Raw genomic sequence first — 142,908 nt, 5'->3', positions numbered from 1 at the left:
TTCGATACAAAGTGAAAAATCTCTCTCCTAGGTCTGACTCTCTAGTCACCTGGACCCACTCTCCTGAAATCAACAACCATTTACCTGTTCCTTGTATCTCCTCCAGAGGTATTTTCTCCATTTAATTTTTTTTTGAAAAGCAAAGTATCAACTTATGTACCAATTCATCTGCCTAATAGAATTGTGTTCAAGTTCCATTAATACAAAAGTACCCCAAATTCTAGTTTTTGTGATTTTTGCATCATTCTTCACATACTGTTTCAAATGTTGCATATTGTGTATTATTTTCAAACTAGAGTAAGGTAGGTAATTTGAAGCAGTATGTTCCTTTCACCCCTGAGACCTGCTACTAAGTTCCTGTTCTTGCTCTGGGGAGAGTCCTGCTTCGCAGTGCGCTTACAGAAAAAGGAGAGATTGAAAACCAACAAACCATCCAGGTAATAGCTCTGCCTCTTCCTAATATTCACAAGGATCGCCCATTCAGATTCCTTCTCCAGGAAAGTGTCCTTTTTCTGATGGCAGAGTTCATGTTTAAACAACCCTAGAACTGGCGTGAGTGCTGCCCGAACCAGCAGGGTGTGGTTTGGGGGCCCTCACTTTTCGGCCGTTTCTGTCTCAGGAACCTGTGCTTGGGGCGCCGGCAGTGGCTTCAGTCCTCATGCTTCCTCCCTCGCCCGGACCCTTCACAGAGCTTACTCCACGGAGAGAAAGGGCCGCCACACCTGAGGCAGCACGGTTTTCAAGTTTTATATTTTTGGATATGTACACTGTTATATGGTTCAGAACTAAAAGTATATATATAAAAAGGCATAAAGTGATATTTTCACTTCCTTCCATCTGCATCTACTCTGCTTTCTTCTCCTTCCCGCTTCCCCCTCTGTACTCAAGGTAACCACTTGATTCCAGTTATTTCAGATATGCTGCATTCGGGCCATGCTTGATTTGAGTCTTTTCCCCACTGGCATATGGATTCATTTGACATCGTCAAGTAGCTTAGTGAAGACACACACACACATACACACACACAGTGAGGCTAAATTTTGACTGAATTCAAACCAAGGACCTTATTGTAAACCCTGTGAGTGTATTTTTCACATAGTTACAGAACCATTTCCTCTTTTCCTCTGCTGGGAAAGCAGTTCCAAAATGTTCAAGTGTTCATAATGTTCGAACAGCCTTTCAAACAAACTGAATTCACCCAAGGAATAGTCATACCCTTGCATTAGCACTATGGGGAATCTGATCCAGTAGGCAACCTTCCCTTTGGATTACAATTCATCTTCCACCGAAGGGCACTTCCCGTGCATGCGAGGGAAACACTGTGCACGAGGTCCCCGCTGGTTTGAGTTGGGGTGTCATTGTTCCTGTGCAAAACCGAAGTAATGGGGCACACAGTGAAATTATGGGCTGGTGGCAGATGGCCAACAGACATATGAAAAGATGTTCAGCATCACTAATCATCAGAGGAATGAAAATGGAAACCACAATGAGATATCACCTCATACCCGTCAGAATGGCTATTGTTAATAACTCAACAAAAAAATGTTGTCGAGGATGTGGAGAAAAGGGAACCTCATGCACTGTTGTGGGAATGCAGACTGGTGCAGCCACTGTGGAAAGCAGTATGGAGGGTCCTCAAAAAATTAAAAATAATGACCTAGTAATTCCACTTCTGGGTATACATCCAAAGAAACCCAAAACACTAATTCAAAAAAATATGTGCACCCCTTTTTTCATTGCAGAGTTATTTACAATAGCCAAGATATGGGAGCAACCCAAGGGCCCATCCATAGACAGGTGGATAAAAATGTGGTGATACACATATAATGAAATATTACTTGGCCTTTAAAAAGTGCGAAATCTTGCCATTGTGACAACATAGATGGACCTAGAGGGTTTTATGCAAAGTGAAATAAGCCAGTCAGAGAAAGATAAATGCAGTATGATTTCACTCATATGTGGAATCTTAAGAACAAAATAAATGAACAAACAAAACAGAAACAGACTCAAAGATACAGAGAATAGACTGTTGGTTGCCAGAGGGGTGGGCATTTGCAGGGCTGGGCGGCAAAGGTTAGGGCTAGGGCAGTTACAAAACAGCCATGGGGATGTGAGGTCCAGCACAGGGAATGGAGCCAATGATAGAGTAATACCCATTGGCGCCAGGTGGAAAATGGAAATACTGGGGGGAACACTCTCTAAAGTGTTGTGTTACACAACAGATTGTGTAACTGCTATGCTGTGCACCTGAAACTAACACAAAATAATATTGAATGTAAACTGTAACTGAAAATAATTGTAAAATGTTAAAAAATTACAGAAAAGGGCTGGTGGCAAAATGCCTTCCTCAGCCCCAGATCAATGCCTGTGGCAGGAGCAACTCAAATAATTTCATGTGGTAATAAAGGCTGATATGGGAGGCATTTTTCTTAAGTTACTGGCTTTCTTTTAGAAGTAAACACTTCAGGACTCCTATATCTGACTGTGTTATGGCCTTCAAAGTGGCTTCCAAGAAATAATACACGTTTCCCAAAGATGCTGGCATTCTCTAAAGTGTTTTTGAAATCTTTCTTTCATAGCGGCTCTCAGAGATAGTTTACGAACTGTGTAATAAAACAAGTCTTATTATATTTATGCTAGATTTACAAATCAAAATGGTATTTCCTTATCTGGAAATAAAATTAAGTTATATCCTATTCACATCTTACACCCAAATGAAAAACAGATACAATATTAAATATTAAAAAAAGAAACCATAAAAAATGTGAAAAGAAAATATGAGAGAAAGTTGTTTTAATAATCTCAGAAGGGGGAAGGTCTTTTTTAAGTGTGACACATGTATTAGGGTCTCCAGAGAAACACAATCACTAGGAGATGCACAAATGTACCCAATACAAATATTATGTATACATACATATAATTATCTATGTAATGAGTGCGGGCATGTGAGTGGGGGAGAGAGACTGGGGGGGAGCATGCACATGTGACAGAGACGTATTTATTTTAAGGAATTGGCTCATGTGATCGTGGGGACAGGCAAGTCCAACTCCAAAATCCGCAGGGCAAGCCAGCATTCTAGAGATCCGGGGAAGAGCTGGTGTTGCAGTCTTGAGTTAGAAGGCCGGGAACTCAGGTAGGATTTTCATATGGCAGACTTCAGAAAAGTTTCCTCTTTTTTGGAGAACCTCGGTTTTGCTCTTACAGCCTTTAACTGATTGGGTGAGGCCCACCCACATGATGGAGGATACTCTGTTTTACTCAAAGTCTACTGATTTAAATGTTAATTATTCCTAATAAAATACTTTCACAACAACGTCTAGACTAGTGTTTGACCGAACAACTGGGCACCATACCCCAGCCAAGTTGACATATAACATTAGCCAAAACAACATAGAAGATGTGAAAGAAAATCTGACTGAAGTCACAAAAACGACAGCAGCCCGCCCTCACAGGGCTTGCATTCTTGTGGCGTTGCGTTTGGTGTGTCTGCCCGTCAACCTTCTCTACCTGTCTACCTGGCAGCTTGAAATGAACCATGAACTTGGAAAATGCCAGTTTTTCTTTCTTAAGATGTTTTTTAAAAAGATTTTATTTATTTACCTTTAGAGAGGGAGAGAAGGGAGGGAGAAAGAGAGAGAGAGAAACATCTCATGTACACCTTGTCCAGGGACCAAACCTATAACCCAGGCAAGTGCCCTGATGGGGAATTGAACCTGCAACCTTTTGGTCTGCGAGATGATGCCCAGCCACCTGAGCTTCACCAGTCATGGTATCTTTCTAAAGGTGTTTTAAAGGGATGTTTAAAAGAGGAAATCTCTGGCTGAGAATAGACCTAAGTGATTCCTCTGGAGTGAAATGACTGACATGTTTGGCACACGTACTTGCTGTTGTTTTGTCTTGGTCCTCAGGTACATTTGCTGTTTTGGAAATTTTTTGAATGAGAAACGTCTGCTAGTACAGATGGTATTTTTTTAATATTAACTTTTCATAGCAACTTAAAACTGACATTTTAGAAATTGATATTTAGAGAGAGAGAGAGAGAGGAAAGGAAAAAAGGAAACAATCGATTTGTTGTTCCACTTACTTATGCATTTGTGGGTTGATTGTCATATGTGCCTTGACCAAGGATGGAACCCACGACCTTGGTGTTCCGGGACGATGCTCGAGCCAACTGAGCTACTGGGCCCAGGCTGAAACTGACATTTTCTTGGTAAAAGAGGTTTCTTTCTCTTTTTGAGTGACTGCTTTTAATCAAATGTAAAAGCTTTCCATGACGAAAAGCCCTGCTTTGTGTGGCTTTCCTTGATACTACTGAAGTACTTGGGAATTTCTACTGAATAGTTATTGCAATTTATGGTAAACAACAACAACAACAACAAATCCTTATAATAGCACAAAGAATTGTGAAAAAAGCAATAATTACTATAGTGGCTTCAAATCACAAAACTCTTGAAGGGATGGTCAGTAAGGTTTTTCTTTATAAGGTTGGTTTGTGTAAGTCTTCTCCAAGAAGATTGAATGCTCATTTGGACCTGGGAATGTGCTTATCTTCTAAAATTCCCAACTTCTCTGTGAAAGAAGCAGGAGGGAGCAGCTGATGGTTCACGCGTAACAGATGGGAGAAGTGGGGGTGCCCAGCTATCTCACTGAGGTTGTGCAGTTAATTGTCCTGGCCTCAAATGGAGGCCACGTTCCGTGCCACCCATATTTTTTTTCTTGTTCTGAGTTGCTGCCTTATTGGATGATGGATCCTTCAAAAAAGCCTCCAATATAAAGGTTTTACAAGTATTAATCTCCAGTGGGAAGAGTAACAGCTGTTTTATTATTATTTTTCAACTAGGCAGAAATTTATTATACAGTGTCTTTCTTCTAGAGAGATACTCTGGAAGCCTTAGTTCTATTTGTGAAGTATAATTTTCTCTTTTGGCTAATTAGTTGCACAAAGGAAGAATTTCAATGGTGCTAATAATAACTTGGGAAACAAGCAAAAACAGGTTAAGTAAAAGTATTACCCCAAGTGTAGCACGAACATTGCTGAAAGAAGTAAAAGGATTGTAACCAGTGCTAAGGCTCCTTCCTTGCTAAGTGGTGTCTAGTTACAGAGAAGGCTATGAATTTCAGAAGGGAAAGGTCTCAGCCTGCAGGACTGAAAATCATGTTGAAGGGCACACAAACAGCTGACATACACCAAAGCCATTAATTAGCATACCACAGAAGCAGGAACCCCAAAGTGTGTGTGTGTGTGTGTGCACGTCCAAGCTCCCTATCTCCCTCATCTCCCAATATCTCCCGCCAAATACTGCAGTGATATCATTCCCCTTTTCATCACCACGTGGGCTGCTGAGCAGCACTCTTCACGGGTCAAGGAGGAGGGAACATCTTGTCTGTGTCATTTCAGTCTGTAAGGCATTCTCTCTCTCTCTCTCTCTCTCTTTCTCTCTCTCTCTCTCTCTCTCCTCTCTCTCTCTCTCCCCCTCTCCCCACACCCCTTCATCCCAGGGATGAAAAAGATTTTAGGTGAATCTTCCATCAGCTCTTAGTCTATAATTATATCCTGTGAAACTGAATAAGAGAAAGCTCATTTAAAATAGAGTTAGGAGGCCAGAAGGAGAAACTCTCACACACTACCACTCAACATTAATTACTCCAACAGGTGGGAATGCAGACCAGTGCAGCCACTGTGGAAAACAGTATGGAATTTCCTCAGAAAACTAAAAATGGAGCTGCCTCTTGACCTGGCAATTCCGCTGCTGGGATTATGTCCTAAGAACCCTGAAACACCGATCCAAAAGAACCTATGCACCCCAATGTTCATAGCAGCACAATTTACAATAGCCAAGTGCTGGGAGCAACCTCAGTGCCCATCAGTAAATGAGTGGATCAAAAAACCATGGTACATTTACACAATGGAATTCTACACAACAGAGAGAAAGAAGGAGCTCCTATCCTTTGCGACAGCATGGATGGAACTGGAGAGCATTATGCTAAGTGAAATAAGCCAGGCAGTGAGGGAAAAATACCATACAATCTCACCTTTAACTGGAACCTAATCAACAAAACAAGCAAGCAACATATAACCAGAGACATTGAAATTAAGAACAACCTGACAGTAACCAGAGGGGCAATAGGAGGGGATAATGGGGGGAAAGGGGAAAGGGTTTTCGGGAATAACTATAAAGGGCACATGGACAAAACCACGAGGAGGTGGAAGCAAGGGAGGGAGGTGGGTTTGGCTGGGATTGGGGGGCAGTGGTGGTGGGTAAACAGACAACTGTAATTGAACAACAATAAAATAATTAAAGAAAACATTAATTACTCCAACAGGAAAGCCTCAGTTACAGACTCCCACAGGAAGAGACATACCTCGCATTCCCAACAAGAAGTGTCTGTCTCTACTATGCCAGCAGGAGAATGAAGATTTTCTCCTTACCCTGCAATAAGGCCACTGAACACTATCAAAAATCACCCAGTGAGAAGCCATCACCACGCTGACCTCTCGCTTTCCTCCAATGGACTTTCCTTGGAGGAAAAGCACCCCTGCCCAACTTCCTCCTTTTTTCTCTGCAAGGAAACATTCCTCCCCTTTGTTTGCTGGGCTTCGCTGTAGTTTTAGGTACACCGTGCTTGTCCTGAATTCCAATAATCTGCTAGTACTAAATAAACCAATTTTTTGCTGATTAAAACTAACTGGCTGTTTTATTTTTAAGGTCAGCACTACAAACCAGTCTTTTGAAATGCCTGCTTCTCAGTTTACATCAGTACCAGCATTAGGAGATTTGTATGCCCTTTACAAAGGGAGAGTAAACTTACTACATTCAACACATTGGGAAGGTAAGGTGGATATAACTCCTATTCAGAGAAGTGGGTGAGAAGGAAGTCTATTACTTTTTTTAAAATCCAGGGTAGGCTACCTTGGGTTGAAATGGTAGGTCCATGGCCATCGGAGACCCAGAAACCTGTAATTTTTCTGCCTTTATGGCTAGTATGTAGTTCTCATCCTCAAGGTCTCCTTGTGGTCCAGGATAGCTTCTGGAGCCCCAGCCGTCTAAGCTCCAGGCAGCAGGAAGGAGCATCCCAAACCTAGCTTTCATTAATTAACCTTTCCAGAAGTCCCACCCAACAGTTGCATTTGTAGCTCATTAGTCACATGGCCACACATAACTGCCTGGGAAGCTGAGAAATGGAGTCTTCGTTTTGGGTGCATTGACACCCCTAGTGATACTGCAGTTTCATAACGAAGGAAAAATAGAGGAATGGGTATTGGGCAGTAACTGGTTGTCTCTACCTCAGAAAGGCACCTCTATTCTTTAGAGCTTAGGGTTTGGCTTTTTAAAGAAATCCTGCAGTTTCTCAGTGGCCCTGCTCAGGGACACCACTGGGTCTTACCTAGCCTAGAGTGACTCTGAAGGAATTCCTGACTGGTGGGAGGGGGTGGCGATTGCTCAACTGGGCAGGTGGCTGAGACGAGCACCGCCCACACTTCACCCCTTTAAATGAGGGCTCACCAGGTTGCCTTCTGACATCACTTTTTCTTTTTTCTTTTTCTTTTTTATTATCTATCGGTTTGGGGTATACAGCCTAGTAGTTAGACAGTCATAAACTTCACACAGTGTTCCCCTCAACATTTCCAGCACCCCAGCTGGCACGGCACGTAGTTTTCACGGTATTACTGACTATGCTGACCATGCTCGACTTACTTCCCTGTGACTGTTTTGTAACTGCCGATTTGTGCTTTAGTCCCTTCACAACTCCCATCCCGTGCTCTAATCACCCTTCCTCTCCCGAAACCACCAGGTCTCCCTCTGTATCTATGAGTCTGTTTCCATTTTGTTTGTTGATTTATTTTGTTCTTTAAAGATTCCACATGTAAGTGAAACCATATGGTATTTGTCTTCCTCTGACTGACTTATTTCACTTACCATAATACCCTCTTGGTACATCCATGTTGCTGCAAATGGTAAGATTTCATTCTTTTTTATGGCTGAGGAATATTCCTTTGTATATACATACCAACACTTTTTAATCCATTCATTTATTGGTGGGCACTTGGGTTGCTTCCATAGCTTGGTTGTTGTAAATAATGCTGTAAAGAACGTAGGGTTGCATGTATTCTTTCAAGGTAGTGTTTTGGGTTTCTTTGGATATGTACCCAGAAATAGAATTGCTGGGTCATAAGGCAGTTCTATTTTTAATTTTTTGAGAACCCTCCATACTGTTTTCCACAGTGGCTACGCCAATCTACATTCCTACCAACAATGCACCAGGGTTCCCTTTCTCCACATCCTCAGTAGTACTTGTTTGTTGATTTACTGATGATGGCTGTTCTGACAGTTATGAGGTGATATCTCATTGTGGTTTTAACTTGCATTTCTCTGGTGAATAGTGCTGTTGAGCATGGTTTCATGTGTTTAGTGGCCAAGTGCATGTCCTCGTTGGAGAAGGGTCTATTCAGATTCTTTGTCCATTTTTTGATTGGATTGCTTGTTTTTTTGGTGTTGAGTTATAAGAGTTCTTTATAAATTTCGGCTATTAACCCCTTATCAGATGTATCATTGATGAATATGTTCTCCCACTCAGTGGGTTGTCTTTTTATTTTGTTGATGGTTTCCTTTGTTGTGCAAAAATTTGGTAGTTTGATGTAGTCCCATTTGTTTATTTTTTCTTTCATTTCCCTTGCCCGAGAAGATATATCAGAAAAAAATACTGCTCTGAGAAATGTCTGAGATTTTACTGCCTATGTTTTCTTCTAGGATTTCTATGGTTTTGAGTCTTATACTTAAGTCTTTAATCCATTTGAGTTTATCCTTGCAAAAAAAAATTAAGGAGGTAGTCCAGATACTGTACATAGAGAACTCTAAGGACTCCACTGAAAAACTACTAGCATTGATAAATGAATTCAGTAAAGTAGAAGGATACAAAATAAATATTCAGAAATTGGTTAAATTTTTATATACCAATACTGAAATATCAGAAAGGGAAATTAAGAAAACAATCCCATTTACAGTTGCACCAAAAAAAAAAACCAAGCCTAGAAATAAATTTAACCAAGGAGCTTAAAACAAACAAACAAACTGCACTTAGATAACTATAAAGCACTGAAGAAAGAAATTAAAGTAGATACGAATAAATGGAAGCACATACCATGTTCATGGATAGGAAGAATTAATGTCATTAAAATGTCCGTACTACGCAAAGCAATCTATAGACTCAACTCTATCCCTGTCAAAATACCAATTGCATGTTTTGCAGACCTAGAATAAATAATGCAAACATGTGTATAGAACCACAAATACCCCAAATAGCCTCAGCAATATTGACAAATAAGAATAAAGTTAGGGACATCAAGCTACTTGATATATAAAACAATATTGCACAGACATAGTAATCAAAATGCCATGGTACTGGCATAACAACAGACACATATCAATGGAACAGAATAGAAAACCTAGAAATAAACCCATGTCTATATGGTCAATTAATAATTGACAGAGGATGCAAGAACATACAATGGAGAAAAAAACAGTCTATTCAATAAATGGAGCTGGGAAAATCAGACAGATATGTGCAAAAAAATTGACATCATTTTTTCTGCTCTCATCTGTGAGAAGAAGTGGGACTGACCGAACAGTGACTTGTGCAGTCATATCAGTGGTAGTGATGAAGCACGGGGCTGCCTTCTCCTAGCAAAGGGAAGACCTAGCCTATGTGCCAGGCAAGGTTTTGGAGTTGGTAGCAGGATACAACACCTTGGTTTCTGCACAGTGAGGAGCAGCAGACTCGAAGGGGCAAACACAAACTCCCAGTTTCTTAAGGAAGCCTCAGCACACTCCCTGCAGCAAGGCGGAACCACAGCCCTTCCAGCACAGAGTGGGATGCACTAGCAGAGCTGATGCACTCGGACAACACTCACCATGGTCTTTGGGTTCATCACACACCCCGATAATTGCTTTATTTATTTATTTGTTTATTTATTTTTACTTAAGCATTTCTTTTTATTGTGGTAAAATATATGGAAAATTGTGCAAATCATGTCCAGGGCTTGAAAACAAACATGCAGGTACCTACCAGCTGGATCAAGAAGCAGAACACTGCTGGATCCCAGGAGCTTCCCTGTGTCACCCTCCTTCCTAGAGGAAGGTAATCATCAAGATTTGTAAAAGTTCTGCCTGTTTTTCTCTTCAACTTTTTGTTTTGAAACAATTTTAATCTACAAATAAGTTGAAAGATAATATGAATAGTTGGGTTTCTCTTACATATATTCAATTTTTAACATTTTATTTGCATTTGCCTTTCTCCTCTTCTTTATAATGTACTTTCTTTTTTAAAAGTATATTTTACTGATTATGCTATTACCATTGTTCTATTTCCCCCCCTTCATCCCCCTCTGCCCAATACTCCCCTCCCCTCCAGCAATCCCCTCCTCTTAGTTCATGTCCATGGGTCACGGGTGTAAGTCCTTTGGCTGCGTCATTTCCTATGTTTTTCTTAACAGACTCCTGTCTGTCCTGTACCTATCAGTTATGTTTCTTAACCCCTGCATTCCCGCCATTCTCTCCCTTCCCCCTCCCTGCTGATAAACCTCCAAATGATCTCCACGCTTATGATTCTATTCCTGTTCTGGTTGTTTGCTTAGTTTGTTTTGTTTTGTTTTAGATTCAGTTGTTGATTGTTGTGAATTTGTTGCCTCTTTAATGTTCATGGTTTTGATCTTCTTTTTCTTAAATAAGTCCCTTTAACATTTCATGTAATAATGGTGTGGTGATGATGAATTCCTCTAGCTATACCTTGTCTGGGAAACACTTTATCTGCCCTTCCATTCTAAATGACAGCTTTGCTGGATAGAGTCATCTTGGATGTAGGTCCTTGCCTTTCTTGGCTTTGAATACTTCTTGCCAGTCCCTTCTTGCCTGAAAAGTTTCTTTTGAGAAATCAGCTGAGATTCTTATGGGAACTCCTTTGTAGTTGACTCTCTGCTTTTCTCTTGCTGCTTTTAGGATTCTTTCTTTATCTTTAACCTTTGGCATTTTAATTATGATGTGTGTTGGTGTGGCCCTCTTTGGGTCCTACATGTTTGGGACTCTCTGTGCTTCCTGGACTTGTATGTCTATTTCCTTCACCAAATTAGGGAAGTGTTCTTTCACTATTTTTTTCAAATGTGTTTTCAATTTATTGCTGTTTCTCTTGTCCTTCTGACACCTCTATGATTCAGATGTTGGCACTTTGGGGATGTCCCAGAGGTTCCTAAGCCTATCCTCATTTTTTTGAGTTCCTGTTTCTTCTTTCTGTTCTAGATGAATACTTATTTCTTCCTTATGTCCTAAATCATCAATTTGAATCCCAGCTTCCTTCCCTTCACTGTTGGTTCCCTGTAGGTTTTTCTTTATTTCACCTAGTGTAGCCTTCATTTCTTCCCTCATGTTTTTGCCGTACTCAGTGAGTTCTCTGAGCATCCTGATGACCAGCATTTTGAATTCTGCATCTGATAGGTTGGTTATCTCCATTTTGTGTAGTTCTTTTTCTGGGTTTCCATTCTGTTTTTTCATTTGGGCCATTATTTCTTTGTCTCCTCAGTTTGGCAGACTCATTGTGTTTGTTTCTGTGTATTAGGCAGAGCTGCTTTGACTCCCTGTCGTAGTAGCATGGCCTAGGTAGAAAGGCACTTACAAATTGTGTGGGGCAGAACCTTAGGTAATTGCCAAGGTGGGGTACCCCCCTTTACTGCTGTAGCTCTGAGTGGAGGGAGGGCTAGGAAGGGGACAATGCCACTGTCTGGCTTCTGGAGATTTGTCTAGCACTTGCCCCATTTCCAGTCACTTCCTGTACGCAACTGACACTTTCAGCTGCTGCCCTAGAGATGAAACTCACAAATGTTATAAGTTTGTGTGGGCCCTGTAAACAGCGAAAATCTTGCAGTTCCTTCGGCCACCCCAACCCCCACTGGTTTTTACAGCCAGAGATAATGGGGATTTATCTTCCCAATGCTGGAATGCTGGGTTGTGCAGTCTGGCCTGGAGCTGGGATCACTTGCTCCCTAAATAACCCTCCTGATTTTTATCCACGGTGTGTGAATGTGGGACTGTTCACTCCATTGCCTTGCCATCTCTCCACCTGTCTCTGTGACTCTGCTCCTCCTACCACCTGTCCGCATGAATGTGGCTTCTTTGAATCCTTGGTTTCTGGACTTCCATACACTTCAATTTTCTGATGGTTCTGGTGGGGGTTTTTTTGTTTTGAGATCTGGTTGTAATTCTTTGTATGGTTATGTAAGCCTGGAGGGCAGAGAAGCAGGCAAGGGTGAAGGAAAGAGGAGTATGTGGAAGTCAGTAAGACACCAGGTCAGAGCAAACTCATGACATGGCCACTGCATCTTTCCTTCAGGCTGTTAATGGGGCTAGAAGCTTCGTTAGTCTGTCAGGATTGGAGTCAGCAAGGCCTCTAACATACCAGCCACACCACTCAAGCAGAATTTTCCCATAAGGAGGGCCTACCCCTCTGCCCCACCACTCTGTTGATCAGACCGTAGGAGTCGAACGAAGCCCAGATGATTAAGGTCTAATATCTTTTTCTCTTTGTGTGAGAAGAAAACACTTTGTTTTAAAACCATTGTGTATCTGCTTAATTATAAATTTAGCCAAAACTTCTTAGAAGATTATTTCAGCCATAGCCCGTTACTCGAAAACCAGAGAAACTGGTGAGTGGGACATTTTGTGTTTGTTCAGGTTTCATTTTAAGTATCTGATGAAGGAGTTTATGTGTCAGATGAGGGAAAGAAGTTTAAGGTAATTTGGTAGAAAAATGTCTATTGTAGAAAGTCACTGTTGCAAAGCGTTTCTTTTTTCTTCATTCATTTAAAAGATACTTAATGAATACCAACCCTTGTCAACAAGTATGGGAAGATAAAAAGGAGTTGTGGATGGGGTCGTGTGGTCATCAATGGCTGCTGAGGTGGCCATCGTCATGGACAGCGGGGCCCGCCAGGCCTCTGCAGCGTCCGGGCTGAGCTGGGGAACGCCATCTTCCGGGAGACTGCGCGGGTTCATCTGACATTTGCCCTCAGGGGTCCGCCTGCCTCCCCAGCAGCACTACTCCTGCTCCCCCTGTCCCCAGGAGCTGGGGGGACTCGTTCTCTAGTCTAGAGAGGAAGGAAAGTCCACTTCTCACCATATTCTTCTGCAAAGACCTTTTTATTCCTCAAATCCTCGCCTCATTATAAATATACAACATATATGCATCTGACTATAACATTTCATCTCTATGTAGACACAGAGGTGTCCAACTTTTTGGTGTCTCTGGGCCACACTGGAAGAAGAAGAGTTGTCTTGGGTCACACATTAAATACATTGCGGCATGTAATCACACACAAAAAAATCTCATAATATTTTAAGTAAATTCACGATTTTGTGCCGGGCCACATTCACAACCTTCTTGGGCACCACGTGGCCTGTGGGATGCAGGTTGGACACCCCTGATAGAATCTTCTAAAAGTCTTTAATACACTAAGCTTCTGCAATACTAAGCCAAGAGACGTGTGGCTTCCTCTGCCTTCTGTCCTGTTGAGGCAGATACTCTTAGCTGGCTCACCAAACACCAGTTCCTACTTCCTCATGGGGCCTGTGAGGGCTCTGTTCTAGGAGCACAAATGGGAGGCCACCAAACGCTTCCAGGTATCTGTGACATGATCTGCTGTGCACTTCCAGATAGTCATTTTGGCTGCAGTGTGGCCCCCCAGTCAGGAAAGTAACAAGAGCTGGGGATAAGCATTGGCCACCGTGAGATCCTAGGTGAGCCAGAAAGATTAGTTCTATTCATCCATCAGGGAAAAACCAGGTCTGGACAAAGAAAATATGGATAATAGTTGGAATTTATATCAAATTATTTGTGAGAGTTTTGCTCAAAATAAAAAAAAAATCTTTTAGGGACATAACAAAAATATTGATGCTTGGCAGGCTGGCCACAAGATTATATTGTTTGTAATGACTTCAGCTAGGCCCAGGCCAGTGTGGCTCTGTTGGTTGGGCATTGTCCTGAAAAGTAAAAGATTGCCGGTTTGATTCCCGGCCAGGGCACATAGTCCCCGGTTGGGGCATGTGCAAGAGGCAACTGATGTTGCTCTCCCTCTTTTTCTCCCTCCCTTCTCCTCTCTCTAAAAATAAATAAGTAAAATCTTTTTTAAAAACTACTTCAGAAGAAAGGATGCTCCTCTTTTTTCCCTTGCATACCAGTGCTTACTGAGTGCATCTTGTGAGGCCCCTGGGCATGGGCAGCATCTTAGCTACCATTTACCTGGTGTTACTTAGCATTTACTCAAAGGGTTAGCTGAGGGGAATACCAGGGAAATGACTAGTAGACTCAAAACTCAAATCTCTGCATTGGTGGCCAGTGTTAGGCTCCCTGTTTGCATCTTTTCTCCCTGATAACTTCACGTGTGTGGGTGCCTTTCTGGAACTTACTGAGCCGAAGCCTTGTCCTCGAATGGTGTTTGTCCGCCCAGAAGCAGTGAAGACAGATATACGTGACAATGGAATGAAATCTCAAAGTGGCACAAGCGGCGCTGTACTTGAACTGTTTCAAGAACTCTTTGTTGCTATTGGAACACTTTTAAACACCCTGCAGAGACAAAAAGACATAATGGAGAGAAATTTTGTAATGAATGAGAGCTGAATTGCAAGATCACGTAGCAATAATTGCGTCAAATCAGCCACTCCACTCAAGATTTTCCTTAACAAAGTTATTTCCCTTTTAGCACTCCAAGTTATCATTTTTACAGTTCATTGTTCGTCTTAAACACAGGCTGGGCTGGAAGTTCTGTCTTTTCCATTTATCATTCCCTGGAGCTGCAGTTATCGGGTCTCTGGAGGTTTACGTGATAACACCAACTTAGGACAATGCTCCAGGCCAATTTGGGGGAAAGGATACTGTTTATCTTTAATAATTTAAACAAATGAACTTTTACAGGCCCTTCTACTTCAACATTATTTTGATTGACTTTATTTTTAGAGCAGTTTTAAGTTCACAGCAAAGTTGGGGGGGGCACAGAATTTCCGTATACTCCGGGCTCCCACCGCACACAGCCTCCCCACTGTCGACATCCCGCACAGAGAGGCACACTTCTGACAGCTGATGAACCTGCATTTACAGGGTCGTTATCAACCAAAGCCTGCAGTTTACATGAGGGTTCACCCTGTTTAACGACATATACCCCCATTGTCATATCAAACAGCGGGAAGCAGAGGCTCCCTGACATACAGGACATCTCACGAAAGGCCAAGGTTTCTGAAGCCTGACTCCACACCACAGGACCATCTCACCACTTAATTGCCATTCATCCTTTTCAACCGCTATGAACTTTTTGCTGTCTTTGTTTTATCTTTGTCCACATTTACATATATCTTTGGCTATAGAAATTAAGTTGTGGACACCATGACACTTGCCTCTCAGATATTTCAGCAGGCATCTCCTAACAATGAGAACGTCGTCCTACGTAACCGTGAGAAAATTTTAAAAATTCCTCAACATGATGTATTATCCAGTCCATGTTTAAATTCTCCCAGTTACACCCAAAATGTCTTTTTTAGTTGTTCGTGTTTTTTGAACATGAACAACTAAGATCTCACCCAGTTTCTCTCATCATATCTGGTGATAAAAGCTCTTTCGTCTATTTAAATATAAACCAGTTTTTGGTGTATTTGTATGTGAGACTCACTTTTTTTGTGTGATACTGGTATTTTGTTTTTGTTTTAAAAATCAACTGTTTGAGGTGTAATTTAAATATAATAAAATACATCCCTGGATGGTATGGCTCAGTAGACTGAGTGCCTGCCTGCAAACCAAAAGGTCACCAGTTCAATTCCCAGTCCAGGCACATGCCTGGGAGAGGCAACCAATCACGTATCTCTTGCACATCGATGTTTCTCTTCCTTTCTTTCTCCCTTCCATCCCCTCTCTCTAAAAACAAGTAAATAAAATATTTTTTAAATATTTAATTAATTAATTAATTGGATACAGTCATTTTACATGTACTATTCCTAAGTTTTGATGACTATATATACCTATGGAACCATCACCCCACCACAGTAAATATTGCTGCCTCCCTGAAAAGCCCTCTGCGGCCCCGCGCAGTCACCCGTCTGCTCTTGGTCCGGCAGCCACTGATCTGCGTTGCGCGATCACACTGACTTTCTGAAGAGACCGGGCCAGTTGGTGCCATAGAATGTGCAACTTGTCTGATTGTTTCCTTGTAGCGTCACTACCTTGTACCATAGATAGTACCTTACCTTTCCTGTGCGCTGAAGGTGAAGGTAAAGGCTCGGTAAAATACAGGTTGAGCTTGTCAGGAAACAGAGCTTCCGATGATACTGAATGCGTGCTGCCAGACCACACTCGGAGGTCCATCCCCAGGGTGTGCCACTGGCAGGGCTGCCAGGTCTGCTCCTTTGGCTGCTCTGTTGACCACCTGGGCTTTTGTAAAAGCAGATCCTTCCCTTAACATGGGCACATCATCTGTGGGGTGACACTCTGGTAATGACCCAAGAGCCTATCTCCCCACAGTGTTTTATTTAATGTAGCATTCATTGATGATTCTTGCTTGAATCAGTTATTTCACAGGGAGTTGAAAAAGCCAGAGAAGAACAGTGGAGGGAGAGAAAGGAGGGGTGGGTGGCCTCCCATATGACAGCGGCTGCTAGGAAGACAGAGCTCTGAGAGAACCAGGGAGGGAAAGCAAAGACTTTTAACACAAACTTCTATGCAGGAAACCATAGTAACCATGCATGAAATATCAAATGAATGAATAAAACAGGACATATGCACACTAAGTGATGCAAATCTGTGCGAGAATTGACATGAACGAACAGTTTGTGTGGCCGGAGGAGCAGACACCGGCCCGGTAGAGGTGGGCTCTGAAATGTCATCTGCAAAGGAGACGAGCTAAAGGAGTCGGTTTGCTGTTTTCTCTTAATTTCAGTGTCTGTCTTGATGAAAAGTTTGCAACTTTTACATCATTATTTTATATAAGTAACGATCTGACTCACATACCACAGTTTACATAGTTGAGTTAATGCAGTTTTCTTTCCAAATACTGGATTTAAAAGCATTATTTCTCTATGTTTGGAATTGTAAGCTCACAGCATGGATGTGCACCTCACTGATGTAAAAGGTAAGCTACTGTTCCAGATAATTAGGGAGTTTCTTGATTTAAAAACATTTAATATCAAAAATATGTAGATAGTTTTGTTTGTCTTAGAGGGTCAGCACGTGACACAATTTCCCAGAATCTGTTGTGATGCTGTGTCCTGACGAGATTAAAACGACAGCAGCGGCACCCTGAGATCTGAAAACAGAATGATTGTGGCTGAAGTCTTGTAACAGTTAAAGAAAGACAGGTAAGTTCAGAGCGTTTGTGTTGATTAGTTTTAAAGCACCTCATTAACATATTACAAGGATATTTATCATAAAATTATAATCCATTCATACACCAGATATTCTGTCTCTGAAATCCTGTCATCAAGAGATTGACAACTAGAGACAATAAATAGGACACGGGCTGCTCAGAGGCCACATCGATCGTTGGTGGTTTCAGCTGTGCTGCCCAATAAAAATGGACCCCTGCCCTCAGCGTTCATTCCTTCTTCACTGGCCTGGCAGGCCCAAGGACCAGTGGCGTTTAAAGTCACAAAGTTTTCGATGAGGCCACTGGAACCAGCAACACCAGCTGTGTGGAGGAAGAAGACGACTTTGGCACCATCTGCAAGAAAACAACCCAAAATATATTTGAAGAACTTCGAATTTTCAAAGTTCTCTTTTCATCAGGGGTTGTTAATGAGTTCCAAGAAAAGGCCCGTCTCTACCTCCCAAAGTCTCAGGAGTAATGTAATGAGCGTTGGGGCACAGTTGTGAGGAGGGTCTGGGGACTCCGGGGTGGCCTTCCGCGCAGTGGTGGCTGAGAAATTCGTTTTACAATTTTTGTGTGAATGTCAACAAAGGGCGCGACTGGTTGAGGGTTTTCACTTTCCTTGACTGGTTTCTCATCTGACCAAAGAAACCCCACACCAAATTCTCAGGGACAGAGGAGGAAGCACGCGCGCAAAAAGATGCACGTCCAAGAGATCGCCTGGCCCAAAGGCACCAACAGGAGGGCGAGGCTGTCTGCTGGGTACTGTGAATCTGTATACTTTTTTTTGACAGTTCTAACATGTTATTCAATTTCTGGTTGTTATGGGAGTTTTTTATTCCTCTGAAAGTATTGGAGAGTAAGATCTCTTCATTATATTATATTAACACTGTAAGTCACTAACCTACAAAGAGCTTTGAGGGCAAAAAGACAAACCAGACACAGACCCTACCCATGAGGGGTATAGAGAGCAGAGCCGTAGTCCTCAGCATGGCCGGAGCCAGTCCATCCCACAGAGATCTGACTTCATTGGTCTGATGCATGGCCGGGGCATTGAAATGTGAGAGTTCCCGAGTGTTTCTAATGTGCATCCAAAGTTCTGAATCGCTGCAGTGAAAGAAAGACAAGCCCATCGAAGTCCATAAGCTAAGGGGGAGGAGTCTTTCGCAGACTCTAGGAGTGATACTACTGTCATATGAACATTCTAGAAGAGTTATAAAATTTGAGGGTAGTCTTCTCTTTTATATTTATACTTACTCACTTATGGATGTAAGTATACACACATGTATCATAAAGTAACACGGGCTTGAAATAGATCCATCGACACAGAAGTAATCAAAGTGGAACCAGCTTCCCTTTATCCCCCCTCCCTGCACCAGCTGGACCACCCTGCTCCCTGTGCAATGCCCCAGTCCTCTTCCCATGCATTTTAAACTTATGTATATGTATACGTTGACCTACATACCTACAAAAGTGAGAGCAGGTTACGTAGTTTGATTTTTTTTAATGTAACAGCTCTCATGGCCACACTTTTTAATGACTATTCCATGTTACTGGCTCCTTGGGACAGCAATTCTCTGGTTTACTTAGCCTCTCCACTATACGGACTTAGCTGTTTCTGGTTACTCCTGTTTCAATTGAGGTGAAAACTTTTTAGGGCAATAACAGAAGAGCACAAATAGTTACATAAGCAAAATTAAAACTGTGGCTCAGAATCTCCTTAAGATTTGGTAAAAAAAAAAAAAAAAACTTAGCCTTTGATGTCTATGAAAACCAGAAACCTTTGTTTTTAAACCTAGAGCCACTCCTGACTTCTTTAAATGCTCTGGCTTTAGGGCAAAAAATTAGTGAAGTGTTGTTTTGGAAAATAAGTATGGTTTTACCGGAAACTCTGAAAGGAGCATGAGTGTGAACACGGTGTGGGAGGAAAAGCGGTATAACAATTCATTAGACGAGAGAAAAGAAGCCCGAGTGGGTGCGGTGGCGAGCAGACCCCTCAGTGCGGTTCAGGTCCTCCTCCTCACTTCGCCTGAGACGGGGTGGCTACGCATTAGGAAACCTCTCCGGGCGAGTAAGCTGAAGGGGGTGGAAGGGCAATAATTGTCTCTGCACCGTCACTGTATTATGAGCAAGGGATGCTTACGTGAGAATCAAATCAGGAGACACGTGTCACCTGTTTCTGAGAACCCCCAGCTGGCGGTGAAAGCAGCGGGTAGGTTTTCCAGGATGGAATGCAGTTGTGTAAGCATTCAGTTAGATGTTCCTCCTGAGATGAAACCAGGCCCCGGCACACACTCCATCAGCTGCTTCCAGCATAGCGGTGGAGGGATCGCTTTGGGACCTGAGGAGACGCTGAGTTACCCTGCAGGTAACGGCAAACACAACACAGCAGATGTGATTCAAGAGGTCCCGAGAGAAATTCTCTGATATCCGAGCCTGGCATTTCGCCCACGACTAGCTTGTCAGAGTTTAATCCTTTTGTTTATCAGGCCTGCTCTGCAGGATGTGTTTGTTCTGAAACATAGCTGCTTCGGTTTAGTAATGGCTTCTGCTTTTTTTAAAAAAAATTTTTTTCCCTTAGAAACAAGTAAGAGGAAAGAAAAACAATCAGGATTCCTCTTCAGGCACTTTGTTTACCCCTGTACTTCTCCTCTAGGAAGTAATTGTGCCCTGACGTTTGGGGGGATGTTCTGGGGATACACCACACAGATGTAGTGCAATATTCCTAACTGAGCCCAGAGTTCCCAGGCTTTTGCCAGGACACTGTCCAGCCGGCCCTGGCTGCGCTCACACAGAGGGCGATGGCCCCAGGCTGCAGCTGGAAACACGTGCCTCATTAGCATCCAGAGGTCGTTCCAAACCCTCGTGTTACACAAGTTTTAAGTTTCATCTTTTTCTTAACACTTCATAGGAGTGCCCACAGAAAGTAAAAGGTTCTTCTTTCTCCCTTCTGGGAAACACACGAGGCAGCAGTGGCAAAGCCAAAAAGTGGACAGGAGGGAGGCGAGGTTGAGAGGCAGACACCTATGTGGGTAACCTGGCAATTGCCTGCTTCGAAAACATCACTGCCGTGTTTCGCCCTAGTCATCTGTTTGACTCTGCCAGGGGATGGCAAGCCAGGGGGTTAGACTAGCAGCAAGGTGGTTGTGAGGGCTTCGTGGTGTGCAGAAAGTCCACCCCTTATCTGGCCACTCATGTTTATGGTGTCAAGAGCTTCATTAACATGACAATTTCATTTTACTCACTTGTTATTTTGTTAGCTCTGGGAATTAACTCTGACTCATTGCTGAAGGCCTGTGAGTGGGCATCTGGCTAGTTTAACAGCAGCCTTGTGGACTTCCCTTGACAATATGACTGCTCTCACTCAGGCCAGCCTTGAAATGGACAGTCCCTGGTCCAGAAGTAGCCCAGCATCCACAGTTACGCACCCATTGCTACCCCCTGGACCACATACTTTCATAATGTCATCCAGGTACTTTACCTTGGTAAACAGGCTAGTGTCCCAACGGGAGGGCAGAATGGGACCTGGGGAGAGGCCAGTGAGGAGATAGCAGGAGCCCAGTCTCGGGAATGGGGCAACTCCCTGAGGACAGGCACCAGGCATACTGTGCTCACAGCTAGATCCTCAATGCTTAGCGTGTAATAGGAGCTCGATGACTATTTGTTGACTGAACGAAGAGATTAGAGAAGGACAAGGAAACTTCTGGGCCAGCAAGATAAATAGGAAGAATATTGTCACAGAAGAAATGTGATCTAGGGTTGTTCCAAGTTTCTACCAAAAGCCCCCTCCCAAAAGAAGGGTGGAGAAATGCTTATCCCCAAAGCATACTTCACAATTCTGACATATACTTGTCACTTGTTTGTCCTGAGGTCCTCCCATTGGACACCTCTTGTTCTAGTGCTTCAATGGCCTCCATGAGACAGAAGCCTTTTATAACTCCTTCTATAATATTTAGTATGTTTAGATCCTTTAAAGTCTTTACCTGAGGGTTATAGCCCTGAGAGCCAGAGTTGCCTTCCATCCTTCCTCATTCTTCTTTCCTGCGGGGATCTCAGGATTGTCTCTTCTCTCCCGAGGAGATGTCAACCTCCTACCTCAGAGGCATGGCCCTTACCTCAGGCAGCAACAGGAGGGACGTCACAGCACAGCGACTCCAACAAGAGTGCCAGGGATGCCCAACGACAATAGAAGAGACTGATGGGGGATGCAAGATGTGGAAATTAGACAGCATGGGAAGGAATTTCTTAACAAGCTGTGTACTATTACAGTAACCTAACAACACTGTGGAGTCTGCTCGGAACGCTGTAGAATGAGGCCAGTTCTCGTCTGTGCGGACTATACAAACGCCCTTCTCTGAAGGTAGCGGGGGAAGAGTGATCTTGTCAGTCTTCTGAGATGCCATGATTCCAAAGCCCCATGTTTACACAGCACCTTTTAGAATATTACTGTGGCCCAGTTTCAAATAAGCCATTTGATATTCTTATTTTATGGTCAAGGAATCTAGGCCACGGCATGTTGGACCATTTACCCAAAGTTAGTCTTTGTCAGTGTTTTGCTACTCTTTGAGAAGATTCCAAAATTAGTGCTGTCCTGATTTCGGGCTTAAAATTAGCCTCCAGAAAAGTGATGGCAGATCATCCTGCTACATTGAGGACAATCTTGCATTCACAGGAAACTGACACAAAGTCCCGGTCACAGCAGTCTCAGGCTCAGGTTGTTTTTCTCATGCTACTGGATCTCGGGCTGCGAGAAGAGCCGACCATAGTTAACAGACACCTGGAGCTCCTGCCTTGCTCCTCTCTAAAGAATAGAGTCTCTGGGGTGGGGGGAGAGGGCTCATTTGGTCACAGCCCTCAGATTCAGCTCACTGAACCTCAGCTTGCATCCTGGAACTACGGTGGAGCTCAGAACTCACACCGTGGGTAGTTACTGACTACAAGTGTCTCAGAGAACCTTGGGTAGATGGGTCAGTTTAGGAGCTTCTGCTGATTTCTCCTTCTGTCTTGGGTGCTGCCTCTTATTGCGTAGAACTGAAGGCCATCTGGTTGGCCCTGAATTTTCTGGGGTGACCCTTGGTTTGCTCACATCCTGAATCCTAGACCTTTGAGAATCTAATCTGTGGTATAATTACCCTTGGTTTTCTTAAAGCTTTGGGTTTGATTTAGTCTAAAAAGAGAAACCAAAATACAGATGCCTCAGGAGCACTGTACCAGTCAGGATTGACTAGGTTTTGCTGTGACAACAAATAGCTCCAACAAATGTTCGTTTATTGCTCTTACTATATGTCTATTGCAAATTGACAAAGAGCTCTACTCACTGAAGTCACACAGGGACCCAGGCTGTCAGAGTAGCTTTTACCTTGCTATTGTCAGTTGCTAAAGGGGGAAAAAGAGATTTCTGAGCGTTCACATTAGCAATGAAATGTTCGCTCACAAGATACATAATTTCTACTTACCATTTAGTTGCTAGAACTGATCTCATGGCCCCACCCATCCAAACACATTCAGACATACACTCCTATACTGTGCCTGGACAGGGAAAAAGTCTTTGCAGAACAGCACTAAAGTTTCCTGAGGGCACTTGTGGACACGTTCAACCAAAAAAGAGACTATGAGGAAGCCAATAGCTGGAACTCATCTCCAAGGAGGAGCAGCAATGGAGGAAGCAAGTCTCCAGGAAATGTATGTGGAACCAGTTTCCTGATTTGTGAGGGGAAACTCTTTTTCCAACAACAAAAGCTGAGAAAGGTCAACACCAAAAGACCCTAAATGAAGAAAAGTTAAAAGGATTTGCGTCAGGCAGAAGGAAAATGGTCTCAGATGGAAGGTCTGAGCTACCAGAGGTGGGGTGACTATGGGGTGCATTGGTTTTCAGCAACAAATACTGCCTGTGTAGTGGCTTAAAACAGCAAGAATTTATTCTCTTACAGCTTTGGAGGTCAGAAGTCCAGGGTTAGTTTTATTGGGCTAAAGTCAAGGTATTGGCAGGGCTGGTTCCTCTGGAGCTGAGGGAGGATCCATTTCCTTGTCTTTTTCAATGTTCAGTGGCGCCTGCATTCCTTGGCGCACGGCCCCCCCTCCATTCAAAGTGCATCACTGCACTCCCTGGTGCCATCACCTCACCACCTTCTCCTCTGATTCCCTCTTATCTTACCGTTGGCACTACACTGGGACCACCCAAGTAATCCAGAATAATCTCCCAGCTCAAGGTCCTTCACTTCATCACATCTGCTAAGTCCCTTTTGCCACATGAAATGTCGTATTCACAGGTTCCAGGGATCAGAACACAGAAATGTTTGCATGCACTGGTGGGGGTGGGAGGGGGGTCATTATTCTGCAGGTAAATATTCACCAGGTAAATATTCACCAAAATAAGGTTTGTGTAGCTATATCAGACCAAACAAACATTAAGGAAAAAATCATCCCTAGAGATAAAGAGGTGTGTGATCACCAGGAAGATACAATAATTCGTAGCAAGTATGCAGCTTGTCAATGTCCTTCCTCCAAAGACCACTAGGAACACCCTTGTTCTTAATTAAACACTGGGTGCAATCGGGCAGTTGCATTTAAAAATCAAGAAAGTATAGCCCAAGAGCAAGGCCCTTGTGCATAGGGGGTGCTCCGTCAGGTCTGGCAGAACTGAAGACGCTGTCAGTCAACAGCATTCCCAGGCCATCACTCTGTGGGGCAGGCCCTTCCCTGTTTTGTTGGAATGGCTAATGCCGCGTGTAAGCTTTGGCCCCTCATTAGAGCTTCTGGGACCTTGCATGTGAAGAGGAGTGGTTGGACATCAAGGCCCTGCCCCTTGTTCCTGGACTTTTACCCCTGCTGTCACCCGCAGAGGGCCAGACTTGAATTCATTGAGGACACTGCCTATTTCCTTCTGGATCTATACTTCCTCCCTGATTTGGCCAGTCAGCCCTGTGTCACAGCCGGTAGACCTGGGTGACAGTGCAGTGCCCTTGGCTCACCCTCCAGTTCTGCCCCACTGAAGCCATCCCACTTCCAGAACTGAAGTCACATCTTCTGGGAGGTGCTGCTCCTTGTCCCGCCGTACTTGACTCAAAGTCTCTCTGAATCACTCACCCTGCTCTGTCTCTCAGCCTTCTTTCATGTCACTCACTCCTCCGAACACGGTTACAGAGTCTTGTCCCAGCACCGCTGACACTTCACCTGTCCCTCCGCACATTTGCTTATTCATTCATTTACAAGTCATAGGGGGAGTGAGAAATGCCAAGAAACCAAGCCAGGTGAGGGGACAGAGAGAGTGGCAGCCTTGGAGGAGTAGGGGCAGTCTGTAAAGGCCCCGTGAATACTGGAAGGAGAGCATTTCTGCAGAGGGAACCGCAGGTGCAAAGGCTCTGTGGACTGCCCGCTTGGCAGGTCTGGGGAGCGGTTGGGTCAGTGTGAGGGGAGCTGGGGGAGCCGGAGGAAACGTGGGGGCTGCGCCCAGATCTGCAGCCTTCTGCTAGTGGAAAGGAGGATTTCAGCACAGACTAGATAGAGGGTTTCAGCAGGTAATTCATGAAAATTTGTCTCTGACATGAAATTTGGGAAGAGCAGTGTAACTGGCATTGAAGAAGAACAGAAAGATGTAAGTTTGGAATGTGCGTGTGACTAGAAGAATGGAGTGATCACACACACGTGGATGTGGGCACGTGGCCACGCACACACCCACACGGCTCGGCAGTGTTTACAGAACAACCCAGGCACAAGTCTGTGTTCCTGTGTTCAAACTCAGTGTGCAACCGTAAAGCATCATATTTGTCCGTTTCTAAACTCAACCCCTTCTTACCCATTATCAGAAATAAGCATTTGCAGGTAATTCTTTGCTGAAACAGTGAGATGAGATGAGCCCCGGGGCCAGGAGAAGGCTTTGTCACCACGCTGGCCCAAGTGGCTGGGGCTGCCCGGGAAGCCTCCTCTCCTTGTTCAGGGTCAGCCTAGAGCAAACCCCCATTCTAGGTCTGAGTCCAGAGTGAGGGCCTCTGGGACATTTCGCGATGTGGCCACTCACTTTTCTTTTGGCTCCTTCGGCCTCCTGCCAGGTGGTGTCTGTCACATTTTCCCATTCCAAAGGAAGGGACATTGTCACAGAGACCCCACACCTGCTCACTCTCCATCTGCACCTCAGGAGGGGGTGGGTGTCAGCACTTAGCATGGGGCCACTAAGAGCCCAGACAAGAGGCAGGCCAGCAGGGCGGGGCAGCCAGCCAGAGTCCCTCCCTGGGAAGTCTGATTGTCTGCCAGCGCTCTCACTGCTGGGCCAGCAAGGACACCGCTCTGACACGCACCCAGGACCGAGCGGAGGCCTCCAGGGGGTCAGGGAGCTGCTCTCTTCGTCCTTTCATAGTACTCAGCCCAAATTAAAAGGACCCACGGACAACAGCTTTGAAAGTACTAGAAAAATTAGACCCTCACTGGGTCTAATATTTTTTCCTTTTGGGAAAGAAAGTAGATGATCTTTGAAATGCAATCATAAAATGCTATCCTAGGGAGCTCAGAGGGGCTGATGTGGCATGGGGAACAAACACTACAATTTTTAAGGGCTAACAGGCCTCCAGAGCTGTTGTCAGAATGTCCTTGAACTCTTGTTAGAATGAGCCCTTGTCTGAGCTGTTTTGGTCCATTTGGGTGACGCCACACCCAACGTCATCAGAGGCCTAACCCTGACATGTGGAGACTCTGTGGCATTTGATGTGACCTCCTGGCCCAGCTGGGCAAGCTTATCAGCCCCTGGCGTCCTGTGACACCAGCCGACTGAGGGAATGGGTGTACAGCCAATCACGTCTCCACGAGTGTTTTCTCAACAGGGAGATATTTTCAGCTAGGAAAAAATGTTGTTTTCACGGGCAGTAATATTTTTCTGGAAGCTCACCTGTTCCCTGCAGGTATTTTCCTGGCAGCCAGGTCTCACCTGCCTGCTCCTCATGTCTGGTTTCTGGGAGCAGCAGCCGTGTGGTTCTGGGACTTCGCCTCCTGCAGACAGACCCCATGGGCTCAGCACCTGGGATCTGGTAATACCACCTGCTCGCCCTGGCCCTGGCAGGGCTGGTTGCGTGCCCTGCTGCTGATTATTCTGGTGGCTTCATTGTTCCTGCTCGGTTTCTAAGCTCTTCCATAACCTGTATTGAATTCCTTCTCTAAACCATAGGACAAGGACTCTATTTTCCCTGTTGGATGCTAAATTGTACACCTAGAGATTTCTACCCATTCAGTTGTCCAGTGAAGACCCAGATTGGGTCAAGTAATCTGACTAAAAAGGCAAATGGTAGAAACAGACTCAGAGACAAGTCAGGAACAGCTCCCACAGGAGGCTGGACAGAGCCATGGGGACGCCAGAGAGTGGAGGGGAGGAGGCTGAGCAAAGTTGTGACCTCAGGCGGAAGTCCTTCTGACATCCTGTTGGAGCATAAGTGCCCCACAGAGTCATCTGGACAGAAGCCCGGGAGTGGGATGGTCACAGTGCTGGTCCAACAGTCACCAATGCAAATGGTGGGGAGGCCGGGTGGGCTCCCAGGCATCCTGAGTGGCTCTGGTGGCCTGGAAGCAGAAGTGCAGAGGGGAAGCCGCCCCCCCCGCCCCCCCGCCCCCCCCCCCCCCCCCGCTGGAAGCACACCGTGGGGGTGGGGCGCAGAGACAGGAGTGAAAAGGAGCCTGAGGGCTATGTCTGAGGGGAGAAGGTAGAGAAGGTGTGGGGTTGTGCTGTATTCAGAGGAGAAATCTCCATGGATTGGTGGAGAAATAATTCTATCTATCATCAGGCTGTAAGGAGACCCTTTAAGAGCAGGACATCGTCCCCAGGACCCAGCCCAGGGTCAGACACAGAGGAGGGCTCAGAAAGCCCTTGTTGCACCTTGCAGATTCTTTCTTCTTCTCACTGACCCCGCTTCCTGACTACAGGACCCCCTTCCCTCGTGTGGGACCCTTTCCCTCCAATGAGACTCCTTCTCTCCCTCCCATGTAACTCTTCCTTCCCTCCCATGGGGTCCCCTTTCCTCCCACGGTGTGCCCGTTCCTCCCAGGGTGCCTCCTTTTCTCTCATGGGGCCCCTTCAGCAGGTCAGATGCTGTGTAACCTCTCAGTTACACCAGGGTAGTTTCCTGTTCGCTTGTTTGACCACATAACCTTCACAGTTTGTGTTCCTACAAACAGAGGAACACATGCTGGTCAGCGCTGCTCAAAAAGCATTGGAGGTTCTGCAGATAAATAAAGGGTTTCTAGATCCAAGATCAATATAAAAGCAATTCCATTTTCATATAACAGCAACAAAAAGAGGATGGCACAGAAATATGAAACACTTAGGGGGAAATGACCAAATATTTACAAGACTCCCAGGTGGATTTGTTTGTGGAGCTCTGGCATCTGGTTCTAGAACATACACAAAGTCCACGTGGAGTCAGGACCGTGGTTCCCTGGGGGGGAGGGGGGAGGAAGGAAGACAGCTGGAGGAAGGCTGCACCAGCCAGCTAAGGAAAGGCAGTCTCTCTCTTTATCCAGTGGCGGAGACTCTGTTGTTTACTTTCTAAACTATCGGTGATATATTTCACATTTAAAAAAATGTGAAAATGGAGGCAGCATGGTAGAGGTTTTCCTGGACAGGAGCTGAAGTGAAGGAGGTGATGAGTAAAGGGCCTTCTGTGTGAGGCAGGCAAGAGGCAACGAGGTGTGAGCCTGGGGACTGGCTGAGAAAATGCACAGGCAAGGACAGCGTCACAGAACCCCAGGCAGGGGGCCCAAGGCTTTGGTAACGGACGGCTGTGCTGAATGAGGACAAGAGCGTTTTCTCCAACATCTAGCGATTCCAGGTTTCTGGGTAGGAGACATGCTTCATGGTGGTCAGGGCGGCAGGGGAGTGGGTTGGAACAGATGATACGTTCTATTTAGGGCAAGTTGAGTTTGGGGTACTTGTGGGAACATCCCGGTGGTTCGGGAAGAGTCCCTCAGACGCAAGGATCACGGTTCACTGTCTTTACAAACTGCCAAAGACGGTTCCAAGTAGTCACTTTCTCTTTCTGCTCGACAGGAACTTGAACTCCCTGACAAGCTGTCATTTTGCAGTCTGAGTGGCTGGATGGCCCGTTTCTTATGGTTCATCTTTCTTTGCCAAAGAACAGAATTTAATAATCTTCCAGTCTCCAGTTATAATGTGCGCGCGCTCAGCCTGATACTTAAGCAGCTCATTTCCCATGTAAACTTCGTTAGAAATCCAATTCCCGCTCTATAAAATGGCAGTGCAATACCTCAGCTCCTCGTGCTAAGCGAAGGAGACAGCACAGAGAGCAGGTGATCAGCGGCAGAGAGCAGAAAGGGAAAGCTGATACCTATTCCCGGCCGTGGGGCCAGGCACGTGGCCTGAGGACTTGTTCCGCCTGCAGTTCGGGGACATATTGGGGCTCCTAACGTGTGGTCGTGAAAATGACGCACTGGGGCAGCGATCTCGGGTCTTCGGCAGAGGGGTGTCCTTCCATCACCTTCTGGCCTAGCGCCTTGCATATGTAGAAACGGAGCCCAAGGATGGGGAGTGACTTGCTAAGAAGACAGAGCTAGAGGGAGAGTCAGTGCCGGCCCCACGGCTGCAGACTCAGGACAAAACCCCAGGCGGCCGGATGCCCTGTCCAGTGTGCTTTCTGCTGCCCCATGCTCGGCAGGGTCATCTCTCACTACTCAGTCGGAACCCCTCCTCTGTGAAGCCGTCTGCCGTTCATCCAGGCACCCCAGGGACTCTCTTCTCTTTGGCAGTTCGCTCGTACTTACCTTAGAGTAGTGATTATATTAAGGCTTACATGTCTGTCTCTTCCCCTGACTTGATCTCAGAATACTCTCGGTAGCACTGAGATCAATATATAAATAAATTAATTCATAAATATGAGTTCAATGCTGAATAAATGAATGAATGACTGCCATCAGGGCTGGGTAGTTTGCCCCTTGGAATGTAGAGATGCAACCTGGGAATGGTGCATTGAGGAGAAGGGATCAAATCACCTGGTCCTTTCTCTCTCCCCGCTCTTTCCCCTCAGTCCCTATATACACACCTCTCACTGCTCTCCGGAACCTGCTCAGGAAGGTGCTTTAGTGGGGGCAGGGGCTTTCCTGAGTCCAGGGCAGTGTCTTCCCACTCTCCTCTCTCCTTTACTCAGTTCATGTACTCTTTCTGATCCCTCACACCCCACCGGCCCTCGCCCACCTCCTGCCTCTCAGCCAGTTTCACCCCTGGGAGGGGAGCTTCCCGTGTTTGGGGAGCAGCTGGGGCAATGCTGAACATGGGAGGTGCCAAGCGTGAAGAAGCACCATCCTCTGAGGCGTTCACCTAACCAGAGAGAGCAGGGGTATTACGGAGAAGTCCCGGTCCTAAGAGAGGCCAGCACCTAATCTTCACCCCTTTACTTTGCAGCTTCTTTCTATAGAGAGTTAGATTATTGTAAATCAGGCCTTTTATTAGTCACGTGCCCAGTGACAGTCTCAGGCTTTGTCACAATAGCCCCAGAGAAGCAACCTATAAGCTGAGACATATAACTAAGTTCCCTAATTCTGTGGCGAGCCCCAGCAGACCCCAGTGGAACTACCTGCTGTTGGGACCTTTCCAGTACCCTCTTCAGGAACTGCCCCTCCCCCGCTCCATCCATCCCTTACCCATCCGTGAGTCGGCCGTGTCTTTAACCATGGCGGCAGGTTTCCCCACTGGAGTCGGTGAGCCCAGGGGGAGAAAAGTCTCCGTCAGCCCCTCACTAGGCGTTTAGAGCTGGGCCTGACGGAAACGCAGCCCCTCTCGATGTGGGTGGTTAGACTGATGTGAACGTCACTGGCGCGTCCACGTACAGCTCCGGGGGCCGAGCGGCACAGAGCGCAGGGCTCCCACTCCAGGACAGGATCTGGCGTAGTTGTCACATCTCGGCAGCCTCCTGCCTGTCATGACAGCAACATTCTGAAAGAGTACAATCCCTCAGTTTACAGAATCGTAAGTCCTTCCCTTTTCAGTAGGACGTCACGCATTTTGTGCTTGTTTGGTGTTTCCCCGTTCTCTGTGTGATGCTTCTTAAGTGACTCTGTGTCCTTCTCTAAGACTCACATCTAAGTCCATGGTGCCCACCTGCTCCCGGGGGGGGGGGGGGATGGCTATTTTTGTTCCCTCTGACACAGTGTTATCTGCGATACCCACTGTGTAATAGCTAGTTTTCAACAGTGTCTTTTTGAATGCTCATAGATCCGTGGTATAATTAGTAATTTTCCAAATTACACACACGCACCACTGCAAACATTATTTCTTTTTCCCTTAAGTGTCTCCTTGCAATGCCACACACGTGCGTGAGCTGTGAGGCCTTCAGACCCTGCACGGTCAGGGCCGACTTGCAGAGGAGAGTCCCTGCCAATGGGCTTCATCAGAAGGCTGTTCAGTAAAGGATATGAAATTGCTTACAGACTCTCAGCAACTTTCCAAGCAATGGCTTCTAAGTTGAGTCACAGCCTAAGACATCATCCTGTCTTCTAAGAGTAGCCAGTTTTCAGCTTCAGAATTATATGCCCGGGCCACAACCAAGAAGCTACGATGAACTGTGGCTGGCTCCCGAATCACACTGCACCTGCCACGTTCACATCATCACAATGGCCAGGCCCTCCTGCCTCTGGACATCCGTGAATCTGGTGGCTGTACACTGGAGGGGGGGGGGGCGGGGGGCAAGGCTCGTGCTGATGCAGAAAGCCCACTCACTATCTTGCTTGCCCACGGGCAGAAGCACAGTTTCGGCCTCATTCTCTCCGTAGTCGGTCCAAACTGAAGCCACGTTCACAACCTTGGCTGCCAGGAGCCCAGGAGCCTCTGCCTGTCACATTCCAGCCTCTGCTATTCCAGAGGCAGGCTGGAAGGAAGATAGGATGGCTGGTGAGTGCTGATCCATTGCATCCACCTGCCTTCCTTGACTTCTAAGCTGATTAAGCAGCAACCCTCCTAAGAATCCAGATATGTCCCAATCCCATAGTCTTCCCTCCTTGAACAAATCCGAGAAGCCTTCCCTTTTGGAATGAAAGGTCCAAATATCAGAGGAGAGCTGGCTTTTAGATCATCTGTATGCTGCGACCTGAGGGCAGCTTTATCACTCATGCAGCTTTTGATTCTGTGCTTCTGGGAGGGTAAGGCTAATAGGAAAAGCAATTACTGGGGTTGGTAGATAAAAGCACCCTTTAAGATTATTATGCCACTGAGTAGAGTAGCAGGTGAAGGTTTAAGCTACAATGTAAATCATAGAGAGGGCCCGGGAGGGTGGAAAGCATCTGCCTGAGTGTCAACGGCTGGGCTCAGGCTGGATCGGGGTTGCAGAGGCACTTCCGGGGCTCTGGAGTAGCCTGCTCTAGTGCAAGGGGTGGGGGAATCAATGGACCAGGCAGGAGTGAGCACTGAAGCCATTGCTGGAAGGTTATTCGGGGGCCAGTCACTCCCATTTTGAAATTCTTCAGACCAGCTTGTTCTCCCTGCTCCTTAGTCATTTCTCTTCCACCCTTCTTGCACCTGTCCAGACAGCCCCTCTGTCAGTGAGAAAGGGATTCACCCTGGCCGGTAGCTGTCCACTGTTCACAAGTTCATTGAGGCACAGCCCTCAAGACTCACCATTTTTATGGACAAGTTTCCATGATGCATGAAACTTTTCCTCTGACTTTCAGGCAGGCAGCCAACACGAAGGTCTGAAGCACAGCTGCGCTTCACCTAGCTCTTGCTGGCCTTCCCGTATGAGCTGCTGTCCCGCGAATGTATTTCCTGTCTTGTTCCCAGAGTGTGAGCAGGCCCTCCGCCCTGCGAGCGCGCTGCGCTTGCCAGTGCTGGGTGGAGCGGCGCACGAGCAGCGGCACAGTCTTCTTGCCCTGTGCCAGTCTTCCTGTGCTTGGGGCACGGGACATGGGCTCAGCGGGACTGGGGTGGGGTGAGCCCTCCCACTGGGCACTGCAGTGGTTGAGGTGGGGTGTGGTTTACCCTGAGCAATGAGGGAAGGGGGCAGGTGAGGAGCACTTGGCTGTAGTTTGGGAAACTGGAGACAGTATTAGTAGGGAAGGTTGTAACTTGGCTTTGGTTGGAAAGACTGAGTTTGAGGTAAGGAAGAGATGTCATAAAGAAACGCCCGGGAAGCAATGGTGCTTACATGTCTAGTGCTCAGGGCAGGTCTGAATCAGAGACAGCAATTGGGAGTCACCGGCATTAAGGTTCTCCTTCTCAAAAATGAAGTGGATGTAGTGTTACCATGGCAACAGCAGGTAGGGCTCCATTTGGGGGGTTTGTGGGTGGGGCAGGCAAGTCTGTGACTTCCATTTGATGGTGAGATTTTTAGAGAGAGGGGAAGGGAGGGAGAAAGAGAGAGAGAGAAACATCTCTCAGTTGCCTCTCATCTTGTATGCGCTCCAATCACAGACTGAACTCACAACCCAGGCATGTGCCTGACTGGGAATCGAACCAGCCACCTTCTGCTTTGCAGGACGATGCCCAACCAACTGAGCCACACCAGGCAGGGCTAGGGAAGCTCCTTCTAATCTTGGTTTTGCCCCAAATCAAGTCATTTAACTTCACAACCTGTGGATGTGTGTGAAACTGAACCTTAAGCTGTGCACACGAGGGATTATTGTTACCATTGCTGACTTGGAGCCAGTGTAACTGTGTAACACCAAAGGTGCTGGGAGTGGGCCGTAAATATTAAATACAAAAACCAACGTGATGAGACAAAACGCTTATGAAGGAACATCACTTAATGTGCCTGCTGCTGTCCTTTCTGCTGCGGTGACAGGGCGGCGCTTGGGGACACTTAGTCGAAATTCACTGACATCAAAGATTCTGCGGAAGACGGCAGTGCTCCCGTTCTCAGCTGGGGGAGAGGGCTCGCGCAGTGAGCGTTGTCATGAGGAGGGAGAGAAACGGAAATGAACACTTAGGAGGAACTGAAGAGATACAAATTTCTCAATGCTAGTAGATCAAGATGCCTCTTTCTGAGAGAATTTTTATTCCATTTAATTTGCTTTACTTTCAAGTGAATAAAGTCAGGAGAGAGTATTTGGGGGACAGAAAAGCAAAGAGACAAATGAGAGAGATAAAAGGAGTGTCTTTCTATAGAAAAGGCAAGTTCTATCAGGAAAATAAAACAGCAAGGAATGACCACAGGAGAAGAAGTGTTCGTAATCCTTGACGGGAACCCGGTCCCCACGAAGGAAGTGTGTCCCTGCCTATTTCCTGGGTCCCCTGTCATGTGACTTCTCTTGCTCTACCTCTGTCCCCCTGCCCCACACCTGTCCTAAGCTGATTGTAAGACCGTTTAGCAAATCACAGCAGTCTAATTGTACAAGCCCCTTACCTTTGACTAAAAGCCCATAAGTGTAAAAAACAAATTTCATTTCTTCCTTTCACGGACGTGCTTTGGGCCGGGTGCTCTGTTGGGCATTTTGCATGTGTGTGTTGGGGGCCCTGGCTCCAGCCCACGCAGGACCTCCTCAGGGCGGAGGGCTGTGGGCTTCCCTGCTGGAGGAGGAGCACCCTGCAAGGGTCTGTTAGCACTCTGGGGCAAGTGCTTCTTAGAGGTAAGTGAGCTGCTAACTCAAGTTTGGTGCCAGGTGCCCTGGGAAGACTTTCCTGACTTAGGGGGTCACTGGTACCCTAAGACATAACACCCTGGGCTCCCTATCAAAGCTTGGATCACATTGGGTTACAGCCGTCCTCCACCAACCTGTGAGCTCCACAAGGCCAAGGACCGCCCTTATTGTGGTCACCTCCGTACCCTCGGTGTAGAGCACCATGGTAACTACTGAAGATACGTCGGATAGAGAAGTGAATGAATGGCTGGGGCTGGGACAGGAGGAGAGCATTCTAAGAAGTCCTGAGGTCCATCACCTGTCATCTTTCTGCACGCCCTGAACTTCACCTCAGGAGAAGCGAGCACAGTGCAATAGCCAATGGAAATGAAGGGAGGCGCTCTCCTACGGTCTGGAAGATGGCTTCAGCAGACTCCGTGGGAGTCAGCAACTTCAGCAGCCACAGCGGTGGCACCTGTCTCCTCGACATTGGGTCTTTGGGTTTCTTCTACAGCTTCCCTCTTGAGGGTCTTCAAGACTTTAGGGCAAGCATCTATGGTCTCCTTTTCTCACCCCACCAAGGTAGGCCAAAGCAGAGGGCAGGGAATGGCCAACACAAGCCACAGCTGGGGACTGTTCATGAGGACACGGGGTCCCAGCCAGAGTGGGACTAGAACCAACTGGAAAAAAAATTGGTGGAGAAGGAAGGGCCACCTAGGCCACGTCACTGTTTTGGAGGGCTTAGATTGAGGCCTAGTTGGCGTGGCTGGGAGAAACCCAGGTCCGACGTAACTATCTCTGCCACGTCTCTACATCCAACCACCTTGTGAGGCAGATTCTCTTTACCACCCTCGCTTCACCGATGAGGGAATGGAGGCTGAGAGGCTGGGCGGCTTGCTCTTGGTCACGAGGCTGGTGCCTGACTTAGAGCCCATGCTATTCCCCCACGGGGCTGCCTCTCCCAGTGATGCTGGTGCACCAGCCTGGGTTGCACTTGACCATGACTCGGTGTGAGGGAGACATAGAGAAAGTAGAAGAACCCACCCGGCAGGAAAAGGGGCACTAGCCTTGCCCAGGGGTGCAGTGAGTTCCGACAAGGCAGACATGGCTGGGTGGCCGCATGGATGCTTTGGGCAAAGTCTTGGTCAGAGGAGAAAATTCTGCAGCCAGGAAGGCAAGACAGGGCATCCACCTCACGTGCCAAGGGAGGTTTGTGCCTAGCTCCTCCTGTGCATGGAGACAGAAAGTGAAGGAATGATTTGAGTAATAAACACGAGGCTTCAGTTATTATAAAAAGAAGCAATAAAATAGACACTTGAATGAGTTATCGGGGGGAAAGAGGCAAAAGCCCAATTTAGGAGATTACGCCAAATGGAATAAATCTAAAGTGATTGGGTGGCTGAGCATAAACAATCTTAAAAAGAAACCATAACATATCTTGGCTTAAAAAACATATGTTAGAGAAACACAGGCTAACTTACTGGCTGGAGAAATAGAATTATTTTTTCAGAGAGGCTCCGGTCCAGGGCTGTGTCTCCAGTGTCATGCATGTACTAAACATTTACTGAGAGTCCTTAGATTTTCCACGTCCTCGGTTCTCCTGAGCCAGGGGTGTGCTGTGTGTGTGACTTCGACCCAGGCGCCACTTGGCTGGTTGACATCCAGTCTGGTCTCCATATGGTTTTGCCTGAAAACACAAATAAGGTCAGTGGGGTTTAGAAGGGCGGGTGGACAAGGCATCTCTCGTGGGAAGATGTGAATTTGGGGGCATGACCCCAATCTTTTAAGGACAATGTCACAGAGAGGTCTCTCAGGGCCCTGGTGGAACCCTGGGGTACACTGAAGAAAGTTGGAATCACTGTGAGAGCTTCCCATACACCAGGATTCATGTGACAATTGTCCAAGAGAAACCACTGGCCGATCTGCTGAAAAAGCCCACAGCGTTCCACTTCGGCGGGGATGTTCTGAGGTGACGAAGACTTTGTAATGCACAGTTTTTTCCAGTCATCAGTCTGCAGCTTCCAAAACAGCCTCTTTGCTGCTGTGAACCAAACGCTCAGAGGCAGGGGCTAGAAAGGCTGGTTCTGAGGGAGACGAGAACAGCTCCTCTCTGGAGGGCCAGGAAGCACTCCGCTAAGGGCCTTACGCACAGTGTCTCCGTGGAAACTTGTTACCTTAGTCTGACAGATGAGAGTGCTGAGGCTCAGAGAGGGTAGCTTGCCCGAGGTGACACAGCCAATGATTAGCTGAGCTGGGATAAGTGTTTGACCAGCGCACTCCCTCGAGTCTCCAATGCAGGGAGACTTCAAAGCTGAATAAGTGGGTTTGTGGTAGGTAAGGCCACAGACAGTTCTGGAGTTTTCTTCTTTTTGGTATTCTGCTTCCTCCCAGAGAAGGAGATGATGCAGACATTGACTGCAATTTCTAAGGCTCACAGACTGTAACTGCAGGCACCAGCAGACACAGATCAGTACACTGATAGAGAACATTCAGATGTGTGACAAGCCAGTAACAAGTTTAAAAGTGGCACAGTGTCTAAATGATCTCATAAAGGAAGCTCAGATGATAGGATGTACAAATAGTGATGTATATTTGTCCCCTAAAAACCCCCACTGGTCCCAAGGTAGAAACTCACATGGCCTGTGGCCCTAGCAGGTGGACAGCATAACGTCGACACAAAAAGAGCCGGTTTGGTCCAGGTGCACCTGCAGCCCTGGTCCTGCCGAGAGGCTGCGGCAGTCAGCGGGCTGGCCAGACATTGTGCTCACCGGCCACGAAGCCGCCTGCCCCCCAGAGCAACCCAGCACAAAGAAGGGCTCCGATGCGGTTGTGAGATGGTCAGATCAGGACCAAGCCACCGTTTATGCTCTTCGCTCCTTTTTCCACACGTCCTTACATCACTCTACCCAGAGTCGCCACCACGGCGTTCATTCATTCATCCACTCATTCATTCATTCATCAACCCTTCCAGGTGTGTGCCCCGACAGGGAACCAGACCGGTGCCCCTTTGGTTTGTGGGACAATACCAACCAACTAAGCCACACTGGCCCCGCCTATTAAACTACTTTTTAAAACTTTATGTATGTTTGAAATTGCTATAAAATTAAATTGTAATGTGTTATATTACTGTATATAATTACTGTAGAATACTATTCAGCCTTAAAAAGGAAGGAAATCTGGACATGTGTAAAAACGTGGGTGAACCTCGAAGACATCCTGCTAAGTGAAATAAGCCAGTCACGAAAGGGCAGATCCTATGCGATTTCACTTACACCAGGTAACCAGGGTAGCGACATGCACAGAGACAGAAAGCAGAATGGTGGTTGCCACGAGGAGGAGGGGAAAGAGGTCGTTGGTATTTAATGGGGACGGAGTTCCAGTTTTGCCAGGTGAAAAGGCTCTGGGGATGGTGGTGGAGGTGGTTGCAAAGCAATATGTGTGTGCTTATGCCACTGGGCCGTGCACTTAAAAATGGTTAAGGTGGCAAATTTTGTACTATGTTTATTGAAAAGAAAAAAATTATTTTTAATGAAGACTTTTAACTAATCAAATTAATTTATTAATTAGGTGGAATACACTTAATTGAGGTCTGGGTTACAAAAATAAGCAAGAAGTCCCTGCCATTTCTAAGCTCTTGGTAGAGAAGGAAGAAACACATGTAAGCAAGCAGTTCCGATGCAGCATTAGAGATGAGGCAGAGATGAATGTGAGCTACGGAGGTGGCTCAGCAGAGGGTGCGAGCCGCTGAGGCAAACGCGTCTCTTGTTCTGGACACTGCCCGGCCCCCAAGGAGAGCACTAGCTCACGTATAGCCTGCACTCACTGGCTCTCATCTAGAAAGCCCAGTTTGTCCTAGTTCTCAGAGAGTAGCTAACTCTCCTGGGCTCTGGGGTCAGAGTGTCTGGATTCAGATATATGACTTTGGGTGACTTATTTAATCTCTAAGAGTCTCAGATTCCTTTTCTATATTGAGGTCAATAACAGAACCTTCCTCAAGGGGTTGTGAAGTTAAAGTCAGGAAACATTTGCAAAGCACTGGCACCATGCCGGGCACGTTGTTAGGAGCTCAAATGATCCCCACTTCTTTCCCGCCCACTACTAAATCACTCTCACAGAGAACTCTTACCACATGGAGTTTGTGGCCAAACACCGCACCTCTTTACCCCCCACCTCCAACAAGCGTGTTCCTGCAGGCCTGTCATAAGGAGCTGGAAGGGCTGATTTCCTCCAGCCCCGCAGTCCTCCCACTGCTCCTCGTCCTGGGGAGGGCGCCCGGCTGAGTGACAGGGCATGCTGGGGCGGTGGGGTGGGGGGCACCGCAGGACTCCGAACAGTATGAAAGGGAAATCATGAAGATTTCACGTTCTTTGAAAAGAAAAGGCAAAAGCAAGCTTGCGTTAATATCTGAGGTGGACCTGTTTCGGAAGCAAAGAAGTCCTGGTTTCCAGGCCCCGTTTTCTTTGCTTGGGGACCCAGTTCCACTTTTCTGAGTCTACAGCGCCACCTGGTGGCGTTATACGCACACCCAGTCATTTATCTTACCACAGCCCAGGTGATCAGTCCTCTCGCTAAAAAGCGAGAATCTGCCCAGGCTTTCTAAACTAAACACAATGTCTAACGTACTTCCTCCATAGTAAACCATCCCCTTCCCAGGCAAAATTATGTTCATTTCTGTCCTAGTAAAACTTTCATCTTGAATAAAGCTTTCTTTTTTGAGGGGTACTGTATTTTCCCATGTGTAACGCATACCCACTTTTTGGCTCAAACTTGCAGGAAAACATCTTTTGTTTTCAGTTTTAAATTAAATTATTTATTCATTATATTTAGGTGCTTGCTTTTTGTATTGTAAGGTAATTTTAGTATTTATTTTTGAACATATTATGGTACAAGAAATTTTATGTAGCAAATAGGTGTGGAATTAGTACTACCCAAGTATAATGTGCATCCTTCTTCTTCCCTAAAAAATTTGGGCAAATGTGCACATTATACACAGCAAAATATGGTAATTCCATTTCAACAACGCACCTCTGGGACGCACACACGCTCCTTTAAAGCAGGGAACCGCCCGTTTCTCTGTTACAGAACGTCACCGTGCAGGATGAGCCCGCACAAGTAGCCTGCTGCTCCAAACTCACCCCCTGCTTCCTCTGGCGCCGCCACTGCCAACGCAGGGCCAGCCTGCTCTCCCTCCACGCGCTGGCCGCCTCTCCTCCGGGCACTGACAGGTCCCCCCCGCCCCCCCGCCCCCCCCTCCCCGGCCACGGGAATGGTATTCCCCTTCCTGGCTGGCTCCCCACAGTCATTGTGAGCTGCACCTAAACGCCGCCCTTCCAAGGACACCTTCCCACGGCATCCCCTCTGTGATGAAATCATCAGGACACGTTCCATCCACTTATGACAGACTCACCACACAGTATTTTTGTCTGCTGGTTTGTTGTCTGTCTCCCCAACTACAACTAATGAGCATCACTTACAATTCACATTGACCTAATCGGTCTTCTTTTCTGCTCCGTGGGCAGCACAGGGCGCCTGAGGCCGAGAGGCACTCCATAACCATTTGTTGAAGGAGTCGGTCAGTCTTACCTTTAACGGTCTTACCTTTTAGAAATGGGGTTCCTCGGCTAGCTCAGCAGCCCACCCTGCCCTGGGCTGGACCAGGGGTGAGAGAAATGACAAAGATGCCTGTGCTCTGTTTTCAACTGCGATTTTGCAGGAAGCGTGAGGTCACTGCACATGTGGGTGGCATGTCTCCGAAGATATCAGGCTTCACTATGAACTCACTGAGCAGATCGCCCTGCACCAACAAGCTGGGATCTGGGCTCTGTGAGGAAGACTATTTTTCAGTAACGGTCTCTAAGTGTATCAGTCATCACTGTACTTTGATATAGACTTTGCTTAGAAAATCTTTGCTATTTAGAGGACCAAAGTGCCCAAAGGAGGGTGGGGAAACTGCAGAGAACAGCCCCCCTGATATGTTTTTGCTGTTCTCATACAGAAGTTAAAAAATAAGTAAAGAGGTCACTTAATTTCTGAGAACTGGCTTTTATTACCAATGACTGCCAGCAGATGTCACCGTAGCCCAAGACATGCTACACCAGTCTGGTCACATGATCCCTCCTGCCTCCTCCCCCTGTCGTCAGAGCTACTGCAGGACCCCTGACTCCTTCAGATCCGCAGCCAAATGGTGGTGACCTGATGTTCAGCTCCTGGACCCAGAGGCTCCGTCCCAGTGGAGGCAAAGATCTCACACTTGGGTGCCAACCCCTCTGGTTAAATTTCTGCTTCAAGAAATTTAACATTTTCAAAACTTCAGAAATTGATCAGAACAGGGCCAGCTCTGTCTGGGGGATTATTAACGGCCTTGGGCTGACTCATCATATTTGCACAACCTTTCAATAAACAGCTTCCACAACAAGTCAGGTGGAGAAGAAAGCACACACCCCATCCAATCAGGACCAACTTGAAGTATTGACTTTACCACCTCCTTCCCCATCCCCCGACTTTCGAAACACACGCAGTGTACCACACCAGGGAAGCTGGTCACTGGCAAACTCCCACGTCACCAGGTCCCAGCTAGTTTCTGCTGCATTAGTGCATGGCCTCCTGTAGTTTAAATAACTCTCCCAAGGTTTTCTGAGGCCAAAGATATAAAGAGCTGGATCCTGGGGACCGGCAGAAATGAAAGGGACATCTGCTTGGGCACAGGTGCTCCAGTTGGCTTTTCCTGATTGATCACTTCTGGGCTCCTTGGGAAGGTGCTGCTGTAAACCTCAGTGGGAGCCTCTGGGCCCCCCAGAGCCCTGGAAACGAAAGGTATTCCTGCCACAGGAGGGCGGCGAGCAGGCCCAGGGAGCCTCTCCAGCTGACAGGGCTTCCTTCTGCTGTAGATTCTGTCCTGTTTGTGGGGCACGGCCAGGAGAACCATGGGGTGTATTCAGAGGACCCTGTCTTACCAGCCTACACCCCTGCTAGCTGGGTCCTTACCCACTGTGACAGAGCAGTGACTGGTGACATACAGACATGGATTTTCTCCACTCTCTTAATTATTCCAAAATTTCACGTGTTCACACAAATTAGCTGGCTAATTGCGCAACACCCTCCCCTCCCCCTCACTTCTATCTGCTTCAATGATTAACGAAATCTGTTTTGTTTATTCTGTTCTTCTTTTGGGCGTTTCTATCTCCTACCTCAGGGTGACTACATTGTCACCCTAAGGCTCGGGACTGAGGATAATCTGTAAAGTCTACATGACACCTTCCAAATAATGACAAAAGATACAACGGAGAAGCAGGAGTTTGCAGGTTGTACATAGATGGTTATAAATCCTTTATTCATTCAACAAACGTTCATTGAGGAGCTGCTAAATGCCAGACATTGTGCTGCTTAAATATCAGCTGTTCCTCTCACCCAAATGCAGCTACTGGGGAGTGCGGGCTGCTTCCCCAAGGCCCCGAGCCTCGGCTGCCTCACCTGTGACCATGTAGGTGATGGCCCCCTGGGTCTCCTTGGGGTTACAAGGGCTGATGTTGCACAGTTGGTGTTTGGCGGTGTTCAACAGTTTTTTGTTTTTTCTTTTGCATCAAACCCAAGGGAGGCAGTCTTAGAGTAAAGCATGATCCATGAAACCTCACTTTGTTAGTCAGATGAACCTGGCAGAGACATAGCCACTCTCCTGTCTCTCCTGTACTTATCACTGTGTAAAAAGCAAGGCCTCTGACCCCGCTCCCTATCTTTAAAAAGTTTACTTTACCTGTGCAAACACCAGGTATCAAAGAAACAAACAAGAGAAACACAAAAGTTCAGTTATTCCAGGTGGGAGTTAATTAGACTTAACATCAAATGGTGTCTCGACTGTCAGGTTTTAGGATAACACAGTGGGGGTGGTCTTGGGTGAGGGACCAGGAGGCCTGGTTCTGACCCCAGCCAGGATCACCGTTTACCTAACTAAAGCGCCTGACTTTGGACTTAACCTCTCTGTCTTGGGCCAAATTTCTCTTTATCGGAGCAGGATAAATTTCTCTTTATCAGAGTCAGGTGCTGGATGGTCTGAGAGGCGCCCCTCCCCTTCCCCCTCCTTCCGAGACCCCCCTGGACACCTGTGTGTCAGGGCCTGCACTGGCCTTGGGGGAGCTGAGGTCAGTAAGGGACACTCGTGTCCCGAGTGTCCTCCTTTCCATTCTGGTCGTAGCAAAGGAAGCTCCCCAAATGACATCGATGTTCTGTGAATTCTAAGAATCATTGTTGTTAGTAACTTTTTGTATTCGGTGCTATTCTAGAAAGGTGGACCCGGGGCAAGGAGCTCCCACTGGCCACAAAGGGCTTCACGGAGAAGAGGGGTCCTGGCAGATGCAGCTGGGGCTCCCCCAACTCAAAGGCCACGGTTGCCAGGAGGGGTGGCAGGCACCTCCCACACCCAAGGGGCGGGGCTTATCCCGAGCTGTGCACCCGCTCTCTGGTACTGAATGATATTTTTAAAAGTGTGTCTTGGATACTTCTTAGTCTTATACAGTAGGACACAACATCACTAAATACCCTGACTTTAAATTTCAACAATAGCCTTATTCCTTTTTTTCACTGTGGTAAAATACACATAACCTACATTTTACCCCTGTAACTACTTTTAAGTGTACGGCTCAGTGGCATTAAACACAGTCACACTGTTGTGCAACCACCACCGCCGCCCACTTCCAGAGCTCTCCTCATCCCAGACGGAAACTCTGTCTCCGTCAGTGGAGGTCGCGGCTGATCTGAGAGATACAAACGCACTCCTTTCTGAAATGTTGTTACATACATCAGGTGCATAGGTTCAAGGTTATGACTGGCTTGAATGTTATGGCTTAATATGCACCTGATTTGTTTGTATCTCTCAGATCAGTGGCGACCTCCACCAGGTTAAGCCCTAACTCTCCATCCCCTCCCCCAGCCCCTGGCACCACCATTCTGCTCTCTGTCGCTGTAAATCTGGCTGCTCCAGGTGCCTCCTGTAGGTGGAGTCACACGGTATTTGTGTGACAACAATGACAACAGCCTTATTCTTTCTGCTGCAGGTGGGAAGGAGCGCACAGGGTCACCCTAGACAAACCCATTCATGGGGGACGTGTGGGGCACCCAGAGAGTCTACCACTGCGCGGTAAGCACTTGTTGAGTGAATACCTGTGGCTGATAATGAGGAAACCACAAGCAGCTGCCATTCAGGGAGACTTGCCACGTGCATCCCTGGGCTCTGCCCTTCGTTTGCACAGTCTCTGTGCCTGTAACAGCCTCAGGAGGCTGGCACCAGTTGTACAAAGGTGACACAGATGTCCAGCAAAGCTGGGTGCCTTGCCCACAAAATGCAGCTAGGGTTTGGCGATTCGAGGTGCAAACCTAGCTTTATTTGCCTTTATCCTAGTGATGTGCATGCCCAGCAGAGTCTGGGAAATGGCGGGCTAGACAATGTGCATTCAAACCTCTCTCTCTACATTGTTATTTGTGTTATTTCTTTTAGCAGCTCACTTGAGTGAGATTCAGGGCTGTGCTAATCTGCGAGATTGTTAACTGGTAGAAACATTTAAAAACCTCGATTGAATGCTTCCTTGGCTTAGGTGGCCTTCCCCTGCATTCGGCAGCACTGTCTCCACGGGCACCCAGGTGTCACATGGTTTCAGTCCAGCGCTGGAGTCCTTGACCCCCTGGGTGAACTCAGGGTGAGGAGCCAAGACCCCGCACATTCCTGGGCCGCTCCTCTATTTCCTGACTTCAGCCCATGGAAACACCCATGTCAGCTCCCTTGCTGCTTTCTCTCGTAGTCCCAGGCCACAGCAGTATTTGTCCAAATTAGAGTCCGTTTACTTTGCAAACCACACTCGAGCTTTCCTGGACACTGAGCAGCTGCTCCCTGGCGTCGCCACCAGAGTCCTGTTTACAGGGCAGGTTGTCAGCAAACAGACCGCCCTGAACCAGCCTCAAAGGGGCGCTTCCCAGTGGGACCAGCAGAAGGCACGCGGAAGACTCCTGGCTTCTCCTGAACAGACAGCTCCCTTGGTTCATTATTTCAAAAGAAATACAGCATTTATACAGAAGTGTCCAAAGACATCTATGTGGAGTGTAAGTAGCAATCACATACCTGCCACAAGGTAGCCCCTGGGCCTCTGGCCCAGCAGACCTCCTCTCTTTCTCAGTAGGAAGAAGTTCAGTACAATGGCTATTAAAGCAGTGTCCACAGCAATACTACCTAGAGTTAGATTCTGGTCCCCCCAGACGGCGACTTAATCTCTCTGTAGCTCTGTTTTCTCACCTGTAAAATGGGGCTAAGACTCCTGTCGGGGAGATTACATAAGCTAATGAATAATATAAGGTACTTAGAACAGGGTCTGGTACACAATAAATTCTCAGGAAATATTAGCATCTCTGCTGATGAAGAGAGCACTGAGCTATGAGGGCTGGCATTGGTTTTGGTGGTGTGTGGCATTGGGGACCTTCCAGAGAGAAAACGGGCAGCGCTGAAATGCTCGTCAGAACCTCTGTCTCCCAGACACAGCCAAATTCGGCTGGAACAGATCTTATCAACGACGACAGCTGGATGCCCAGAAAGCTGGCTCCCGGCTAGATGCCATTGCCTTTAGCCCTGTTGAAACCCAACACCACCCGCCTCTGCCCCCGCCACATCTAAGGGGCACTTCTGGCTCCTCTTCTGAATAGATTTGTTGTGGAAATATAATATTTTCTGGCCCAGGAAGGATAATGTTTGTTTGTATTTTCCGCTATTTTTGTATTTGTGTAGTTCTTTTGGGTTCACAAAGGGTTTCCTCATACGTTATTTTTTTCCATCTTGAAAGTACCAGATAGATATTGTGTGCTAAACCGAGTCTCTCTGGGGCCTCCATGTGGTCTTGCCATCTAAACAGCAGGCACTGTTTTCTGCAGTTATGTTGCCTCAGTCTGCAGCAGAGAGATTTGTGAGATTCGTGGGTCAGGCCACAGGGGGGATGAGCTCCGGGCCTGCACAGCCTGAGCTGCTCCCGTGGGCGCCTGCTCAGAGCCAGCCGCCTGCTTTGCCCTGGCCGCGCAGGCCCTCCGTGAGCTGCAGCACCCACCGCGAGGCGGGCCCTGCAAAGTCCTGACTTGCAACGAGGGCCACGCAAGGGAGGGACCTTTGGAAAATCCCTTGTGATTCTTCTCTGGAAAGGAGTTGAAGGCAAGAGATCTGCCAGTGAACACAGAGACGTCACACTCCAGTTCCCCAGCCCAGCCCTAGACAATCTGGTGCCTAGAAGTGCCATTTCTTGGCAAAGGTGAAGGGAGGATTAGTTTCCACCTGCTGTTCCTGATTCAATCAGCCCTTGACCCAGTGAGCAAACGCAGGCCAGCCTCCCCAGCAGCAATTAGAACGTTCTCCTGACTCCCTAGCCCTGGCCTGCTCTGGTGTAGTCAGCAGCTGCCAGGAGACCCTGCCCCGCCTTTCGTAGATGGCTTCCATTTGGTAAGTATTTATAGACACAGCCAGTCCCTGCAGGTATTGTTATGCTCTTAAGGTGCAGAAAAAATAGTAGAGCCCCACCCAGTTCTCTCTTTTAGGCTCAGGCATCAGCTTGTTCTTGTCCTTACTTGGCTCTAGGCTTTCTGTATCCCTGTAACGAGCAGGAGGGGGCGCTGTGTAGCCACGAACGTCTTCCCCAGGGCTTGGCAGTACAGGTTTCTCCAGGTGCTCTTTGACTCCGCCATCCCTCTACCTGCTGAGGGTGTTGCCAGGTTGTAGGACTCAGGAAATCTAATCTGCCTCTTACGTGGACCACAACACCTGGGTGAAACTGCTGTGTGACCAGGTCAGGGCAGGACACTTAGCAGGATCTTTTCTGACTGAAACAGTGGATGGCTACATTTTGGTGCTGAAGTGACAATGGATTTATGAATTTGGGATGAATCACTAAATGATACTGATGCCAACTCTTTATACTCCTGCATTTCCTCAATTAATTTGAAAATTGGTCTGCTTTCCCCAAATAACGAGTTTAGAACATAGAGCTTTCATGGGGTGTGTACTGTTAAGAATAGAAAAGGAAAGCTTCGTGTAAGAACAAAATATCTCATGAGTATTTTTAAAAAACCCACACTTACTGAGGAAGTAAAACAATATTTAGGAGCTCTGTGTCTAGTTTTTACACTGGTCTAACATAATAGGAGAATGGTGGTATGAGTAACAATAACATTTGGCACCAAAAACAACAAAAAAGCTGCGGGGTAACTGACACGCCCAGTGACACATGAGGAAACGGGAGTGGAGATTAAATAAAATGAGATGTGTGGGGAAGGGCGCTGCCCACTGCAGCCACCACAGTAGGGCCAGGACACTGGATGGTATGGACAGCCCTGGAAGAGCACCTCTCTGACTTTCCAGGTGTGGGTGGGAGGGCCTGGGCCACCCCCTGAGAGCCCCTACCACTTCTCCCCACCAGGGGCTCCACTCCTCTTTTCTGCTTCTATTCCTTTTCTAGACCGGCCCCACCCCCACATCCTTCCTTTCACTTGTAGATTCCCGCCCGGCCCCCACTCCTTAATTACTCCCCCCCACTCCCCAAGTATCCTCCCACAAAAGGATTTCCCATCTTTGTTCCCCACCCAGGCTATCCAGGGGTGTCCAACCTTTTGGCATCTCTGGGCCATGCTGGAAGAAGAGTTGTCTTGGGCTACACATTAAACACACAAACACTAATGAAAACTGATGAGCAAAAAAAAAAAAAAAGGTTTTAAGTAAATTTATGATTTTGTGTTGGGCCGCATTCATAGCCAACCTGGGCTGTGGATTGGACACCCCTGATGGTCATTCAGGCTTTGGGGAGCAACAGGTGAAGTAAAGCAGAGCTCAGCGACCCCGCTGTATTGACAGTGTCTCTGTGTCTGCCGCCCCATTACGGAGAAAGTCTACGAGTTGTTCCCACCGTCCAGCGCAGCGTGGCTGCTTGGAGGCGTTCACAAATATTGTGGATTTCAGCTAAACCGGAACCTCCAGAGAAATGTGAACAAGCTTACGTGGAAGCAATACATTGAGAATCCCTGCTGATAGATGTGGCTAATTTAAAGAATCCCACAAGAGGGGGCTCAGACGTCAGAATTTTTTATAGAAATAATTTTTTAGTTTTCGATTACAGATATATTATTTTCAGGTGTACAACATAGTGATTAGACATTTCTGTAACTCACAAAGTGATCCTCCTGATAATTCTAGTGCTCACCTGCCTCCATAATGTACTAGTTATTCCCGTATTATTGACTCTATTCCCTGTGCTGTACTTTCCATCCCGGGACTGTTCTCGAACTACCGCTCTGTACTTCCCAGTCCCTTCCCCTTTCTCACCCAGTCTCCCACCCCTCCCATCCGCAACCATTAGCCTGTTTGTTCTCTGTATCTGTGAGCCTCTTTCTGTTTTGTTTGCTTGTTTATTTTGTTTTTTTTAGATTCTATTCAATACATGTAAGTGAAATCATATGGCATTTGTCTTTCTCTATCAGACACCAGGTTTGACAGCACTTTTTTTTGCACTTGCTTTTATTTTATACTTCTCGTTTCTCCTTATCGTGACATAAAGGAGTGCCTGGTAGTACATCACGCCTCTCTTAAAATATTTAAATTTATTTCACGTATTTCACATAATATACTATATTGTATATTTATTTATATATTAACATGTCTTATTAACTACATAAGATATATTATTGGCCCAACTTTCAAAAAAGGAAACTAATTTTACATAAATAATAAATGACATTGAAAACCATGAGGTATGGAAGTGAATTTTTGTTTAGAATAAGAAAATAGATGACAAGATTTTAAAAGGTGACAAATACTATAAACATTTCAAAATCCAGGGAAATGGCAGAATCATTAAATTAATTAACTACCTTATATGCCTTTATAAGACTCTTTCCTTCATTAAAAAAGCTAGTAAGATGTACATGACAGAAAATTTACCATTTGACCACTCTCAGTGTAGTTCGGTGGCGTCAAGCACTTCCACACTGTGTGCAAACACCACCGCCACCCCGTCCCCAGAACTCCCCCGTCTTCCCAAACTGAACCTCTGTGCCTGGGAGACACTCCCCACTTCCCCGCCCCCACGCTCTGGCGCCTCTCTTTCCCCTCTGTGTCTCTTTGAATTGGACCGCCCTCGTTACCTTATGTAAGTGGAAATGCAAATACTCGTTCTTTTGTTAATGTCTTATTTCGCTTAGCACGGTGTCTTCAAGGTTCATCCATGTGGCAGTGTGTGCCAGGATTTCCTCCCTTTGGAAGGCTGAGTAAGACTCCGCTGTGCGATGCTTATCCATTCACCCACTGATGGACCGCACTTGGGTTACTGCCGCCTTTGGCTACTGTGAATATTGTTGGATGAACTAGGGTGAACTGTTTCAGTCCTGCTTTTAGTTCTTTGAGATATCCACCCAAAAGTGTAACTGTTAGATCATATGATAAGTCTTTGGTTAATTTTTGGGAGAATTGCCACACCATTTGCTATAGTGGCTACACCATTTTACATTCCCACTGACAATGCACAAGTTTTCCAGTGTCTCCACATCCTCACTAACACTTGTTATTTTGGTTTTTTGATAATAGTAGCCGTCCTAATGAATGTGCAGTGGTTCCTACATTTTTGACTTTAGAGTGTTTGATCTCCTGTTCATATGTCAGTGACGTTGTATTATTACTCTCTTAAAAGGACAGTTCAGTCTTTTCTCTAGCATGGCGGTCGGGACTCATAACACCATGTACTGCACATGGGCATAGCCGCGGTGCAAGCCCTGCTACAGACTTGTGCCCAAACACAGCAGTCCTGATAAACACATGATTTTCATTAAGAAAAAATATAAAATACATATGATGCATTCAATTTATAGTCCGCATTGAACGCATCCCCGAGAGAAGAGAACTTCTGTGAAGTCGGTGCTGCTGTGAACCACTTTTGCCGTTGAAAAGTGGACATGGCATGTGATGGGAAGCCTTCACCTTTGTGCCCTGATGCTGGGCCCCTCTGTGCAGTGGGAGAGAGCACGTTCCTAGGAGCCATTCTCACGCCGAACCAGCTGGCAATAACTGAGCTGTGCGCAGACAGGACTGCGGGCCACACAGGGCATCCGGTCAGCCCACATTAAATGTATCCTTTCTCACCTTCTCCTCAGCAGGGTCCCCGAATGCCTGTTCCTGTCTCAGTGCCGCCCACCTGTAGGGGCAACATGAGTGGCCTGTCGTTTTCTTATTGATCTGTGGGTGTTCTTTATGCGCCACAGATACAAGTTCGTTATCTGTTAATGCTTACAAGCATGCCTTGTACTCTCAGCTTGCTTGCTTCTCACTCTCTGAACAATGTTTTTGATGCACAGAAGGTCTTGATGTTGACTAGTTCAACTTATCTGCTTCCTTCATGGTTAACTATTTTGATGTCTTGTTTAAGAAAAGTTTTCTCAAGGGCAGGAAGGTGCTTTTCTGTTTTCTTCTACAAACTTTGCTTTATCTTTCACATTTAGATCATCAGTCCCCTGGAACTGATGTTTTTCTGTGTGGTGTGAGGCAGGGGCCTAGACTTGTTTTTTTAAAATACGGATATCCTGTGGCCCTAACACTGATTTTTGAGAGGACCATTCTCTCCACCCTTCTGGGCTGGAACTTTTCACATACATCCGTTGTCTGAGTATGGGTGGATTTATTTCTGCACTTTTTATTCTGTTCCATTGGCTATTTTTCCATCTTTGCATCAATACCAAATTGTATTAATTATTGTATGTTTATAATAAGTCTTGATACCTGGCAGTACAGAAACTCCAATTTTGTTCGCTACAATTATCTCAGCTATTTTGGGGATTTTATATTTCCACATAAATTTGGAAGCAGACTATTTTTAAAAACAAAATAAACCGCTGGTATTTAGTTTTAGTTTTATGCATCTATAGATTAGTTTGTGGAGTTAGTTATTTAATTTTTCTATGTCCTAGATCTGTCTTCTAAAAACAAAAACAAAAAAAGAGTCACTGAGCAATCATGAGAATTACATGAGACGATGCATTTGCAAACTGGAAAAAAAATCCACACACGCTATAGAAATGCCCCATTTTTATTATAAAATGAGAAGGAACACAAGCATGGACTGAGGCAAAATCTGCTTACAATGGGTTTTAAAATTTGGAGCAGCCCTGGAAATTGGCCGCTGTCGGCTCCTCCTTCCTTCACCCTGGCTCCTGACTCAGAGGCTGGAGTTCGGGAAGAAGGGCGGAAGGGGCCACGGAGACTTTCCCGCACCCGCACCTCCATCACATCCCCGGTGGTCACCATGTCCTTATGACAATTGTGTAGGTGTTTGTCTCCCCAGGTCTTTCGCACTGGAGTCTGGCAGCCGCAGCGGGATTGAACACGCTGTGTCGCGTCCAGATCCAGGTAGATCTGCCCTCCCGCGTGCTCCGTACAGAATGTCATGCATGCGTGGGGAGGAGATGAACAGGCACCACCGATGGGGAAAGAACTTTCCCCACCGACTCTCCTGGCTTCCCTGGACCACGCTCTGAGTTGAGCAAAGGCCATTTGGGTATGTTTGTGCGACCAGGGCATGGATTGCAGGCAATGTTCTTTACAAAATAGGAGGGTCTGAACTCTCCTCTCCACCCTGGCTCCCTCTTTCAAAGGCTTTCTTTGGAATTTCTTGAACAAATACCTTTTGTCAAAAAGAATTCCCTGGGCTGAAAGAATGGGAAGTCAGTGGGACCCTGCCACATCTCCTTTCCATGGGTCATTCTCCTGTCTATGTCTTCAGGGAGCTGTCTGTGGAGACCCCACCCGGGAGGGCGGCCACTTCCACACAGTGGGCTAAGACTACCCGCAGTAGCACAGTGCACACTCCCACAGCCGGGGCGAGCCATGGGCACTTTTCAGGTTCTCAGGCCCCTCAGGACTCCTGCCCTTTCCAACTCCCGGAGAGAAGGCCCAGGAGAGGGGAAGGCAGCCAGCCAGCCAGCCAAGAAGGATGCCAACCTGGAGCCAGTTTTCAACGCACTCAGTGCACCCAGCATGGGAAACATGACCCAGTGTCCGCAGCAGAGCCTGGATGTCCCCACAATGGGCAGGGCCAGGCGGCTTTGAGGAGTCCTGTCTCCTCCACAGTCCCCGGTGGAGTGAGGGGTTTGCCAGGATGGCTGAAGGTACAGGATAGGGCTGGGGTGTCTTTATAAATAATTCCTCTGAAGGAGGGTGGCAGAGGTGTGGGCCAGCTGAACCTCCTGAGGACAATCCCAGGGGACCCCTTCAATCTTGGGGGAGGAGGGGTATGCCAGAGCTGACCTGGGGAACACTCAGATGTCTGGTCATCTTATTCTCCACCCCCTGTCAGAGTAGCCAGCCTGCAGCTGAGGAGACGCAGACCTGAGCGATCTGAGGGGTCGGAAGTCCTGCTCCCTCCTGCCCGGCAGCTGGCTACAGGCTTCTCTTAGAAGACTGGGTCCCGGGGGTGGGGGTGGGGAAGAAGGAAGACAGTGGGAGAAAATCAGACAAAGGAAGACCACCATAAAACCAGCAGCATGTCTGTAATCACAGGAGCCCTTTGTTTAGAGCGGGTTTAAACAAGTTGTGATCCTTTGGAAGGAGAGGCCATAAACTGAAGCAAAAATAAAAGTGTTTACAGCAAGGGAGACCGAGGTGCGGCAGGGACTCCTTTGCCAGGATCAGTGGGGCGCTGGGGTTGGGCGGCCTGGCCTGTGTTCCGTCTGAGAAGGGGCTCGCCCTCAGTGCTGGGCTCCTCCCAACATCACAGAGTCGACACAGATGAAGGGGAAGGAGCTGGAGTGGGGGAGGGGTGCCCCGCCCCCTCTGCTTGAGGTGGCCCAGGGACAAATCCCACATTCCAACCTGGGGGAGAGAAGAGGGCAGGGTGCCAGATCTTGTGACAACTCGAGATTCATCTCCGGAGGCGGAGGCCGGGAGATCTTAGAGTCAGCTCTTCCACTCCTCTGCAAATTCCTTTATAATGGACTTGAGGGGGTTTAGACTAATAAGAGGGTTTGGGAGCAGTGTTTCTCAAAGAAATGCCTCTTAGGCCCAACTTATCAGCCTGGGAAGGTGTAGGAAGGGAAGCGTCACCCAAGGGAAAAACATTCCTCTGGGAAGCATCGCACAGGCTGAAGGTGGTGGGGAAGGCAGGTGTTGGAGAAGGTGAGGCAGAGGATTTCATGCCTGAAATCTCCAAAAGACCTTGTCCCTGAGCAGGCTGCATGTTCCTCCGACCACGTTCTGACCTCTGCCCTGTTTCCTAGTGTGGAACACAAATGTCTCAGTCCGTCAGTCATCCAACCCTGCAACAAACAAGGAACTGAAGGTCAGGCTGTCCAGGTGTAGGACACAGTCCCCGACCTACACTGGCAACTGTAGACACGTACATCCCCCTGGTTTTTAAAAAGGGTTCCTTCTCCTCAAGAATGCATGTATCTGTGTACAGTGACACTCTCGGGGATGGCAGTGCCTGACCTCACGCGGCGTAATTTGTTGTTTGTGCTCAGAAGGAAAGGCTGCTGGACTTCTTCTTTTTCTTTTGCAAAAAATCACACTAAGATCCCTTTCATACTAATTAGGAAAATGAGTCATCAGAGGCATCTAGAAGATGCCTCGGGTCCCTCTTCCCTTTATAAAACACACTGTGGCTCTTTAGCTGGCCCATTTGTTGAAGGGCCAGAATGAAGCTGGGTCCTTCCCTCCCAGATGCAGAGCCCAGCTGAAAATGTCTCTTTGGACATTCAGAGACTGTCCCCCAATCCTTGGATCAGCCCAGCCAGTCAAAGACATGAACTTTTTCTGTAACAATATGCTTTCTTTATTAGGAGAACAGGTAAGGAAGTCAGCAAAGAAGCTGGTTCTGCCTTTAAAATGCCTTTATTTTCTATAACCTGGTCATCTCCTCAGGACTGTCTCCAGCTTTTTGGAAAAATGGACTAACGGATGATCTGAGTTCCCTTCCAGCCAGCAACAAAAATAAATAAATAAAAATCAAAGTAACAAACAGGCCCAATGGATGGTATTGGTAGGAATCACATTACGCCCACTTTTAGGAAGCACTTCACACCCCCTAGCCTTCCGTAATTAATATTGGGTTCTGTTTGGGTTCCTCATGTAAGAGGCATGGGCCTCCAAGTCTTTTTCAGTGCTTGCCACAAACGGCTGTTCTTCCAAAGCTCAGCTCCCTGGGGGCGAGGCCCAAGACCACCCCTCCCTGAGCTGTGAGGTCCAAAGGGTGGCCAACCTGTTCCCTGGTGATGCTTATGTTGGAGACATTGCTGAGAGCACCAGCCACCCCATTGCTACTATGAGGCAGGAGTTGTTGTCCCTCAAGCCTGAGGCTGAGCCACCACATCTCTGAGTCTCCATTCTCTCATCTGTGAAATGAGGACAATAGTATTCCCACCCCCCTAGGGTCTTGTGAAATCATAGGGGATGCTGTGGGGGATCTCCCCCTCCCTTCCTCTACCCCTCATCCCAGTGAAGCAAGGTGTAGTATCACTCCCCACAAATTCTGAAAAATAAAAAATTATGGTAACGAAGTACCCAACACAGTAGATGAGCTCTTCTTGTTTGTTTCTGAAACATTTCCCATTCCTTCATCCATGATACACAAGTTCACCATCACAAGGACCCTGAATGGAGTTGGTTTAGGGCTTCGGGTTCATTCATACAGTGTCTACCATGTGCTGAGCTGCAGGACAGGCAATGGGGATGCACGGATGGATGACATGGTTCCTGCCCCCGACGGACAAATGAACACAGGAGCAGCTAACATCAAAGGCACAAAGGTGGGGAGGGGATACAGCAGGGGACCCCTTGGCCTTGCTTGTGTGGGGATCCTGTTAGGTAAAACTTATGGAGAAAGTCTGCAGAAAAGAAGTCGCTCAAATTTCAAGGTATTTCAATTGACTATTAATCAAAGTAATTTAGAAAACATCAGTGGTGAATTCAATAGAAATTATTTCAATAATTAAGTCTCTTGACAAACATTTAAGGGGTGTGTATTTGCAAAACAGCACAGATGTGGAGATGCATAAAAATGAATAAGAATGTTCCCTTTCTCAAAGAATCTTGAGTTCTAACTAACAATTAACAAACTGATAATAATCAAAGTAGCAGGCTAGCAGTTCATAAAAAGTACAATGAGAACACGGGGCTTTTCATGCACAAAGCACCTAGCTTCTGCCCCACTTCTTGTAGAGGCCACGCTCCCTGGCAGGTCAGCGTCCCTTTCCTGCCCCTGCATACAGACCACCAGGATGGCAAGCGTGCTCTTTATGAGGCAGCGCTGACATTTCTCCTCCTGGAGGAGTTTGCACTGGTGCTTCTCAGGGGATCGAGGCGCTGCTGGGAATTCACTGGGGCAGCGGGCCCTGGGTGAGCAGGCTGGGAGAGAACTTTGGCTGTTCTAAAGGCGATTCAAGATCCACAGCAGTCTCCTCACCTTGTCGGACTTTCTACCACATTTTGCAAGGTGGTTTCTTTTCTTCAGCCTCCTCTGAGGGTGTTGGCCTGATGGTGCTTAGGCCTGAGACATGCACATCTGAGGGGAAGAGGGAAACAGAGATTCAGTACTTAGTGAGCACCTCCTGGGAGGTGGGCACCGTCCCGTTAATGCTCGCATGGACCCGGGTTAGGATGGTTGTCATGGGTGTGGTCCCTCGCACCCACTGGGGAAGCTGGGGCTTGCAGAAAGTGCTCCCCGAGACACAGTGAGGGAGGGAGGTGGGGGGAGGCCATGACCGGGCCACAGGAAGAGCAAACAGTCAGGATCGTGAACTCTGGACAAGTAGCCAGGTTGACTGCTGGATACGGCCACTTCCTGGCTGAGTGATCTCAGGATATCACATGGTCTCTTGTGCCTCAGTTTCCTCTTCATAAGACAGTCTCTAACCAGCAGGTCTGTTGTGAGGCCAGTGAGCGCTCAGCACTCTGTGGGTCAGTAACAGGTGTAGTTATGGAAGCAGGAGATGGGGAGTGACCAGAGGTAGAGAGGTGACCTGGAGACTGTGCTGAGAGTTTACAGAATTTGAAGATTTGTGCTAAATTATATGACACGCCATTTGTTTGTGCCATGTGAATTTCTAAGTCTGAGGATAAGTTTATTCACTTTAGAGAGAGGAAAGGAGAGAGATAGGGAAGCAGAGAGAAACGTCCATGTGAGAAAGAAACATTGATTGGCTGCCTCCCGTACACGCCCTGGCTGGGGTCAAACCCACAACCTCGGTATGTGTCCTGACCAGGAATCGAACACACAGTGTTTAGGTGTATGGGATGATGCTCCAACCAACTGAGCCACCTGGCCAGGGAAAGATATAGAACATTTTACTCATCCTTTAAATTTCTTCATGTTCCATTGCAGTCGCTACCTTGGCAGCACATTCCGGGCAATCCAATCACCTGTTTTTGAACCGATATCTTCTAACGGTGTCAGTCAGCGTGGGCTGCCATCGCACCGCACCGCGGACTGGGGGCCCCAGTGGCAGGTGCGTTTCCTCACAGTCTCGGAGGCTGGATGCCGAGTCTAAGGCGCTGGCAAGTTCCTTCTTCTGAGCCTGTCTCTCTGTCTCTTGTGGTCTTCTGTGTGCACGTCTGGGTCCTGGTTCCTCTTCTTTTAAGAACACCCATCATATGAGATGAGGGCCCATTGTAATAACCTTATTTTAACTTAACCTCTTTAAACAGCTTATCTCCAAATACAGTCACATTCTGAGAGGTGGAGGTGAGGTCTGCAACCCTAATTTTGGGGGGAGGGACACAACTCACCTGAGACAGTTCTACCCTCAGCGTGTGAAGGTCTGACAGCTGGTGGGGGGGAGGGGAGTGCAAAAGGGGCGCTGGGGATATTTCCCAGCTCCTGTTCCTCAGCCTGGCTTGGTCACCCTCCTCTATGTGTGGACCGTGACGCGTGGCCCCGGGAGCCTGCAGTGACACATCCTCAGGCCGCGCTGCTACCTCTGAGCCCGCACAGTTCCAGTCTGAGTCTCGAAGCACATTGAGAGACTTTTCTGAATTTGCTTTTCTGAAAACTTACTGCACCGTGTATGTCCCAGTTACAGTAACACTACAAGTAGCTTTTTAAAAAGAAAAAAAGAAAGAAAAGGGAGAAAAGGAAAAAGAAAAGGGGAGCATGTGCTCTGGGATCCTTGGAAATAGAGCTGCAGCCTGTTACATCTGAATTTCCCGGCAGATGCTGGAGCTGCGGTGTGGCCGTGTGGTGGACTTGATCAAGTCATTCCTAAGTGGGAGAGAAGTCTTTTTCTCTCCTTTTTGTGCTCTCAGTGAAACATCCTAAGAGACACACATCCCCAGTGAGGCAAAGGCAGAGGACAGAGCAGAGACCATACAGACCCTCAGGTGCGTGAGTGAGGAACACTTTGCCCAGCCCCTCTCTGCGCAGGTGCAGGGTGGGGAGGAAGGAGGGGGAAGGAGCCTGGGGATGGTGCCCCCCACTGCTGCAGGGACTGGTGGGAATAAGGAAAAGGGGAAGGGCCACAGTAAAACCCCAATCACTGGCAGAGAGAGGGGGAGAAGGAAGTGGGAAAGGGAAAGGGGAGAGGGGATGGTGGAGGGGAGAGGGGCATGGGAGGCTCAGCAGAGGGAGAAAGAGCAGTTTCTGGCAGATAAAAACTGAGTTTTCGGCATCTCTTCGTTATCTCCTTATTCTTAAAGCAGTTATGACCTACTTTGCCTCATCTGTAATATGCTCCGGTATCTAAATAATATATCACAGTACTGAGCTAAGACTGTTATTCATATACTTAGGATCTGTTATCTTTTGACTAGAAGATGCTAAATGGGTCCCCCTGCACCTAGTAGTGCTTGGCCATTCCTTCATTCCATGTGTATTTGTGGCGCATGCCTGGGTCAGGCTCTGGGCCAGGCTCAGCGACCATACGCAGTAGACAAGAGGCTGCCCTTTCTATCCCAAAGGGAAGTACACAGAGCGTCCTGCCGTTCTGTCTAAAAATCCTTCCAGGAAACTAGTACTATGTCTGCCTTGCTTGCGTTCCTGAGAGTCTTGAGTAGGAGGACAGCCTGAGTCTTCATTGAACAAACTAGAATATTCTTAAACAGAGAGAATAGCATAATGCCTCCCACCCACCTGTCCCCCAGCTTCCACAAGGCCAAGCATGGTTCATCTTCTCTGACACCCCTGGCTCTTTTGAAGCAAAGCCCAGGTAGCTATCATTTGTAAATATTTTCATAAGTATCTCTAAATGATAAAGCCTCTAAAAGATATAACCACAATAAATTGCTCCTGAAAATAAACAATTGTATCCTCAATATCATTGAAATGTCCAGTCAATGTTCACATTTCCTTGATTGTATTCAATTTTTTACATTTTGCTTGTTTGATTTGGGATCCGTGCAAGGTTCTTGCGCTGGGATGTGTCTCTTGATTATCTTTTAATCCATAGGTTTCCCTCCCGCCCCTGCCCCTCGGAAATGGACTTGTTTCTTCCTTAGAGTTTCCTGCAGGCTGAGTTGTGCTGACGAAGTTTTTGTGGTGTCATTTAACATGTTCTCCTGTCCCTCGTGTTCTCCCATCTACAGGCTTGGTGGGTGTGTGCGCTGAGCAAAACTGCTTTATAGGTGGTGTGTATTTCCATTAGCAGGTGCACAATGCCTGTTTTCGCTCCTCACTAACCATTGATGATCATTGTCTAGATTCATCAGTTTATTCAGAGTTGCAAAATGATGATATTCTAATGCTATCATACCTCTTCATCTGTTAGCTGGAATGCTATAAATTAAGACCTTACTCATCAACTATTTGGTTACCCTGAGGTCCAGATCGCATGGGAAATGAGGACAGATGCTAGGTTTTTTCCCTTGATTTACAAGTTCACAAGTTAATAAAAGAGTTGGTTCCTTCACGTCATCCCAAAGTAAGCAAATGAGCTGCTATTGTTTTGGGGGGCGGGGGGTTGTATGACTGTGACCCCGTGGATTTAAACACATTTGACCCCTTTCAGTCCAGTGCACTTGTCATACTTATTATGAATGCTTACCTTGTCCTGGCTGTGGCGGATGAGAGCCTCTTCCAGCTTGGTTCCCAGTCCTTCGATGCCAGCCCAGCAGACTTGGAGCTTCTTCACTTCCTGGTGTGAGAAAATAGGGTACATTTTCCGACCCAAACCTGCAATGGGCCACTTCTCCAAGGGTTCCCGATTGCTGCCAGCGGGAAAAGCCCTGGTGTGACCACAGTCTGAGCCCTGGCAGTGTGATCGCCAATGCGTGGGCCATGGTGTCCAGGCCTTTGCCACGGACAGAGCTAGAAAACGTGTAGTCTTGATTGAAGATTAAATTAATTATCTGGTCCTTCCATTTAAACTCAGGACTACAGGAATTTTACTTAACTTAATCAATCAGTCTTACATTGTATCTCCTTTCAACCTCAGTGAAAAGTCTTCAAAGACACCAGCATAATTTCTCCTTTGGGTTGTCCCAGGATACACAGGCTCCGGTCCCAGAAGGCCAGGGCCAGCATGGACCTCGGCAATGTGATTACGGAGAGACCCGTAAGGTTTTGTTTTCGTTCCCTTCGTCCTTCAGGTATATCCCACGGGGAATGTGCAAATACAGCGCTTTCAAGCCATCTGCACAGTTCCTGTCTGTGTGGTACACACTCTCATCCCAGTTGGTAGGAATTGTTGTTTGATTTAATTTTGTTCTTTCAAACTATGTAAAATGTTTACTGGTTCCAAAATAAATTCTATAGCTTCTCCATATCCTCCCTCTGTTAGTAAACATTAAAAAATTATGGTTTATTCTTTCAATTTTAAGTGCTTATATATTTATAACGACTGTACTGAGATATAATTTAAATATCACAAATTCATTCTTTACAAATGTGTGTCTTCTTTTCTTAGATAAGTAGTGGCAAACAACGAACACATTTCTCTACCCTGCTTTCTGTATTACGATCCCCCTGGAGACCCTTCCGTGGCAGCTCACAGAGACTTCCTCACTCACATGCACGGCTGCGTGGCCTACAGCATCATAGTTTCTTTAACCCGTGTCCCATTGTGGACATCTGGGTCATCTTCAATTTTTGCTCTTACAAATAGTGCATATATATTTTCACATTTTGGCCAGCATCGTTTTGGGCTATCCCTGTGTAGAAGGGAAATTGCTGGATGAAAGGGTAAAAAAACATAAAATTTTCCTAGACGTTTCCAATTCCCCTCCCACCAGAAGTACGTGCGAGGCTGGTTTCCTCCCAGCTTTGCTAACGTGGTATGTGGTCAAACCCCCACTTGTCTGCTAACCTGCCGGCAGAGAAACCGTCTCAGCGTCATTAGACTTTGGGTTTCTCTCCATTCGAGGAGGTTGAAGGTCTTCTCACGTGATTGAGAGCCACCTGCAGTTCTGTTCTTGTGAACCGTACCCTAACTTCTCACCCATTGTCCCAGAGGTTTGCTGATCTTTAAAACCATCTGTGATAGGAGGTCGAATGTCTTTCCTAATTGGTCTTTTGTCTTTTGACTTTATAACAGAGCCTTATGCCATGGCAAAAAATACTGTGTTGTTGTTGTTTTATATAAGCAAATTTATCAATAAGTAACAATTTATCTTCTTACGTCTGGTTTTAAGACATAGAGGACCTTCCTTGATTCTGGCTTATGGATTTGAGCTGTCCCCTTCACAGTGGACTGAATTCTCAGGGGCAGTTGGGTCAATTTCTGTATTTTCTCTTCTGGTCCGTTGGTCTGCCTGTCTACTCTTGGGCCAAAGTCACCTGTTTTCATGACAGATGCTTTATAATGTACTCTAATGTGTGGCGAGGTTAACCTTCCGTCTCCCTGTTGTTGCTCTTTCCCAGGGTTTTCCTAGCTGCACCGGCCTCTGTATAAGTCACATTTTAAAGTTTTAAAGCAGATTTATAGAACTACCACTTGTAAATCTTATTTACATAGTCATTCAAGTGAAAAAAAGTATAGAAATATATATATATGTGTAAATATAGATCTATATAGTTGTATCAAAATCAAGAAAATTTCAGGAATTAATGTCAACTGGTGTGTGTTTGACAATGGTACCGAGGGTTCTTTGTGAAGTCCCTATCCTTTAGAGATATGTGGTAAAACGATCACTGATTAAATCGTAATTGGTGTCTGTTCCCAGGTAATCCTGATCTGTAGTGAAGTGATCAGAGACTGAATCATAATTTATATTTGCTTCGGAGAAGCCCTGGAGTGGGAGGAGATACGGATGAAACTAGGCGGCCATCACTCATCAGTACTGAAGCTGGATGATGGGGACTTGGGCCTCCGCTTGCTGCTGTATTTATTATTATACATGTTTAAAATTTCCCATAATAAAAAAGGTTTTTTATAAAAGAAAGGGCTTTCAAATTCTAAAGGTTTTGGAAAGGTGGAGCAATATAGGACTTTTAAAAAAATCAGACTCAGCAAAGACTGGGAGCTTTGCACGAGGAAGTTTGCAGCCGGGGGCGGGCGCTGCAGGAGCCAGAAGCGGGGAAACGCAGCCGTCACAGAGCACTGACTGGCTCGGGGCCAGGGCCATTCGCTAAGCATTTTCGCCATTGAGCGTTTCCCCGTTGCTGAATCACGGTCTTTCCTGGGACTTCGAGGTCTAATGGAGGTGTGCCCGGTTCACGCACCAGGTGAGTCCCTGAAAAGTTGGGTTTAAAGGTTAGAGTTTGTACCTGTTAGCCTGGCATAGCTCTCAGAGTTTGCTTCAGGTGGTTCTTGAAATTCTCAAGTGTTTCAAAAGGACAAAATAAGTAAGATGTCATAAATGTTCCTTTTATGGTGATACTTTTTACAAGCAAAGAACCATTACAATACCTGAAACTGATATAAAATAATATTAAATGTCAACTGTAATTGAAAAATGAATAAAATGGCATGGAAATAAAAAAAAGAATCACTACAGATTGCAGACCGTACACCCCCTAATGTACCCTTCCCACACGCTAGCACCTGGTAAGGTGAATTTTGTTCTGGTTTAGAACCTGCAGTGTGACGCTCTCTGTCACCTGCACAGTCTGAAGGGCGGGCGACTGAGTTCTTTGATCACCAGGAAGTAGCACTTCCAAATGCAAGGCGTTGGGGTGAAGAAGAAGGGAAACACATCTATGTCCTTGGTTCCTTTAAAATGCGACACTGGCCACATATACTATTACCTGTTAACCATTAATAGACATAACTACCTTGAAAAAAAATATATAGTTGCTACAACCCAGAAACACAGCTCCTAAAATATCTTTCAGAGAAATGTGTGCGCATGTGCAGCTGGACACAAGTGCAGAAGAATGTGCTGAGATTGTTCACAACAGTCAAACACAGGAAACAAAGCCACTGTTCCACAGCAGCTGGGAGGCTAACTGTGCAGTTGAATACTGGTGTGTTGAAGAACCAGGCAGCAGTGAGGCTGCACGAACCGTGGCTGCACTCAGTGACACGGATGGGTATCGCAAAGTGCTGCGGTGGAGAAAGCAAGACAAACAACAACACATCCACATCATTTACCAACTGTGTTGCTCAGGGATGCACACAGAGATGTTGAACTACAACAATAACAGGAATAGCGAAAACTACCGATGTGTGAAACTCCACAATCAACTATAGAGAGGGGGCCGTCACAGAAGGCAGGACAGTGGCTATCTTGGAGGGAGTGGGAGTTAAATGAGAAGGGACCCACAGAAACATTTTGGGTTCTGGAAGTGTTCCAGTTATCAGCCTAGTTGGTCACTGCACAGCTAAACAATGTAAAATTATTAATTAAACTGACCATTTATTTATCTATACTTTGCTGGATGGGCTTTACATTTCTCAATTTAAAATGTTAAAATAAGAAGTTAATTAAAAGCCTTTTAAATTTTTATGGGAAACATAATTTCCCTTGTTTGTCTGTAAATAAAAATGTATGGCTTGTGGAACAGCCATTGTCGACGTAATTGGCTGTAAAGTCCTTAAGCTGCTGAATCGTGGGACTCGTACTTATGTGAAGGGTATTGGAGGGACTAGAGAGATATGACAGGATAAAGCACCTAAATGTGTCAAGAGCAGGCTTTTTGCTGAATTAGCAGTTTGGAAACACATCTGTGAGTCCAGGTTAAATTATGATTAGTAGAGGGAAAACATAAAATGGAGGAAACAGTAGTGCACGGGGAAAGATTGAGACAGTCTTAAAAAACCACAAACTTGAAATATATTGCTTTTTTTTGCATGTAGAATACAACTCGTCTTTTACACCTGAGTGTGTGTGTGTAGGACAAAGAAGAGAGGACTGCTTTCAGTAACAAGGGAAAGTGACTTCCCTGCCATTGCAGGCACAGCCCCGGAGGCCTCGCGGCTTTGCCGTGCTGTGGGCATCAGACAGCCACAGCTCTCGGCCAGTCGGAAACTCAGTAGAGGGTGCGTTTTTAGATTATAACTTTGATGAATGTAGTACCTGCATAGTCCCTGCATTATGGATTGTTACAAAGAGCTATGTATTACTTCACATGGCGTGAGAACAAGTTACAGAAATGCAACGGACAGTTCCACATATTATCAGCATGAGTGACAGACAGAATCACTCTGAGCAAAGAGAAGTGAGGATGGGAGCAAAGAAACTTGATTTCAGGCCTGGTACTGTGCTAGTAGCTTTTGCATGTGATTTCATACAATCCCACTGGCAGTACCTCCTGCAAAGTATGTGCAAACTCCAAAGGATGGACTGCTGTCCCCCATTTCACAGATGAGGAAAGTAGCCCGCACAAAGTAAATGTCAGAACCTGGGGAAAAGTGTAAATTTCAATAGAAAACATAAGTTATGGTAATAGACATGAGGTTAAGAAAATACAGATACTTTAACTAATATATTTATGATAAATAAAGACTAAGAACTCAGCTCAAGTAAACATTCAAAGTATAATCCATTCAGTCTTCTTGCTTTCAAGACTTATTATATAGCGACAATAATGACAATATATAGTGCATGGTATTGGTGGAAGGGTAGACACCTCGGCCAATGAAACAGCACAGAGAACCCAGAAATAGACCTACACAAATACACAAAACTACTTTTTGGTAAAGGTGTGAAAACAATTCAATGGAGGAAAGGACAACCTTTCAAAAACCGATGCTGGAACAACTGGACATCTATAGGAAAAAAACCCTCTGGTTCTCACACTTTATACAAAAGTTAACTCCAATGGATAATGGATTTAAATGTAAAAATGTAAGACTATAAAACCTTAAGAAAAAAATGGGTGAAAATCTTGAGGATCAAGGGCTTGGCAAAAAGCTCTTAGACTTGACACCAAAAGCATGATCTGGAAAAGGGAAAATTGATAAATCTCACTTCAAAATTTAAAACCTTTGCTCAGTGTCAGACCCTGGTGGAAAGGATAAAAAGGCAAGCTTTACTGACCAGGAGAAAATATTTACAAATCATATATCAAACAAAAGGCTACTCTCTAGAATACATTTTAAAAATAATCCTAAAACTCAATGGTTAAAAAAAAGCAAACAATGGAAATAAAATATGGGCAAAATACAATTCACTAAAGAAGATTTACAGATGGAAAATAAGTACCTGAAAAGATGTTCAGCATCATTATCTGTTAGGAAAATGCAAATGAAACCACAATGGGGTCTTAACGACACACTCAGCAGAATAGCTGCAGAACAAAATAAAACCAAAACGAACAACGAAAAATCAGGAGCAGCACCAAATGCTGAGGAGGTTGCAGAGAAACTCGATCACTCAGACCTTGCTGGTGGGAATGAATGTAAAATAGTAGCACCACCTGAAAACAGGTTGGCAGTTTCTTAAAAAAAAAACAAAAACATGAAACTACCATATGACCCAGCGATTGCACTCCTGGACAATTACCCTAAAGCAATGAAGACTTACGTTCATGCAAAAACCTGTACAGAGACGTTTATTTGTAATAACCAAAATTTGCAACCAACTTAGATGTCCTCCAACAAGTGAAGAGTTTAACTGCTGCACGTCCGTACCAAGGAATACTACTCAGCACTAAAAAGGAACTAACTCTGACGCACAGAACTTGGATGGCTTATAGTGCCACTTTGCCCTTTTCCTGGTTTAGCTAAATCTCTACAGTTCTTCATTCTTTGTATGTCATATGTCTTTGCGCAGAGGCTAATTTAAGGCTTTGGCCTTAGAGCAGTCTGGGGAAAATCCCAGTTGTCCAAAGGTTTGTCAGTCCGTGGTCTTCAAAATTAAGGTTTACCACAACAATAAGCGATGTTAGAGCTGAATATTTTTATGTCTTTCTAGTGCAACAATTCTGAGACTTTTTGTCTCAGATCTCTTTACATTCCTGAAAGTTTTTGAGGACCCCAAAGAGCTTTTAATGTGTGGGCTATACCTACCCATATTTGCCATATTGGAAGCAAAAACTAAGGTATTTAAAAAATATTTTATTAATTCACTTAAAAATAACAATAATAAATCCTTGACATGTTAACATAAACAGCATTTTTGATCAAAAGTAAACATGTTTTGGGAAACAACAAAACATTTGGTGAAAAGAGTAGCATTGCTTCCCATCTTGGCAAATCTCAAATGTCTTGCTTTCTAGTTTGTGAATCTCTTTTAAGAGCTGAGTTCTCATGTCTGCTCCAGCCTGTTGTGATCTGTTGGTTGAGGTGAAGCTTGCAGGGAAGGCCACCTCACACAGATGTGCGGTTGGCAGAGGGAGGACTAGAAGGGCCCCCGAAAGTGTATCTGGCCCCCCCAGGGATCCATGGGCCACACTTTGAGAATAACTGACCTAGCGCATTTCTTCAGGTTCCATTAAAGTTCTTCTTTCCTCAAAGTCACAGAAGACATGCAGAACTTGACATTTTGTTCACATCTTTGGAGGATGTAGTGCTTTTAGACAATTTAGGGAATCGTAAACAGAAAATAAGATAATGAGGAAAACCGTCTCCAGAAGGCGTGTTTGGGGGTGGAGAGGTGATGTCTGTTTTCTTTAAAAGAATTCTCTGAAGACAAGCTCACCAGGCCCGGCGCTGGGCAGCACAGAACAATACTCCTGAACCGCCTGTGCTGCGAGGTTGCACAGGTGACCCAGTCCTGGGAAAACTGGGCGCTTTAAGCAGCTAAGTAAAAGCAGCGTCTATCTCAGCTTTCCTTTTAATGAGATTAGTCTTGCTTTTCCCCTCCTCTTTATTTCACTCTCTGCAGGCCACCTCTTGGCGCTTACGGTAATGTGATTAGCTGGCCTGTGGCCCACACCGAGCCCACTGTCACAAAGATCTCTGCTTACTTGAGTGCACCTCTTTCCTGAATGTGTTTATAGTCACAGGGGTATTGTTAACTCTTGGATCCCAATAGAATGGGATATTTACGACACCCTCCTCCCTCCCCCAGTCCCATAAAAGTTGATTCAGGGAGACACTTAGGGAAGAAATAGACAAGACAGATGTGTTTCCTTCCCCAGATGCTGAGGGGCTTCAATTGTCCTGCATATGTAATGACTTTTTATGGCTCCTCGCAAATGTCTCTTCTGACTTTTAAAAAGGTGTCAAAGTCAAATATAGGTAGTTACTGAGAACGCTTTAGTAATCTCACCGGATGCTCCAGCTGGCTAGAAATCCTCTATCAGAGGATACAGGATAAGCCTCCATCCCCTTCCCATTTTATGGGTATGACTGACAAAAGGCAACAGTGTCTTATTTGGACAACAAATGTCTTTCATAAACATTTAATGGTTCAATAATTGTTTTAAAGGCAATTTATGTAATTACGGCAAGAAGAAATGAAATTGATGGAGAATGTAGACCTCCACTTCTTTTCTTCTAATGCAAATCAATAAATCCAATAATTTTTAAAGGACAAGTTTGATTTTAGTGATTTTGATAATCTAGGTTAAGCTGAATAGAAAAAGGTCCAGGGTAGGGAGATTTCCGGTCTGGAACACCGCACCCTTAGCGGTCTTGTGCTGTACTGCTCTCACCTTGAAGACCGTCTGTGAGTTTTCCCCACTTGATTGGAGCCCAGCACACAGCGACTTCCGCCTCGATGTCAGAGGGATGTGCGGAAGAGTCCGGGGTGCTCCGCAGACCTGCCCCTACCGTCAGTTCCCCTTCAGGGCCTGGAGCTGAGAGGCAAATCCATGATGGATAACAGAAATGGCAATACGGAGTCCATGAGCAGATGCTTCCTAAGCACAGATATTCTCCCCTTACCTTCCTTCTAGGTTGGTTATCTTCTGTCTGTGAAAGTCCTTGACGAGGTGTGCTCAGTAGTATGCTGGTAAATGCTTAGCAACCAGCAATTTGGGGGGGAAATGAATCTTGATTTGTCATGTTTGTCATTCCTGTGGTGTAAACACTCCCCCCGCCTGACTTCAGGCCACTACTTTGATGTTACCGACCTGAGAGTTGGGAAGAGATGCCGATGAGCTCCTGCTCACCCTTGCCCTGGCTCCAGCGTGCACCCCGGCTTCTTCCTGCTTAAAGTACGAGTTGGAGGCCCACGTGTCTGTGTCTCCAGGGCGATTACAAGGGTGGTGAAGGAAGAGAGCATTCTACAGGTTTATGCCATCTATAGTGTCCCACACAGAAAGTCCCCCATGAATTGACACCGAATTGCATCATTATTATCACTATTTTTATCCCTGCTGTTGTTATCTAGTTGACATTTATTAAATTTAAATGTCCTCTTATAAAAACCTCACTATCTCATTTGCTAATGACGACTATAAGGCTGTATCATGGACTACGGAAAACAGTATATGGTCCCTCAAAAAATTAAGAGTAGATGAACACTACAGACCTGTACACTTAGAAATTAAGATGATAAATTTTATGTTATGTGGGATTTTTAACCACAGTTAAAAAATAGAATTGCTACATAATCCAAAAACTCTACTTCTGGGTATATACACCCCAAAAATTGAAAACAAGGACTTGTACACATATTTATAACCCATAGCAGCATTACTCACAGTAGCCAAGAAGTGGAAGCAACCCAAGTGTCCACTGACAGGTGAGTGAATAAACAAAATGTGGTCTGTACAACAAAATATTATTCAGCCTTTAAAGAGTTTTGACAAATAGTACAACAGGGACGAACCTTGAGGACGTGGTGCTGAGTGAAATAAGCCAGCTACAAAAGCACAAATGTTGTACGTTTCCACTTACATAAGGTACCTAGAGAGGGGTCAAGTTCCTAGAGACAGACGGTAGAATCATGGCTTCCAGGGCTGGTGGGCGATGGGAGTGGGGAGTCGGTGTCCAGCACATGTGGAATTTCAGTTCCGCGAGAGAGGAAGAGTTCTGGAGACGGGTGGTGATGGTTGCGTCACAATCCGAATGTACTGTTACCGCTGCACTATGCACCTGAAAATGCTTAGGATGATAAATTTTATGTTATCTGTATTTTACCAAAATTTTTAAAAATAAAAAGTTAAAGAATATATCAGCGAGAATAAATACATTTGTTGAAAGAGTTGTTATCAGAATTATACTCATTAAATGCCTGGAGACCAATAAACAATGTTTATTTCCTAATCTTACCTCTTGTTCTTTCCCAAATTAAGGAGCATTCCTTCCTCCCTGTTCCCTGGTCTCTTCTCATGCCGTTCCGCCTCTGCCTTCTTTATTATGTGTGCGTGTACACAACTGTTTTCAAATACTGTTCAGTCATTAGAGCAATCACATTGTTCTTCATCTCACCTACAATTATCAGTGTCACCCCTCTGCAAAAACACTCTTTTTGTGGTTTCCCTTACCAAGGAGTTAGGCAAACTGAATAGCTGCCTCATATCACATCTCACAACCCTCCTGGCCTTACACCCCCAGGACAGTGGACAGAGGGAGGGATGGGGCTGGGGGGGGGCGCGGTTTGGGAAGGACCACGTTTTTTCAGGGCTCTGCTGCCAGTGCAGGGTCTCAGAAAAGAGCTTGTGTGGCACCTTCAAGGTGGGCAGTTCAGTGAGCTGGGAACCTAGAGACCTGGCTTATCATTTCTAATTTATTTATCTATGCATTGGTAGTAACACAGTTTCTTATCATCTTTAAGGAAAGTTTAAACATATAACTTTATGTTTTAAAAGCACAAAGCATGATGTATGCCCACATATCAGTGACCTGGCTGGTACGGACGTAGAGGTGTTTTGCCATACTGATCCAATATGTAAGCTAGTTGGTGTTATCAGCATAAAAATGTTATCAGCACATTTCTTAAATTTCCATTTTTGCTATAGTTTGGTCCTTGTTGTCTCAGTTATTATTTGTCTTTGAAAGCAGTGAGGAGCTCTGTGACCACGAATCATAATCCTATTCAGCTACACCTGTTAGCGATGTCCGGGAAATGCTGTCGATTCTCAGTCCTCGTCAAACATTTCCCAAATTTCTGGATTGGACAAAAGTTACAGAGATTTACATTTTCTCTTAAGGCTTTTTCCTGTGCTTTTATTGATTTAGGCTGTTATTGCTGAAATACATAATGGTTTCTTCATAAATTAATTTGAGTTTTATGTCAACTGCTTTAGTCATTTGCCTACAGTTATTTGGGGCATATACTCGGAGGATTGTTTTCTACTTTGGATTAAGAATTATTCAGTCAACAGCTTCTTGTGGAATGAATGATGTGCTAGGTTCGTAGCTGGATTCCCCAGGGTGCTGCTGGTCCATGTTCTGCTCAGGTCCATGTTCCAGGATGAGGCCCGGCTTCACCCCTGCCCTCTTCTTATTCTCCAGCCTCAGAGGAAAACTTGGACTTCCTGGTGTCTAAAGGCAAATCCACTCTCTGTGGTCCAACCCTAGATACCTGAGAAAGCTCAAAGAAGAGTCTTTAGTTTAAATAGCCAGTTTTATATTCTTGGCCAATTGGAGAACCGCTCCCCACATGGGCAGGGGCTGGGCGAAATCGCAGCTGTAGCGGTTTAAGGTCCAGCAGGCTCACACACCTTGTCTTCCTGGGCTTACGCCCTCCTCAGGAACAGGAGGGAAGTGACTGCTTGTTAGGGCACCAATAAAACAGACACGGAGATGGAGGTACAGAAGGACGGGGTAATTCAGTGAGCCCCTAGGAGATGTGGGCAGACGGCGACACCAGGTACCCTCAGCCCACACACCCTGGGCATTAACACTATGAGATGGGTGAAAGGCAGATTTACTAGAAAAAAGGGAACATTTAAACCTCATCAATTCAGCCCAACAATAAATGTTTCCTCCTTCAAAATCTAAAATGCATTTGTTGTCCAAAGACCTTTTCGTGAAAGCAGTTGTGTCAATACACCATCTGCGCACCAGGAAAAGGGTCTGTCTGAATGTGCATAACTGCTGTTGTATTAAAGTCGGTCAGACTGTGGGTGACAGTTCTGCTTCAGCCAGTGCCACCCGCATTCTTTCCTCTCCGGGGCTGTCTCAGAAACCAGGTCAGCGCAGCTGAAGATTGCCGTCTCCCCTGACTAAAAGAAAGAGAGTTATGAGACTGCCTACATTTTCCAGGCTTTTTAGATGAAGAAGAATTGATCTGATTTTTTTTTCTTGTTCAACCTATTACTACATATCTACCACATATAGAAGATATTGATTTAAATATATTTTCCTGTAATATCTTTCAAAGAGTTTGTGTTTAAAACTCAAGAATGGCTTGCAAATTGATGATTTGCTTGCTTGTTTTTTTAAACTGTTTATCCCAAGAAGATCACAGGGGAGGGTCCTTCAGAGAAGGGTTACGAACTGAACTGAACGGTGCCTCCTCACCAGAGCGGCAGGCGCTGGGGCGCGAGGCCGGGCTGGTGGAGCAGGGGCCTGGAGGGAGGAGAGCAAGGAGGCAGCGCTCGCTGACCTGCAGGATCCCAGTTCACTTCAGTGACAAAACGGGTATGGGAGATGGCGAAAATGTTTTTGTCTTGTTATGTGTTTAAATAAATAGACCCTTTTAAAAAGACATTCAGATGTGTTTCATTAAGAATTAGATACTAAGAAAAATAAAACTTAAAAATTCCACTGACCAATCAAAGAATTAATGCAGTTACGCAGAGTAACAAGGACCATTTTTAGTCATTTGCTGAAGCATTACAAGGTGTATGAATCATACATACCTATCCTTGAACATGCCCTTTGATACTGGAATTTATTTGAGTTTTATGAGGTGCCTGTAATTGAAGTTTTTGGTTCAGTTTTTAAGGGAGAGAAAATTAAACACTTTAAAAGCCAACACCTTGTTTCTGAAGATGTAACCCCGGGCAGATTTTTATGGCTGCACTAGGCTTTTAGTCACTGGCTGGCACTCTCCTCCTAATTCTTAAACTGCTCCTAGCACTTCCTCTTTATGGTGGGGCTGTGCTTCCTGCGGGGCCACAAGCGGAGACCTGCCTCGGCCTGCGGTCTCCCTGCCAACAGGCTGTGCCGCCACGGCTCAGTCCCAGGGGGTGGACACAGGGCCCAGGACTGTGACAAAAGGTGGGGGCTGACATTAATGGGGCTGAGGCCAGGCTTACGTGCTGGCCAAATTATAAACTGAGGGAACTTGGAATGGGAAACAGGACCACTGTGTCTGAAAGCATAACCGGCCTTGGTTCAATCACAGCTACCTTCGCTGCCCTGAACTCAGTAGGGGGCCTGGCTGGCTGCTGCAGGCTCACAAGAATCTTCAGGAATGTTCCAAGTCAGTTATTAAATGCAGCCATTATTAATAATGAAATTATGTAAAAAACAAAAGTGGTAATACTCAAAGCTCATCACTTCCTGTTTGGGTCTCACTGCCATTTACTACTGTCCATGCTCTCGAGGCCCCTGGGTATTGCCGCGGGGCGGACACGGCGTCAGGCCCTCACCGGGCAGCTCTTCCCAGCCCTGCAGCGGTGACGTCATGCCAGTAGATTGACAGCGACCGCCGTGCCAGTGGGGGTGCGAGTGTCTGCACCACCGAAATTGGCAAAGTGTTACAAGTCAAGGCTTGCTTTATCATTTTGTTGATCGTCTAGAATAGCTCTAAGAAAGTGATGGAGAAAATGTTAATGCATATTAAACTTAAGTGTATGTGGATAGCTATTACACTGTAAATAGTCGAAAAACTGAAAACGTATTCTTCCAGTGTTTGAAAATGTTATCTGATTTATAAGGAATTCACATATATCATTAATAAATAACTGGAGTTTGGACATAGTCTTTGCTGTTTTGTCTCACTCTCCAACAAAAACATCAATGAACATTTATGTAGGGACTACCCCTGTTTGTCAGTTGCATCTAGGGTCCGCCACACACACACTGATTCAACAAAACTGAACGCAAGCATTCTGCGCGAACCGATCGGCTCTACGGGATTTACAGTCCTGAGTGCTGCATTTTTTACATGTCGACTGCGTGTCACACCCCTCCTACATCAGTACGTCCACAACAAACCCATATATGAACACATTACACACACAGGCGCGCTTTTATCCCCAGAGCTGGTTGCTGACGCTCACTAACACACCACTGCACGCCGGCGCAGTGTGATTCCAGACTTCCAGGGTGGTGGCTTCCAAAACTGTCCTAGCAGCAGCCCACTTTGACAAGCTAAACACCTCCGGCCTACCTACCTCAATCAGTTTCCATATGGCACAGAGAAAGAGTTCCTCAAATACATTCAGCAGAATTAGGCACGTTGTAAATTCAGCAGTAGGGGCATGGGTTCACCTCAGTGCATTTCTGCGTGAACATGGAGTTACTGGGGAAATGCAGGCAGGGGCCGGGATACGCCACTACCCACTGTGGGGCTGATCCAACAACTCGAAACAAACTAAATGGACAGTAATGAAGCTAAACCAACAGTCGGTTATAATTTAAAAGCAAGAAAGGCAGCGGCTGTGAAAAGCATGACCAACTCGGGGCGGCACTGATGACAAAGTGTTCCTCCCTAAGCTGCACGAGCCAACCCTTGCTCGGCCGTCAGACCCCCAGGAACTGAAATGGAACTTTTAGTATATTCTAGTCCTGTGCTAATTTTAGCTCATAAATAATAAATTGTGCCAACTCCTAAGGACTCATTCTTAGGTCACAAATAATTACTGTGTCTGGAACTGCCTGTCATGTTTAGACAGAAGGAAGGACTGTTCGGCACAGGTGGGCTGTGCGTCCAGGTAAGCCCACGCATCACAGGCTCTCAGGAATTCTGTGGTGTCCCTACCTTTTCACACATAAATGTCCTCTGCACCCAATGCGGCTCAGACTTTGGAGTCCTTGTGCTAAATAAGGCCCTTGCTGGTAGTTAGGACAACGAGTGTGGCATCTTTGTGGAAGCACAAATCCTTCAGGTGATAAATCAGTCAGTGGTGCTGGGGCCAAGTCAATCACAGAATTTCTGCGGTTAGCATGAGGCTGCACTTTCTCCGGGCCCTGGAAAGGTTTTCCTTGCTCTTGGTCTCTACAGAGGCCCATCTCTGTCCCAGGCCGGAGGGGACTTGGGCAGACAGCCCTCTATCATCCAACCAAGGCCCAGCCCTGGTTATCTCTGCTTGGGAAGTTCTGGGTCTGCTTCATGTGCATTTTAAAGAGCTTATCTTCTGCTTATTTGTTTCTCCTGATCAAAACAGCATTGGCCGGTGACAGACTGGCACCCGGAACTGCCCCAGCAGCTGGACCTCCTCAGCTTTGGTTTAGAGTTGGTTTTGGGGTTAAAGGTTACACTTTTTTGACAAAGGTAGTAAAACATTAATGATGGGTAAAGTTCCTTCTCTCTCGCCCATACGGTAACTGGGTAATCCTGTTTGTTCTATAGAGCGAGCTGTGTTTGCTGAGGGTAATCTGAAATCAGCAGCGCAGACAACCTCCTTGACTTCCTCCTGCCTCTGGGCTGCAGTGTAGGGTGGGTGTTACAAGGTGCTATCAGGCTGCCGGAAACAGCCTTGGCATGATCGAGACCCACTCTCAATCAAGTCCCCCAGTGGGGCAAGTGCTGCATGTTTTGCGAGAATCACTGGATGAGAAACTGAAGTACCTAAGACGCTGGGAACTGCACAGACTCTCAGAGCCTGAACCCCGTCTGCAAATGTGCCACCTAACACAGGTACCGCAGTGTGCCGCGGTGCTCAGTGAACTCGGAAGGCGGGGAGTCTAACCGATGGTCATTACTGAAGACTCTGATTTTATTCCCATCTCTGGCCCCCAGAGTCCTGGATGACCTTGGACCGTGCTTCAGATTCTACATCTCGAAAGCAATGTACTTCTTTGTTCACCGTCTGCCTTCCACTGGAATAGAAACTCCATGAGAACAAGGCTTTGGCCTGTTCTGTTTGTTGCTGTCTTCCCAGGGCTTAGAGCAGTGACTGGTCCAGAGTAGGCACTCCGTGTTTGTTAAACAAGCAAATGAACCCTGTTTTACACTTTTTCCCATTGCCTTTGTGGCACTTACCACTTCTCTGGGGAGACATGAGTGTTATGTGGCACACGTGGAGCAATGAGACGACAGGGTAAGACCAGCAGAGCCAGGAGCTGAACCGTGGGCAAGGCCAGCATGCTGTGGCAGGAAGTCAGCGGGCTCAGGGCCCATGTGGGCCAAGGGCTGAGGTTGGGCAGGCGCCGCTGTGTCTGCTGGGCAAAGGTCAGATTGGCGTGGACGGGGGTGGGGGCTGGCCAAGTGTGGAGGAGCAGGAAACATTCTACACTGAGCTATGGACATGGAGAAAACTACTCATTTTAAAAATCTGACTGAATTCTGTCTTAGCTGACTTCAAAGGCATGGCCAAAGTCATCTGTAGCAGATTATCCCGGCCTTCCCCCACCCCCTCCCCCAGCCTGGGTTAGGGATGTTCTTCAGTGCCTGGAAACGTCAAATTATCCTGTGGTCTTGAGTCTAGACTTTCCTAAACACAGCCCAGAGGTCTTCTCCTCCCAGCTTGGGGCAGGCAGCTGAGAAGTGGCCGAAATCAGAGGGAAGCATCTGGTGCCTCCTGTCCATTCTCTGGGCAGTGAGAAAAACCCTCATCAGTCATCACATTTCTTAAAAAGTCTCTTGCAGTAGGTGCCCAGGACAAGAGCACCCCTGAGCTCAGGTGGGAGGTGACCTGCTCACTTGAGGGCTGCATCATCAGCCACAGTGGAGGCAACTTGATGAAGCTCTTTGTTACTGTCCAGGCTGCTTAGAACAGTCCTGCAGATGCAGTTGGTGTTGGTGCTTTGGCTGTCAGTTGCTCAGGTGCAGGTGCTTGGCAATCCCCACTCAAGTCTGTCATATGTGCCCCAGGTGGGGGTGGGGTCCACTTAATGTGGTCCCCCAGACAGCAGTGTGTTTGCAATGTGGGAAAAGGCTCACCTGACACGGGAGAGGTGCACAGGCCTTCCGGATGCAAAGGGATGCTCCAGGCCCGTGTCCTCTCTGACAGACGAGGGTCCTGCCTCACGGAGAATGTGGCTGCAGAGCCCTGACAGCAGTGGAGAGCCCTCTGACCAAACTCACTTTCTACCAGTACAAAAATCCAAACCGCGTCATCGGAGCAAATAATAAATCTCTCAGGGTCGGGATTCCCCAATTCGGCTGTTTACTTTAATCAAATCACAAACAAATGATCAAATTTGGATTTGATTATGTGCCTATAAAGATAACCAAGGACACAACATAAGTCGCCGTCCATCAAACTCTTCTCAGACAATGGCTGGATTACAACAGGCCAATTACATTTTTATCAGGCAGTTAAGTTAATGACCTGTGGTAAATGTGTTCATGGGACAAGTGGAGATGGCTGTCAACATTTGCTGACCACTTTCAAGTGCTGCCTGAGGACGGGAGGAATCAGGATACAGTAGTATGCAGATATATTTACACCGGTAGCGTCATATAAAAGCCAATCAAGTTTTTAGGCTGAAACCTGTGCATCTGTTTTCCACCACAAGATGGCTCTGCAGTTTCTTCTCAGAAGCAAGGTGGGATCCAGGGCAAATTTGTGTTTGTGAAGCACCACAAGCCCTGGGCAAGGCGTCGTCAGGGCCAGGTGGTCAGTTTGAAGCATGGACTTGAGGCTCCATTCCATGCGGAGTGAAACCCTCAGTGCCTTTGGCCACCCTCCGTGCCAGGTGACTGCAGCCTCAGGTGCCTGCCCCCTGCCGGGGCTGGGGAGAGCAGCCTGCTTCATTCACTGAGGAAAAGCCCAGGCTGACTCAGTGGAGGTTTCATGCTGTGTCAGTCTCCAAATGAGGGTGCCTGCCCTGCCTGAAATTCTCCCCCACGTGGCAGTGGAAAATCTTCACATGGTTTTTAATATACAACTTATTCCCTTTGGCTTTTTGTATTGATAACCCCTTTACCAACTCCGCAAACGGGTGTAATTCAAAACTTGGTGTGGCTCAGTGGTTGAGTGTCAGCATGTGAATCAAAGAGTCTCTGGTTTGATTCCCAGTCAGGGCACATACCTAGGTTGTGGGCCAGGTTCCCAGGAGGGGGCACGCGAGAGGCAACCACACATGGATGTTTCTCTCCCTCTCTTTCTTTCTCCCTCCCCCTCTTTAAAAATAAATAAATAAAATGTTAACAAACAAACAAAAACTTGCTCTCCATTAGGAATGTTAGACACATTCACATTTCTCTCCCCCCCCATTCCTAGGCAGTACCAGCTGCAGTAAACCCCTGTTTTTAGGAAAACTGTGGATTTATCTCATTATCTCCAAAGCATTTTTTCTGCCAGACTAAAAGCCTACAGAACAGTTTCACTGCTTCTGACTGTTCTGAGTGCTTACCATATATTGACCTACTTAATTCTCTCTTCGACTTCTTGACTCTGCTAAATCAGTCGCTATCCAAATTCCTGCTTTCTAGGATCCAAACTTTTGTTCAAATACAGTTGGAACAAGTTGTCTATTGCTCTTTTGTCCTTCCGGGTTAATATGCTTTTTTCAGAAAACCTCCTTTCTGTCATTTTATTAGGTTTCAGAAGGAAGCAGTCAACGCACGTGTTCAAGCCACCAATTCAGTAAAAGCCCTAACGGGAGCCCTTGCACAGAATATCTCACTTACTCATCCCCATAACCTTTAACTGTGTCCTCATTCTTCAGATGAGGACACGGAGGTGCAGAAGAATCGACCACACAGCTAGGTCAACAAGATTCCAGCTCCTGATTCCCTTTCTTTGTCATCCACAAGGTCACGTCACCCTCTCCTGTTCCTGGGCCCAGTTCTTCCTTCTTTTTCCTTTTTATCTTGGTGGGGCACTCTGTAGCTTCCTGAGAAAGAGCACAGGGAAGTAAAATTTGGGGGAAATTGTACATCTAAAAATATCTTTTGTCTATCCTCCTACTTGATTATTTGGCTGAATATGGAATTCTAAGTTTAAAATATTTTCCCTCAGGATTTTAACCCCTTGGCTAAAGTAAAGATTTGCAAGAAGGAAAGAGAAATCACAGTTTATCACATGGAGCAGATGTTAATAGTATTGACATAATCATGTTCATAAAAATCTGGAAGCCTGGTTTAACTAAAATTATGGCACAATCCCACAGTATAACGAGCCGATTGAGTGTGTAGACTCCGAAGCCAGAATGCCCGGGGCAAACCTGCCCACCACAACCTTCCTGCCCCACCCCCAGCACACTTATCAACTGCGGGGGGGCCACAAGCTTTACCTCTCTGACTCAATTTCCTTATCTGTAAAATGGGGACATAAGAGAACCCACGGCTTGGGGGAGTAATAAATAAATTAATACATGTGAAATGCTTACAGTAATGCCTGCTGTGTAGTCAGTTCCATATAAGAGTAACCTAGTACTGTTATTTTATAAACACTTAGGGGAATGGAATGAGAAGAGAGAGAGTGTGTGTGTGTGTGTGTGCGTGCACACAAGTGTGTCTTAATCTTCATATTCCACAGGGGAAAATCAATCAAAAATGCCTAAAATGGAAAAATCAGAAGCAACACTATGTTATTTAGAGAGGTAAAGGAACATACTGAAAAAATAAAAGCAGAGATGAACGTACAGTGGTTGCTTCTGGAGAACAGGAAATTGGAGGGAGCCCGGGATGGGGGCAGGGAGGCAGAGGCAGGTTGTTTTTCATAACAAGCCTTGTAAAGTGATGTGACTCCTGGTGCCCTGGAAGTGACTGTGAGACACGGAGTTGTGTGCAGGGTTTACCAAGTGCTCCCAGAGGAAACAGTAGAGGAGAGGGGGAGCTGGCCAGGGCGGGAGAGGCACAGCCTGGGCTAAGGGTCAGGTGCTTCCCACCCACAGGTGCAGGAGGCTTCTTGCAGCCCCAGGATGTACGTCTGGGGACAGTCCTGGGTGCTGGCACCCACAAGGCTGGCATAGGCCTCAGAAGTGTGAAGAAATAGGGGTGGTGGCCTTTAAAGAGCTAACAATCCTAAAAATATAGTTCAAAACTCTCCAATGTGTATCTCCAGCACTGCGCCCCACTGTGTGCACCTGTCTCAGCTGCTTCTCTTCTTAGTCATGGGGTTGCTATGGCCCTGAAACCTTGCTTTGTAAAAAGCTTTAATAAATGTTTTTGGGTGGATGGATGTTGCAGAAAATATGTTAAGTTTCCGTGTTCCCGCTCTGTGCTGCGAGGTAAGTGGTACAAGTGACCTTCTAGCCTCAAGAAGCAGGCAGGTTTCACTCTAAAACGTAGTTGGTAAATAAACACCTCCATGTGCTAGTAGAGGGACTCCTCAGCAGGACTGTGCGGAATCCACAGATGTGGGGACAAGACGGGTCATTGAGGGTTTGAGCCTTAGGCATCAACACGCAGACGTGGGCCTGTTAGCGGACGCAGAACGTCCTGCGCAAGGGTGTGGGCTTCCTTACCTGTGAGGAGGAAGAATAATGCCTTCCTTATAAACTTAATGGGAGGATGGAATGAGATGGTGCCTTTAAAGTACTTCGCATAGAAATTGGCCAAGAATTGACCTAAAATAATTCAGAAGAAAAGGGTGTGTGTGTGTGAGGGGCGTATTTCAAAGCCATTAACAGGATACAGGAAACTTGTGAAGTATGAAAGAAATTATACAAACTCATTGGCATGCAAGAAAGTGATAATTAAGTCTTCTGTTCAAGCCAAAAATTAGTATTTCATGTGAAAGGTTATCTAGGCCAGTAAATGTTTTACCAAGAGAAATGCTATGAAAACTTCCACTATTATTTCTGCTGCTTCACAGCAGTGGTGGAAAAGGTATGGATTCAGTCAAGAAATATGTACTGGCCCCTGCCGTGTGGCAGGCCCTGTGCTGGGTGCTGGGGCTGCAGCCATGGAGCCCGCCCTCCGGAGCTTGCAAAGGGATGCTGGGGAAGACCAGTGAGACAACTGTGCTAAAGCGTGGGGAGTGCTGTGAGGAGGGAAATGCAGAGTACTGTGGGGTATGGAGCTGGCTACTTGGCCAGCAGGAATGTGTCTGTCGAGCTCTTCGAGGAATTTACCCCTAAGCTGCCACCTGATGAGGTGACATTGGCTGCTGGTGAGAAACAGCGGGGTCCACGAAGGATAGAGCATACCAACCAGGTGAAGAGGAGGTGGGAGATCTGAGAGGAAGTTAGAGATGGCAGGTGTGAGCTGTGAGAGGGCTAGGAAGTGGGAAGGCAGGCTGGAGGTAATGCTGGCTCCTTTGAGGCCTTGAAAGGGCACCTGTAAGGAGTTGGAGTTTTATCCTAAAGGCTATGGGACACCCCTGAAAATCCCTGCCTTTGGGAAGGAACCCTCAGCCATAGTGTGGAGAAAGGATGTGGGAGTGTGAGCCTGGCTGTGGCATGCACCTGGAAAACAGGTGAGATGATGGCGCACTGGCCCAGAATGGTGGCAGGGGAGCTGAAAAGGAGCAGGTTGATTCTACCCCTAAAGTAAAGCAAGAAGCCACCCATAAAAGGGGCAAGGACTCCCTGGAGATGCCTGTTTACCTCTTTCGGGGGTGTCTCTGGTGGCTGGCAGAGGAAATGATCAAACACAAAAGTCTTGGCTGGCTGTGGATACAAAGAGCACATTCCAGCATCTGACCCCACGGGTAACCACAGAGCAATTAGGCCTCGCTCACTAGATGGAATCTGGCTACTTCAGAACAAAATGGCTTTGAAGTGGATGTGAGTGATTAAGCATAGGTCTGTGGTGGTACACTGGGGCCATTACAATCACAGGAAAATGTGATAATCAGACCTAAGGGAAGGGCTAATTAGAGCAGCCAGGCTGGAAATGCACGATGAGTGGGCAGCCAAGAAGAAAAATGGTAGTGGGACTAAGCACTGCCCACTGGATGGTTCCAAAGGTCCATGTGGGGGACATTCAAAGAATGGATGCTGAGAGGGTGAGAAATCTGTCAACAGTACAGCTGGGAGCAAGGACAGAGGTACAGGTGACAGTGTGGGGGACCTCTCCTGACTGAGCAATTAGACAGTCAGTGGCTCTTGGAGGCTCCCTGACGGATGCCTGTGTGGGTTTTGTCGAGGATGTGGCTGAGGGCTGGAATCTCTGTTGCTCAACCATGAGGCTAAGCAGAGGGCCTTCCAGCCTCCCTCAGGCTGACCATGACCAATGTAATAGTGCTCACTCATTCACTTTTTGTTTGAGCCAGCATTTGAGAACTTAGCGCCAGTAACAGTTTACAGAGGTACAGCACTTCAGGGTTGGTGAAGGGGTCTGCACAGGTCACGGCAACCATGGTGACGAGAGCTGACATCCCCTGAGCCATTCCTCTGAGTCACCCATTTTGCTGTGTGCTTTACGTATGTTTTCTTGTTTAATTCTCACAACCTGTGAGGTAGGTACTATTGTCCTCCGCTGACCAATGAAGAAACTGAAGCATAGAGAGGTTAATAGCTGAGTTCTTATGTGATGCCCACAGCAACTCTGTGAGTCTCCTTTGCTTTATAAATGAGGCAAAGCTGGTTGAGAAGAGTTGCCCAAAGTCATACTCAAGTAGTTAGTGGCAACTGGGACCCAATCCAAAGGCCTTTCTACTGCATGCCTTTAAAAAAAAGAACACATGGTTCTGTTTCTTTAAGTTACAGGTGTGTTTCGTAGATGATGTCCTGGTTCCTTGCCAAGCCACAGGGACAATGGCCTTCGCTGATTGCCTTGGCTGTGCTCCACCCATCTGGGAGAAGTAACCTTGGAACATTAGAGTAAAGTTGGAATTAAAGGAACTACACACTGAAGATCTTCAGGCAGTCCACACTCAAGCTATCACGCCCAGTGATCACCGTAACTACATTCAGTACAGTCCCACTCTGAATCTGGTTTTTGGTTAAAAGAAGCTTGTGTAATGGCTGGATGCTGAGTCAGAGGCCCCCTCCTGTCAGAACTCTGCATTCAGATGCTCTCTCCTTAGTCTGAGTTCAAGACCACAGGGTCAGGAGTTACTTTGCATAATGAAAGACTTTGGCTCTTTGTATTGTTTATACTGTATACCAAATCACCAGACTTGGTGGCTTAAACCAACAACATTTATTATCTTATCATTTCTGTGGGTCAGGAATCTGGGCACAGCTCAACTGTCTTTTCTGCTTCGGAGTCTCTCCCAGGCTGCAGTGAAGGAGACAGTCAGCAAGGGCTGGGGTGTGATCTGAAGGCTCCAGCGAAGAAGAATTTGCTTCTAAGCCACATGGCTGTTGGCAGGATTCACTTCCCATTCAGACCGGCTGGACTGAGGGCCTCAATCCTAGGTGGCTGTTAGACAGAGGCCACCCTCAATTCTTCGCCCTGTGGGCTTCGCCAACATGGTAGCTCGTTTCATCAGAGTATACAAGCCAAGAAAGTAATGGAGGAGAGACTGCTGGGAAGATGGAAGTCCCAATATTCTATAAGCTAACACATCCTGCCACCTTTGTCAGATTCCATTAGTGAGAAGCAATCCACAAGCTCCAGTCCACACCCACGGAGAGGAGTAATTACACAAGGATGTGAATACCAGGAAGCAGGGATTATTGGGGGCTGTCCTAGAAGTCTGCCAATCACAACTCTAGTTTAAGAATGAAAGGCATAAGCCAGAAGTAAGTGGGGGAAAAAATAAAGGCCATTATTTTTTAATTACTTATTATGTGCTGAGCCTTGTGTTATGCACCTCACAGGAATTAATTGTTTCATATAATTCTCACGACAACCCTGTGGCATCCGTACTTTCCCCACTACACGGGGCACACTGTGTTTAGAGGGTGTCTACAACCAGTTCAAGTTGTAAATGGTAGAGCCAGGATTCAAAGTGGGTCTGCCAAACCGTAAAGCCCATGCTTCTAACCACTACCATCACTGAGGTCCCTGTGCATTTGAATGTCTCCTACCTGCCTCCTCTTTTCTGGTCTCATGGTCTTCTTCTCAAGCCCGACCTCCCACTCACAGTGGCCTCTTAGTGTGTCTTCCTGACTCCAGGGCTCTCCCTTCTAGTCCTGCTATATACACTTTCCCCCCATATTATTGTTAGAAGGTCTGGGGGAGACCTGGGGAGATCTGGAACAGTTTGGCGGAGGATGGCCTCTGAGCAGAGTTCTCTCCATATGGTTGGGGAGTAGACTGATTTGATCCCCAGGCACCCCTTTTCTGATGGGATCGCAGCCAACCATGGGAACTAGAAGGTTCAGGGCCTTGCTTGGGTGTAACTGAAGATGGAGAGGTGAAACCAACTGTGATGGGACACTTATTAATGTAAGGGGTGCCAAAAGGGAAGGAGCCATGGGTTCAGTCAGCTGGGTGGACGATGAACCCACTCATTGGAAAAAGAAGACCCTGGTGGAGGGGGAGGGGAAAAGGAGAGCAGTTTCAAATATGCTGAATTTGAGGGTTTCTAGGTATTAAATGATTTTAAGGGACTACTGTTTATTTTTCCAGGTATGAGAATAGAATTGAAGATAATATAATATATACAGGGTGGGACAAAAGTAAACTTACAGTTGTTTGTATGGAAAATAATACAATAATAATCAAGAATAAATTCTGTGTTTTGAGTACTCACAACTGTAAACCTACTTTTGCCTAAAACTATATAAAATCTGTTAGAACTAATTATCAAAATGAGATAATACAACCAAATGAGATGCTGTAGGAGACTGCTTTGAAATACTCTGGCACAAAAAAAAGGGTGGGGCAGCTTGGAAATGGAGGCAGCGAGATGAAACATAAATGGCGATGAACTGATGGTTGTTGAAGCTGGGTGATGGGGTCCGCACTGTTGGCTCTGTTTTTATGTATGCTAACATTTGGATGATGTTGATGATGAAAGCATGAATAGGCAAAGAGGAAGAAGACCACATTATTCTTTTCAGTGACCTGGCTGTGAAGGGAAAAAGTGAAATCATGCCGTGGAGAGGAGAAGTGCAGAGACATAAAGGATGAGCTACTCCAGTATGTTTGTTGGCTACGGGGAAGTACCAACGAAGAGTGTATCCATTAGTTGTTGCTATGTAATCTCTGCATAATGAAGCATCCCACCATTCTTGGGATGTGGCTTCCTATTGTTTATGGTCATGGATGTGTGGATTGGCAGAATGTCAGAGGATGGCAAGCTGATCTGTGCTGGGCTTTCCTGGGGTGACTTGGCTTTTTCTTCATGTCTGTCTTTTTTGGGGGACAAGCTAAAGCAGAAATGTCCTCCTTGTGGCAATGGCAGAGGCACAAGAGAGCAACACACAAGTTCTCTGGAGGCCTAGGCGTGCTGTCACTTCCAACTGATAGGGCCAAAGTAAGTCACACAGCTGAGCTTAGAGCCGAGGAGAGAGAAAATATCTCCAGCCTTCTTTATGGGAGGTAAAAAAGTCACGTGGAAAAGGGTGGGTGCAAAGCTGAGGCAAATAGACACAACTTTCTTGCTAGAAGAGGCACACCAGAGTTCTGTCTAGGTTATTCCCTGCAAGACGCACCGTCTTATCCCTTCCAGGATGAAGCTGTTTGGGCTTGGGGAAGAACCTGAATCCCAGGCGGGTCAAAGACTTTTCTGGGAGTCATTAGCCATGGGGTGTTAAGGAGCCAGATTATATAAGCTCCATGCTGCTTGGGTTGAGCCAAAACCCTTAGAAAACCAGTCACAGGGGCAGAAACTCTGAGTCTTATAGAAGAAGACAGGCAGGGATGATCAGATTGTGAGGGCCTGAAGCCTGGGGGAGAGAGAAAGAGGGGAAGCGAGGAGAGGGAGGGATGAGAAGTAGGTGGAGAGAGAGAGAGCTGAAACATCTTTGCAGGTGTTTAACTTATAAGGAAGAGACCAATATCAGCTACTTGACTGCATTATTTATAAAAATTAACATGTATTGTTGGGTAACTTCACTTTTAAATGATGGTATTGTCCTTTTGTTCCCACGCACACCCATAAAAATATTCTTTACATTTAGAAAGAAGAAAAAGGAGTATTTTAGCTGAGCTTCCTGATATTTGCATATTATCATCCTATGGATAGCTGCACAGACAGCATTAAGGGACATATAACAACAATGAGATAACACTTTTGATTATAAAAACCATATTCTTCCTATGAATGAAGTCCATATCATATGTACATATACACATATACAAATAATATATATGAGATATATGGCATTTTAAATAGAGATAAATTCTGAGATTGTGTAACTGTAAGGAAGCATAAAAATTGGGTTCTCCTGAAAAAATCCAGCTCCAATCACTTACCGTATAAGACAACATCTAATTGGGAATAACTAAAAGTTATGAAAACACCTCCCCAGTCATTCTTCCATTTTCAAGGTATCCTTATTCATTGATCATTCTGTTAACGTTTGACACCACTTATAATCCTCCTTTTGGGAATCATTTTCTTTGGATTTTCTGCACCCTATTACCTCTGGTATCTCTGGGACAATTCTTCCCTTGAATCCAGGTTTTCTTCTTCCCCAGAGGGGTTCTCAATGGTCCTAGGTTGGAGGGTCAGGAACACATCCTGGGGAGAATATGCCTATGTATGGGGCCTTTTCCAACTGTCCCAGTGATTGTGAAGGGACACTGGCATTTAATGAAAGAAAGGTAGAAGGACGGGATACACAGAACACTTCCAAATGACAAGGACTGGTTAAAAAATAAATAAATAAAGATGAGAAGACTGAGGCTCAGGAGTAGATATGATGTAAGGATCCAGGTCAGGACTGACTGCTCTTGTTCTCTGCAGGAACCCGTTCATCATATTCAGACAAGGGCTTGCTTAATGATTTGCAATGATGTAGGCAGTGAAACATACATATCTGGCAGAACATCAGACCATCCATCATGTTATTCTCATCCAAGGACATCCTTTAAACATGTGGCTTCATAAATCAAGACATATACAATATTCATTCAAGACTCTAAGCAGTGTTTTCAAATTTTCATGTCCGTCAAATCACCTGCAGATATTTTTGACTTAAGTAGGTCTCAGGTTTGTGATTTCTAATGATGCTGCTGGTCCACACAGCACACTTGAGCAGCAAAATCTTAAGGAAGTGGTTCCCAAACTTTACTCCGCATTGGAGTTACCCAGGGAGTCTCCAAACTACTGATTTCTGTTTCCCACAGACAGAAATCGTGATTTAATTGGTCCAGGGTATGCTCTGAGCTTAAGAGTTTTAAAAGATCTCCATGTGATTCTTATCTGCAGCTAAGTTTAGGAAGCGCTGTTCTGGAGCTTGAGGAGGAAGTATGTAGATTGCGCGCAAGGAAATGAATCCATAAAGAAGACAAACTGATAACATCCTAAGCACAGGATAGCTTAAATTTTGCAAGGTAAGTACTTTAAATAGGATGGTGGTGGATGGGAAACGTCACATTTATTCAGTGTCTCGGGATCTGCTCAGGCCCAAGGCTCTTCTTGCTGTGAAGGAGGTAGCCAAAACCCCTCAACCAGAGCCTGAGAGACGCAGACCCACGAAGGGTTCTTAGTCCCAGGGTCTAGGAGCATGCGCAAACGCCGCGCCCGCGGGGGCGCGGCCTGCTGCCAGCGCGCAGGCGCACCAGTTCCGGCCCCTTGCGGTCGGGGGAAGGCCGCAGTCCCGGAAGTGCGCGGAGTCGGGTGTTGGGTTTAGCGCTAGCCGAAGACTCCGGTTCCCCGTACGTGGCTCAGCACGAGGCCTGGCGCCTGGCCCCGGGCGCCCTGGAGCCACCCGGTTCAGTCGCCGAGGCGGTGTCGTCTCTGACCATTGTCGACGCGTTCGTCAGAGCAGGCACGAGCTCCGCCCCGGTGCTCCCCGCGGGGCCGAGGAGGTTCATCTGCTCCTTCCCGAACTGCAGCGCCAATTACAACAAGGCCTGGAAGTTAGACGCTCACCTGTGCAAGCACACGGGGGAGGTAATAAGCCTGAAGGCGTGGCCACGGAGGGCCGTGGCGACTGGGCCCTGGGACTAGTGGCGGTTGAGCTGCCCTGTGTGCTACGCCCAGGAGTCCTGGGAACAGCGCGTGGGTGCGCAGGGTCTCATTCCTGGGTCTGCAAAGCATGTTCACCTTTGGTACCGTGGACCACCCGAGCGACCCAGCCATGCCTTAGGTTAGGAGAGGAGCTGAGGAGGTAGACAAGAAGTTCTAACACCGAAGTATCCTTGCCCACTGGTTCAGGGTTTACTGAGCAGCCTTTCCTTTTCCTTTCATCTTGAGTCTTGGCCAGTCACTACTTCCAGTTAATCTGTAAATAGGTGCACAATTGCAAGTCCCCACTCCTCAACAGACACCTGCCTTAAGCACCTCTCTCCCAGAACTTGTGTGTAGGATGACTTACAGTACTGGAGGTTTTGCAAGCAGCATGCATTCATTTTTTCAAAACTCAATACCATTCCTACCGTGGAGACGGCGAGTAGTGAAGAAAATAGGCAAGGCTCCTGTTGCTTTTGCACAGGGCAAGGACAGAGAGAGAAAGGAATGGGTAGGAGTGAGACATAGTAAATCGAGGGGTGCTGGAGGATGCTCAGGAAAGGCCTGTCGTGCCCTGAATGAGAAGGAAAGGATCCAGCCATGCAGCCACTTGAGGGGAAATCTGTCTGGTCAGAGAGAACTGTGGGCCTTTGGGGGGGGGGGGCGGTGCTGGGGGAGGCTAGGGCAAGCCAGTGTTACTGGGTGGGACCCATACAAGAGGAGCTCTGAGAAGCAGGTCCGGTGGGCCAGGGTACAAATGGGTTTGGAGTGTGGGTTTTACTTTGAGAGAAGACAGCTGAGGGAAGGGAGGTTCATGGAGCCCAGGAATCTGCCCAATTTCCTACTTTTGGGAGGAGACTGGCTTCACACTGCCTCAGTGAAAGACCTGTAATTTAAGTTAGAGACCCGCAGTTGGTGCCTTTGCCCCTAACACCTACCTAACTTGGAGGACACTCCTCCATGTGGCCTAAATGACACCCATTCTCCTTCCCCTGTCCAGCATTTAAAGGCTGACCATTTCTTTTTTGGGACCTTTTCACCTCTTTTCCTCTTCCTCATTGGCCCTTTTCACTATTTTATCTTCTGCCCTCTACTTTTTCCCAGTTCTTTTGGCAAGCCTACCCGGTGACTGGGTTCACTCATAACACCCATGACCTTATGCCTTCTGTCTTTCCTTTTACCCCCTACCCCCCAAATTCTGAGCTCTGTAACCAGGATGTCCAAACTTAGTGCTTCCCTGTAATTTTAGACATGCATATTGTGTTTTGGCTATTGGCACTACCAGCTTCCTTCATACAGGTTAGAAAATGTGAAGGCACCTTTGTTGTCCCAGGTCTCACATTAATTTGACAAATGTTGATCGAGCCTACTCCACGACAGGAGCTGTGCAGAGTCTGTGGGTCTGCCCCTAGTCATACAGCTCATCTGTCTTCCTCTCCATTGCTTTGCTACCAGTACTGTCATTTGACGCTTGTCATCTCCCTCCTGGACTGTCATGGTTCATTTTTCATACCAAATACACAAAACCAGTTATTTGGAGGACATGTTTTGGCTTTTCCTATAGAATCAGGATGGAGTCCTCTCCTCTCAACCTAGGTCCCAAGGGGTGGTTGCAGTTAGGGCTGTGTGAGCTTTGCTTTGCCCTGGCACCTATGAACTTTTTCAGGTGTGACATGTTTTCCTGTAGCTGTGGCAGCCATTCTCTTAGCACAGACATCGAGTCTGTTCAGGATGTGGTAGACCCTGTACATTCTTCTTTCCTCGGCTTTGGATGACACACGCATGCTGTGGTAGAGATCTGTACATCTAGGCCATGCGAGTAGGCAAGCAATCTTTAAGATGGGGGTTGCGCTTGAAGCCAGGTGTCAGGTTCGGAGCAGATTAACCAACTGTGAAGGCTGCCCACTTATTGCATATGCTCTTCATAGAGCAAAGTCTGCTGCAGTGACTTTGTCGAGAAGTTGTGGCATTGATGTGTAACTTCATGCGGGACAGCCTTGTCTGGCCTTGGTGTGGGGGGTGCTCAACACTTAGTGGAAACCATCTCTGGAGACAGAGCCCATGGCCTTGCCTACTAGACGTTTGAGGCCTTTAAATAATATCAGAGTTACTAATGTGGGCAGAATTGACTTTTTTTTTCTTTCCTTCTTGCTAGAGACCTTTTGTTTGTGACCACGAAGGGTGTGGCAAAGCCTTTGTCAGAGACTACCACTTGAGCCGCCACGCCCTGCTTCACACTGGAGAAAAGCCCTTTGTGTAAGTAGTGAGCTGGGATTAGGCCTCTGACATGGTTGTGTGGCACACTGACCTGGTAAGAAAACTGATTGATTGTTAATTTGCATCTCATGATATAAGAGGAGACCAAGTTTTGAATGTGTGGAAGGAAGTAGGTTTTTTGGGGGGTAATTTGTGTGTAATACTTGAGGAATAAGTTACTCTGAAGTTCTTTTGCATTTTCATCCTCTTGTCTCCTTTTGAAGTATACACTAAGTGGGAAATCAACATTGAAACAAACACAGTTTAGACCAAGTGAAAATGATTCTTTGGCAGCTTCTTGGCTCCCTATTGTCAGAGTCTTTCTGAATTGATAAGCTGCTGGGATAAAAGATAAAAGCAGAAAGAAAGTTGAGTTTGTTTTGTGTGTGTGTGTTTTTTAATCCTCATCTGAGGATTTTTTTTTTTTACCTCTTTTAGAGAGGAAGGAAGGTAGAGAGATAGAAATAATGATTGATGGTTGCCTTCTTATAGGGACCCTGACCGGAGATAGAACCCGAAACCTGGGTATGTGCCCGGACTGGGAATTGAACCCATGACCTTTTGAGGTATGGGACGGCACTCCAACTGAGCCACATTGGCCAGGGCAGAAGTTGAACTTTTAACAGTTTATCTTGTATTTCTTTGGATTAAACTCCTGCACCTCTACCATACCAATTTTAATATTCTTCTCGGAGTTACTGTTTATTTCTCAGAAAGGGTGGAGATACAACTTTTCTTTTAAATCCACTACTTAAAAGCACAGTGGACCTCAGACTGAAGATGCATCAGAATCACCTGGCAACTTGTTATACAGCTTGCTGGACCCCACTTCCAGAGCAGCTCATTCTGTATGTCATGGGTGGGGCCTGAGAATTTGCATTTCTAGCAGTTCCTGGGAGATGTTGATGCTGCTTGTCAGGCAGCCACACTTAGAACCACTAAACAGAATGTTCCAGGAAAACATTAAGTTCTCCTTGGGGAAAAAAAACAAAAACAAATCTAGTAGATGTCCAGAGCTTTGTGCTGGAGGTCGTATCAGGAAATAGCTGTGTAGCAGGTTTTGCAGATGTTAGGATTTGAGGTCAAAAGTCTGTCTATGAGACATTTCCTTGAGCGGTAGTAGAGTTTCTAGTGGCCTGAGTTGACTTCTGTTAGTTTTAAGCTGATGACTGTGAAGGGTCCCCTGTCTCCCTAAGGTTCCCACAGTCTGGAGAAGGTGAGTTGTTGACACAGCCTTCATGGTTGTGCTCCCTGTGGAAGGCCATGTCCTCTCCCTCTGACCAGCGTGCCAGCCGGAGGGAAAGGGGCCACGTACCGAGGACGGCAGATGTCTGTTTCACTCCCGGTTCAAGCACACAGTGTGTCCTCAACGTCCGTGACCCTAAGTGAAGCTTAATTTGTTTCAAAATGTAGTTCAGCTACACCAGCAAAGTGTAACCAAGGTAGTCTGGAAAATAGTCTTTGACCTAGAAATTTCACTTTTGGGAATTTATTGTACATATACAGTTGTTCCTATACCAAAAGTATTATGTTACTATTAATAGTAACACAGCATTGGAACCAACCCACGCGCCCATCAGGGGGGCTAAAGCGTGCCACCACCGGGGAATACTATACAACCTTAAAGATGAATGCAGATGATCTCTGTGAAACAAAGGAAATCTCCAAGGCAAATTAAGTAAAAAACCAATGTTCAAAAGTGTCTATGAAGGGCTGGCTTTTGTGTATGTAACGGGAGGGGGGACAGAGGAAGAACATATATTTATATTTGCTTGTGTATATAGAAGAAGCCCTAAAAGTTACATATAACTAAAAACCTCATCACCTGTCTTGGGAGTGGTGGAGAGCGCTGGGTGGGGAGGGGCAGGGGTGGAAGGAAACATGCATCCGAGTCCTTTCATGCTTTTCGGTTTCTGAACTAAGTTACTGCACACTATTTAAAAATAACAACAGAAAAAATGGATCTGGGTGCAGATGCAAAGGATGAATGAGAGAAGTGTCATTTCCACTGGAATAGGGTGATGTCTTCCAGGTCTCTCTCTAGCCCAGACCCCTCTCTCTTTAGCTCCAGATCCCCATAGCCAGCTGCTGGCTGGCCAGCGTTACCCAGCTGTCTCTGTGGCTTCTTAAATTCACTGAAGTCCAGTCTGAGCTTGGCTTTCTCTTTGGCCTTCTCCCCCTTGTTCCTGTCAGGCGGCGTCACTGTCTGGTGACCCACAGCAAAGATAAGGCAACTCCCCTGGACGCCTCGGTCTACTCCCCTCCCCAGCACATAGGTCATCAGGTCCTGTTCCTGGTCCCTCAGGTCTGTCTCTCCTGCCCCAGCTGCCACTGTCTTATTTCAGGCTCTCCTCCTCACTGGAATGGCTGTTTTCTTTGTCTCCACACTGGCCCTCTCCCACATTATTCTCCAGGTTGGTTTCCTTCTTACAACGGTGCAGTGGTTTTTAAGCATCATTTACATAATGAAGCCCAGGTTCTTAGTGTTTCCTATAAATGACCCTTGTGGTTTGGCCTTTTGTTTGTTTGTTTATCTTGACCCATTTGCTTGAATTTCAGACATGAAATTGTGGCCCAGCTATGCTTAAGTGACCTGCAGCCTCTCCCTGCTCACCCCTGCTAAGTCTGCCAGGGTCTTCAGTGCCCCTGTGCCTGTTACTTGGCTCCTGTCAGGACTTTTCGTGGCCCTGTCCTGCCCTATGCCTGTGTCAGGTTAGATGCTTGTGTCTGGATTAAAGTCAAGAGTGACAGAAAACCCAGTACGGTAGAGGCTTAAAGATAGTCTCTTTCTCTTACGTAACTGAAATGCAGAAGTAAAGAGTCGAGGGCCACTCCATAATCAGGACCTGGGCTCCTTTTAACTTAGCTTTGCCATCCTCATCCTGGGGCTTTAACGTCATGGTCCAACATGCCTGTTGGAACGCTAAGCTGTCACATAAGCATTGCAGCCACCACGATGGAAGAAAGGGCAAAAGAGGTGGGCCCCCTTTTCAGATACTTTGTGGGATATAAGCAGTGTGGACCAGAACTTCGCCATTTGTGTTCCTAATTGCAAGAGAGGCTGGAGGAAGCTCTCTTTATGTTTGGCCGTGTACACAGCTTAAATGCAGCATTCTGTTCCTGAGGTCAAGAACACCTGTTGGTCGGGCCAGTGTGGCTCAGTTGTTTGGAGCATAGCCCGAAGACCAGAAGGCCGCCAGTTTGATTCCCAGTCAGGGGCTTAGGTTGCAGGTTCAGTCCCCGATTGGGGTGCGTGCGGGAGGCAGCTGATCGATATTTCTCTTACATTGATGTTTCTCTCTCTTCCTTCCTGTGTGTGTCTCTCTCTGCCTCTCTCCCTCTCTCGTTCTCTGGAATCAATAAACATATATTAAAAAAATTTTAAAAGGAACCTTTTGGAACTTCTAGGGATTCTGCCACAGTGCCCCCCTCAGAGTGCCCCTCCTGTGTTTCCAGTGGGCTTCTGGGCATAGCTCCCTCTATCAGTGTGCACTTAGTCTCTGCCTTCCTCCGCCTGGCCCCGTGGATAGCACAGTGCCTCACGGGAGTATTACTCAGTGCTTACCAGGGAATGGTAGCTAAGATGGGGGCTTATAAAGGAAGTCCTGCCTCATCCATCAGGCTGATAAAAATACCACAGACAGAGCACGTATGTTAAAAACACAGTTTCCCGAAGAATTTAGGTAATTCAAGACCCAGATACAGAAATGCTTGTTAAGAAAACGTGACCAGCTTGATGACGTGCCAAAGAGCAGGATGGTTTATGATTCTGTAAAACCAGGTGTTTTTTTTTTTTTAAGTTTTTTGGAAAGGTAGTTTATAGTGACATTTCAAGCAAAACTATAGTTATCAGATTCTAAATTGAGAATGATTTAACTGAAACATGGGTTTAAGCCTAAATGGTCTGGGCTTTTGGAGCTAGGTTTTTCACCTCCCCCTGCCTGGTATGCAAAGGATGTCTGATGCCGTGTGATTGATTGCAGAAGCCTGACATGAATTGCATCTCCTTACATGCTAATCACATCAAAGCAGAGAGGCCTACTTGGTGTGGCTTACACTTGGAATTTGTTAAAGACTATTTTATACTATACTTTGGATAATTAGCTTTTATGAAGTCTTGAAACTTTTCTTCCCTTGGTTTGTTAATATTTGGGTTTATGATTTCTACAGTTGTGCAGCTAGTGGTTGTGACCAAAAATTCAACACAAAATCAAACTTGAAGAAACATTTTGAACGCAAACATGAAAATCAGCAAAAACAATATGTAGTAAGTGGGAATGATTTTCTATGCTTAAATTCTCTGAATATTTTTATGCATATTGTCTGTTTCTAAAAGTTTCAATAACCAAATCTTGTGTGTCAAATATCTGAATTTAGCCTGACACTATAATAATAATTGTTTTATTTTGAAAGCAAACATTATTGTGCCAACTAAAGTATATTATTGATAGATTACCACAAATGAAACGTTTTTGCTCTTTCAAAACTGTTTCTCTTTAAAGTTTCTTGACAAAGAATTTTACAGTAACTAAATGGGTGCAAGTAGCAAGCCTATGATCTCCACAATATTTTTACCTTGAGAGGATTGTTATGAACTGTTCTTTGATTTTTCTCATGACTAACAAGCCTTTACTGAACAGTGCGCTTTTGAAGGATGTAAGAAGACCTTTAAGAAACATCAGCAGCTGAAAACCCATCAGTGCCAGCATACCCATGAACCACTGTTCAAGTAGGTACTCGGGGGATACAAATCAACATGGCGAATTTCAGGTGGGAACAGATTGAAATGCAAATTGGGTACAAATGTTTTGAAACAGTTTATTAATCAACATTTTTCTGTTAACGTGTACGGTGTACGCCCGTTTATATATTGGCCTGTTCCTGAAGTTCAGTTTTGCTTTTGTTTCTCTAAAATGTTTCAGAATAATTTGTGAGATTAGTACAATTGTAGTTAAGCTTTAAGGGAAGACTAATAAATGACTTAACTATTCAAGTAGAGCCTGTTGAATTACATGACATGTCATTATAAAGACACTAATTATTCTTTTCCTGTAAAACAAAAGCGGTGTGGGTAGGCCTGCATTAGAGAAGGAACGGGAGGAGTGACCGGAGATATTAGACATGCAGAGGGCATCAAGGGCTCCTGACCGCCTGCTCGGATGGCCACGCTTGAAGAGCATGGGTTCTGGGCACCTTCCCTCCACTCACACGGCGATGCCCTTTGCCTGGGAGCCACTGCCGTGACAGTGCCTGCCATTGCTTGCGAGTCTGCCTGTTCTCGTGCCGCTGGTGGCATTGACGCGGAAGTGGCCTGTGTGTTCCATTGCTCGCCGGAGGCTGGGGAAGCTGCTGCTGTGTTTTCTTGTCACTCCACCCTGGGCAGCATCCTTAGAAAAACTAGACACAGTGATTTGGAATGGTTCCGATGTTGACCTTTCTCGTAGCTATGAAAACAGAGTATATTTTCAGAGGAATGAAGATAAAAGTGTTTAATTTGATCACATAAGCAAAAAAATGTCATGTGACTTTTTTTTTCTCAGTTTGTTTTGCCCCCAGTTTGGTCAGGTAACTTGAATTTTATCTAGGATATGGTCTAAATTTTAAATCATTTTTCTATGACTGGTTTAGTCGTGGGCAGGGGAGACTTTGGTGGGAGAGCAGGACAAAGTACTCTTTGCTCTAAGTGCAGTTCTCTGCAAAAGCGGCCTGGCTGACACTTCATGTCCTGTTAACCCAGGTGCACCCACGAAGGCTGCGGAAAACACTTCGCTTCGCGCAGCAGGCTGAAGCGACACGGGAAGGTCCATGAGGGTGCGTACTTTGCAGTGTTCACTCTGACGAACACGCCAGCCGCAGGGGGTGTGTGTGTGTTCAAGTCTTTGAATACTCGGTGCTTTCTGCTCTTCCGTGGTCATACCGAGAACTCAGAATGAGGCGGGGGCAGCATTCTGCTTGTTCAGGTTTCATACTCTCGACCAAAGAGGTGCTGTCTGTGTGTGTGTCTGTTCGTCCCCTGTGCTGACACTGTTCCGAGGCCGAGCCTGGCTGTGCTGTGTCCTTGTGGCAGTGCCAGTGCTCCGTCCGGCATTGCTTCCTCGTGGTGTTGTGCTGGCCAAAAAGTTTGTTTAGGTTTTTCTATACCATGGCTCTGGTAGTGCTTACTTGTCTGTAACTTCATTTAAAACAATTTGGTGAGATTGCGTTGTGACAGCTGTCATATCTGCTTGCACTTAAAAAAAATTATCTAAATTGGTGAATTTTTGTGCAGCCATTTTAATATTGAAGATGGAAGAAAATACACAACATTTTTGGCATATTGTTTATTATTTCAAGAAAGGTAATAACTCAAAAACTCAAAACAAGATGTGTGCAGTGTATGGAGAAGGTGCTGTGACTGATCGAACATGTCAGAACTGGTTTGCAAAGTTTCTTGGTATTAGTGACATTTTGGCCAAATAATTCTTTGCTGTGGGGCTGTCTTATGCATTGGAAGATGTTTAGCAGCACCCCTGGCCTCTGCCCACTAGAAGCCAACAGTGAGAAATAGCTGACACACTCAAAATATCCAAATCAAGAAAGTTACTGGTGAAATGAAAAGTGTGTTTTTTATTTTACGGAAGAATGAAGGTTTTGGCCAACCCAGTAGTTTTTAGCCTCTTGCACTTACTCCGTGTGCCGTTCTTCTCTCGGGTGTGTTCCAATAGTTTGGAGTTTTGGGAGCAATCACATTGTAACTTTTTTCAAAAAGACTCCATTAAACTAACTACTTGACTCTTCTGTGTTTCCATGTAGGATTTTTGATAGCTATATCCTAACTTCCCAAGCCCTAGAATTTATGGAGTATTTTTTCTGTTTTTTTAGACGAGACTAGTAGCTAAGAGCGACAGGCAGCCTTTCTTTGTTTCTATCTGGTTTTTCGTTGGGTGAAACTCAGCCTGGCTGTTACATTGACAGAATAACCCAATTCTAGTGCTTTATGCAATGTTAATTTTTGTTCATAGTGTTTTTCACTGGGTTATTCTAGTTTATTTTTTCTTTCTTAGCTGTACCCTGCTTTTTTTTGCATACGAAACTTATAGGATGGCAAGACTGGAGGAAGCCAGGGGGTGGACACATACCTGCTAAGATCCAGTGTTGATGGTTTGCTAAAGACAAAGGACCAACTAAACTAAACTTTTTTGCTGAGGAAAAAAAGGGGCAAGCATAAAGCGGGGGCTGGGGGGCATGAGCCGTGGAAGTGGGGGAATTAAAGCCACTGGATGCCCCTGTGCCTTGTAGTCAGCTTACCGAGAACAGCAGAAAGGGAAAGGAAGCCTCTTGTGAAGTCTGCTGAGATAAAGTCCTACCTGAGGTACCTTGATGTGCAGCTGTTCGGTTTTACTGTCACCTCTTGAGACGAGCAGAATAGAATACTCTTGGGAAGTAGAAAAACTACACGGGCATGTTAAGTTTCCTTTTTAATCATGATTGGTGTTCACACTGAATATTCACAAAAGGCAACACACCTGTGTTTTTTAAATAGGTTATAAATGTCAAAAAGGATGTTTCTTTGTGGCAAAAACATGGACAGAGCTTCTGAAACATGTGAGAACAACCCATAAAGGTAAGGCAGACATGAATAGCTCAGCATAACCATTTGTCCCTGTAGAACTGATACAGTGCTCTTAGAGATACTAGATACTATGTGCTTCAAATAACAGACATTTTGTGAGGTGCTGGGTACTTCAGCCGTTTGACAAAAGAGAAGAGATACCTGTGGTCCCAGGTTTGGGAGGAGCTATGCCAGGTCTGAACCATTGTGCATATCGGTATTTTTAAAGGCTCTGGCAAGTGAAGAATCTGGGGGGACACTGGGATTCTGTGGGGCATTTTGGGAGAGTGCCCTGTGTGCTGGAGCACAAGGAAGGAAACTGGCCTATTGAGTTTCCTCCCTGTGCCCACAGCCACCATGCTGGGAACCCCTGCTCCTAGGCAAGGGTGACTTCATGTAATAGAAGCACTTGGGAGAATTGAGACAAATGTTCAAGCAATAAAAACTGGAGTTAATTTCCTCTGAAATTTCTGATTTATGTATAATCATAAGGTTTTATGTATTGAATGTCACATACTGAATACAGTATTTACTGTTTTCTATTTGGCAATACTTGGAGAAATTGGTTACACTTTTTTTGTCTACTTTATCAGAGGAAGTGGTGTGTGAAGTATGCCAGAAAACATTTAAACGCAAAGATTACCTGAAGCAACATATGAAAACACACAGCGCAGAAAGGAATGTGTGTCGATGTCCCAGGGAAGGCTGTGGTAGAACCTACACAACTGTGTTCAACCTGCAGAGCCACATTCTCTCTTTTCACGAGGAAAGGCGTCCGTTTGTGTGTGAACACGCTGGCTGTGGCAAAACATTCGCCATGAAAGTAAGTGCTCACCCTCCCAGGGGCAGTCCTGTCGCTGTCGTTTCCAGCTGGGTTCCGTGGAGCCCTCCGTTCCAGGACACTGTGTCCCAGAGCCCGCAGGCTGGGTGAGCAGGGCCAAGACCTTCCACGCTTGCTTCAGCTGGAGCGGTTCTGAACTGAAGTCTGCCACACAGCCAGATGTGCGTATGCCGTGGGGTTCTGAGAGTGCGGCCCTGGCCGAGGAGCTCCAGCATCGCCTGGAAGCTTGCTAGAGACGCACAGCCACATGCCCACTCTAGGACTGCTGAACCAGAAGCTCCGGGTTTTAACAAACCCCCCAGGTGATTCTCACATGGGCTATATTTGAGAACCAGTAGCATATGGAACCAAATGCTTATTCAAGAGTATGCTGATATTTTGGGTCCTTTCAGGGTGCTATCATCGAGGCCATCCCTTTAGGCCACAGTCATGTAGGGATTGAGAAGGGAAGTGGGCAACAAGGACACGAGGGCCTATAGGACTTCGGGGGTCCATCTAGTCTGCATCTTGGTGTGATTCAAATAGTCAGGAACATGATACAAACTGGGTGGGGGGGAGGGGCCGTGCAGTTTGGGAGACTCCCGTAGTTGGTGCTCTTAGAAGCACTTAAACCATGAATTATAACGAAGACTGGAGAGAGAAATGAGGCTCAGCATAGGCCCGAACCATTAGGAGACAACTGGGAGCTGCTGGTGGTCAGCATTCTCAGCAAGGACAGCAAGACTTTGGTTAGATCTTCCATTGGTTTCGGGATACTGTTGACATAGCTTTGGTTAAAAGAACCTCCTTCAGCTTGGAACGATTCATTCAGAACTAGTTTTCCCAACCTTTTACTTATGAAAGAACTAAGAAGCCACAGGGGACTGACCCAGACTGGACAAATTCCTGACCTGGGCCACTGGAAGAGGCAGTGACTTCAGTCCAGGATTTGGGAAGAATCCTCTGTGGGAATCTTTGCAGAGGTCACACCCCTCAACAGAACATAACAGAAACAAGGCTGTTTATTTAAATAACACATGGAGTTTTCATGTTAATAGACACACCAAATGGCAGTGTTTTAAAAACAGAACTTTATTTTTTTCTTTCATTTCAGCAAAGTCTCACTAGGCACGCTGTTGTTCATGACCCTGACAAGAGGAAAATGAAGCTCAAAGTAAGTTGGGAGATTTAGGCGAGCCGTTTTTAAAACAAATTGCTGACTGAAGCCAGATGCAGTCTATTTAGCATAGTTTCGACTGCTTATTACTGTGTGAGTTTGCGCTGCTACTGAAGGCAACCGGATGGATTTCCCTTTCCTGTAAGGGGTGTTGTGTACCTATCAGGGTGTGCAACTGTTGTCCCATAAGTTCAGGTAATCTTGATCCTGGATTCTAATTGTTTCCCTTATTTCCAAAGGTAAAACAAACTCGTGAAAAACGGAGTTTGGCTTCCCGTCTCAGTGGCTATATCCCTCCTAAAGGGAAACGAGAACACAGCCTGTCTTTGCCTCAACCCGGAGAGCTGCTGAACCGCGCTGAAGACAAGGTGCTCTCGACGGCTGCAGTGCTTACCCTCAGCTAAACACCCCGTTGCTTCCACACACCAGCCAGCTCGCTTACAGCAGAGCTCACAGACAGTGCAGAGCGCCTCTGACCCACCGCGGTGAAGCACGTAGTGGGAAAAAGTGAGTTGAAATGTTTTTGCTGGTGAAGGGTCTTGCCTTCAATTTGTAAAAAATGCAACATCTGTAAAACAATAAAGTGAAGCACAATAAAACAAGGTGTGCCTGTACAGTGTTACCCTGATACCCCTCGTTAATTCCTTCCGGAACTCGTTATGAGTCCTGAAACTGACGAGCAAGCGACGTGTGATGAAGCATTTTCTCTTGCGGGGTGACATTGTCTTACACAAGTTCTAGCAAGTGTGACGAGTCCCAAGCAAGCGCCAGGGGCTGAAACATTTTTTTCTCATCAAAATGTGACAAGTACAGGTTTGACAAGTTCCGAAGCCAATGAGTACTGAGGTATGACTGTATTTTCTCTCAAAAGCCCATTTTTCTTTAATCACTAATGCAGAACATCTGATTCTGTGTTGTTTCCATTTTTTTTGTTCAAAGGGTCTCCTTCCTGGGTCTGTTGAGTCTCTCTATATGCAGTCTCTTCTTTTTTGCTCAGATGACGAAGAACACACATTACAGCTTTTCCTCCTCTAATGGGTTGAGGCCTGGATGAGAAGGTAGCTATTCCAGGCATAGTCTGGAGGATTTGATTAAGTATCTCCTCCTAAGAAGGGAAAACAGCTAAAGGTTAATTTAAAACCAGTGTTTTGATTCTTTCTGGTGTTAACCATCTAATACCCATAAACCCCAGCATTCTTGAATTGCTATCTAAGTAATTAGCTAAATCAAATTCTACATGCCCAGTTAAGCTGACTGAAACCGGTACAGGCAGTTATTCAAACTTCATGTAACTAGACGAAGGAACTAAAGGCTTGATGATTTTAAATCCCTACTCTGTCACTGCACTGAGACTAACGTCTTACAAGAACAAGTATAAGCAGTGGGTTTGGGTCTGGGCAGAGTATCACCTTACCCCCAAACTGTTAGCCCAGTGCAGATCCCAACACTCACAGTCACTTGGGCTGTTAGAGAACTACATCTGGTTGTAGAGATTCTGCGTCAGCTGGCTGGGAACCTGGGCTCAAGTGACTCGAATGCGGAACTAGGGTTGACCCCACCACTGGGCTGATGCTGCCTTTTAGTTGGTAAGTTATCTAACTCTCAGAGCGAAATAGTCCCTACACTTATGCTGGGACTGTAAACCGATACACACTTTCTTGAAGACAATTTGACTTTAAATATGCTTCTTACTAGCAAAAAATTATGCTACGATGGAAAAGGTAAATACAAAAGTCTGCTTGCATTTTGAAAAACTGGAAAGCTATCATCGCTAATATGACAGAATTCCTGTCCCTCTTCTTTGCCTTTACATTTTCCAGATTTTCTACAATTGTACTTTTAGATCAGAAAACAAGAAACAGTTACTCCTGTTTTTACTTACCGTTTTATTTTCTGGTTCCTCTGTATTCTTTGCTTTCTTTATAGTAATTTGAACTTTGTATTTTTTCTCAATCCATTGCTGAATCTGTTTACTCTTTGTGTCCAAATCATGTCGTCCAATGTTTGAAGAAAAAGTTAGTTCCTTTGTCAGAGTCGGTCCTAGTTTGAAACAGTGAGACTTGGTGCCAGGACTGTTCCCTGCCCTGTTGGCGGGACTAACCCTCAGCACACAGGCTGCAGGACGACTCAGGCTGCCGGGGCCCCTGCGGTCCTCTCACTTGACCCGTTTCAGTCCAGGAAACACTTACAAAAGGGAGACAGACATAAAGGTACTATTTTTTTTTTTTTTTTTTGCCTGCCAAGAAAGGGTGTTTAAATATAAAATGCCTCCATTTATTGTTACCATCATTTGATTAATGAACAAAAGAATGGTCCTTCAAAAGGAACAAGTTTAGCTTTATGATAAACTTAATTATCCTTGTTTTTCTTTCTGAGGTGGACCCGTGTGGGAAGTACTTTTCTCATCTTACTCTTTTGTGACGCCCTCCCTGCTACAGTGGGGCCACCCAGGCCGCGTCCTGCATTCTTTCCCTCTACTCTGGAACTCCCGACTATTAGCCGGTTATTTTACAGGGAGGGAACAAACTGCTCATTAAAGGCACTGGGACAACTGAGTCTTCATATGGGGGAAAAGTTCGATTTTGAGCCACACAAAAATCTCCATTGATGGACTACTGAATGTGAAAAATACAACTTGAATACAAATGGAAGAAAAGGAAGGATATGTTTGTGACCTCAAAACAAGGGGAAAAACAAAAGTGAGAAATTTAACTAGGAGAAGGTTTTTCTCTTCACACAGAACAGAGAACCCTATAAATCAGGACAAAAATAAATCATCAAAGTAAGAAAAGAGGAATATGAATAAGCGATTTGCAGAAGAGGAAACTCAATTGCTGAAAGGAAATACAAACTAAAGTACACGCTCTCACCCGTCAGCATGACAAAAATTAGAGTCCGACACTACCAGGTGTGGTGGGGACGAGAGAAATCGCACACAGTGCTGACAGTCTGCCGCACAGGTATCTGGAGCGCGCACCGGGAGACACTGCCAGCACGTGCTCAGTTTTCCTAATGATAGAAACTGGAGACGAGCCCAATGGCCAGGGAAAGGGACTAACAAAGCTATGGTGCGTGCTCATGAAACGTCACTTGTAGTTATAATTAGCTATGGCCGTGATACAAACACCTTGAAAATGACAGTGAGCCATTTATAATTTTAAGCAAATATAATTGTTCCGTATACTGTTGATGACTATATCTATCCGTAACTGGAGTTTAGCAACATGGACGGGACCCTGAGTCCGAGGGAGTGAGCAGGGACCTCTGGAGGAGGAGGGCGGAAGGGGAGAAGGGAGCACAGGGGACCTTAACTTTCTGTCATGTTTTATTTAAGAAAGCTGAGGTACAACAATGTTAATGCTTATTCATTTTGGATGGTAAGTTTATTATACTTTTCTGCATCTAATTTCCAAAATAGGAGTAATTTTACTAAAAAGGAGTGCTTTTATTAACACCTCCTTGCTTCCTTAAGGCTTCGACCAGATGGTCCTAGTTTCCTATCAGGACAAAGTCATACTTTTGACAATCTGAACACAGCAAGGTGTCTTCTCCAGTCTGTCAACTTTTTTCAGGGACACAGTTTGATGGCCTTATCCCCCTAGTTGGCCTCTTCTTACATTTTTTTGTTTCCCAGTCAACATTCTAGTTGTTCGGTGTGGTGTCACAAACTGAGCCACCGTTGAACAGCGTGTGATTTTCTCAAGACGCACCACCTCGCCGTGGCAGCTCCGGCCAGTCCTCTGCTCCCACCACTGAGCGGTCTGTCACTATGATCAGCACTAAGTAAAAACCATGAAAACCAACATCTTCACCTCAGACCCAATTAATGGCTTTTATAAAGTTTAAAGGACAAATGCCTTGTCAGGTGATTGGCAAAATATTGGCAGGTGATTGGTAAAGGAGTGTTACTGCCAGTATTGTAACAAAATACTCAGGCATGGCAGATGAATCACTTTAGAATTTAAAAAGTGTTTCCATGGAATTAACCAAACACCTCCACTTTGAGGTGAGAGGGTTTTTGTTTCTTTTTTAAGGAGGACAAATGAGGGGCTCAGAACAGCAATGGGAACTTGAATCCATCCCTCTGGAGCCCCACTTCACTGCACCCATCAGTTAGTCTACCGACCCGCACGTTAGGAGACAAAGCTAAGGGCAAAGGGGAAAGAGTTCCTACCATTCTGGTGGTGTTTACCTTGTTTTTCCTCATTTACTTACGTTTAAAGGAGGAGATGACGACACAGGACACAAAAGAAAGAAAACATGCAACAGAAATTAAGTGAGGGGTGAAAAGCCCTGGAAACAGTGATGAAACTGAATTTCCAGCCTGCACCTCCCCACTGTCAGAGGCACCATAGCAAATGCCGAATTGAAACTGGTTTGTAGCCACACAGAATTCAAGGGGCAAACAGCAAACTACCCACCAGCTTTGGGTGTAGCCTTCTCCCTCTCTCTTAGTCTCAGCCGCTCCTCGTGAATCTGCGTGCCCGTCAGGAGCTGGTACTCGGGGGGCTCGGCGCTGGGCTTCCTTTTCACAAGTCTCAGGTCTCGCTCGTCCATGAGCCGAATCACTTCTGCTCGGTGCAGGTTTCCCAGATCATTGCCCTGCTCATCAAATAAATGAATAATGCGCTCACTGATTTTTCTTCCAATGTTACTAAAATCGGTTTCATTCTTTTCTTTCTTTTTTCTTTCATCCTGGGTGTCTTCAGCAGTACTAAAAGCTTTTGCGTGGATTAGATAGGCCAGTCGTGGGGCAGAGGCAGTGGGGGGCAGCTGTGCTAATGCCATTGTCTGCACGATGTATGTCCCCAAACATCTTCTAAGGCAACTGTTTTCAGTCGCTATGGTTCGTAATGGTAACTTTTTTAGAAAAACAGCAGCCATCCTAAAAAGCAGGAAGAAAAGTTGATTACAGGTAAATCACTTGTTCTTGTGGTTTCACATTGCGGTACAAAGAGGGCGTGCGTGAGGCTGTGGGAACCACGTCATCTGTGAGTGTGACTGATCTGTGTACAGGAAATGTGTGCCAGTAACACAGACCACCAGGTGGCCCACAGGCACACTCACTCTTGGTGGTGCTGTCCCCAGTAAAAGGTATTGTTAGGATAAAACATATTTACACAGTGCTTTTGTCTCCCATTTTTTTCACCAAATATTTTTTGATTCTATTTCCCATGGAACTTAAAGCGCTAACTTCAAAAGCAAAGATCATCCCAAAGATTTTACAGGGGTGTCCAACCTGCGGCCCCCAGGCTACATGCAGCCCAGGATGGCTGTGAATGTGGCTCAACACAAAATTGTAAATGTACTTAAAACATTACTAGATATTTTTGTGACTATGTGTCACAATGTATTTAATGTGTGGCCCAAGACAACTCTTCTTCCAGTGTGGCCCAGAGATGCCAACGGGGAGCAGACCCCTGAAGGAGGAGGTAGTATATAACATAGTTGGTGATCCATAAATACCAATTCATAAACTTTTAAGACATTAACAATTTGTCAATATATCTGACGGTATACAAAGTACAAGGGCACTATTCTGGGAAGGAGGCTTCTCCATAGGGAAAGCTGACCCACTGGAGAAACTACTTGAGACTATCAGAAAGGAAATGCCCTGATGTTACTCAAAGTGCTGACCTCATTAACTGTAAAGATCACTCACCAGGTAAATAAGGCATTACTAGTAAATGTAACTAAGCATCAGGTACTTGTGATAGTGGTTTCATGGTTCTAAGTGCTGCATTTAATGGCATTTTGATGTTTTAGTTGCTCCTCTGCCACAGTAAGTGTCTCTCTCCTTCCATACACATGTTAGATAAAGCTCACAAGTGCAGGCTGCAGGAGGGATGAGAAGACCATTCGTCTCCTCATCTAAGGTTTGCTGAGAAACACCAGAGAACCAAGAACTCAGAGAGGCGTGCCTTGTCAAAGATGAAAGAGGAAAGGATGAGGTGCCTTACACAGTGCTTCTAGAGAATGGTCCTGGGGCCCCCTGCATGAGACTCACCTAGGCTGTAAAGACTGGAAATCCCCTCTGGTCCCTAGATTTGATCCCGCCTGTCACCCCACTGATCGTACCCACCACTACCCCTCATGCCCGTGGTTGACAAGTGATATGAGAAAACAGGCTCAGCAAACTGAATAGAAAGTGCACAGAATGTTCTCACTTCCCTCCTTAAGTAGCTCGATAACACCCAAATTTATTGCTCTGGCTCCAACCTCTACCCTGAATTCCAAAGGTGTAGAGTTAATTGCCTCCCCAACATCTCCACTTAGATATCTACCAGTGGCCCTACCGTGAACGTGACCAAGACTGAATTCTCCACTTCTACTCTACACTTGCTCCTTTCTGTCTTCCTGGACTCATAAAACGACAACACATCCTGTCGCTGAGGTCAGAAAGGCCAAGTTATCCTTGACTTTTCTCTTTCGCTCAGCAATTCATCCGCAAGGCCTATTGTTCAACTGCTAAAATGCATCCAGGGTCCAACCACTTCTCACATCCGTTGCTATCAAACTGTGCCCCTAAAAGCCGCCATCATCCCCCATCTGGATTACAGTGACAGCCTCCTGACTGGTCTCCATGGTCTGCCCTTGCCCCCCAATAATTTATCACCCACGGGGCACAAAGGGTGATCCTTGTAAAATGTGTAAGTCAGATGACATGCCTCTGTGCTCACAACTCTCCATTTGCTCCCATCTCAGGACAAAAGCCAAGTGTGGAGGCCTATGGGGTCTTCCGTGACCCACATACATCCCTCTGCACAGCGCTGACCCCGCTTCCTCCAGCTCACAGTTTCTTGTAAACACTGGACCTGCCCCTTCTCTGGGTCCTCACACTCAGGCATTCCCCTCCTTCAGACAGCCACGTGGCTCATTTACTTCAAGTCTCTGCTCAGATGTCACCACCTGACGAGGCCGTCACTGGCCACTCTTTATAAAATGGCACACCCCATCACTTTGAAACACGTTGCCTAGCCTTTTAAAAAATTCACTGCCTGACATATATTCACACGTAATCTTTCCTCACTAAAATGTAAGCTTCATGAGAAAATGTACTTTTCATGGCGGTGGTCCTAACACTAGAGCCTAGAGTCTGGCTCCGTAGCACACACTGAATGAATGTGTGAGCCCAGGGGTACAGCCTGCAGGGATGCTGGTTTCCGCTGGCACTTAACCCTGAGGTCTTTAGATGCGTCACTCCCCATCAATCCACATAAACGCTGGTCAGCCGCAACCCTCACATTTCCAGCTGACGCTTCAAATGTCCACCGACATCAGGGACATCTACAGCTGGGTGTTTCATCTACAGAAGGTTATCAAACTCACTTTCACCGGGGGCCACATCAGCCTCACGGTTGCCTTCAAAGGGCTGAATGTAATTTCAACTCCTTAACAGTGAAGGAGTAGTTACACTTACAGAGTCCTAAAATTATTTCGGCCCTTTGAGGGTAACTGTGAGGCTGATAGGGTCCCCCGTGAAAGTGAGTCTGACACCCCTGCTCTACAGTGAATGACATGAATTAGTTTACAGCCCTTAATGTGGGCTGGGGATTCGTTGTAGATGTTGTAAGGGCTCTAAGCTGCGAGCAAGCTAGATCTGAAATAGCCGAGGTACTTAATGTTCAGTAAAAAGCAGTCACGTATTTGTTGGTGGAGGAAGGCCCCAAACCAAAAAGCTGACAGTCTGAAGAGACCAGAGAAGGTATTTCTCCATCTGTTATCAGAAAAGTGGCAGCAGCATCAAGTCCCAAATTTCAGAGTTACGGAGGGAAGCTCCTGTGCCTGTGTAATGAATCATCACCATATTAAAATAGAAAATATTATTTCAAAACAATATTTTTGAGAACTAAGGAAGTAAACTAGGCATAGGAAAAAAATAAAATTTATTGAAACCCTGGATATTTGAGTTTGAAAATATACTTATTTTCACCCATTCTTCCTAATTATTTCTCAAAATTTTTAACGAGGAAGTATTTTTTTATCCTAGTAAGTTATATTTCTTTATAAAGACTATTTCAGAAAAATGCCATAAAATATTTTAAACTTTAAAAGCACTTTTCAAGAAGAGAAAAAAAGTGCAGAAAAATACTGTAACTATTTTTTAAAAGTTCTTTACTATTATTCAAATTTTAAAAAATTTAAGTTTTCTTGATTTATACAGCAATTAAGCTTCAATATTAGCTAAATTGTGGCTTTAGATCAGCAAATTTGAAGATGTACACAGTTCTTCAAAATAAGCTTTTAATAAAATTATAAACACAAAGTTAAGAAAAAACGTGTTATGAAATTTGAATTGCAAATATCCACAGAAATTCAGACAATTACAAAAGTTTTCATTAGGAAGCATTTCAAACACGTACGAAAAGAACAGTGTAATGAGCCCTAAGCACCCATCGCTCAGCCGGCCCACCAGCACGAGGCCAAGCTTGGTTCACCGCCACCCTCACCCACTCCTGCCCCTCCCCATCCAGGAACTGTTTCAAAGTAAATCTCACCAATAAATACCTCAGCTTGTCATCTCTAAGAGGTACGGTCTTCACCTTTTTAATAACCACAATAACATTATCCCAACTGACAAAAATCCCTTTACAGCCCCCCAGGCCCAGTTCTCCCACTGCCCCGACAGGACTGCACCTTTGTGTGCATCTCATTTACAGTCTGGTGACAGGAGGGGCCTCCCGCTGGCCACGTGGGTTATAATTTAACATGAATGACTAACATTCATTTCAACACATTAAATATGCAAAAATCTATTAAAAGAAAGATCATTTGCCATGACTGACTATTACCCTCACTCCTGACTTTGAAAATCGGTAAACTAAGCACATATCCCACCTTTTAAGGAATAATTAGAATCATCCCCAGCTGATAAAGAAAAGCTCTTCTTCAGAGAAGAACACCAGCTAATAAATGGAGAAGAAAAGTAAAAGTAATTTAAAAATGAAAGTAATTTAAAAATCACCATTTTGCCATCACCAATCAAATCACTGATTTAGGCAAGGATGGATACAAAAATCAATAGGTAAAAAGCTGTCAAGGAAACAAGGTATTCATATGGTGCCAAAGGGTGACCAAAGATGACTTCCAAATTAAAACAGGAAAAACACAATCTGCTGTTACCCTCAAAACAAAGGAGAGACTCAGCATCCCGACGGTGGGACAGCCCAATATCCTAGTGTGTGTCTCCTGGTGTGACTCCGCTCCTATAGACTGTGAGGAAGTCCTGCCAAAGGGTCAACCTGAGCCTGGTCCAGCCTCCAGACTTGGCTTTCAGCTTCCAAGGAATACAAGGGCCAGACTCAGAGAGGAACAAATCAGACCACAGGAACAAGTGGACAAACCGAGTATGAGACAATTCGTGAATGGCTTGGTGTCTTAAAAAAAGTCAATGTCACTGGGAAAGGAAAGGTCTGGGGAAGTGTATGCTTGAATAAAAAGACTAAAGAGACATAATTGTTGAATGCAATGTGTATGAAAAAAAGCAACAAAAAAGGCATGTTGGGATAAAGGGAAAATCTGAATATGGCCGAGATCCAGGTTGGATTAGAGACTCTCAGGAAAGTATGTTAATTCTTAGGTGTGAGAACGGCATTATCAGGAAATGAATGCTGGAGTATGTAGGGGGGTCTCATGACTTTGGCCACTGACTGTGAAATGGCTTGACAGAAAATAGAGCAATTATGGCAACATTTGCTCAACCTAGATTATGGATATATGGTGTTTAGTTATTAGTCTTTCAACTTTTCTGTATGTTTTCCATGAATAAAAAGTTAAAAAAAAAAAAGAATCAATAGCCTACAGGGAGGAAAGAATTTAGTAGTTGTGGATTTCCAGCCAAGATGGAGGCATAGGTAGACACACTGTGCTTCCTTGCACAACCAAAAGAAGGACAACAACAAATTTAAAACCAAAAAACAACCAGAAATACCAGAAAATCGAATTGTATGGAAGACTGACAACCAAGGAGTTAAAGAAGAAACATTCATCCAGACTGGTAGGAGAGGTGGAGACAGGCAGCCAGGATGGAGAGGACTCACGGCAAGGTGGTGGCTGGTGGACCACACAGTCCCACATTTGCATGCGGATAAACTGGGAGGAACAACTGAGGAGTGAGAGAGATCACACAACCCAGGGGTCCAGCGCAGGGAAATAAAGCCTCAAAATGTCTGACTGAGAAAATCTGTGGGGGTTGAGGAGGTGGGAGAAATTCCCAGCCTCACAGGACAGTTCATTGGAGACACTCACAGGGTCCTAGAATGTATACAACACCTCCCACCCCACCTGGGAATCAGCACCAGAAGGGTCCAAGTTGATTGTGGGTAGCTGGGGAAGTGACCGAAAGCCAGCAGAGAGCCAAGTAACTGGCATTATTCACTCTCAGACCCCTCCCCTACATACAGTGCACAAGGCAGTGACCTGGGTTGCCCCGCCCTGGCAAATACCTAACGCTCTGCCCCTTACTACAGGCATGTGGAGACCAAAAAAAAAAAAAAAAAAAAAAAAGGCCCAAATGAAAAAACAGATCAAAGCTCCAGAAAAAATACAACTAAACGATGAAGAGATAGCCAACCTATCAGATACACAGTTCAAAACACTGGTAATCAGGATGCTCACAGAATTGGTTGAGTATGGTCGAAAAATAAAGGAAGAAGTAAAGGCTATGAAAAGTGAAATAAAGGAAAATGTACAGTGAACCAACAGTGATGGGAAGGAAACCAGTACTCAAATAAATGGTGTGGACCAGAAGGAAGAAAGAAACATTCAACCAGGAAAGAATGAAGAAACAAGAATTCAAAAAACTGAGAGGCTTAGGAACCTCCGGGACAACTTTAAACGTTCCAACATATGAATCATAGGGGTGCCTAAAGGAGAAGAGGAAGAGCAAGAAATTGAAAACATTGGAAAAAATAATGAAGGAGAACTTCCCCAATCTGGTGAAGGAAACAGACTTCCAGGAAGTCAAGGAAGTTCAGAGAGTCCCAAAGAAGTTGGACCCAAGGGAGCACACCAAGGCACATCATAATTACATTACCCAAGATTAAAGATAAGGAGAGAATCTTAAAAGCAGCAAGAGAAAAGGAGACAGTTACCTACCAACAAGTTCCCATAAGACTGTCAGCTGGTTTTCAAAAGAAACTTCTCAGGCTAGAAGGGACTAGCACGAAGTATTCAAAGTCATGAAAGGCAAGGACCTACATCCAAGATTGCTCTATCCAGCAAAGCTTTCATTTAGAATGGAAGGTCAGATAAAGTACTTCCCAGATAAGGTCAAGTTAAAGGAGTTCACTCATCATCACCCAGCCCTTATTATATGAAATGTTAAAGGGACTTGTCTAAGACAAGGAAGATGATCAACAATATGAACAATTAATTTACAACAAACTCACAATTATCAACAACTGAACCTAAACAAAAACAAAAATAAAAACGAAAACAAAAACTAAGCAAACAACTAGAACAGGAACAGAATCACAGAAATGGAGATCACATGGAGGGTTATTAGCTGGGAGGTAGAGGGGGAAGAGGGGGTAAAGGTACAGGGAATGAGAAGCATAAATAGTAGGTACAAAATTGACAGGGGGAGGTTAAGAATAGCACAGGAAATGTAGAAGCCAAAGAACTTATGTGTACGACCCACGGACACAAACTAAGGGGGAGGAATACGGTGGGAGGGGAGGTGCAGGGTGGAGGGAAATAAAAGGGGGGAAATGGGACAACTGTAATAGCATAATCAATAAAATATATTTTTTAAAAATTTACTAGTTTGCCAACAGGTAAGAGTTAACATGTCTATTTTAGAGTAGAAACTGCATGCCTACCAGCATCATCTGGGGATGTTTTTTCAAAACATGATGTTTTCTCACTCCTCTACTGTTAAGAACCACTGGATTAGGTCCCTCCCTAAAAAAGATGAGGTCCTGGCTGGATGGCCCAGTTGGTTGGAATGTCATCCCATATACTAAAAGGCTATGGATTTGATTCCTGGTCAGAACACATACCTAGGTTGCTGGTTCAATGAACAAGAGGCAGCTGATCAATGTTTCTCTCACGTCAATGTCTCTCTCAATAAAAAAAAAATCGTCAGGTGAGTATTGAAAAAAAAGAGGACATAAGAAAATGAGTAGTAAATATTATAATGTGAGTTCAAGTAGTTTAAACGAGAATGTCCGGGATTCCCCTTAACCTTTCAAAGTTGATGCAATATAGAACCACGTTCGCTAATGAAATGCCTTTGATACCTCTGTCCAGTGAGTGAGAGGGTGAACGAACCCGTTGTCTAATTCAAAATGAAAAGGCTTGTGTTCCTATGATAATATGGGTGAATTCAGTGACTCTTACTCCCAGAACTACCCTTTCTGAGACATCCAAAAATACTTTAAAAACTAATTACCTTAAAGTCAGTTACTTAAAATGTATAATTATTATAGCATATCTGTGATTTTATGATTATTCGGACTTTACCAAAATCATACTCACTCTGTGCTACATACCATATTTTGCTCTATATAATATGCACTTTTTTGCCCACATTTTTGAGGGGAAATTAAAGATGTGCATTATACATGGGTATAATGAGTACATAATCCCGTGGTAAACACGCACAAAAAATGTGGGTACATATTATACATGCATGGCAGAACACAGTAATTTTATATCTGTTGGTAGTTGGTTTGCTTTTAAATCCTCACTGCAGAACATGCTTATTGGTTTGAGAGAGGGGAAGGAATGGAGGCAGAGAGGGAAACTCGGATGGGAGAGAGAAACATCCATCAGTTGCCTCTTGCATGTGCCCCAACCCAACCACAACTGCAACCGTGGCACGTGCCCCAACCAGAAATCAGGAACTGAACCTGCAACCTTTTGGCCCACAGGACAATATTCCAACCAACTGAGCCACACCAACCAGGGCTCTGTTGCTAGTTTTAAATTCAGTAGCCAACTCCATATTTAGAAAGAAACACAGAATTCCTTTCTATTCTTTTTTTACTTGAGATTGGATCACTGATAAACTCCATATCCTCCAATCACTGGAAGATAAGCTGACCAACAGCCGAGAAGCCTCTTTGCTCCTTGGTGCTGTACTTCCTCTCAGCCCTTTCTGCTCCTCCCCGTCCTCACCCCTCCTCCTGGGCCTCTTTGGCATCATCACTAACTTTCCCAGACAAGATCAGAAAACAGATCAATTGGTTTATTCAAAATGAACACAACACAGAGTAATTTTAACGTGTGATCCACATGCTCCATAAGGAACTGAAATGATTTCAATATTAAGCCATGGAGTGGGAAATTTTTTAACGAAATAAGTATGTGGCTACTTCCATATGCTACGTATTTCAGGTAAGGTTAGGGCTGTGTTCTTTGTATTTTCAAGTTAGTTTTCAGTTGTCTAAAATGAACAATATTCTTTGGAGGTTTATTTTCCCCAACTTTCACTGTGTAAACGTTTAAACATACAGAAAAGCTGAAAGACTGTACAGTGAACGCCCCCGTACCCATTCACCTAGACTCCGTAATACACGCAGTTTTCCTTGCTGTATGTACCCATCTATTTATTACTCTTTCCTCCATTTTATTTGATACATTTCAAAGGAAGCTGCGGACATTGGTACACTCACCCTCAAATACTTGAGCATGCATATCATCAACTATAGTTCTGCAACTGTTTATGATTCTTTTTGTTTTCTTTTGAGGCAAAATTTACATACAATGAAATGTAGAAATCTTAAGCCATCATTTGATAGTTAGTTTTGACAAGTACAAACACTGTTGGAACCAAAACTTCTATCGACATATAGACTATTACCATCACCCCAGAAATTTTCTTCATGCTTCTTCTTCCAAGTCAGTCTCCATCCCGGTCCAGAGGCTATGCCTCTTATTTTTTCCATCACAGTCTGTTCTAAGATTTTATATAAATGGAACCAAACAGTATGTACTCTTTGTTGAAGGCATCTCAGCATGTTAAGATTCATCCATGTTGTTACATATACCATTAGTTTGTTCCTCTTCGTTTCTGAGAAGTGTCTCAGTATACGAATAAACCAGTTTTAAATCCTGTATCCAGATGATGAACACTTAAGCTGTTCTCCGTTTTTGCCTATAATAAATAAAGCTGCTACATTCTTGTACCACACCCCACCACCAAAAAAAAGACAAAATGATAACTGCTCCAAAGGACAGCTGCATTCCCCTTATGATACATTATTCTGCATTCCCTCTTTTCTTTGCAGGCACCCTCTGTGATCCGTTATTTTATATCACCTTTTCCAGTACCTCTTTGGGAGGTACTGATAATGTATTTTTAAGGAAACTTCCTGGAATGCAATTTAAATACTGTGGCTTAGTAGATATAATCATAAGGAGTGGGTGGGGAGTCCTGTCCTACAAGAAATTAAATTGCTTAAGTGCATTTTGAAACTACGTAGAGTGCGGAGTGAAAGTAACTTCTATTATCTGTTCACTCACTGGTTTTCTTTGATACAGCTGTATTCAGAAGCTCATAATACTGACATCTGTTCTTTCCAGGGAGGCTGGCTGAATCAAAGTGACATTAGATCCCAGCGGCTTAAGTATTTGTGACATCAACTTTACCAATTCTCATGACATTAAAATTCTCTCTTACACCTTCCAAAGGAGTTTCATAAAGTGTCTGTTCCTGCCTGCATAGCTACAAACTGTCCCATATGCCCCATTCCAGCCTGGGCTGTGCCACCTCAGTTCCAGAGGTCTGCAACACGGTCACCGAGCCTCCACGTCGCCGTCCCTTAGCTCTGGTTTTCCTCCTTCATAAGAAGCAGAAAGTATGCTCTATAGTGAGGCTGGCTGTTTAAGAGCTCAAACACTGATTTACAACACTGGAAAAAGCCAACATGATTCTTTAGCCAATTTCCTCACTTTTTAGCTATAAAGTTTTTATTTTTAGTTATTTTATTGAAGTATTCTAATAACCACTATGGAAATGTTTTCTAAAAAGCTTTTAAATCCAGAACTGAAGACTCCATATTATAGGTTATATTATTCTCATACATAAATCTTCCAAATGGTCATTTCATCTTCTAGAAATCCATATCTCAATGACCAGCATCCTAGTCCACCAACTTCTGCTCTCCCTCACTTCATGGCTTACCCAACACCAAGTTTCATCAGTTTTACTTCCTAATACTACTCGAACTCATCCACTTCTCTCCATACCCACTGTTACCACCTTGGTTTAAGATACTGTCCATCTCCGGTTTGGATTCTCACCAGTCTCCTAACTAGGCTATTACATCACACTTGCACTCCGCAATCAGAGCTCCCTTTTGCATTGCCCTCACCACACCCAGTGCCCGCCCCACCTCAAAACTGCCCCTCTGGAGGCCAAAAGGCCCTTCCCACCTTTCCAGCCTCATTCCATACCAAACTTCCTTTTTGTCTAAACCACATTGGCTTTTCAGATTATTTAAATGTGCTCTCCCTTGGTTTAGGAAACATCAGATCACTGCCTGACGTCAGCTTTCTCAGGGCATTCTTCTGATTGCCTCCCAGACTCTCTTTGATCTCTCCCTACTCACCCGCCCCCCACCATTTATTTGTTGAGCTCAACATTAATGCCTAAAATTAAATACTTCCAAAGTATAGTTTATCTTTCCCATACAGTATCATAGTTATAATTTTGTGATTATCTTATTCCTGGTTCCTTCATTAGGCGGTAAGTTCTAAGAAGCAGGGAAAGAATCTGATTTATCCTTTACTGTCTTTTGCCTGCCAACGAACAGTAGTTGATGTTCCTCGACTATCTAGTTGCTTCGACTGAGACCTTTCCTAACATGCACTTGACACTGCGACTTTAAGAAAACTTATTTATTTCTCTCAGGAGTCTTAATGCCATGGGGCCAAGAAAATGATAAACGGGAAAAAAAAAAAGAAATCACTTGACAAACCTCCCCACGACGACCCCTTCGAGAGCTTTGGCCAGGCCAGCCCTTCCCGCACAGGCCCACAACCGAGGTACACAAAGGCTGCTTCGCTACCGCCGGAACGGACCCGATCACGTGCGTCAAGGGGACCACGCCAATCCCGAAAAGGGGCGTAAGGACGCACGGCGAGCGCGCGTACGTGCTCCTGAATGGCCGGGTTTGAAGTTCAGGGGACTGTAAGACCGGCGATGGGTCTAGGCGTTGCGACTCCGGCACGACCGGCGAGCAGCTTGGGGCGGAAGGCGGCTTTACAACCTGGGCGGCTCCCCGACGCCGCCGCAGAGCCTGCAAGTCCTCCCCGCGCTCAGCACAGCAGCACAGGTGGCACTGACCTTCCACGGACACGTTCGAGCACAACGACGCCTTCTCTGCAGGCATGTCCCTAAGACCACTTCCTCCCGCTGCCCTTCGTCATTGGGGTTCTCGCACCCGGGCTAGCGAAGGTCTTGCAGAAGGAGCGGAAACTGGCTCCTCCGCAAGACCCCTTCGCTTTCCGTAGTGGGCGGGGCTTCGGCCCGGGTATTTTAAAGGAAAGTGACCTGGGGAGGAGCGTTTCTCTGGCTCTCCTAATAAATCCCTCCGACAAAAATAATTCTGAGGGCGAGGTTTCTGCTGGGAGCTTGCTGGTCAATCACCTGTCTCCTGTGTCTCCAGAGGTTGGATGAAGACTCGTACACTGAGTTTAAGTGGCAATGAGAGCTTTCCTTCTGTAGTTACATTACATTAAGCTCGCTGTGGCTACACTTTGGCAAACGTATTTTGTATTTAATAAAAATATTTAATAAATGTCTTTAATTATTTCGAGTCAGGGAGCACTGCCCTCGTTTTGTAGGCGAGCAAATAAACTCGGGAAGTAAAAGGCTTCCTTTGGTTCGCAGTGACGCGCGGCGGGCCAGCGGGATCCGAGAGCGGGGTCACTGGAGACAGGACAGATGGAGCCGGGACTGTGCGCTCCACAGTGTGACTGGGAGAGCTTCCGACAAGCCAGCCATTTTACGAAGGGGAACACTCAGTAGTTCTCAACCTCGGGTGCAACCCCGTGCTCTGGTGTCTCACCTGCCTGTTTTGGGGGGCCCTTTCCCGGTATCCGAGGTTGATGATTGATGGGCCTTCTGTTGGACTGTTGGTGTCAACCCCTGCGCCTCTCACCTCTTCAATAGGAATTTCCTCCATGGCAGAATGCGAGTGTACAGTCATAACTTGGAGCCACCTAATTAGAGAATACTTGCATTTATCATACAAGAGGAAGTTACATTTATTGCATACTTTTACTCCAGCAGAACACATTGCTTTATTTAGTCTCAATTAAATAATTTCTTGAACCAGGTATTCTTTTATTACAGATGAGGAAAGTAGTTCAGCCTTAAAGAGCTCTGTGAGAGCAAAAACCAGGTGGAGGCGTCCTCATCAAGTCCACTCTGTTTCCTCGTAAAGTCCCAAGTCTGGCACATTAGGCACTGAATATTTTTGAAATAGTGAAGTGGTAAACCCACAAACAAGTCATATGTCTGTGACCCAAAGTCCAAGGTTAATACAGGTTCTGTCAGAAGTAACATCTGCTTGAGTGTGGTTGGTAAGGTAATAATATTGGTGTAATAATTTATAGCTTTAATTTGAACATTTCACCTAAAATGTCGTATGGTGTGGTTGAGCGTGATATTGTTATGTTATAGAATTACGTACTTAAGATTTTGTAATAAAAAATTTTATAATAAAAAAGGGGCATCATTTGTGCCGGACTCTGTATTTGCCTGTTGGCCATTTCTGAGTTAAACAAGAGAATTAGAGGTTCATTTTATTCTACCAAAATTATTCCTTAATACCAAGATAGACATTCGTTTAGTGGCAATACAGCGACAGAGTGACTAGCACATACCTTGAGAAATGGTAGATGCTCAACAGTGTAAGTGGCCCCACTTTCCCCACTTACCTGTGTGTGCATGAGGCTCTGCTCTGAGGGCTTTACTTCTATCAAGTCATTTCATCCTCAGGACAACCTTGTGACCCCACTTAACAGAGAAGAGAACTGAAGATAAAGAAGTCATTGGCACAAGGTCACACAACTGATGGCGGAATCAAGAATAAAAAACAAGCAGCCTGGTGTTAGAGTCGGTGCTCCTCATGCTGAATGTTCCTTATGCTGGTGAGTGACGCGGTGGGGCCAGAAATCTGTGAAGATAGTAAGTAAAATGTATAACATTGCTTGAAGAGTTTAATACCCAAACTAGGAATTTGAAATTTGATAGGATTATTATTTGAATACATCCACACCGAGGAATCATTGGTGCCTGAGCTACCTTCCAGCATCCCGTTTGTGGCCCCTCTGAAGGCGTGAGTGTCCAGAGTCGAGTCAGATGTCTCAACAAGAAGGAGGTGAGCAGAAAAGAGTGGGTGTTACAGACATGTCCTCAGAGAGAGAAGCTGTTTATTTATTTATTTTTTTAATTTCTTCAACTCCGCTTTGACCTATAACTGAAATAAGACCTGGCAGCTTTACAGAGTCACTGAGAGCCTTACTTTGAAGTCCCTTGAATAAAGATAATAAACCAGACAACTCGCTCCTCTAGGACCCCTTCCTGTATTTATGGCCTCTACTTGCTAAGGTGAACTTCTGGACAAGTAATATTACTAGGTAACAAATCCTCTGTAAACTGTCTGATTCCATATGGGCACAGAAGGGGCCTCTCAGAAGTGTACAGAGCTTTCCCAATTGTTATTGTTCCTATGAATAAAAGTTATTAAAATACCAGGCTGTCTCCCTGTTGCCACAATAACTGCAACAATTATTTGAAGAAGCTAATCTTATACTAGTCAAAACCCTGTGTTTATTTTGAAGCTAAATAGCTGTGGCGAAGTGTGTGCAGGTTCAAATATTCCGAATATTCTTAAACAGTTGTGAATGATGTAATTAGTTTATATGACTCGCCTCCTCCATTAGATTGCAAGCTCTGATCAGGGCAGTTGTGCTAAAACAGGGGAATTGAAGTCTATTGTTTGTGAGATCTAATCACCACTAAACTAACTTCTATCTCTGCATTAGGGAAGGCTTTTGATTGTGTAAAATGAATCTCTAATTCTTCCTGTTTAACTTGGAAATGGCCAACATGCAAATATTAACCTTGGACTTTGGGTCACAGACACATGACTTGTTTGTGGGTTTACCACTTCACTATTTCAGAAATATTCAGTGCCTACAGTGCCAGACTTGGGAGTCGATGAGGAAAAAGAGTGGACTTGATGAGGACGCCCCCACTCGGGTTTTGGTCTCACGGAGCCATTTAAAGTCTGAGCTTGTTTCCTCATCTGCAGGGCCAGCTGGGCCTAGCCGAGGGCAGTTGTCTTCAGTGGCAGCAACTTTCTCATCACATAAGTACCAGTTTAATAACTGAGTGATCCATGCTCCCCTGAGCATTGTTTACAAATGTGTCAAAGGGACATAGAAGCAAGGGGTGGGGGGAATAACTCATTAAAACATCCTGAATATAGCCTCAGCCCAATACCATGTGTCTGTTCGCATATCTGAGAGCTGGAAGCGCCTTAGCAGATCTCTACCATTTGTTCTCAGGCAGAAGTATGCTGAATCCATCGCAAACAGGTACACATTTCTACACTGAAGAGGAAGGAGGAGGAGAAGGAGAGGAAGGGGGAGAAGGAGGAAGACAGAAGAAAGAAGAAGAAACTCTAGGCAAGGTGATTTGGCTTCCATCAGTAGCTCATTCAGTGTTTACAGGGACTTGGGGGATCTTTTCCTTTAAGTAACCTAGAACCCCCGGTGCCTATCATGCCGCTTCCCTGGAAGAGCTAGAGAACAGGTGGTGACTACATCTGTATTCAAACCCTTCGTGTACTCTCAAATTATTTTTAGATTCAGAATACATTTGTTTCATGTGTAAGATTTCCCATAACCTTAGACTCCTGATTAACCATTTCTCTTGTAAAAAAACTGATGACACCAATTAATTAGAGCATGATGGTAGTTGTGAGTGAGCAAAATAAATTTGTCTAAAATGAATGATATATTCTAAAGAATTTATTTCAAAGCTCTCCTGTCTGCTAAACAAAAGAGTGATTATATATGGAAGACCCATTTAATTTCTGTGAAAATTCTCGTACAACTTGAATGAAACAGAAAATAGGTTCAAAAGTCTCCTTTGGAAAAACAACAAAGCCGTGTGTTTTCATTTTAAAGGTATGGAGTTGTTTTGGGATTCAGATAATTTTGGTCATTTTGAAATACTTAATGAAAATAATTTCCTTTACCATCATGGAACATCATGCAGAAATATAAAGAGCTAGTGTAGGAAATATACAAAAATACAATGTTTACTACTGTGTAAATCAAAGTAAAACAGAACCAAATTATTAATCAGCATTTTATATTTTAAATAAAACCCAAGAATGTTTTTAAACATCCACATCAGATCTTTTAGTCACAAGGATATTTAAGGAAGGCAAATATAATGTTAGTGACAAAACAAATTTGTTCTTTCAGTGTTTTCCATCTTCGAGGGAAATGGAATTATAGGTGAATCGTTCCATTTGGGAAGGGTCCTCAAATGTGGAGTTTTACATGCTTACTGTGTGGGGCAGACTTTCCACTGTACATGTCAGCCGTTGTTCCCTGCCCCCCCCCTCCCCTGAAGTTGCCGCACAGATTGTGAAAGCTGTTTTGCTGGCAGCCGAGGATGCATCCGTGACCTTACCAAAGTGGAAGTGAAAGCTCTCAGTTTTTCTTCTTTCTTCTTTTTTTTGCAACAGTAAATCTACTAATTTTACAGTCAGTTGAACAGCAATGGATTAATTTGTTTAAAGTCTGCGTTCACAAAGAGAACCTGAACTTCAGTAGCTTGAATGCCTGAAATGGCAGCCTGGTGGTTGAAGGGCAGACACTTACAACTTGCTCTGGAAGGAGGCCGACAGTCCACTGTCACCTGCTCCTCTGCACAGGTGCTGACCCCTCGGTCGATTCCGGGCCTCCTGACGGGGCAGCAGGAAGGCTGAGCCTTTGTGTGCAACAGAGAAGGCTTTTCCAAGGACTGAGCCAGTTGTCTCCAGCAGCCACAGGAAGCAGAAGAAAGAAAAGGTTAAAGGCCACTGTGAGGGTCAGAATGGGTTAAATTTAGTCAACACCGGAGGTCATAGCTTTTAACAAGAGCTTCAACAAACTTCTTCGAAGGTGCAATTTGTTTCTTCTTTGTCAACCATTATTATTTTTTTACCCTATTGATAGTGACAGCTTAACAAAGTTTTTATATCCTTTAGAGAATAAAGAATTATGTTCTTAAAAAGATGCGCAGGTGGAGGACTTTATAAAGCTTCCATGGTTTTTAAATTGGGAGCTTTAAAACAGACTCCATGCTTGGCTAAGTCAAAAATAATCTGTGAGGGATGCTGAAAAAATCCCCATGCAGGGGCTCTAATTTCTGGAAGCTTCTTTGTGTAGTTCACTTTCAACCATTGTTGTGTAGTTTTCCCATTCGTTTTTCAAAATTACCAAAGAGCCCTCTTAAGTTTCCATTCTTGAATTTCTTTACATTTAGAGGGCGATACTGGGCAGGACCAGTTGTTTATTGCATTTCTGTGTAAGCAGAAGGGATGGCCACAGACTTCTGCACATGCCTTTCGTGCTCTTATCCTGGCGCCGCCCCACGTTTTCTGTTGAAGGACTGAACTCAGCTCCATGGCCCAAATGGTCAAGGATTTTGAACTTGTAATTCTACTGTTAATAGATTTTCTTACTCCTCTCTTGCCATTATACTGTCAGCCACCCCTTCTTGTTGCTATAATTGCCCACCTAGCATTAAGAGTACTGCCCCACTCTTAAAGTTCTACGCAACGTCAAATTCAAGGTCACCTGGCCTAGTGTCGGGGTTGAAGAGGACTCTTAGCTTTTCACCTCACCTTACTCCAAATCAGCCCACACGCACAGCCAGGATAACCTTATTTAACTAGAGGCCCACCATTCACACCATTTCCTTGCTAAAAAACTTCTGGTGATTTCCACGGCCTGCCGGCTACCTTTGTTGTAATTTTCCACTCCGGTGTGTAACGCCCTCTGTGGCTCTCAGTAGCCTATTGGATTTGACCAGTCAGTCACTTTGCCTGCTCTGCCCTGGCCCCTTTCTCAGACTGTGCTCCTGTTCATGGGCCCCGGAAGGGGACCCCTGCAATCCCAAGGTCCTGCCCCTGCACCTTCTTCCTGTTCACAGCTGACTGGCCAGGGTGGCGGCCTCACCAACAGGAAGCCAGTCCGCAGGATCTAACAACTTGCGAACTCAAAATGGGAGATTTGCTGGGTGTCCAAGGGGACTTGTGGCAGAGATACTAACTAGACGTACATACTTCTCTTTGCCAGGTTTTAGCTGAGCACGTAGCTTCCCAGAATAAAGACAGTATGTGCAGCCTCCCTAACAGAGAAGTGTGGCCATATGACCAAGTTCTGGCCAATGAAATATATGTTTACATACATAAGTAAATTATTCCAAGTAGGTGCTGGGGGAATCTTCGTTTATACCTGTTATTCTGGTACAATTATTAATAGCATTCTCTTTCATTCTCACCAGGGTTCCAGTTCAGATGGCATTTACAGTCACCCTAAATGAGCAGGTATGTGCACTTCCGGAAAGTTCTCTTAGAAGGAGAACGTGCTCTTCTTCTCTTCTTCCACTCTGCTGACTAAAAGGGGGACGTTACAGCTGGAGTTTGGATGGCACCCTGGAGCAAGAGAAGAGTGCGGAGCAGAAACCGTGCTCGGTGGGGCAATGAGGTAGGAGCGTGGGTCCTAACACCACCGCCCACCATGCCCGAATTTCTTGATTGTGAGAGAAAAACAAGCTTTTATGTTAGCTGACCTACTCCTAACCAACAAGGTACTTGAACTAAAAAGTCTTAAAAAGTTGTTTATTCGCTATGTAACCAGTGCCATGTGCACTCTGGAGTTTACTGCACACAGGTGGACTGGTCTGCAGGGAGGAGAAGGGCCACGTGCAGAAAGAACCATGCAGAAGGACAAGAGACCGAGAGGCCCGTGAGAAATGGGAGGGTAGGAGCCTTCCTTTCTAACTTTCTCTTCCAGTCCCCATGGGCCCTCTGGTCTTCATTTCCTGTCTCTAGGTAGCTCTTGGGTAGATTTTCCTAGGACAACTTAGGGCACATTGCAGCCCACATCCGTACAGCTTTAACCCTCTTTTCACCCAGCACTGCCGAGCTGACAAATGACTACTTGCTGATCCCTAACCACACTTTGTGCTTCTCTGCCTCTGCGCGTGTTTGTGCCCCACGTTCTGTGTGGAATCCAGAGCCATCTTTAAGCTCTAGCTCAAGTACCACCTCTTCCATGAAGCCTCCCCGTAGCCCAACTGGATGAGTTTTTCTCGTCCTTGGACCCTGTCATTTTACGTATGCTTATTCTGTGTCATTTCTTTTTCTTTTTCTTTTCTCTCCTAATTGAGTTACTTGAATATTTGGCCTGTCCGCCCTCTGCACTGTCTGCACCTCTCCTGTTTTTGTGGCTTGTGTGTCGCCTCTAGCAGCCTGCCTGAGGCCTGCTTCTCTAGCCTACAGTAAGTATTTGCTGAGCGGTTGTGGGCTGTAAAATGCACAACTAAGCCTTTGCAAATGGTCTCTGAAATAAGAGAAAGCAGCCTTTCTTTGAGTTAAGTGTATGTACTTTGGTGCAGAACTTTGTGTCTTCTAGAGGCTTTCCTTTACTTTTTTGGCTCAGAGCTGAGAGTACTTAGTTAGAGCCCACTAGGTATTTTGTTACAGTTTTAGGAGAACTCTTTCTAGGTCACGAGGTCGGCATCTTTTGTCGAAACGAATTTCTATGCTACGTAGCATGTTTACTACTGTAGTAATTTACAATTACTGAATCAAAAGTACAGAAAGTCTAAATGATTTATGAGAAAATAGAGAGAGTCTGTGACTCATAAAGGAGTGATGACGAGCTCTGTGGGTTTCCCTGTATTAATTGCTACATACGGGCTCTCTGACTGCAGCCTGCATTCCAGGTAACTGCCATCATTGTTGTCAGAAGGATTAGGAAGTGACCTCATGAGTAGCACTGGATGACCTCACTGCCCGTAAGACAGAAAGTTGACACACAACACAGTGGAAAACCTAGTCTAAACACTTCTTTAATTTTCTGTACATAATTGATTGGTTTTTGTGACTGACTTGGTCAAATGTTTTGGTTTTAATACTCATTGTAAAAAAAAAAACAGACATCGTAAAATGTAAAACAGATCTCTGTGTGATTGTAGCTGCAACTGTAAATTATTACTATGAGAGCAAGTAACAGAGTGACGTGGGCTCATGGAGGAAAACTGTGTGCGCCTTTTGCTGTGATGCATTGTTTATAGACTGTAATTGGTAGCCGTTGGCAATTTATAGTGCCCTCTTTCACACTCAACCATCATGTGACATACTAGTGTGGGTAGGTTCTCATATTAATAGTTTAGTCATAAAAGTTGCCACGGATTTTACTTATTTAATTTTATTTATTATGAATTAGAAGGGATTTGAAGTTATTCTTTTTATAATTGGCCTCTAGTTCCCTTGCTTTCTTGAATGGGGACCGAGCTGCTGAGTCACAGCTAGCATAACAGGGGCTGCATTTTACCCAAAATCTGGTTGGGCCAGGCCGTGGCGAGTGTGGCCAGAGCGCTGGCTAGTGAACTTCATCAGGCAAAGGAAATGGTGTAGATGAAAGGACAAAACACAGAAACACATTTCCGCTGTTACTGTAACAAAGTCAGAGAAGGAAAGCAGGACAAGGAAGAGTTCTGCGTATGGGGAGAGGTCTGGAGAACCACGTGGCCGACTGCCGCTTCCCAGTGAGGCTTAGCAATGGGCTGCAGTCCCAGAGCCAGTGGTGGGTCAGCTGGTTTGGCCGCTGTGTGTCTTTGGTGAAGTTGCTCTCTGCAGACCTCTGTTTCATCACCTGTTCCTTGGGGATAATGAAAGCTTACTCCACGTGAACTTGTTAGCACTTAGAAAATACACGGAGACATCCAAACACACTCAGTTCGTGGTGCATAGAAGTGCGCCACAAATGTTAGCTCTTCAAGTAATCCACAGAAGGCATGCCCGTGAAACGTATGTGTCGCCCACAGAAAGGACACGGGCAAGCCTCGTAGGAGCAACAGTTGATTAGATTGCATTGGCTGAATTTTCCCTGATTTTAAACCAATCACATTCTGTAACTTTTTATTTCCTTACTTGTAATGTGATTTAAAACTGGGTTATAAAAGGAATCTTCCTTATTTTCTGTTACTTTAATGCATTTTTCTTAATGCCTTTAGCCTGTTATAGCATGGCTTAATTTTCCTAGGCTTCTTTGATGGAATGAATCATTTGTTTACAAGTAGCCTATGGATATGTATCCATTGTTTAGTTATTACCTTTTTAAGGAAACTGAGTAGTTGAATTTAAAATAGAAGTGTGGTGACAATAAAAGATAATAAAAAGTTTTAAATGGTGGATTGATTTAAGGATTTAAAAATTGAAGGAGAAATACAAATCAAAAGCACAATAAGATTCCAATTCAGACTCACCAGGATGGCTAGAATCAAAAAGAAAAACAATACCAAGTGTTGGCAAGGATGTGTAGAAATTAGTACCCTCCTAAATTGTTGATGGGATGTAAAATGGTTCAATTATTTTGAAAAAAAGTTTGGCAGTTTCTTTAAATATTCATAGACTTACCACATAGCCCAGAAATTTCATTCTTAGGTATCTAACCAGAACAAATGAAGACACACGTGCACACACAAACTTGTACACGAATGTTCATAGCAGCATTGTTTACAATAGCCAAAAAGTGGGGAGAACCAAATGTCCGTCAGCCGACGGCTGGATGAACGTGAGGTGGCGAATCCGTACAGTGGGGTGCCGTTTGGCCACTGAGGGGAAGGAAGCACTGACGTGTGGACGCACTCAGAAACGTGGTCAGGGAAAGAAGCCCGTCACAAAGAGCATTTATTGTGGTGAATACACAGAGACAAGCAGGAGATTCACGGTTGCCTAGAGCGGAGAGTGGGGATGGGGAGTGATTATAAATAGAAAAGAGTTTTTTCAGGGTGATGAAAGTGTCCTAAAATTAGATCATGGTGATGGTTGCACAACTCCATAAATTTACAAAATGTTGAATTCTACACCTAAAATAAGTTTTTATGGTATATCAATTTTATAATATATATTGATATTACATATCAATAGGCTATTTAAAAAATCAAAGGAAACATGATGTTAGTAAGAAAGTAATTAAAACATTTCTGGGATAATCTTATTATATTATAAGATTATAATTTTACCAAATTTCTATTCTTTATTTTTAAAGATTGTATTTATTTTTTAGAGAGAGGGGAGTAAGGGGAGAAAGACAGAGAGAAACATCAATGTGCAAAAAAACATCAATAGGTTGTCTCTCGCACGCCCCCAGCTGGGGGCCTGGCCCACAACCCAGGCATGTGCCCTGACCAGGAATTGTACCGAACCTTTTGGTTTGCAGGCCAGCATTCAATCCACTGAGCCACACCAGCCGGGGCCAAATTTCTATTCTTAGTATTGCATCTATTTTATCTCAATCACCTGTAGTATGGTCATTAGGATGTTAAATATGAATAACATTTTTTGCTAAAATTTTTGTTATGCAAAAAAGCAGTCTGTATTTATTTCAATTTGTGTGGTATTAGATCAGAATATGTTTTCCTCAGTAAGTCAGGGTCCTGTGGAATTCATAGTGCTCAGATCTTCTACCTTTGCCTTAGCAGTTTAAAAATATAGTTGAGTTTTCATGGAGTTTATGTTTTAAAATTGTCATAATTTTAAAGTATCGTTTTGGTTACAACTGATAGAGTATTGTATAAAATGAAAATTAAAACAGCTAAATATTGCATTAGGTTGTATATGAGTCAGTTTCAGATATTTTATGAATTCAGCCTGTGTATAAATTGAATTTCTTTTATAAATAACATATTAACAGTGAAGTTTATTGTTCCATAAGATTTATATTTCTTCTTTTTTTTAATCATTGTCTAAAATATTTTCACGAAAGGAGGCTGGGCTAGAGCTGATCCCTCACCTTCAAAGTGTTTTTGCATCTCGTGTTCTGCAGGTGCTGGGTCAGGAATGGCTACTGCAGATTCCACGAGAATATGGACTCTGTCATTGTTAGACTCTTTAGTGAAGAAAATCTCATCTCCCTGGTTTAAGGGTTGACATGGCAATGCTGCTACTGAATCATTCTCACATGTGCTGAAAAGACTTTACTGAACAGGAGTCAGGCTTTTGAGGAATTTTGGTGAATTTTGTCCCTAACTCCATGACAGGTGACCCATGAGCTCCCTAAGGGACGGCCCACTCAACCATTAGGAAAGCTACAGACCTGCACAGGAGAGGCGCCGACAGCAGAAGGGGTTCCTGAGCCAAGCGCCAACAGTTAGAAAAAGGCCCCCTGACAAAGTGAGCGACATAACCCTGGAAAAGAACGTGCCGACGACCAGCCCCCAGAGTTGGCGCCACACCTGACTCGGACCAGAGGGGTGTCGGTGGTGGCAGCACTGGGCACTGTGCTGCATTTACCTGCGGTCTAGGGTTAAGCTTCAGCACCTTCTTGGAAATGATACTGTAGCCACAAACCTGGGTGACCCAGCCACGCATACATATCAGGAGGGCACGGGCGGCAGCAAGTGCTTGTGCTCAGGCAGCAAGAACTGCCTGTCACTTCCCAGCCTGGCTCCCCTTCTGGCAGTCCCGGGGCTGCTTCCGCCACAGGCCTTCGGGCTTCTTCTGCCTCCAGGACAAGGACTGTGACCGACATGCTGTGGGAATTCATTCCTGAGCTCCTTTTCAAGGACGCCTCCTCTCTAGTCTTTCCAATGGAGGGATTCTATCTTGTTTTTGAGAAAGAGGATTCTAAGTCAGAAAAGGGTCTCCATACCCAGGAGTCTGGGTCTGAATTCAGGCCTCCTACAGATCCTGCTTGGCCCCAGCCAGAAGGCTCCAGAGCACACACTGGTAATACTGATAGAACATATATACCCTACATATGTACATTAGTAATAATGCTATAACACGTATACAAGGCCTGTCCAGGAGTATCCAGCCATGTACTATGAAAAATAGAGACATTTATTGAAGATACAGGATGCAAGAAACATTGTACATAGGACAATGACACCTCAGTCCCCTTCAATGTAGGCACCTTGGAACTTCACACCATTCTCCCAATTGCCATCAGCTGCCCCACCATATTTTCCTGAATCTTATCGATGGTCTGAAATCTCTTCTTCCCTTTCAAAGGTGATTTTAGTTTTGGGACAAGCCAGAAATTGCAAGCCACCAAATCTGGGATGTAGTAGGGCTGAATCACTGGGATGATTTGATGTTTTGCCAAAAATCTCTGCACAAGATGTGATGCATGGGTGGGCATGTTGTCGTGATGAAGCTGCCAATCACCAGTCGCCCACAGCTGTGGCCTTCTGAATCCTCCAAATAGTTCCCACGGATGAATGTTCAAGCTTAATGCAAAATTTGATGCAGATTCCTTGCTCAACTTGCTCATTTTTTTTTCTGATCTTATTCATTTTCAGAGAGAGAGGAAGGGAGGGAGAAAGAAAGGGAGAGAAAAATCAATGTGATTGAGAAACATTATTTGGTTGCCTCTTGCAGGCCTCCAACCAGGGACCAGGCCCCAAACCAAAGCATGTGCCCTGATTGGGAATTGAACCAGCAACCTTTCAGTTCAGGCCAGTGCTCACTCCACTGAGCTACATCAGCCAGGGCATGCTCAGTTTGAATGCAGTGGCCACACAGTACACACGCTCACTCAATGGTGTCTACCAACCCCACTGACTAGTACAGTGAAGTCGTCACTGTTCACGCATGCGCACTCCAGTCCACTCTCCTTGCCTGCCAGGTTACATTGATTGATGTCCGCAAACTGTTCTTGTTACATTAACAATGGTTGGACTTTTCCCAGACAGACCTCATATGTACATTAGTAATGATATAACATACATACACATACACATGCACACAGCTTTCTGTGTGTGCAAAGCACTCTTGCAAGCACTTTACATATATTGACTCAGTTCTCATAAAAACTCAGACTGAGGCAACAGTGGTTAAGTAATGTGTTCAAGATCATAAGCTGAGAGTTGGCAGAGCTGGGATTAGGACCTAGGTCTGTCTCCAGAGTACATGCTCTTACCTGCTGTTGATAATGATTGTTTAAATAATACTGTGGTCTGTTATTTATGTAGTAATAGTAATAGTGATTTCTCATTATTCTCACATGGAACATATACTTAGGTCTTACTGAAAGTGAATTATTATTCCAGAATTGTCTTCACTTCTCAAAAACACTGCTAAGAAGGCGATACTGAAAGTCACCTACTATGAAGGAATATTTATATTAGTATTTATTTAATTCTCAAAATTCCTTGTGTGGAGTGTGGAGGACAGAGGTCCACAGTGAGAGTCAGAGGACCTGGATTAACCGTCTAACTCCAGTTGTACCTCCTGTGGTTCCTTGAGAAATTAATGTTGATTCTCTGGACCCTGGCCTCTTCATTTGTAAAATGGAGTAATAGCATCACAGAATTGCAAGGATGAAATAAAACAAAATAATTTGGAAACTCTAAAGCAATATATAAATGTGAGATGTTATTAATCTCCTGACCTCTGGTCCCCTCAAAATACTTACTTCTGAGCATTTTCTGACTTCTGTGCATGCGCGAAAGAGGAGACACACTGTGGAAACCACACTACTCAAAGTGTGGTTGGACCGGCAGTATCAGCGGCTTCCAGAAGCTTGTTAGAGATGCAGTAATGTAGGCCCATTCTCAGATCTGCTGACTCCGAAACTGTGGCATGGAGCCCAAAAATCTTGTGACAAGTTTTCCAGGTGATTCCGATGTGCACTAAACTTTGAGAAGTTCTGATGCGGACAGTTGTTTTAGTTCATTCATTCAATAAACATTTTGTAATGCTCTAGAATAGGCCAGTTACTGTGTTGGGAGGATAAGACACTGTTGCTGTCCTCAAGGGGAATATATCCTTTAAAAAACAAGATTTTATTTATTTATTTTTAGAGAGAGGGGAAGGGAGGGAGAAAGAGAGGGAAACATCAATGTGGGGTTGCCTCTCACACACCCGCTACTGGGGACCTGGCCCACAACCCAGGGGTGTGCCCTGACTGGGAATCAAACCAGTGACCCTTTGGTTCACAGGATGGCACTCAATCCACTGAGCCACACCAGCCAGGGCAGGAATATATCCTTCTTAATGAACTCTTTTTTCATCCTTCAAGATCCTGTTCACACACCTCATGGAGGAGCCCACTGCCTACAAAATGCAGTCTGACTCCTTGTGGCACATGAATGCCCACCTGCATTTTCTGCTACACTCCCAACCTGTCCTCTCACCTGTAGTCCACTCCTCTGAACTGCTCTCTGGCCTTCATGCTTTTGCATCCGCTGGGCTCTCTGCCCGTGAGTGTTTCTTCTCCTTCTTCATTCATCCTCTAAGATAAAACCTTTGCCCACCCCTCCATAGGGTAATCACTTCTCAGTTCCCTCAACATTTTGTGTACATTTACTATGCACCTCTCAGGTTGTATGGTAAAATCTTTTATGTCTGGCTTGCCTCCTAACTAGAGGCCTATGTATTTTATTTCTGTATCTTTAGAACTTGCTAGTTAGTAGGGGCTCCTGAACACTCATCAGTGGAATACAGGAATGAAGTGAGGAGAGAGGGAAGGAGGGAGCAAGGGAGGGCAGGTAAGTACAGTAAATTCTCATAAAACATTGTGGTGGGCTAACACCCTTTTCTTTGTATGACATCAGCTCTAGTCACCTGTTGTGCAAACAGGATAATTTTGCCTTTGGGGTGGAAGGGACTTTCCAAAGTATGACTATTGAAATGAACTGCAAATGCTAAACTCAGTAACTATTTATTTTGCTATATAAATTACCCACTACATGTGTTAGATATAGTGAACTGCCCGCCCCCAGGCCACTCCTAATCTAACGGAGAGGAAACCACCAGCTCTCAGCCTCTGTGAGAGTGGTGACCCCCGCTCTGCCAGGGCGGCAAGACTGCAAGAGCCACAGCGCAGCAGAGGGCCGGGGCAGGGAGGGCAGCAGCCCCAAAGAGGGCAGTAGAATTTGGTGGTGAAGGAAGGAGAGGGCCCTGGAGAAGGGGGTGCAGAGAAGACAGGATTATGGGGGGGCCCTGGCTGAAGAACAAGGCAGCCTTTTTGGCAGCAGTGTAGAAACATGAGATTGCCAGCGACTTGGCCAACCTGTGCCCCCCCAGGAGAGCAGAGGAGGGTGCGGTGGGGAAGGTGGTCGGCAGGAGCCAGGTGTCTGTCAGTCTGCAGTGCCCCAGACTCTCACCTCTGCTTTCACTCTGGGGTTCTGAACCTTTGTGAACACTAGGAAAAAAAAGACATAATGTGGGAACACCTGGTGTTGGTGCCAAATGGCCACATCCATTTACTGAGACCTATGTTACTCTGGCTTAATAATTTGAATGGCCTTGATCCAGAGGCCCTGTTTCAAGTGAGGGTTTAGAAAGGATCCCCAAGTTGATTCTGACCTATATCCAGGTTAAGGGGCTGTGGCTGAAGGGGCAGTTGAGCTCTCTGCTCTGGGGAGGAAGGACAGCTATTAGCTGCCTTTGATGAAAGTCCAGCTTCAAGTTCTTTACTTGGTGGCCGGATTCGGTCCTCACGACAACCCTGGCGATGAGGTGCTACCATCCTGTCTTTATGGATGGACATCAGCACAAAGCATGAGCCCCTGAGCACAGACACGGATGGGAAAGAGGCTGCTCCCCCAGCCCAGTGCAGAGCCAGGGGTGGGCACAGCAGCCTGGGCACCTGTAGTGCTGGGGCAGAGCTTTAGTAAATGTGTCTGGACACATACTCTTCAAGTGGTTAGGTCAAAAAAAATTAGACACGACAATATTATTGCCATTGTTGTTTAGGATAACATTACTCGAAGAGCTGTAGAATCGGCAGATTCAGGGTTTCCACAAGCTGGCGGTGTGGAAACCACTGCAAACGAACCATTAGTATTGGGTCTGCCCAACAAGAAAGTCTTCCGCTGGCCAGGAGGGTTGGTGCCTTCACATCTGATGGTCCCTGCTGTCACCCATCACCTCACCACCCCCAATCTCATCTCACTACACCGTCTCTCCATCCTCCCCCTGTCTCACTGCTCCCTTCTCACCTGGGACCTGTCTCTGCCTTCTCCTCTGTCATCGCCCCGCCCCCGGGAGAATTTCCGGCCACGTGGGAGGAGATGGGTTTTTGGCTGGTAGATCATTTGGAATTCTTACAATTGCCATCTTAAGCCGCTGCTGACTTCCTAACCGTAGGGCTGATGCCACAGCCCTCTGCTAAGTCCCACGTTCCTTCCAGAAGTTCTCAGCGGAGAGCCCAGCCGCTGCTGGAGACCTTAGGCGATTATATTTGAGCTTTTCCTGCTGTTCTTTTGTGTGGAGGTGGGAAGAGGGAGGAAGCTGGTGCAGAGAAGGGTGGAATGTGGAGGAAGCAGGGCGGGGTGGTGGTGGTGATAAGATAGAATTATGCTTCCAGAAGCACTGAGGCCTATTTGAAATACTGATTCCTGCATGCAGGGCACAGCCCACTCTTTGTTGTGCTTTCAGAGGGGCTATTTATACGTTATGGTCTCTGTTTCAGAGCTGCCTCTTATATTGGTGACACTCCTGCTTTGCAGAAGTGGTGCTTAAAAAAGAAAGTAGTAATTATTAACGGTCCGCCCAGATGTGGGGAACAGAAGGAATTCAGAAGTTCACATAAGCATTCTATTTCCACTGCTTCGGGGGGAAGCTGGAGCCCTCTTCATTTCTAGCTGAAGCAAGGTTCTTGGAATAATTAAATGAAGACTTTAAAAACAAACTGACAGGAACTGGAGGGGAGGTGGGAGGAGATAATGGGGGGGAAAGGGGGAAGGGTTTTCAGGAACATGTGTAAAGGACACATGGACAAAACCAAAGGGGGGTAGGATCAACTGTAGGAAGTGGGGGGCAGATGGAGACAACTGTACTTGAACAATCATAAAAAATGTGGAAAAAAAAGAAAACAAAAAGACTCTCATGCTCTTGAAATCCACCCCTATCTTCGGTTTTGAATCCCTCTTCCGACTGTGCCCTCTGATACTTTCAGCCTCATCCTTCCCATGGAACTGGGGTGGGGAAGGGGAGGGAGAAGTTGTAGACTGAAATATTTGATCTTAAAAGCAATCTTTTCTTCTCAAACTTTTGAATTCTTTGCCTTCTCCCTCATGCCTAGTTCAGCAGTTCATTTACCAGAACCTGTAGATTTAATACCAAATTCTGAGGACATGACTGCGGCTGAACGACAGACCCCGAGTGCGACCAGCCTAAGGGCTGTTGGCTGTGCCGCTCAGCCTCTCGACCCTCCGAACCATGAGGGGGAATGAAAGGCCGGTCCTTTTAAGCCACTAACTTACGGAGTGGTGTGTTATATAGTAATAGATAACCAGAACATAATCCATTATACCAATATTAAGGAAATATCACTTTTAGAAAGTATAAAGGTAACACTTACCAAAATCTAGAAAGCTATATATATCCTTTGAAGCAGAAATCCTACTCCTTTAGTATTATCTGAAAAAATTATTCAACAAGCAAAAAAATTGTAAGCCTGAACATTGTTCATTGTAGCATTATTTTTTTAAACTTATAAATCATATAAGGGAGCACAAATTCATGACAGCTTTACTAAATGATGATACACCAATGCTTGGGGCTATGGATCTGCCCTCTGAAATGACACAACTGGATCCCTCTCAGCCGCTCAGCTGCTCAGCTGCTCAGCCTGGGAGCGGGGCTGCAGCCGCAGGCTCTGTGCTCTCACCTGACCTTCCCCAGCACCTGTCTCTGTAGGGCGTGGAGACCAGATGGCATCAGCCAGCAGGTGTCCCTGGAGCGGGCTCAGCCTCTGTGCACGGACACACTGTGCGTGGGAGGCCCCAGATTTGACCACCACCTTGTTTTTACTAGAAACAATATTTTCCTGAAGGGGCCGCTCTGAGGATTGCCCTGGGAGACTGCCTTTCTGGGCACAAGAAATAGTCTTGTCAGTAAAGAAGACACTGAGGTTGCTGGGTGAAGGGAGCTTTTGATCGTATCTGAAGAAGGCTTGTCTGTGTACAATTGCTGCCGGTGGAGCTCCTGCTCCTTTAAACTAAGGTTCCTGTGCCCTGTTTTTGCAACTCAGAGCTCTGTTGGGCATCGTGGTTTGTGATCACTGTCCTTAAAACCCACTTGAAAACAAGAAGCTCCTCTTGTACATGCAGCTAAAGTCCTTCCCCTAATAATTGCTAATAATAACAATAACTCTTACACAGTCCTTGTCAGTGAGCTCACAGCTAGAGGTGGTGGAAGTGGATTGAAATCCCACTCTGTCTGACGCAAGAAGCTGAGGTTGACCACCGTGCCACCAGCACTGCAGGGTACGTGCACCTGGCCGTGTTATTTCTCCTTCTCACCGTGGCCTGAAAGATACTCTGTGTCTCCATTTTCCAGATGAGAAATTGGGCTACAAGGCTACAAATGATGGGCTCAGAATTCGAAACCCATATCTGTCTGATTCCCATGCCAACTCTCTCCCATTGCCCTTCACGGCCCTTCTGGCAAAGTCAGCATCAACATGGAGTCAGGAATCCCTCCTACATGAGTCAGAAGTGAGGTCATTTCGGGGACAGACGTGGAATGTTACAGCTGGGTGAAATGTTTCAATTGCAGGTTTTCCAATGCCAGGGTCTGTGGACAACCAGCTGGCTTGGGGTGGGTAGTCTATGAGCCTTGGATTTGGGAGTGCTCTATGACCCCCTAGATTTGTCTACAGAAGAAGAAACTGAAGCCCGGAAGGTGACTTGACCTGCCCATGGTCACAGAACCAGGTGGTGAGGGACTGAAGCCCTCAGACACGCCTCTCCTCTTAGCAAAATGAATCGTTCTCCCCGGGAGCCTGGAGAACTGGCTCTGACTGCTCCTCTGCTTCCACATCTGGCGGGCAGGCCTGCGTTTGTCACAACCTTGGCACCGATGCACGTGCTCTGGCTTCGGGAACAGGAAGGCGGGCACAGGCTCCTGACACCTGTGCTTTCTTGCGGGTTCATCCATCCTGGAAACAGAGAGCTGAATGGTTTTGTGTGAATGAGGAGGGCTGCAGGGCTAAAAGGGCCAAGGTCTAGAAGCCTGTTCATAAGTTGGAACATTCTCCTTGTATGAAAACAGGCCTTATAGGTGTATTTACTCCTAATTCTGTAACTGCCTCACTGCCAGTGAAGACATCTAGGGACAGAACAGCTATCAGGACCCCACACACCTGAGCTGGTGAGGTAAGGAGCACAGAGGAGGGAAAGGTCAGGTTTCCCTGGGGAAGGAGGTGTCTTCCTCCTGGAACTGGAGCCAAGAAGGCCTGGGGACACGTGGGGAGCCACATCTGCCACATGCACACCATGTGTGGGGGCCTGCCCACAACTGGCACGATTTAGTCACTTTTGTATTTAAACAACCAAAGCCAAACACTGTAGAAGGGGCTTGCCCCAGGCGGTGCAGGGGGATGGCAGCCACAACGTTTAGCTTTTGTCCTCAAGGATCTGTGGTGGTGGGCGTGGGCCAGCCGATTTGACATGGAGACAGCCAGCTGCTGAGCGGCTGAGGGCTCAAATCCCACTTGTCTACGGGCTTCACGGCACAGGCAGCCCCGCGGCGGGCTGGCACAGGAGCCCGCTGCAGCCTTCCTCGGGACTCACACCAGTCAGGCATCCCGGCAAATGGAGCGCATTCCCCTAGTCATTTTAAGTGGAGCTATTTCCATCGAGTGGGATTAATGGAGTGGCATCTCTCACCTGGACTACTGCTCCCTGTCTGCCATCTTTCTAACCTGTTCCCCACCTGGCAGCTAGAATGTGCATGTGCGTGTGTGTGTAAAATACACCTAACCTACCATTCATCATCTTAACTGCTTTAAGTGTCCAGTTCAGAGGCATTAAGCACATTCGCACTGCTGTGCACCCATCGCCGGCCTCCATCCACAGCACTTGTTCATCTTCTCCAGCGGAAACTCTGACTTCATTACATGGCAACTCCCCATTCCCTCCCCGCCCAGCCCCTGGCAGCCACCTTCCTACTTCCTGTCTCTGTGAACCTACTGCGCTGGGTTCCTCACGTAAGTGGGATCGGCCAGTGTTTGTCTTTTTGTGTCTGGCTTGTTTTGTGCAACGTAATGCCCTTGAGGTTCACCCACGCTATAGCATGTGTCAGAATTTCCTTCCTTTGTACGGTGAATCACATTCCATGGTGTGTATTGACCACATCTTGTTTATCTGTTCATGCATCTGTGCACATTTGGGTTGTTTTGGAATGTTCTTTATACAAATGCTAATGTGATTACATCCCTGCAGTGGGATATGCCCCACATCTTTAGCCCGCTGGTCAGGCTGTGCCTCCTTTCCATGCTTGGTCACTGCCCTCTGTGCCTGGGGCATCACCCTCATTCCTCCAGGTGCCAATTAAGTGTTGGCCTGGGAAGCCCTTTCCCACCCATCACCTGGGTAACTCACCCTTCAAGTCTCTGTTTCCGTGTCACCGCTTCCAGGGTCCCATCCAAATAAGGAGGGCAGGTCAGCCTCTCTCAGGGCTCCCTCCTCTTTCTTCCTAGCATCACTCACATCTGTCACTATGCATCCGGTACTGTGTGTGAGACCTGCTTCTGCCACTAAGCTCCATGCCTAGGGTTTTGTCCACTCTGTGTTCCTAGCACTTAACAGAGTGCCTGGGCAGACACTACGTGCTCAGCAAATACTCATGTAATAAAATAACGAGTGTTAGAAGCAGCACAGGGATGGAAGCAGGTGACTCAGATTTGAACCTTAGCTCCAAGGACCTTGAGTGAGGCTCTGGGCTTTGCTGAGTTTTAGTTTCCTCACCTGCATCAGGGACAATTGTATCAATCTTGCAGGTTTGTTGGGAGAAGGAGGGGACTCGAGCACCAGCATGGTGCCTCACACATAGTTGGTGCTCAGCAATGCCACTGCTCTTCTCTCTTAGCACCAATCCAGTCTGATGAGGGCTAAGGCTCTGAATGTGTTCGTTCCCATAAGTGCTCTGAATTGTACTGCTCACATGTGAGGGGGCATGTGCCCTGGAGAGAAGGAAGATGGGAAGGATATGAGGCTCTGGGCACCTCATGAGGCCCAGAAACCCTCTTTGCAAGTCCTGAACCTCCTACCTTGTCTCCATCAGCACTTCTACTGCCTAACCTTATTCTGAGCCATTGACACTGGTGTCAGTGCAGATGGGGTGAAGATGCAGAGGGTGGAGGGGGCAGCTGGAAATCCTTCCCAGAATTCAGTACCTTGGCCACTGAACTCTCCCATCAAGGGGAAGACTCAATATGATTGTGTAAAATAACCAGTGGTCGGGGACGCCCTTTTCTTTTGTCCCTGCGCTGTTTCAACAGGCTGGGCTGGGGCCCGCAGCCTTAGCCCGCTCAGAGAGCATTCCCCTGGGGCGCTCCTGGGCATCACCAGAGCAAACATTAGTGCAAACACACAGTCAATGGCAGAGTGATTGTTCCATTGGAAATGCTGGAACGGAGCCCAGCAAGCATCGGCCAGGTGAGAGAAAAACTATAAACTTGTTTTTCTAGATTCAGACACTTCTTTTCAGATTCAGCCGGAAAATGGCCCTTCCATTATGCGGGACACCTCCCCCAGGGTTTCCTCTTCAAGCATCAGCTGGGTCAGGTTCCATCTATGCAAATCATTTTCAGCATTTATTCTGCTTTTCATTAACATAATGTCTCATGGGCCTTCACCCAGCCTCTCTCTGAAACATTTCACAGGCAGGAGAAAGAAGCTCACTGGGGGATGGGAAACGCCTGCCTCTTTGTGAAAGAGGAAGAGTTTTATTCTCCTCTCCTCTGGCTGCGGTACCATTGTATGCAATATCCACATCTCAGAAGCTTTATTTTTCAATTAAGAACAAAGTAAAGCTGAGATTAACTCCTCCTGGATTAAGAAGCCCCAGAATTTCAAGGGAGTTCTGAATTCCCCCTGTAGCACCCTCTCCACAGTGCTATTGCTGTTATCTAGGACAAGGCCCATTGCCCCTGAATGCCACTTCTTTAGTTTGTCACTCCATTTGCATACACACATGGACCACCCTTGGACTCTGTGTGGGGTACTATCAGCCAGCCTGTTTCCCAATCCACTCTTTCTGCGTGTCAACACCATCCCAGCCCTTGGCAGTGTGAACCCTGAAAGAAAAAAGAGACACCTACTAAGAAGGGCTCTTGGTGACTGACTGGACTCAAATTTAAACAAACAGAGGCCGCCAAACAAACAAACAAAAGAAAACCAGAGGTTACCAGCCATTTCTGCACAGGCGCCTCTCACTTAAACCATACTTCACCGAGAAGCCAGCACTCAACCACGGGCCTCTGCACTGAACTGCACATCTGCATGGTGTTCCTGCCATCTGAGCCAGCCCTTTCAAAGGAGTTCCTGGAATCCTATTACAACCAATAGGACTGAAACTTTCCCCATCCAATCAGAGCTGTGCAGTGCCAACCAATCAGAGTAGCTCTATTCTGACCAGTCAGGACAGTGCCTTTTGGACCAATCAAACTGTAAAAATTTGGAGTCCTTATTTGCATGAAGATAAACCAATCAGGGACCAAGAGTGCGGACTCCTGTCCATATAAGCCAGCTCCCCTGTGGCTCCAGAGCACACTTTTCTTTATGTTGAGGATGGAGGACTTTGTCCTTGGCTGGGCTGAAACACTGAGGATGTCTCAGGGGAGCAGAGTGGAGTAGACTGCTGAGGAGCAGAGCAGAACTGTGTAGCTGCAGAGGGCCTTAATCCCAGGGCCTCCTGGCCAAAGAGCTGTCATGGCCATGCTGTTTTCACAGCTGTGCTGCTCCACAACTGAGTTGTTTTGTAGTGGATAAAGTTTCCTTCTTCACTTCAAATTGGAGATTCCTGTTGGCGTTGAACTGATGCCAAACACCTTTGGAACATGCAGGAGGGCACTCTACCAACACTTGGGAAGTTGAATTAATGTGTTGTGGGTGGGAGGTGGGATTCTGGCTTTGAGGTGCACTTGTGTCTGAAGTGGTAAAACCATGTGTATAAAACCACGTAATAGAATATAATCTCAGGAACATACAAACGCGCAAGAGAAAAAGAAAAGACCGCACATTCTCACCATAGCGTTCAAACAGATTATCTCTGGGTAGTGGGAATTATAATTGTTTTTTAGTTTTTATGTTTTTTCAAAACATCTATAGGAGCCTATATTAGTTTTTTAATTAGAAAAAACAAACATTTTATTTTCTTACAAAAGTACCCTTGAAACTGATTAATTCTTAACTATTCATTGGGCAACAATTTCAGAAGAATTAATGAATAGCCAGCTCAGAGCGAGGCCTTGGAGAGAAAGGGCCACGGTGCCTCAGGATGGTATCGCCAACATCATAGGTCTCCTGCTGATGGTTTTCTGAGCCTTTATGCACAGACTTCTACCACCCCCAAGGTCTGACACTGAGAACTCTGGGCAGCGCAGCAGCTAGAAAACCTCCATTCCTAAGCTTTAAGGTGGCAATCAAACCTGTATTATCAGTCAAGATTCAATCAGGAAAATGGAAACATCTCTAAGTATTGAAAACGCAGGAAACTGGTTTCACTGGTGTGAGGCCAAGACGGGATAGTGAAGCTACAGAGAGAGTAGCCCTAGCAGGAAGCCACCAGAACCTCTAGGCCGGCAGCAGGGACAGAGGGAGTGGACAGTGGGTGACCCTGTGGGACCTGGGCCTTCCTGGTGAACCCAGAGCTTTGGAGGAGTGTGGAGGACAGGGGAGGAAAGGCCTGGCTTCTTCCTTCCTCCATCTAGTCTTCCACCAGCACTTCCTGTGCCAGACCTTGCTGGAAGCCACTGAGCTGGAAGCCCGTGGTGATGTGAGGGCACAGAGGCTGCAGCCTAGCACACCCCCTCCCTCCCCTCTTCCCCACAGGCTAGCAGGACATACTTGAAGCATCCAGGTAGTTTTTTCCTAGTCTACAAACCTGCCTAGTTGCAAAATGGAAACATTAGGATAGTTTAATTGGAACTCCTGGATATGTTTATACATGAGGACGCTGTGGTTTTAGGATTCGAGTCACGCTCGGCCCTGCTTCCAAGTTCCACCCACGGAGAATGGCCGTGGGGCTGAGGATCAGAGGGTGAGCTTAATGACAGTGGAGCTGGCTTGAAAATCAGTCCTCGCCTGGACAAAATGTGGGCTTTCTCCTCCCTTTCCCCAAATCCCAAACCCAATGTCCCAACTAAGGAGCAGGGAATGGCAGGCCTCCAACTCGGAAGGGAGTGCGTGAGGGCAGGAAACCAACGCAGAAAGGATACTTCTCCCTCACTCCAGGCAAACAGATGCAAGGGAGGAAGGTTGGAGCCTGGTTTTGCTCAGCAGAACAGGGACCTTACCCCTACTGTTGATAAGGTCTCACCAATCTGGTTTCTACTTGTCCTTTGTGGGAGGGAAAACAAGGGTGGCACGTAGATCTTACCTTATGAGCCAGGGCAGGAATTAAAGAGAAGAAAGAGAAGGGAGGCCTCTTCCACATCCACCCCAAATTGTGCAGCCCTAGACTTGGAGTTGAAGCCACAGGTGAAAAGAAAGGCAAGGTATCTATTATACAGTATCTATTTTCTTGAGTACCTCGAATGAGAGAACATAAAATCACCCATATCTCTGCAACTGAGATATAACCCCTAATTAACCTCTTGTTTACATTTATTTCCAGCTCCTCATATGACCTTATTTTTGATAAATAGTGTTTTTTAAAACTCACACTATATCATAAATATTTTTACTCTTTTTTTAAAGGATTTTATTTATTTATTTTTAGAGAGAGTGGAAGGGAGGAAGAAGAAGAGGGAGGAGAAAAACCCATGGGAGAGATAAACATCAATCAGTTGCCTCTCATATGCCCCCAACCAGGGACCTAACTCACAACTAGGCACGTGCCCTGACCTGGAATCGAACTGGTGACTTTTCGCTTTGCAAGATGATGCCCAACCAACTGAGCCACACTGGTCAGGGCAATATTGTCACTTTTTAAGTGTTCCTTTAAAACCTTATATTAATAGGTTTATAGCAGTTCATTTAATGGTTGTTCAAAAATGTAGATGAAATTTTGTTTTTCTATCCTGTAAAAATATGGTCACACCTCTTCTATTTTTTTTTGATTAACTGCCAAAGCACCATAAGCCCTTTGAGCAGAAAGTCCATTTCGTCCCTTCAAGATTCCCCGCCTGCCCAACTTTCACTCAAGTTCTCCAAGAATCCTCAATCCTTTTTCATCCCTAAAGAACTCCATATACCAAGCAAACAAAACTGGAGACCCAGCGGTCTGGCACTGCAGTTTCCTCAGTTGGCCACAAGGTGTCACTGTTGAAGAGTTGTCCTGTTCACTCCACCAGGCGGTAACTGTCCATCCACCCAAGGAGGTCCTTGCTGGCCCAGCAACCTTGTAGCTTACCTTTCCACTCCCAGGCACTTCTAAGATCAGCCACACACTGTTCCAAAATCAATTCCACTACCAATTCTGAGGCCCCTACTATGAACTTGCAACATGAACCCTGACTCTCCTTTCCTCAGAATAACTTTATTTCAGGTTCTTGCTCATTTCCTTGCCACTAGATTTGAGCTCCCCTTTTGTACCTGATACACCTTTCTAAATTCAAATTGGGGGGGGCAGTGGATGGACGGTTGACCCTGTGTTTCATAGGCACACCAGTCTACTTCCTCCCCAGTAACCCTGCAAATCAAGAACGATGTTAGCTTTTGCTAAACCGTTCAGGAAAACAACATGATTTATGTCTTCTTTTCTTCGGGAAAGTGGATGCCTCCCTGCCCCATGTATGTAGGAGACCACTGACACTTTTTTCTCCAGATTGGTGATCTGCTTCAGCATGATTTTCTATACCTGTCTTGAAATGTCTTACTAAGTTCAAATCTCACCTCCAAGCCACTCTGTGACCTAATTGTTGCCCGATTGCTGGACTTTAGGTTGTTGACATCTTTTAAATACTATAGTAAGTAATGTTGACTTAGGTTAAAAGATGGAAAATTGCCATGTGTTTATCTCTACTCTCTCCAGATGTGTTATTGAAAAAAAAACAGTAAGGAAGAATGTAGATACTGGGGAAACATACCATCCGCAGAGAAGAAATGTTGAGACATTCTGATGTGATGATAACAATGGCAATGGCTTTCCTACGATCCCAGCACGGTGCAATGCTTTCCCACGCATCATGCCATGTAGTACGGTGCACGCAGCCACCTTGTGAGATGGACGGGGAAGCCGTGAAATGCAGGGGTGATGGGAAGGTCAAGCTGCACTTAGCCTCCTGTTCCACACAGGGAGAGAGGAGGAGGCTCTGCTGATCAGTCACTGATGCATTTCCCCAGCCGAATCTAACTAAGCTCAGGCTGGTCCCTGGACAGTGGTGAGGGTGAGATGAAGGGTTGAAGGGCACCACTTGCAAGCAAGGCAGCCTTCTGCCGTGGGCGATGCACTCAGAGGCAGAGTCAGGGAGCTGTGGAGGCCCCCACAGAAACCGACCTCAGTTCCTCAAACCTCGAGGGTTCAGCCTCCCCAGGGCTGCTTCTGGAGGGAGCTGAGGGGGAAAGGGGCTGCAGACCCTGCCCCATCCAGCCCAGACTGCAGCAGGGCAGGGGCTGGGCAAGGGAGCTGGCTGGGAAGAGCCTTGCTGTGCTGTTTGCTGGGGTTCTCACTTGGGTGACTTCCAGAGCCCACTCCACCCTCCAACAGCACCGGGACCTACTAACATGCCGTTTTCCTTGCCCATGTCAGGGGAACTCCTCTGGAGTAGGCTTTTCTTTTCTCCATCTAAAATGGAACAAAGACAGTTAGTGTCTCTTCTGTCTTTGAACGCCTGCCCATAGAAAGTGCTCAGTAAGGAGAATTGTGCTGCTGTTATCTACTAAATTATTTCATATACTTGGGTCTGTCTTTAGTCTTTCTAGTCTCTTTTATTCTTTTATCATACTACTTGATGTAGTTAATCTTACATTTTATGAGAAAAATCAGCATCAATTTTTAAAAATGACTTTCCTATAAATGCTGAATGGTGGCTTATTTGAATAAAGTTGTAAATAGCATCGTTGCTTCAGTATTTGTCAAGGTAGAAAATCCGGCTCACGTGGAAGCCACACCCACTTCCCTTTGTGCTCCTAACTCATACCAACAATAGACAAAACACCTTTTAACAACAGTTGAAATGCATAACCATCTCAAAATCAAGGTAAACATGTTCTCAAACTGGAACTGGATACAAACATGAAGATATTATCATATGAAACCACAGGTCTCCAGGGCTCTGGGTACAGAAACAGGCAAAATTGGCCACGGGACTGCCCAGTAGCACCACTGCGGTCAGTCACATCTCTCTCTGTGTAAGTAGCCTCCCCTGCGGGAGCGCTCCCACGGGGCCAGGAGGCCACAGCCTCCAGAAGAGGGCGGGATCTGGAGCCAGGTTTGCTAATAAAGCAGCTGACAGGACTGAGCAGAGGTTTAGAATGCTGTTCGGGACTGTGGTTGGCATTGGGCTGCCTGTCTGCCGGAGTAAACATTTGTCATTCGTGGCTGCTTAGTATTTTGACCACCTTCCTCACATGGTGAGAATTCTCTATATCGTGTTGCTTTTCCAAACTGGAAGCCAGAAAATCCACTTTCCTGGGATTCCTGGAAGGTAGACTCCAGGCACACACATCCTCATCTCTAACAGGCGGATGGGCTCCCATGAAGGCTTGCCCTTGATAGTGAGCAAAATGCTACGTCCCCCAAAATCTGTAGGTTGAAACCCTAAGCCCTAATGTGACTTGTTGGGAAATAGGGACTTCAGGGAGCTAATTAAGGTTAAATAAGGTCATATGGTGGGATCTCAATCCAATAGGACTGGTGTCCTTGTAAGGAGAGGAAGAGACACCGGAGACGTCTGCGCACAGGGCAAAGGCCATCTGCAGGTCATGGGTGGAGGCCCCAGGAGAAACCAGCCCTGCTGACCCCCTGACCTTAGATGCCCAACCTCAGAACTGCGAGAAACACATTTCTGTTGATCAGGCCCTGGTCTGAGTTGGTATTTTGTATGACAGCCCGCGCTGACAAACACCCAAGGTGAGGCAGTGTCCCCCGTGCTGGCAGGGGCATCTGTTCCTTTGGGAGGTGGCAGTGGGGAGGCTCTGGGACCCAGTTGTGAAGGTCATCCGGGAAGCAGTGGAGGTGGTGGCGTGGTGGGGCCACGCCTGGGAGGCCGCAGGGCACGGTTCCTGGTTGTCTGGCACCGGAGCCGGAGCCCAGCCCTGCAGAAACCCTTGGGTTACCCAGCACCTTAAATAAACGTCTTTTCTGTTTGAACACGTTATTTGCCACTGACAACCCTAACCAATACAGTGGTTTTTCTGGAGAAGGCAGCATTGAAGAAAACCTGGCTACAGGGACTCAAACACGGGAAGCGTTTGTCAGGTACCAGGCAGGCTTGAGGTGGGCAGTCCCGGGCGGGCACGGCGGCGTTGTGGCCACCTCGCCCTGCGCTGTTGTCCTGAGTGTGTGGCTTTGTTCTCGATGTCATCAGGTGCCTTCTGCCTCTTCGACGTCAGGGGTCAGCGAACTTTTCCTAGAGGGGCCAGAGAGCGGCACGCAGGCGGTAGGTCCTTGTCCCAGCCGCTCCAGTCGGCCACCTCCGCACAGAAGCAGACACACACACGTGTAAACAAACGGGCACAGCTGTGCTCCAGTAAAACTTCACTTACAACACCAGGCAGCAGGTGGCATCTGGCCCACAGGCCACCGTTCGCCCACCCCCTGTGCTACACCCACACTTCAGAGAGGAGGAGGAAGGGCAAGAGCCCGCACCGGGTGATGTGGGCTTTTGGCTCATCGGCCAGAGCTGGGCCATGACACTCCCCCTGGTCTCAGAGGCAGGTGGATGATGGGGCATTTTTAGCATTTACAGCCTTCAGAGCATGGCTTACCAAACGTTCTTATGCGTTGTTACACAGAGAAAATGATACCATCTGTGTAGCATACAGGGGTGCACGATCGATGCTACTTACTGCAAAACAATGGGCCCAGGGGCAGCAGCTGCCCCAAGACCCGCCCGGCTGCCTCAGGGCTGGCTGGAGCAGCCTCACGGGCACACCTGTGGCCCATTGGTATACAGTGGTCGCGACGCTCCGCTCTGGAGAAATACGGGCAAGAAGGCTGCAGGACCCAGCAGACCCCCCCGCCCCATGCACACAGACTCCGGGGCTGTATCTACAATAATTTGCAAGATGAAACTGCCAACCAGAATAGGAAACCTGGTTTTAAGCAAATACATATTTTAAATTTTGATTGGAGATATCTTCACAAATAGGACAACCTTAAAATCTTTCATAACATGGTGTGATGCTTATTCTGGTACTTACCAGGAAGTGGAGCTGACACTTCAAATTGCAGTTTATTCACCAGAAATAAGGACTTCTTTTGCATCCCACGAGTGGTTGTGACCTGGTGACAAGACACCGCAGCACTGGCCCAAACCACAAAGCTCCATATTTTTGGACCATTGTGGATATTTTCAAAATATCTCCAAACCTTAAAAGTCTTCCCTCTGCCCACGCCCAGCTCCAGTTTTCTGAGGTCCCTTTAGGTCCTCTTCGCCCTCTTGGACTCAAGCCCTTGGCGCTGTTTGTCCTTGGGCTTCCCCCTTGTAAGCAGACACAGCATGGCGGCCCAGAGCTGCCTTTGTGTGGCTGGAGCACAGGCGGCAAACACCAGGCCGCGGGCCGAATCAGGCGCTCCGCCTTGTTTTATCTGGCCCGGCACC

General features: G+C 45.8%; 2 protein-coding genes and 2 long non-coding RNA genes across 9 annotated transcripts; 2 read left to right on the top strand and 2 right to left on the bottom strand.

Annotated features, from left to right (window-relative positions):
- Positions 1-33,348: 33,348 nt before the first annotated feature.
- LOC123478761 (uncharacterized) lies at positions 33,349-39,948 on the bottom strand. 4 transcript variants are annotated; one of them, XR_006654066.2, is made up of 3 exons: positions 39,527-39,948; positions 35,410-35,615; positions 33,349-35,155 (listed from the first exon to the last, which is right to left on the bottom strand). It is a non-coding gene; the product is annotated as an uncharacterized lncRNA (long non-coding RNA). The 4 variants fall into 4 exon arrangements; XR_006654069.2 differs by lacking the exon at positions 39,527-39,948 and adding an exon at positions 39,064-39,139; XR_006654067.2 differs by lacking the exon at positions 39,527-39,948 and adding an exon at positions 38,954-39,080.
- A 38,237-nt stretch (positions 39,949-78,185) lies between these two features.
- GTF3A (general transcription factor IIIA) lies at positions 78,186-97,612 on the top strand. Its single transcript, XM_053919718.2, has 10 exons — positions 78,186-78,344; positions 84,697-85,089; positions 87,302-87,402; positions 91,573-91,669; positions 92,043-92,131; positions 93,140-93,213; positions 94,925-95,005; positions 95,587-95,816; positions 96,928-96,987; positions 97,230-97,612. The coding sequence occupies exons 1-10, from the start codon at positions 78,186-78,188 to the stop codon at positions 97,392-97,394; spliced, it is 1,449 nt and encodes a 482-aa protein (XP_053775693.1). The 3' UTR covers positions 97,395-97,612.
- MTIF3 (mitochondrial translational initiation factor 3) lies at positions 96,887-113,435 on the bottom strand. 2 transcript variants are annotated; one of them, XM_024580809.4, is made up of 4 exons: positions 113,285-113,435; positions 101,412-101,875; positions 98,873-99,030; positions 96,887-98,095 (listed from the first exon to the last, which is right to left on the bottom strand). In XM_024580809.4, the coding sequence occupies exons 2-4, from the start codon at positions 101,872-101,874 to the stop codon at positions 97,880-97,882; spliced, it is 837 nt and encodes a 278-aa protein (XP_024436577.1). In that variant the 5' UTR covers position 101,875; positions 113,285-113,435; the 3' UTR covers positions 96,887-97,879. The 2 variants fall into 2 exon arrangements, with proteins under 2 accessions (XP_024436577.1, XP_024436578.1); XM_024580810.4 differs by lacking the exon at positions 113,285-113,435 and adding an exon at positions 112,917-113,278.
- Positions 113,436-114,926: 1,491 nt separating this feature from the next.
- LOC123478757 (uncharacterized) lies at positions 114,927-126,897 on the top strand. Of its 2 annotated transcripts, XR_011651013.1 has the most exons (5): positions 114,927-115,095; positions 115,199-115,325; positions 116,518-116,642; positions 119,516-119,558; positions 124,069-126,897. It is a non-coding gene; the product is annotated as an uncharacterized lncRNA (long non-coding RNA). The 2 variants fall into 2 exon arrangements; XR_006654061.2 differs by lacking the exon at positions 124,069-126,897 and having other exon boundaries at positions 119,516-119,787.
- The last annotated feature ends 16,011 nt before the right edge of the window (positions 126,898-142,908 follow it).

The sequence above is a fragment of the Desmodus rotundus genome, chromosome 3 (genome assembly GCF_022682495.2).
Source record: "Desmodus rotundus isolate HL8 chromosome 3, HLdesRot8A.1, whole genome shotgun sequence".
Classification (NCBI taxonomy): domain Eukaryota; kingdom Metazoa; phylum Chordata; class Mammalia; order Chiroptera; family Phyllostomidae; genus Desmodus; species Desmodus rotundus.
Note: the sequence above shows the minus strand (reverse complement) of the source record. Positions and strands in the feature narration are given on the sequence as shown.

Coding starts and splice junctions, on each gene's coding strand:
- GTF3A (XM_053919718.2), top strand. CDS start 78,186: ATGCAGAGTACTGTGGGGTATGGAGCTGGCTACTTGGCCAGCAGGAAT. Junction 95,817..96,927: donor GCAAAACATTCGCCATGAAA/GTAAGTGCTCAC, acceptor CTTTCATTTCAG/CAAAGTCTCACTAGGCACGC. Junction 96,988..97,229: donor AGAGGAAAATGAAGCTCAAA/GTAAGTTGGGAG, acceptor TTATTTCCAAAG/GTAAAACAAACTCGTGAAAA.
- MTIF3 (XM_024580809.4), bottom strand. CDS start 101,874: ATGGCTGCTGTTTTTCTAAAAAAGTTACCATTACGAACCATAGCGACT. Junction 99,031..101,411: donor GAAGGCTACACCCAAAGCTG/GTGGGTAGTTTG, acceptor GTTTCAAACTAG/GACCGACTCTGACAAAGGAA. Junction 98,096..98,872: donor AGGAACCAGAAAATAAAACG/GTAAGTAAAAAC, acceptor TTCCCTTCTTAG/GAGGAGATACTTAATCAAAT.